The sequence below is a fragment of the Pinus tabuliformis genome, chromosome 4_2 (assembly GCF_031772625.1).
Source record: "Pinus tabuliformis cultivar Carrire ecotype Pingquan chromosome 4_2, CPIR1, whole genome shotgun sequence".
Classification (NCBI taxonomy): Eukaryota; Viridiplantae; Streptophyta; class Pinopsida; order Pinales; family Pinaceae; genus Pinus; species Pinus tabuliformis.
The window spans coordinates 604,807,088-604,951,266 of NC_142304.1; positions in this window are offsets into that span (position 1 = coordinate 604,807,088).

Sequence of the window (144,179 nt, forward strand, 5' to 3'; positions counted from 1 at the left end):
ATTTAGGCAAAAACAGGAAACATTTCCATGAAAAAACAGTGCATAAACTTTCCTTTTTGCGCCCATTGCACCCTAGCTGTGTACTAGGTGAGATGCATCCTGACTGGCCAATGGCAAGCTCAGTATGCATGGCACCTTTCAATGTACATAAGGTGCGATGGGGAGAGAATAAATTTTTCAAACCCTAGAGGTCCAGAAGAACAGGAAAACATGCTCAAAATCAGAAAAGGAAAGAATGCAATTGAAGAGCCCAGGGTTAGCTCCTACATGGTCCAAACGGTGCCAAAAATAGTCCATAGAATCTCCCGGAATTAGTTGGTGAAAATCAAGGGGTAAAACACCTCCAGAGCTCCAAAAATCCCAAATTTGAATGAAATGGTAAAAATGAGAGGTAAAAACTATTTTTATGTTACTATTCACGTAGTTCAAGTAAAATATTATTGTTTAAACTCATTTTTCAAGCATGTATTTACATTTATAATCAATTTGATGGAGTAATTGAATAGGCAGCACCACTGTTAAAGAACATAGTGTTAATGGTGAAATCAACGTCTCTTACTATTATCATGAGAAGTTTTACGCAAAGTTCAAGCTCGTTGAAAAATAAACCTCGCCATGAGAAGTTTTACGCGAAGTTCAAGCTCGTTAAAAAAAATAAACCTAGCAATGAGCAAATGCTCCCATAGAGTTTAAGCTCATTAAAAAAATGAACCCCACCTTCTGTAAATAACCATTGTGATTGCATGACTATCAGCTTTTGAACCTTGGTCGTGTTCTTACCATCACCTCCACTCTTTTTTAGCCAATCATACTCCTCCATTTTATTGTTTACCCTTTTGAGGAACAACTACGATGAGTGATTCTATTAGCCACCTTATTTACACTGCCATGATTGAAAAGTTCCAAACCTTACCTAGAACCAATTTCTATCGAAAAACATCACTCGTTCCCCAAAAAACGAGTCTCCTTTAAGCTCTTTTCATCTGACTCGTAAAAAAGAAAAGATCGCTGAGCAATTGGCCTCTCTAGCTTGTTAAAGCGATCGGAAGTGCCATCCCTCCTCTAGAGTTTAATCTTTTTGGACCTGAGGGATTATTACACAAAAAGATCGAGTGCTTGTCTTGTTCAGCTCGTTAAAAATATCGAAAAGTCATCCCTTTCATATTATTTTACACTTTTTCGGACTTAAGGGATTACATTACGAAAAAGGACCACTGTAGTTGCCTTTCCATCCCTTTTTAGAATCTCTAAAATTGTAAAGGACCGAGTTATCTTTGTCGTTAAACTCGTTAAAACAATAGCGACAAACTTTTCCATGCAGACAAGAGCGAGTTTCAGTGTCGCTAGGCTCGTTAAAACATAGTGACAGGTTTTCCTGAAGGGAAAATTATAGAACAAGCATATGTTATCCTCCTCAAGCTTGACACAAATAAAGAGGTACTGGTCAACAATGACTGGGGAAAAGGGAAGAAAACTTGAATAGCTTCATTGGTAGCAGGTCGCTATTGAACATGACAATTTCACTCTGTCATCATGATTGAGTCAAGTTGGGTTATTCCGCTCACCGGTCATATCACCATTGGTCCACCGTACCATCCACCTTGGGGTTAATGCTAACAATCCATTTCAATGTCGCCAGTATGTTCAAGAGAAGTCTCTCAGAGAATTCACGAACCTAGCTAACGTCTCATCCGCTACAATACCTTCACTCTCCATTTTTCATGACCGTCACCTGAACCTTATATCATCAAATCGTTTTCACCTCCACAAAATCATTTGCTCCATTCCATGTCGTAGATGTGGGGTTCATTAAGGCCCTCCTACGATGGGTCACTTCTTGTTGACATCAGCTCATTATCCAAGAAGTTGACTTAGGAACAACCATTTCAGTACTTTGAAGCTTGCATGCCTCAATGGCAAGTTTCTCACTTCTGGCGATAGGTTTACATTAATGGCCTTCGACTGAAAGATTTTATGTGGTGTTTGACATCAAATCATGTATTCATGCCACATGAATTGTACTGCAGTACCTTGAGGATCATCATCATTATCGGTGATTCCTCTTGCGCCTATTAACAGCTCACATCATTGGCTAGTAATCAGGCGATGTATTTCCATGTTCGACATCAAAACATCTTTTCACATGGATCGACTTGTACTTCGGGCGAAGATTGAACGAGTTTGAAGACCCTGGATCTAGTTGCATCCATCCGGGTTGCGATATATTCAGGAAAATAAAGACATCGAATGTACATCACAGTTGCACAGATAATCATCCAAACTAAAGGATGATGGCAGTACCAGAATCATCTGTCTGCCACACAGACAATTGTCTATCTTATGTACATGAATATGAATTTATAAAGCTGAGCATGGGAATGCCCATCTCAGCTAGATCATGAAAATGTTATGAAGATAATGTATTTTATTGTATCTTATTACAGGTCACCTTCCAGTTCGGAAAACCTCAGATCCTCATTATAAAGCATTTCACTCGACATCAAAAGATTTACGACCTCATGGTTTAGGGGACAACTGTTATAGACATATTTGGGCACTGCAAACCCAATCACATATGTCCATAAACTAGGGGCTTCTAAACCCCTAAAAGTGTTGTTTCATACCCTAAAGGAACAAGGTTAGATGGTTACATCATCTCCCAGAAGTTCTCCATGAAAAACTACTCAGAACTGGTCAAAACAGGACCATACAGACTGCTCCATGCATAGGGTGCGATGCATCTCACCTATTACACATGAGGGGTATGATGCATACTAGAAATCCCTTCTGTAGGGTGTGATGAGTGAGAGAAGACAAATGGCAGAAGCAGTTTGCTAGGTGGAAACCGAAAGAATCTTCTAGAAACTGCTCATATGACACTTGCCTTTCTGAATTTGCCCAGGGATGAGTAAGAGATCTGAAATCTCCAAGTGGAACCAAGAACTATCAGTGAAATGACACTAATCAAAATCCCAGAAGCTAACTCACTCTCCTGTAAACATCTATATATGGATCCTTCATCCTAGAGATCCAGAGGCTGGAATTTGGTAATTTGCAAGGAAGTGTTGTTGGTTTCTCTTTGAAGACATTGTTGGGTGATCTTGCTTTCTGTGAGGTGAAGAGGCCTTTCATGCTGGAAGGATGATGCTGGATTAGACAGCCTAGCTATAATCCTATCTTCTACTACTTCTATCAATAAAGCTATTTGAGTTTTCCTCCATATGCCTGTATACCTCTTAATCTTATATTTGTATATGCATTTGTATGGTTAATGTACATCTGATCCTACATTGTTTATGGTTATAGATCTCTATGCTTTGATGGCATTTTGCTACCTTGACTCTACAGGTGTTCTTTGAAGTGGGACAAGTGAAAAAGGAGTGGTGAAAGCTCTATCAAGGGAGAGAGGAAACGAGCAAGGAGACTAGTGAAAAACTGAGGTTGGTACTCTCTACTTCTCTCTCATCTATCTCTCATAAAGGAAAACACAAGTGACTTTAGTTTGTTTGTTTCTAAGATGGCTGCCCATCTTAGTGGGACTAGCAGCTCTGAATGGACACTAGTTTTCCCAATAACAATGAGGTCAGGTTAGCCCTTGCTATCAATAATTGTGAGATGTTGGGATCTAGACCAGGAGGTCTTTGTCATGCAGGGGCACAAGATCAAATGGTAAGTGTTAACTTGCTATTTTTATGGAGAATTGTTGTGAGCGAGATCCCCCAAGGGAAGTTTTGGGGCTAAAAGTCCATGATTGATTCAAATTTTGTAATAAAATTGTAAAGTCTCCGCATTTTGTGGTCACAGAGTGAGAAGGTGTCATGTGTCGTAAAGGGTAGTCCACCCTTAGTTTTGTAAAGTAAATTTGGCTATAAGAGATCTACCCATGGCCCACAGACCATGGGATTTTATAAAAGGAGCTAAGCTCTGAGTAGTTTTAGAGACATACAAGGTAAAAGAGTCGTAGCTCTGAAGGAAGAAGACTAAGTCTTGGGTTGTAGCATAGGTAGAGGCTCTGCAACTGAGTGCGTAGAGGCCTAGGGTAGAAGTCTGCAACTGAGTGCGCGAACCCCTGTAGCTGAGTGCGCAGGGTGAAAAGAGTTTGTAAACACTCGGAGGATATCAATAAAGAGAAATATTTGGCAATTCCTGTGTCTTTGTTCTGTTAATGCATCTTGATAGGTTATGTATGAATTTCCTTTATTATACTTATGTGATGTGTGAATGAATGCAATTACGTTGAATAATCGAACGCATTTACGATTATCTGTTTACATGGTGTTAACTATAATTATTTGATAAGATAAGCAAGTCACTTAGATTAATTGGGGTATCAGCATAGCACACTTCCATAGCAACGCGAAAGTACCTAAGTAGCAAGCTAGGACTGCGCAAAGGTCGATCATATCCTTTCGCGGAGGTATTGAAGGACGAAATAAAGGGCTCATCTTGCAAGCCCTAGAGTGAAGTGAGTTGTGCGAAGGTATGGATAGAGGGAATCAAATGGCATCACAACCATCTCAGTGTGTGGAAACTTGGTTCTAGCATCCCCCCATATTGCTTCGGGTGAGACTTCAGTCTGTGCTCCATGGGCTAATGTCGAAAGGGCTAGTAGTGTAGGGATTTCTTTGGCTATTAAGGTTGAACCTGGGTCAAGCCCCCTTAAGCCAACAAAAGGTTCCATTGCCAGGATTAGAATATTCATAAGAGATGTGTGATTTCGTATCACTGGAATCCAACTAAGAAGGAGATCGGGGACTGGTTGGATAGGAAGATCCATGAATTCATGGCATAGGAGAATAGGAAACCATGACTGACAAAGGAACAATGGTTGGACAGATAATTGTATATAGAGATCCACAAGATCTTTTTCTGCTCCTTCCCAATTGAGCTATATGAGTGATCGCGAAGCTAGCAAATAGCCAGGGAAGGTGGAAACTTGAAGGTCCTATTGTTTGGACCTTGGAGCTAATACATAAATTGGAAGCATATGAGGAAAAGATCGTCCACGCTGTCGATAATTGGCTTGATTGCGTCATAGGAGGATTGTGACTGAATTCGCGGTTGACACCTCAGTCAGCCACAATGGGGTGGAGCGATGTTTTCTTAAAGGACTGCGAGGTAAGCACATAAAATCTTTGAATACCTGGATTAAAATGCTATTGTGCGAAAAACAGGTTATGTAGCTACCTTGATTTTCAGAACTATGCGAAGCGGAAAAGCTTATAGAAATGAAGGAGAAAAGGGTTCGGAGTACAATTGATTGATTTCACCTCCGCGAGGTGACCAGGAAGAGATAGGGAAGGTTTCTCTGCGAAGTGCTATTAAGCTAATAAGAAAAGGATTCCCACGAATACCACCTCCACCCACACCACCTTTGACCTCACCACCATTGCCTCTGACTTCACCCATACCACCTCCACCTCCACCATATTTTAGTACGGAAAATACAGTGAAGCTGCCTTTATTCAAAGACATGGGAAATGAGGACCTAGACCAATTCTGGTTTGTTTTAAGGACTGTATGGAAAGCTCAAGGTGTTACAGATGATCATATAAAGAAGGTGACCCTGGTTAGTGCTTTGCAAGATCGTGCACTAACCTGGTATATTAAGTACTCTAATGATAACCCAAATGCTGGAGTGGCAGACATCCAGGCAGCACTGAATAAAGAATTCAGTATGCCTAAATTTGAGGCACAGTTGATTGTGGGATTCAAAGAGATCACGATGCAACCAGGCGAGACGCCTTGGGAACAAGTTCAGAGTTTGAAGTGTACAATCTGTGAAGCTAACATGAATTTGACAGGCGGATAGCATCACGATTGGTTTATGGCTTCGCTACTACCACACTTAAGGGTTATGCTGTCACAGTAGAGGATAACCACTCAGGTGGAGACCTTGGGGATTGCCATGAGACTACATGAAACTCTGATGCAAGATCCAAAACTAGGGGTTCAACATATCCATGCGCAGCTGAAGAATTTACACCTTGAGATGAAAAGTTTGAAGCAGGAAAGGAGAGTTTGACCAAAGGTGCGCAAGGAGGTATGGTGTTTGAAATGCAAGAGCCAGGGGCATGACAAGGACCATTTCCCAGTCTTTGTGAACTATATTGCAGGAGGGGATCAATTCCTTTCAGGCCAGAAGCTCAAGTAGGACTTAGCGCGGGGCCTACATTATGGTGCACTATTTGTCAGGTAGCAGGAAAACATGCTAATGATAACTGTCATTTACTGCAGAAGTTTGTACATGCACCACAACAACTATTCTACAATTTTTGTAGGTTTGTAGGACATGATGAGTGTAACTGCAAGAGTTATGAGTTAATGATGGATAGAGCACCTGCCTATAGGGTTCGGGCCGAAACACAACCCCTTGACCAGAGTGCAGGGATGACATGGATAGGATTTCAGGGGCGCAGACGGGGCTGAGGTATGGGAGGACGTGGTAGAGGTTAGGGACAGTTGATTTGCTACAGTTACGAAGGACCAGGACACTATGTCACAATTGCACTAATCCCACACGTCCATCGTGCAAGTAATGCATGTTGTTTGATCATGAAACGGAAGACTGTCCTATGCTGATAACTAGGATACGTGATAAAGGGGCGCTACCACCTCCACCAACTCAGAACCTATAGATGATGAGGTCTGAGCTGCGCGAAGAGGATCCAAATGTAAATATAGTGTTCAGAAGTGGAATTGCGACAGGAGATGACAAGGGGAAACAACTAGAAGATAGTACATGGGTCCGCAAAGCTTCGACGAAGGAGGCTAAGTTCGATTTGGAGCACATACATGAAACCTTCATGGAAGCTAAGAAGAGCTTCATTGAGGCCTCCACCTCAGGTAGCAAGGGTAAGCCTAAGTAGGAAATGGACCCCTCTATGCTCACAAATTTCCTAGAGACCTACATGAAGTTACTGCGCAATAGTAAGGTTGTGAAAGGGTTACAAGAGCTCATCAATAGATGTGCTGGAACCATGTTGGGTGAGCCACGTGTAGTACAAAAGATTGGCAAGCATAAAACAAGAATAGGACGAGAGATGAGACTGACCGCACAGATAGGAGAGTATGAAATGGATGAAGTTATTTTGGACCTGGGGTCAGATGCAAATGTCCTACCGAAGCAGACTTGGGAATAGATGGGGAGACTTGCATTGCAATGGTCTCTGGTTCAGCTAAGGATGGCCAATCAGCAAAATATCATCCCCAGAGGGTGGCTGCAAGGGGTGGTTGTGGATATTGAGGGAGCGAGTGCACTGGCTGATTTTGAAGTGATAGAGATAGTTGATGACAATAATCCCTATCCTGCACTCCTAGGAATTGACTGGGCCACTGATATGAATGGAGTAATCAATCTAAAGTGAAAGACGATCTTTGAGAAGAAATCTCTATGCATAATAGTACCTCTAGATCCTGCTGAGGGATCACGCTATACTGAACCAATCCGTGATTATGAGAGTGATGACGATTTGGACTGTATCTATAAGATAACAGCGTGAAACCATGATTGGGTGAATCCCACCATGGATGGACGAATTAGATGGGATTGCGAGAGTTCCTACACTTCAAATTTGATGAAGAGTTAGAACGCTGGCAGAACCGGTTACATGAAGTGACTACGCTGAACTGCAACATGATGACCCAATCCCTGTGCTATGTGTCCTCAGAGGTAAGAAATCTTCCTACTTATGATCGTATGAATGAGATAGATATATTTTTGGATGCATTCGAAAGGGAGGTACCAAAAAACCAGTGCTTCCAGGCATTGGACTGGGCACTGCGCACTACGCCCGCAAGATGGTGGGGTATGCATAAGGGAATATTTGATGATTGGTGTGAATGTAGGAGGATGATGATCTAAATGGATCCAAGAAACACTCTCTATGTCTTCAAAACTCCAAAATCATGCCAAAAAAAAAAACCAAGGAAAAATTGCATAAGGAAGCCTTTTAATACACTATCGGGAGGCAAAAACCCATGAAATTGATGAAGAAAATAGTGTAATGGAGGCGGAACCAATAATACATAGTAGCCATCCAATCTCGCTACTCAATGGTCCAAATCGGATTGGCAATCCCAATTGGCGGTAACCTTTGACAGAGATCAGCGGGATCTACTTAAGAATTGCGATGACGAACAATGATATCGGTGCTTAACAAACATATATGGCGATGGCGATTGGCAGAGTTAATATGGACCATCGATCAAGCACGCAGATCGACGGCCCATATTAAATCACAAGATCGCTATCGGAGGAGCGCTTACAACATCCCGGGGATTATTGCAATGAGCAATTGTGATATTGTAATCGGAGCAACCATAATGTGCAACCCGATAACGAGACCCGACAATTTTATCGATAATGTTTCATAAAATTTGAGATCCGCAGCAAAGACATTTTCAATGTATTTTTGTGATTTTCATTATTAAACGAAATACAAAGGAGGAAGGCCGATGCGATAAGCTGGACCCAAAAGGGATCCTTAAGGCTATTATATATATATATATATATATATATATATATATATATATATATATATATATATATATATATATATATTCAGATCTAGCATAAGCCATTTCTTATGTTATTTTCATGATTTTAACGTATTTCAAAAATACAAAGGGGACTTTGGAGCAAGGCCATTGCGACATGTGATGGCGACTTATAAGTGGACCCGATAGAAGAATAGGGAGGATTTAAGGACTTTTGAAGTCCGATACATTGAGTTTTGGCGAACTTTCTCTGTTAAAACACATTTTCACTGTGAAAACAAAGCGCGGCCGTTTCAGGAGTTGCAGAGGCCCGAGGCACTCTTACGTTACAGAATGGGTGGCCACCTCCTCTCTATGCATTAAGAAATGATTGTATCACGCTGAGAGAGGGATTCGAATCGGATAGAGGCTAGGGAAACTGAGAGTCAGGAACCTGAAACAAGTAGCCAACGCATTTTTGGCTATAAAGCCACAAACAGAGAGCACATCAGAGGAGGTATTATTGTAGGCAAATGCCGAGACAGAGTTAGCACAGAGACAAGGAGCATTGAGGGAGTCTGTGTACTCATAGAGAACTTGAGAGGTTCAAGTAAAACTCTTGTTATTGTATTCTGTTGTGTGTGAGGCTCAAATAGAGCTCACTGTTGTAAAAGGAACTCTTCTTGAAGACATAATAGAGAGTCCACCACTGAAGGTTGGACCAAGAGATGTAGCCTAGGAGTATTGGGTGAGCTCCTCATTAATTTTTTTGTGTTATGTGTTTCCTATTATGTTTTGTTTACTGCTTCATTGTCTGTGCATTTTGCAATCTTATCAATCCATTGCATAAAATGACATAGACTAATCCATGCACATAGGTCTGTAATACCTTATTATTGTCTTAGATCTCACTATCAAATCAAGTGGTATCAGAGCTTTAGGTTGCTAAGGTTAGACAAGCTTGTGCTGGACTGTTTTTGAATGATAAATAGGTCAAAGCTTCAATTAGGAGAAGGAGAACTAGTCGAAACTAAGCCAGAAATTGGTAGAGTCTATCCTCAGAGGAAAATGACAAAAGAAATTCCCTTGGAATCAGACTCTTAGTTCATGGACAGTTTCATGAGCATGAGAGCCATGGTAGAAGAAATGTATAGAGAATTTAAGAAAGGTCGAAGTGAAGATTCTTAAACTTCCAAAAAAGACAAGGGAACAGAAGAATCTCTTATAGATGTCCATTCTGAAGGCAAATGGAAAGGAAAAGAGGCTCCTCTATCCACACCTCCTGATAGCCCTGAAAATACAAAGAAAAAGACATCTTTGATTAAATTAGATGTTAAATTTCATTTTCCAATATATTATGCAGAGTTAACTGTAGAGAATCTAGATAACTGGATTAGACAGATTGATGTGTATTGCAGGGTGAAGAGCATTGATTCAGATAGGAGTAAAATTTAGCTGGCTAGCCTACGCCTTGGAGGAACTGCCTTGGTATGGTGGGAAGGTAGGACACAAGCTAACTTCAAGAAGCATGGTAAAATTCTTTCTCTCTAGAATGAATTTGTTTCTACAATTAAAAAACAATTCTATCCACTAGCTTATATGTAGCAAGCTATGATGAGTTGGCAAACTCTTCGCCAATTAAAAGGGTAGAGTGTACAAAGCTACACCCAAGAATTTAGAAAAAGAGCTTTGATTCTAGGCATTTCTTTAGACTCACCTAAAACTTTGCTGAAGTATATAGGTGGTCTACATAATTATTTGAGGCACATCATTCTCATGTTTAACCTTACTAGCATAGATGAGGTATCTATTCAGGCTACCCATCTAGAGGCTAGAGGCAAGAATGTGAACCCAGAGATTGTGGGATCATCAAAACCCACTACAAGTAAGAACAAGGAAAAGAGAAAGCAGAAATGGAAAGAGAGGAAGGAAAATGTTGTACAAAAGGCCAAACCTTCATGCACTCACTGCAAGAAGGATGAAAATGATGATGAACATTGTTGGTCTTTACATCTGGAGCTGAAACCCAAGAAGTTTGATGGCAAGAAGAATAAGGTTGCTGCTGCTGTTTAGAGAGATTTGGGGTCAAAATCAGGTGAAGAAACAACCATCACAGCCACAGGGATACAAGGTAAAGATTCTGAAGCATCTACTAGTAATTATGCCCAAGCTATTGATAGTGAAGAAAATGAGAGAAGAAGACATGAGATTTTTCATATTAGAGTTATTTCCAAGCATCAAAAGATTGATGATTTATTTGATAGTGGCTCACAAGTAAACTTAATTTCTGAAGCAATTGTAAAGAATCTGGGATTACTAACCACACCTCACAAGAAGCCATATCCATTGGGATGGTTATGTGATAAAGCAAAGATACAAGTGACTAGATAATGTAAACTTAGGTTTTCCATTGGTTCAACATTTGTAGATGAGGTTGAGTTAGATGTAATTCCCTTGGATATATGTGGGATTGTTTTAGGAAGTCCTTACTTGTATGATAGATATGCCATTTTCTATAGAGCTGAAAATAAGTATCAACTTGTTAAATATGGAATAGAATATACTGTAAGAGCTCACAAACTCAAAAATAATTATACTCTCATAAACTCAGGGCAGATGAAAAGGATTGTAAATTCATGCAAACAATTTTTACTGATGGTTGTAAAGGAAAAGAAACTTGAAAAAACAAATGTATTTGAGTGTTGTGATGCTAAACAAAAAGCTGATTTAGAAAGAGCTGTTTCAGAATATGATATCTTACTTCAAGAACCTAAAGGTCTGCCACCAAAAATGGAAATTGTACATGATATTAATTTGTAGCAAGATGCTCCATTTCCTAACATCAGAATGTACAGGTTATCTGCTTTAGAGAATACATCAATCAAGAAGCAAGTACAGGAGCTACTCAAGAAAGGGTTCATAAAACCAAGCACATCACCATCCAGATCTCCAATAGTGTTGGTAAGAAAGAAGGATGGCTCGGGGAGGATGTGAATTGATTACCAAGCACTGAATAAAATAATGATCAAGAATCGTTATCCCCTTCCTTGCATTGATGATCTATTGGATCAGCTGAAAGAGGTTGTTTACTTTTCCAAGTTGGACCTATGTAGTGGTTACCACCAGGTTAGAGTAGCAGAGCAAGATGCATGGAACACTGCTTTCAAAACAAAGCAAGGGCTATATGAATGGCTAGTTATGCCTTTTGGCTTAACTAATGCTCCAACCACTTTCATGAGGGTTATGAATGATGTACTCAGGCCTTTTATTAATGATTTTGTAATTGTATATCTAAATGACATTCTTGTATTCAGTGAAACATGTGAAGAACATTTGAAGCATGTAAAGTAGAATCTAAATGTTTTGAAAAAATAAAATCTTTATGTTAAATTATCAATGTGTGAATTTGGTAAAACATCTTTGAATTATTTGAGTCATATTGTAGGGGGTGGTGAACTAAAGATAGATCCCTCTAAGGTTGTAGTCATTGTAAACTAGCCTAAACCCAAGTCTGCTATAGAAGTTAGAAGCTTCCTAGGGGCAGCACAATATTGGAGAAAGTTTATTGCTAACTTTTCCTTAATTGCAGCTCCCTTACATGCTTTGACAAGATTGAACAAGGTGTTTCAGTGGGGATGCAAACAACAAAAAGCCTTCGACAGGTTGAAAGAAAAAATTAGTACAGCAACAGTACTAGCATTGCCAAATCTTCAACAACCACTTGAGATCGAAATAGATGCCAGTGATTATGCCATGGGAGCAGTGTTGATACAACATGGTAAACCCATATGCTATCATTATGAGAATTTTAATTCTGCAGTAGTTAATTATCCTACATATGATAAAGAATTGTATGCATTAGTTAAGAGTGTGAAGATTTGGAAACATTACTTAATGGGCAAAGAAATAATAATACATACTGATCATCAGTGACTCCAATACTTGCACTCACAAACTAAATTGCAGCAATCAAGACACTATAGGTGGATGGGATTCCTACAACAGTTTCACTTAGTCATCAGATATAAAATGGGCATACATAATAACGTTGTAGTTATGTTGTCCAGACCAATCATAAATGCATCTACTATACTTAAGCATAACTTAGTAATGCATGAAAGCTGCATTGAACAATATGCTCAAGATATAGACTTTAAAGATGTATATGTAGCTTTGAGTAATGGAAAAATGGTATAAGAATTGGATTACTATGTTAATGACCGACTCTTGTATCATTTTGGAAAGCTATGCATTCCATAAATAGAGAGAATTAACATAATTAGGGAGGCACATACTTCCCTGATATCAGGTCATTTTGGGGTAAGTAAAACAGTTGCACAGCTGCAAAGATACTGCTATTGGCTAAAATTGCATGAAACAGTTTCTAGATATGTAAGAGGGTGTACCATGTGTGCTAAAAGCAAGCCCAGCAATAGAAAAATAGGCTTATACACCGCACTACCAGTTCCTTCCCATCCTTGGGAAAGTGTTTCCATGGACATCGTTGCGGGATTGCCAAAATCTAGAAAGGGACGTGACTATTTATATTTTATTGTGGACAGGTTTGTCAAAATGTGTATTTTAATACCTTGTAATAAGCAGATTACAGCTGAAAAAACAACAAAATTGTTCTTTCACCATGTCTAGGTGCATTTGGGTTACCCACTTCCATAGTATCTAATCGAGACTCCTGATTTGTTGGGAAGTTTTGGTCAAGTCTGTGGGAATTAATGGACACCAGACTGAAGAAAAGCACAGCCTTTCATCCATAGACAGATGGCCAAACAGAGGTAGTCAACAGGACAGTGATCCAGTTGCTCAGGGGATATTGCAGCAAGCATCCCAAGCTTTGGGGTGAACACTTATGTTATGTGCAACATGCTTACAACCATGTGTTGTTGGGAAAAGTATCCAATACGGAATGACCCTATCCCACTCTAAGGGTGATAGTACCTCAGCAACAATCGAAGTAAAGCTATCCAAGATTTCTTCTTTATGAAAGTAAAACAGGGGAGAAAGAGATCCACTAACCGATGTCTTCCGCTAATGGTTGATCCAATCTTCTCTCCTTGCTTCTTGCTCCCAGCTCCTTGCTCTTTCACTGGCCCAGCTACACCAAGATCCTGCAAAATGGCAAGAAAGGGAAACTACAAGAAGCATACATTCATAATTGATTCAAGGATTAGAATAAATCAAATACACAAATATAACAATACATCATTGTGATACATGCATATAGAAGAACCTCAAATGCTTTATTAATGGAAGAAGTAAAGTTCAGGAAGTGATACAACCATAAAAGCCCCAATCCAGCATCACCTCCCAGCAGAAAGAAATCTCCTCTTCACCTCCTTCAAAGCAAATCACCCAATAGTTCTATGCTCAAACCAATAGCACTTCCTTACATTCACAAGATTCCAGCCCACTTAGACCTCATGAGAGAGCTCTATATATAGGAGTTTTGGAGAAAGGATGAGTCGGCTTGAGAGCTGACTAGTGTCCTCTCCCACTTCAGTTATTCTTCAGTTCTTGAGTCCACTTGGAGGTTCTTGCTTCCACTTGGAGATCTAGACCCTCTTACTCATCACCAGTCGAATTCCCTGATCCAAGTGTCATTTTGGAAGCTTCCTGGGCATTGACACCTTGAGGAATGACTGTGCCACATGTCCCAATTTGCCCAGCGCAGGTAGCCTTCTTTGCAGTTGACATTCAGCGCAGGTAGACAGTGGAGCAGTTGACATTCAGCGCAGATGCTCAGTGGAGCAGTTGACATGATCCAGAATTGCCTTGTTTTTGAGTGTTTTCAGGTGGAGAACTATTATTTAGTGTTGTGGTTTGCTGACCTTGTTCCTCTAGGGGTAGGAACAACATGTTTAGGGACTTTGGATCCCTTAGATTATGGACATTTCATGCTTCATGCTGTAAGGCACAAAAATGTCTATAACAGTTGCCCCCTAAAGTATGAGGTCGTTTATCGGGTGAAATGCTTTATCAGGAGGATCCGAAGTTCATTCAATCGCTGAGAGGTGACCTGTAATAAAATACAATACAATACATTATTTTTCATTCTGCTTTCATGATCTAGCTGAGGCGGGCATTCCCATGCTCAGCTTTATAAATTCATTTTGGTACATAGAACAAACGATCGTTTGATGATAGACTGATAATTCTCTGCTGAAATCATCATCGTTTGAGTAGGATGATCATCTGCTGCAATGATGTACATGTCAAATGTCTTTATATTTCCTGAATATATATCGCAACCCGGATGGATGAAACTAGATCCGGGGTCTTCAAACTCGATCGATCTTCACTCTAAGTACAAGTCGATCCATGTGAGAATTGCGCTGAAGTCGAACATGGAAAGACATCGCTTGATTACCGGTCAATGATGTAAACCGTTAACAAGCGCGAGAGGAATCACCGATAATGATAATGACCCTCAAGGTACTGCAGTACAATTCACGTGGTGTGAATAAAGGACTTGGCGTCGAACACCACGCAAAATCTTCTAGTCGAAGGTCATTGATGTATACCTGTCACCGGAAGTGAGAAACTTGCCATTGAGGCATGCAAGCTTCAAAGTACTGAGGGGGTTGTTCCTAGATCAACTTCTTGGATAATGAGTTGAAGTCGACAAGAAGCGATCCGTCAAAGGAGGGCCTTAATGAATCCCACATCAGTGACACGGAACGGAGCTAATGATTTTAGTGGAGGCGAAAACAATCTGTGACATATGATTCAGGGTGGCGATCATGGATGGATGAAGGATAATGTATGGTAGTGGATGGGACACGGTTGACTCTTTCTGAACGACATCTCTTGAACATATAACGACACTGATGCGATGGATCGGTAGCATTACCCCAAATGTGGATGGTTTGGCGAGACCATGGTGATGAGACCGGTGAATGAAACAACCCAACCCGATGTGATACGGAGGAAAAGTGTCATGTTCAAGAGAAACTTGCTACCATTAAAGCTTTGAGGTTCTCCCAATTTTTCCCCAGTCATTTCTGACCAGTACCTCTTTATTTTTGTCAAGCTTGAGGAGGATAACATATGCTTGTTCTATAACCTGCCCTTCGGGCAAGCCCATCGCTATGTTTTAACGAGCCTAGCGATAGGGAAACTTGTTCTCGTCTAAAGACAAGTTTGTCACTATTTAATCATTTTAACGAGTCTAACGACAAGGAAAACTCGGTCCTTTTCATTTTTTGAGAGTCTGAAAAGGTACAGAAAGTTAACTCCAAAATTCCTTTTTCGTCATCTAATCCCTTAAGTCCGAAAAAGTATAAAACAATACAAAAGGGATGAGTTTTCGATAACTTTAATGAGCCGAATAAAACAAGCGCTCAACCTTTTTGTGCAATAATCCCTCAGGTCCAAAAAGATTAAAATCTAGAGGAGGGATAGCTCTTCCGGTCACTTTAACGAGCTGGAAGGCCAAAACTTGGCAAACTTTTCATATTTTACGAGTCAGATGAAAAGAGCTCAAAGAAGACTTGTCTTTTGAGGAACGAGTGATAAACAGGGATAGCAGTAGATTCCAGGTACAGGTTGGAATTTTCCAATCATGGCAGTGTCACAAGGATGGCTTGGTGAAATCACTCTTCACAGCTGTTCCTCAAAATGGGTAAACAATCATATGGAGGTGAACGATCGGCCAAATGAAAGTGGAGGTGGCAGGTGCAAAACACGACCAAGGCTTTTTATGGCTGATAAGGTTACATACACAATGGTTATTTACCGGAATAGGTTCATTTTTTAATGAGCTTGAATGCACCAAACATTGCTCAATGCTTATGTTTTATTTTTTAATGAGCATGAATTCCGCATAAAACTGCTCAATGCTTATGTTTTATTTTTTAATGAGCATGAATTCCGCATAAAACTGCTCAAATCTTGCGTTTATTTTTTAACGAGCATGAACTTTATGCTAAAATTGCTCGATATACCAGTCATAAGATAAGAATGTCTCCTGAAAGATCCCATTTTTTATAGAGCTTGCGCCTTACCAAAGCTATGCTCCCTCTCATCCTTTCTTTATGCAATTTCGGAAACGGCTAGTCCAAAAAACAGATAAATAACCGCTCTTTGCTTGCACTCCAAAAGGGTTGCATGCCCCCAGGTATAAAATACAATTTCAAGGCTGCCCCTCCTCTCCCCCACCTCTGCTTTTCTTTGGGTGTTCACAGCTACTTGTCGTCTTGCTAGTCTAATGTTAATGATACTTGTCTTCTCGTTATTTTTAACGGGTCTTACGCGATACTTGTCTTCTCGTCAGCCCAACTTTTAACAGATATTTCGCAAGATCGCAAGAGAATAGCTACTTGCGACAAGAGAGCAGCTACTTGTGACAAGAGAAGAACACTACTCAAAGACAAAACATTGGTGTTATTGAGGGAGGCTTGCCTCTTTCTAGTTACCCAAAGATTGTTTCATTAATATTTCAAACAAACATTTCCTCGACACTGTCTACCGAAATAGACAAGGGTGAATGACCTTTGTCAAACACGTAACCTTGACAAGAGAATCCTATTCTAGAACAACCCCTCTTCCATCCATGGACGGGGTACGGACTAGTCATATTCTCACGCGGAAATTCTACCTTATACCCAAGGTTTCTTCTGCCCGAAGCAGACCAGGATGCATGCCCCCTGGGTTCCAGTCCCATCTTTCCGAATCACTCACACTCATCGGGAAGGAGGACTGGGGGTGGAGATATTTCTTGATTGAATAGACCATTCAGGGTTGGTATTTGACTATTTGTGATGCGTGATCCCGGAAATGAAAGTTGGTCTACGAGCTGACCATTCTTCCTTCATGTGGAAAACACATTACTCTAAAGAGTGAGGAGACTACAGCTCCCATGAAATATACATAGTCTCGTCCAAGGAGTAGGTTATAATCCAAGGGTCCTTGAATGACCATCACGTTCATTTGAACGGTCTTCCCTTTCAATGTAACAGGCACATTGGGGAGGATCCCTAATGGTCGACTGGTTCCTTTATCGAAACCCGAGAGATTTCTTATCTCAGGCAAAAGCGTCGGGGAACCCAGTGCTTTCCAAGCAACAGAGGAAAGGATACTCACAGATGCCCCTTCATCAATGATAGTGCCAGCCATTACCATTCTGTAAATTTGGACTATGATTCTGAATGGTATACTGGCTGGCAACCGGGGTCTGCCTAGTTGATTCCAATCAAAGGATACAACCAGGTTGCTTGGTGGTGGGACCGAATATACGGCCGGATATGACTCTGACGATGTTACTTCCTGCGATAAAGGAATGGGCGTATTGCCCTGATGCTCATCAGAGTCTGTGTTGATGAAAAGAATCTAGATGGTGTCATCCTTATTCTCTTCAGTGAGGGTGTCATTTGAAGATGAATCTTCAGTGACGGTGTCATTAGAAGATGAGACCTCTGAAGGGAGAACCGGGTCAACTGCCGTTTCGACCTTTAGACTTTCATCCGGTCTGGATTCAGTAGGTTCATTTTCAATGACTGATGCTTCAGCTGACCACTTGAGCGGGCCAGCTGTATTCTCAACCAACGAAGGACTTGGCACGAGTTTTTTGTATCCAGGAGGAAGTCTCAACGGTGAAACCGGACGATCTTCCAAAACTCTCTTCGCTTCGTCTAAGAAGGGACAACGGTGGATGGCGTGATCGCCTTCACACAGTCTGCAGGGGGATCTTGCTCCCCCTCTTTGTCTTGAACCTTCACTTTCGCTGGTTGACGGTAAGCATTCAACATGGCTATCAGAGGTTGATGCTCCCGAATTGTGAAAACGAGGGGACCAGTCCCTTAGTATCCGGGGAATACAGGGACAATCTCTATGGAAGTGGTCTCCTCTACATATGACACATGGCGATTTAGGCCCGGTCTGTGCTATGTGTGGATTTTTGTCAAATGTCTTTTGCTTGCCCCCAGTCGTCGTAGGCTCCTTCTTCTTCTTCTCTCTCTTCTTCTTCTCCTTCTTCTCCATGGGAGCTTGGCTTCTGCCGGCTCTACCTTGCGAAGATGAAGGATTGGAGGAAGAGTTATAGGAAGTAGAAGGCTGGTGGGCAGCTCTAGACTAATCTAACTGTTGACTCGACTGCTCAGGAACCATGGTGTTCTGAACTACATTGGTTGAGAATAGCCAAATTGGCAGGCCAATTGTCAGTCCTGGAAGCGACAATGTGGCCATGTGGGGTGCACCAACTTCTCCCCAAGAGGAGAAAGGACTAGGATTTCCATCATGGGGAATTCCTTGGTTGGGGCGTTCCATGTTCTCAACCTAAAGATCAATGCAGGAATAGGAGGTGATTATGTTCCGTTTAAAATAAATTTTATAACGACGCTTTAGACACAACTTGCTTTTTCACTTTTTAAGAGTCGAGAAAAAGCTAAAGATGACTCTAGTCTCCTTCGATGTTTTAACGAGCCCGAAGTGACAAATGCTCGGATGGACTTTTTCAGTTATAGAGTTTGAAAAAGGCCAAAAGAAACTACTCTGGAGTTCTAGGTAGAGGGTGTGCCAAACTTTTCGCAAAACCACAGAATACGTTTTATGGTACGGGTGGTCGATCTTTGTGAATGCTGTGTTCACTGCATTGCAATCAGTAGGGCGGCCGACACAGTTTCCTATGGATAAAGGCTTTGTTCCTATAGGGGTCTCCCAATATATACGCGACGGTACGTGGGAGCACAAGTCCGTATTGATACTTATCGCTTCACCGTGGAGGAATCACCCAACCACTCAACGCTAAGATATCACGTTTAACGACGCCGGAACACGTCTCTAGCTTAGACCTCTATGTGTTTGCGTTATGTTTCAATGCGTTGTTATGTAAATTCAATTTATTTTAATGTTGATCTTGTTTAGCAGTTTGCCTTTATGGATCACCACGAGATGTATAATACAACTTCCTAAATGCAGTCTAAGATGATAAGCAAGCTTTTCAATCTTTCAACTTTGAAAATCTTAACTACTGAGGGAACATCATCTTTTCACACAGATCATAGAGCACACACTAATGCACTTTTTCCTAAATCAACATGCAAACTTATCAAATGCAAAATGCACAATGCAGGTATTTCTTTTCTCTTTCTTAATGTTGATGTACTACAAAAAGAAAGCTGTTGTATAACTTTTGAATTCAATTTCAAGTGAAAGCAAACAAGCTTTTGTCCAAAATCAAAAGACACCTTAAGATTTACTTGTTTCGACACTAGAAATACATAAATTCAAACCATATGACGAAAGCAAAAGCTCAATCAGCTATGAACAGCAAACAAACTAACTCTTAAGATCAGAACGACACTTATCACAGGTCTAGATCTAAGAGGCCACAGCAAGAATAGTTCACTTTCGTTATGGGAAACTGCAAATGATATAAGAAATACACAAAGAACAAATACAGTTTCTTTATACAACCGAGGCGGAATAGTGGCAAGGAAAGTTGGTTTCAGATAGGCACATTGACTGATAATAGGCTGCAAAAACAAGGATGAAAACAAGGCAATAAACAGCAGGGAACCCCAGTAGCACAAGGCAAAACTGGTTCAGCGCAGGTAGTACACTGTCAGTTTGACATTCAGCGCAGGTAGCCCCTTCGGGACCTGCGATGAAATGTAGACTGCCTTCACAGTGCCTGCAATGAAGAGATAAACTTTCGTTTTTCTCAGTTTCCGGGTTACAGATTGCTCAAAAATTCACAGTTTTTGGCCAAATCAGAAGCTATCAATCAAGTACACACTAAAGGATGAAAAGGAGGATGAAAGGCTATCACTAAGAGCTGTTCAGAGTCCTTGTGGATCAGCTTTTCAAATCATAAACATGCCCAGAAACTGAGCTAGAGTAGCTGCCCTCTACTTTGCATTTGAAATATTCAAATGCAGTTCGATTCGGTACTCCCTGTGTTTAGGAAATGAATAGCAAAAACACAAACAACCAACAAGATACGATCCCCAGCGGAGTCGCCAATTTTGTTGTTGGGAAAAGTATCCAATACGGAATGACCCTATCCCACTCTAAGGGTGATAGTACCTCAGCAACAATCGAAGTAAAGCTATCCAAGATTTCTTCTTTATGAAAGTAAAACAGGGGAGAAAGAGATCCACTAACCGATGTCTTCCGCTAATGGTTGATCCAATCTTCTCTTCTTGCTGCTTTCTCCCAGCTCCTTGCTCTTTCACTGGCCCAGCTACACCAAGATCCTGCAAAATGGCAAGAAAGGGAAACTACAAGAAGCATACATTCATAATTGATTCAAGGATTAGAATAAATCAAATACACAAATATAACAATACATCATTGAGATACATGCATATAGAAGAACCTCAAATGCTTTATTAATGGAAGAAGTAAAGTTCAGGAAGTGATACAACCATAAAAGGCCCAATCCAGCATCACCTCCCAGCAGAAAGAAATCTCCTCTTCACCTCCTTCAAAGCAAATCACCTAATAGTTCTATGCTCAAACCAACAGCACTTCCTTACATTCACAAGATTCTAGCTCACTTAGACCTCATGAGAGAGCTCTATATATAGGAGTTTTGGAGAAAGGATGAGTCAGCTTGAGAGCTGACTAGTGTCCTCTCCCACTTCAGTTATTCTTCAGTTCTTGAGTCCACTTGGAGGTTCTTGCTTCCACTTGGAGATCTAGACCCTCTTACTCATCACCAGTCGAATTCCCTGATCCAAGTGTCATTTTGGAAGCTTCCTGGGCATTGACACCTTGAGGAATGACTGTGCCACATGTCCCAATTTGCCCAGTGCAGGTAGCCTTCTTTGCAGTTGACATTTAGCGCAGGTAGACAGTGGAGCAGTTGACATTCAGTGCAGATGCTCAGTGGAGCAGTTGACATGATCCAGAATTGCCTTGTTTTTGAGTGTTTTCAGGTGGAGAACTGTTATTTAGTGCTGTGGTTTGCTGACCTTGTTCCTCTAGGGGTAGGAACAACATGTTTAGGGACTTTGGATCCCTTAGATTATGGACATTTCATGCTTCATGCTGTAAGGCACAAAAATGTCTATAACACCATGCTAAACATTCTTCTACACAGAGATCTCCTTTTGAGACCTGTTTTGGTTTCATACCAAGGTCTCCCTTGGATTTTGACTTTGTAAAAGACATAGTAGTTGCTGGACACAGTGATGTGGACAAAGCAACCAGATTCATTGAACAGATCCAAGAAATTCACCAGGCAGTGCAAGAACAGTTGGAAAAGAGCCAAGCCAAATACAAGGCAAGGCATGATAAACACCGAGTGGATCACAGCTTCCAAGTTGGCAATCAAGTCTGGTTGTATATCAGCAAGGATAGAATGCAAGGTGAAGGAAATACGTTGAAGCCAATAAGGTATGGGCCTTTTAAGGTACTTGAGAAAATTGGTGAGAATGCTTTCTACCTTGATCTGCCAGCATACATGCACATCTATTCAGTAGTAAATGCAGAAAATTTATGATTGTTTGAACCTTCATTAATTGAATATCCTAAAGAGCAAAGTCAATTGCTCTCCATTGATGATTTGTTGCCTGAATACCTCAATGAGCTGCAGGAAGATATAGTTCTGGACAAGAAGGTGAGGACTACTTGAAAAGGGGACATGGAGTACCTTAGAATTGGACTCAAAGGTTCAAAACCCAACAGTGAAAAATGGATAGAGATTAGGCAATTGAGGCAACTGTATCCTCACTTAAACAATGCTTCAAAACCAACTTTTGGTGATCCAAAAGTCTTTTCAGTGGGAAGGCGTGATCCAAATGGATCCAAGAAACACTCTTTATGTCTTCAAAACTCCAAAATCATGCCAAAAAAAAACAAACCAAGGAAAAATCGCACAGGGAATCCTTTTAATACACTATCGGGAGGAAAAAACCCATGAAATTGATGAAAAAACAGAGTAATGCAGGCAAAACCAATAATACACAGTAGTCGTCCGATCTGGCCGATCAACGGTCTAGATTAGATCAGAAATCGTAATTGGTGGTAACCTTCGGTAGAGATCTGCAGGATCTACTTAAAAATTGTGATGGCGAACAATGATATCAATGCTTAACACACATATATGGTGACAGCGATTGTCAGAGTTAATATGGACCGTCGATCAAGAACGCAGATCGATGGCCCATATTAAATTGTAGGATCACTATTGGGGGAGTGCTTACAATGGCCCAGGGGTTATTGTGAAGAGTGATTGTGATATCTCAATCGGAGCAACCATAATGAGCGACCTGATAACCCGACCCGATGGGTTTATCAGTAATGTTTCATAAAATTTGAGATCCGCAGCAAAAACATTTTCAATGTATTTTCACGATTTTTAATATTAAATGAAATACGAAGGAGGAAGGTGGATGCGATAAGCTAGATCCGAAAGGGATCCTTAAGGCTAATATCTATCTATCTATATATATATATATATATATATATATATATATATATATATATATATATTTTCAGATCTTCCATAAGCCATTTCTTATGTTATTTTCATGATTTTAACGTATTTCAAAAATACAAAGGGGACTTTGGAGCAGGGCCATTGCGACATGCGATGGTGACTTATAAGCGGACCCGATAGAAGAATAGGGAGGATTTAAGGACTTTTGAAGTGTGATACATTGGGTTGTGGTGGACTATCTATGTTAAAACACATTTTCACTATGAAAACAAAGCATGACCGTTTCAGGAGTTGCAGAGGCCCGAGGCACTCTTGCATTATAGAATGGGTGGCCACCTCCTCTCTATGCATTAAGCAATGATTGTATCACGGTGAGAGAGGGATTCAGAGTGGACAGAGGCCAGGGGAACCAAGAGACAGGAACCTGAAATGAACATGCAGTGCAGTTTTGGCTATAAAGCCACAGATAGAGAGCACATCAGAGGAGGTAGTATTGTAGGAAAATGTCGAGATAGAGTTAGCACAAAGACAGAGAGCATTGAGGGAGTCTGTGTACTCATAGAGAACTTGAGAGGTTCAATTAAAGCTCTTGTTATTGTATTATGTTTTGTGTGAGGCTCAAATAGAGCTCACTGTTGTAAAAAGAACTCTGCTTGAAGACATAATAGAGAGGCCACCATTGAAGGCTGGACCAAGAGATGTAGCCCAGGAGTATTGGGTGAACTCCTGATTAAATTTGTTGTGTTATGTGTTGCCTATTATGTTTTGTTTACTGGTTCATTTTCTGTGCATTTCACAATCTTATCGATCCATTGCATAAAATGACATAGACTAATCCATGCACATAAGTCTGTAATACCTTATTATTGTCTTAGATCTCATTATCGGATTAGATGATGAGAACATGATTTGGAAAGCCTAAGATGTGAATGGCAAACAACTATGATGAGCAGGATGATCCACGTGCACATTTGGAAAAATGGACCCAAGCTTATGGAGAAAAGCCCCAACCTGAGTTGTTGCACTTGTTCTATCACACCCTCGGTATAGTCTCGATGAACTGGTATGTAGAAACTGAGCTCCTCCATGAGATAGGCGAATGGGAGATCTTGCGTGAGGTATTCATGATGACATTCAGTTTTGAGGGCGATTTTGACAGTATTGATGAAGCGCTACAAGAGGTGAAAGTAGCAATCTTTAGGATACCGTAAGATCCTTTAGACCTGATTTAGCCTGAATGGGCTACTCAACTGAGTCACATGCTAGAATGTTATAATGTAACTACTAAAGAAGAGGACGAGGATCTATGGAAGATTAACATTCCAGAAACAGAGGGTCACCGCGAGGTTGAAGGACCACAGATTGAGAACCCTAATATAATTGCGCCATTGAAAACCAAACAAGTAAACATTGTGATGTGGGAAGAACCCAAATTTGTGAAGATTGGAGACTACTGGGACAATGCAATGGTGGATAAGGTCGCTGAATTGCTTTGCGGATACCAGGATTTATTCCCTACAAATTTCACAGACTTGAAGGGGATAATCGGGGACCTAGGTATGATGAAGATCACATTAAAGATCGACACAAAGCCAGTTAAGCAAAGACCTTACCGTATCAATCCAAAATATAAGGAGAAGGTTCACTTAGAGCTAGACAAGATGCTCATGGCAGGCATCATTGAGCCTGTGGAAGAATCTGACTGGGTAAGTCCAATGGTGGTATAGGAAAAGAAGCAAAAGGATGAAATAAGGATATGCGTCGATCTCAGAAAGTTGAATGATGCTTGTGTACATGATCCTTTCTCGACTCCATTCACTGATGAGGTGTTGGACAATGTAGGTGGCCAGGAATCATATTCCTTCACTGATGGGTTCTCTATTTATCACCAGATCAAGATTGCACCAGAGGACAGGAGCAAGAGAACCTTCATGACTGAGTGGGGTTGTTTTCAGTACACTATAATGTCATTTGGATTGAAGAATGTGCATGCGATATTTTCACGCGTAGTTGTGGCTAAGTTCAAGGAATTTATTCATAAGTTCCTGGAAGTATATTTGATGACTGGACCATGTTTGGGATGGTTAAACGCCATGTAGCAAGCTTGCGCCTAATGCTAGATACCTGCCAAAGATACCAAATCATGCTCAATCACAAGAAATGTATGTTTTATGTTCCTTTTGGGAGCTTGTTGTGGCATGTGGTTTGCAGATAGGGACTGATGGTAGACCCCGTGAAGATCACAGTGATACTAAAATTGGAAGTGCCAAGGAGTGTGAAACAACTGCGTACTACCCTGGAACATATGAGATATTATAGAAAGTTTATCAAAGGCTATGCAAAGATCACCGTCCCTATGGAGAAATTGTTGAAGAAGGATGTCACATTTTGCTGGAACAATGACTGTAAGAAGAGCTTGGATATATTGAAAGAAAAGATGGTCACTGCATTGATTCTGGTCTTCCAGGATTGGAAGAAGGATTTTCATGTACATGTTGACGCATCGTGTATAGAACTGGGAGGAGTACTGACATAGGCTGATGGAGAAGGCTTGTACCATCCTATCAAATTCGCAAGCCGAAGATTATCCAAAGTGGAGAAGAAATATTCCACCACCAAATGCGAAGGGTTAGCTATGATGTATGCACTCCACAAGTTTAGGCGCTACTTGCTGGGAGGCCATTTTAAGATGTATACAAATCACTCCACACTAAAGTACCTAGTCAATAACTCTGTGTTGGGGGGGGAGAATCTACAGGTGGCCCTTATTGTTCCAAGAGTATGATTTTGAAGTTATTATGAAGCCTCGATGACTAAATGCAGGACCAGACCATCTTTCACGCATCGAAACAGGGGAAGAGCCCACTAATTTGGAGGAGGGATTGCTTGGCGCACAACTATTTGCAGTGTGCATCGCGGATGGTGAATTTTAGGATAAAATACATTTCCTAATGACAGGTACTACATGATAAGGATACATTGTCTAGTAGAAGAAGGAATTAGTGGTGCATGCAATAGATTTCTCTGTCATTGCTAGGCATATGTACAAGATGGGGACTAATGAGATATTGCAACGGTATGTACCTGAGTTTGAAAGAAGCAACATCCTCGTGGGCGCTCATGGGGGCACCTCAGGAGGACATTATGTAGGGAGAGAGACCGCAAAAAAGATTCTACGGACAGGGTTGTGGTGACCAACCCTCCATTAGGACTCAAAGCATATTGCAGGGCATGTAATGTCTGTCAAAGGACTGGGAGGCCATCACGGAGGGATGAGATGCATTTGAATCCTCAAATGATGTTGCAACCCTTTGAGAAATGGGAAATAGACTTTGTGGGTCCCATTCAGCCACAAGGAAAGATGAGAAAGAGGTACATTATCACCATGATGGAGTATTTGAATCGTTGGGCATAGGCATAGCATGTGAAGGATTGCACGGGCACGACTATTGCGAAGTTCCTATTTGAGCATGTCCTAACACAATTTGGGTGTCCAAAGATCTTGATGAGTGATCATGGTACGCACTTCTTGAATGAGACGATGAGTGCACTGAGGGAGGAATTTCAGGTATACCACCAAAAAAGCACACCTTATCACCCGTAGGCTAATGGGATGGTGGAAGCGTTCAACAAAGTGCTAGAAAACATGATGACCAAGGTTTGTAATTCTCAATGAAGTGATCGGGACCTACACATACCTGTAGTGTTGTGGGCTTATCGAACGACATGCAATAAGTTGACTGGAAAAACCCCCTTTAGGCTTGTCTATGGTGTTGAAGTGGTAATGCCTATGGAATATATTATGCCAATTCTGCATGTAGCAATGTTCATAGGTATAATAGATCACAGAGCCCGAGAGGAATGGCTCGCACAACTAAATGAACTGGAGGAAGAGAGATCTTTAGCTGGATTTCACCAACAGGTCCAAAAGTAGCGCGAAAAGGCATGGAATGATCAACATATTAAGTTGTGCACATTTACGGTAAATGACCTGGTTTTGTTATATGATAATAAGTTTGATAAATTTCCAGGGATGTTTAGGATGCATTGGTTAGGGCCTTATGTCATTAAGGGGATTACAAATGGAGGAGCGGTACAGCTGGTCAAATTGAATGGAGAACCCTTCCCCGAAAATGTGAATGGAAGTCGCTTGAAGCCATACACCAGTAGTCTAGCCATGTGACTAAATGAAGGTAGCACAATATTAGTGCTCTAGGTAGCTGAAAGGAGGTGCAGGACTATAAACTACACTGCTCAAGTTGGGGAGTTGCACGATTGGAGGATGGTGTGAAGCAAGGAAGTGTCACTAGGTCTGTGACAGTGTGGAGGGAGCTATGCTACCCAGGGAGAAATCATGCAGGTCAGCTAGAATGTGACTGTTAACATCAGTGTTCATGATTTGACGGTAGAACTAAGGCCAAATGGAGCGGGCGACAGGCATTTAAGACGAAATTTATGGCTCAAATCCTTGAAAATATGCCACCAATCTGGTATTGATGAATCGCATTTGGGGGGAATGGTTGGATTTTAATTCAAAATGCCCTATAAATTACAAGTGGCTATCCAGTAAGAAACACTAGGCATTTTGAGTATTGAGTTGTTGAGCTCTCAGACACCTATGGACCGAGAATTCTTCGAGACTTTCAAACAGACTCTTGCATTTGCGAACTTGCTAGAGGTGTCGAGGGCACTATTAGAAAGTGTTATGTCATCACCCCCAGAAATTATAAATACCGAGCAAGTAGTAGAGGAGCCAGAACAGAATATGGAAAGAGAAGTAGAAGTAGCTGCTACAAAAGTGGCCGAAGTATTAGCAGAGGTCCCTAAATAACCAAGAACACCAAGACCAAAGCCAACCCCAACTAAGGATACTATGAAGGACAAGAAGGGAAATAAACTTGCCATACTGGTGCCCGCATTGCTAAGGAGAAACCCACCAAAGCCCACTACAAAGGAGAAAGGCAAGGCTATAAACCTAGAACTAGAGGAGGAAGATATCGAAGACATCCTGATGGATGATGAGAATGTGGGAACGGAAGTGGAGGAGGTTGAATCCCAAGGTGTGAACCCTATTACGTAGTTATTGGAGTATGTCCCTCTGCGCAAGTCTAAGTCTAAGTTCCCAAAGGATATTGATGAGAGTAAGACCCCCGTGCAAACTCCTTTGCTACCAGACAAAATAGTTTTCGATGGTCCGTGCTTGGAACGAGTGCCGATACTAAAGTTTGAAGACTAGGACTTGGCGGACCATGAGAAATTCCCACATCTAGCAACTGAGCAGCTGATGCACCGCACCATTGACACAAATATAGGAATGACCACATTGGAGCTGCAGAGGTGGCTCAAGGGGGTAGAAAAGGCAACATTTCTCAACTTGCTCCTGGTGCCACACTTTAATTGCACCCCGTGACATTTTTGGTCATCAAGCATCTACTGTGCTTGGTGCATGATGGGTTTCTATGACTGCAGGAGCCGATATCCATCACAGATAGTTTGATTCACTGAATAACGTGCATGCCGTATACAGGTGAGAATCCAGCGATGATCTTTGGCGGCAAGGGTGGCGAACAGGCTCTCATAGAGTCAATGAAGGAGAAATTTAAGCTGCTGAAGAAGCCGCATGGGTACGCTATCTTCAGCATCTATGACCCCACTGTGAAGGTATCCACGCAGATCCTCGGTTGGAAGGCAATGAGGAAGTGTCACGCCGATGAGGTGTTGGCACCTGTTGTCACGCTTGCACAACAATGTGTTGAAGGATTCCGGTTTGACTGGTCAGACTACCTTCGCGGAGAGTTCCTAGCGAACTATCGTGAAGCACAAGAGCTCAACAAGATGTTCCACTTGTTTAGTCAATTTCGTGTCCTAAATTGCTTGCATAAATTACCAACCGAGGTTTGTAAGATGATCAAGTGTAGTGCACTATATGTGCTTAGTTAACCCTTCTTACTTCGTTGCTTTTGTATATTTATATTGTTTTGGGGGTTTCTATTCTTTGACTCCTAATGATGTACAATATGAACTATGAGAAATTGAATCTAAACTTCCTAATGGTGAACCAAGAGCTAAAACTAGTCAAAATCTAATTTAAAGGAAGGAAAAACAGAGCATCTATCCTATCTTGTCATTAATCCTAAGTCATGAATCTAATTCGTAAAATTAAAAGGTGAAGTTGTAATGCAAGTTAAAATAAATATAGAGAATGAAATCAACTAAAGTAATTCTAGTTACTCTAACCTTCAATTTTGAAATATAACCTTCTTGAGATGGAATACAAGCAACTTTCTGTACTTTATGATCTAGAGAACTAAATGAAAACATGCAGAAGATAATTGATTGATTTCAACCATTGTGTGAAGTGAATGTTTAACCATTTAGTTTAGGATGAGTATCAACTTGAAATGGTGATCAAAAACATTCATTAATGCAGTGTATTGACAATCTGAACTAGAAAATAAATAACAAAACAGTGAGTAAACTAGTCAACAATGCATTCTCATTACTTCAACCTTACTCTATTTAGAAACAAAATCGTTTCTTTTCATGAAATGTGTTGGAGAAACAAGACTACATAATTGAGTTTTAACATTATGCTAAAAACTAAAAGAAATCGAACTAAAAGAAATCAACCTAAGTTAGAAATATTGCTAAAAGAAAATGGTAAAATTAAAACTAAACAGAAAAAGAATGGAAAGAAAACCTCCTTCAGTGCAGGGGCCCTCTGCAACTGACTGGGATGAGCTGCTAACTAATTGAAAATGCTCTTTTAAACAATCATTGTTCAACACACGATTTTATATTATATATAGGAACGAAGTCCAAAAATACAGAGCTAAAAGTATGAACTTAATACATCAAATTCTTTGAACCCCTCTCAATTCTGTATAACCAATATTTAAAAGAAAATAATCATAATTGTATTTGAGGAAAACTAGCTACAGGTGGCCTATACGTATTACAATAGGACTACATAAATATCTGATCAGCTACAGGTGACTTGAATTTGAGCGAGATCTTTGGAATAGAACTATTAACACATGTGGCTAATCAAAGTTAATGCTGCAACAGAACTGTTGGATTTATTGATTAACCACCAAAGAGTAGACGAAGAGTCCTATTGATTCCGGGTATCATATGTTTGAATCCACCTTTGACTACGATCTTGAGCTTGCTTTCTTATTGATTTGGGCTGAGTGACTAGGATAGGATCCATGTGGAGACGATTCTAAGATGCCCATGTGGCCAGATTCTTCATTTGACACCTAGAACCTGCCATACCATGGAAGTAGCTACCGAATACACAGTTAGTTGTAGAATAGGCTGCGTTCTGTAACTAATTTGCAAAAATTTATTCAAATAGAAAAAACATAAAAATATAACATGTTGTTATCCGGAAATCTAGTGTCTATGCAGAGCTGCTAGTCCCACTAAGGCTGGTAGCTACCTTAGAAACAAACAAACTAAAACCACTTCCATTTTCCTTTATGAGAAGTAGATAAGAGGGGAAAGAAGGAGACCAACCTCTATCTTGCGCTTGGTTCCTTGCTTGATTCCTCTCCCTTCCGATAGATCTTTGCCACTCGCTTCCTCGTCTACCCAGCTTCAAAGAGCACCTGTAGGATCAAAGCAGCATAATGCTATCCAAGAACATAGATCTACTATCATAAACAATATAGGACCAGATATATATTGACCACACAAATGCATATACAATCAATCATACAATAATGTGGAGGAAAAATTGAATAGCTTTATTAATAATCAAGAATAGCAAAGAGGATTACAACCAAATGTTCTAACCCAGCATCATTCTCTCAGCAAGAAATCCCTTCTTCACCTCATGAAAATCTTAGATCACCTAACACTACGATGTTGCTCCAAGAAACCAGCAGCACTTCATTACAAGATACAAAATTCCAGCCCCCTGGATCTCTAGGACGAGGGATCCATATATAGATGTTTGCAAGGGGGCTGAGTCAAATTTTGAGATTTGATTAGTGTCCTCTCTCTGATAGTTCTTGATTCCACTTGGAGATTGATGATCTCTTACTCATCCCTGGGTGAATGCAGAGAGGCAAGTGTCACAGGACAAGTTTCTGGAAGATTCCATGATCCTCCACCTTGCAAATTGACCCTGCCATTTGTCCACTCTCGCCCATCGCACCCCATAGAAGGGATTTTCAGTATGCATCGCACCTCCCGTGTGTATTTAGGTGGGATGCAGCGCACTTTGGCCATGGAGCAGGTGAGATGGTCCAGTTTTGACCAGTTCTAAGTAGTCTTTCATGGAGAACTTCTAGGAGAAGATGTAATCAGTTGACCTTGTTCTTTTAGAGGTTGGAACAACACTTTCAGGGACTTAAGAGCCCTTGGTTTATGTACATTTATGATTGGGGTTGCAATGCCCAAAAATGTTTATAACAGTTGCCCCCTAAAGCATGAGGTCGTTAATCTGTTGATGTCGGGTGAAATGCTTTATCGTGAGGATCTGAAGTTTTTTCGAGCTGGAAGGTCACCTGTAATAAGATACAATACAATACATTATGTTCATAATATTTTCATGATCTAGCTGAGGCGGACATTCCCATGCTCAGCTTTATAAATTCATTTTCATGTACATAAGACAGACAATTGTCTGAGTACAGACTGATGATTCTGGTAGAGCGATCATCCTTTGGATTGGATGATTATTTGTGCAGTAATGATGTACATTTGATGCCTTTATTTTCCTGAATATATATCGCAGCCTAGATGGATGAAACTAGATCCGGGGTCTTTAATCTCATTTGATCTTCACTCAAAGTACAAGTCGATCCATGTGAGAGATGTTCTGGAGTTGAACATGGAAAGACATCGCCTGATTACCAGACAATGATATAAGATGTTAACGGGCGCGAGAGGAATCACCGATAATGATGATGACCCTCAAGGTACTACAGTACAACTTATGTGGTGTGAATAAGGGACTTGGCATCGAACACCACACAAAATCTTTTGGTCAAAGGCTATTGATGTAAACCTATCGCTGAAAGTGAGAAACTTGCCATTGAGGCATGCACACTTCAAAGTACTGAAAGGGTTGTCCCTAAATCGACTTCCTGGATAATGAGTTGATGTCGACAAGAAGTGATTCGTCATAGGAGGGCCTTAGTGAATCCCACATCAATGACACAGAATGGAGCAAATGATTTTAATGGAGGTGAAAACGATCTGATGACATAAGGTTCAGGGTGGCGGTCATGAAAGAATGGAGTGTAAATGTATTGCAGTGGGTGAGACACAGGTGAATTCTCTGAGCGACTTCTCTTGAACATACTGGTGAAACTGACATGATGGATTGGTAGCATTAACCCCAAATATGGATGGCGTGATGGATGCATGGTGATATGACCAGTGAACGGAACAACCCAACCCGACTCGGATGCGAAGTGAGAGTGTCATGTTCAAGAGCGACTTGCTACCAATAAAGTTTCTTCAAGTTTTCTTCCCAATTTTTCCCCAGTCATTGCTGACCAGTACCTCTTTATTTTTTTCAATATTGAGGATAACATATTCTTGTTCTATAATTTTCCCTTCGGGCAAACCCATCGCTATGTTTTAGCAAGCCTAGCGATAGTGAAACTCGTTCTTGTTTGTATGGACAAGTTTGTCGCTATTCGGTTTTAACGAGTTTAACGACAAAGATAACTTGATCCTTTTCAATTTTAGAGAGTCTGAAAAAGGGATGTAAAGAAAATTCCAATAATCCTTTTTCGTCATATACTCCCTTGAGTCCGAAAAAGTATAAAACAATACAAAAGAGATGAATTTTCGGTACTTTTAATGAGCCGAACAAAACAAGCACTCGATCTTTTTGTGTAATAATCCCTCAAGTCCAAAAAGATTAGAATCTAAAGGAGGGATAGCACTTACGGTCACTTTAACGAGCTGGAGAGGCCAATTTCTCGGCAATCTTTTCATATTTTACGAGTCAGTTGAAAAGAGCTTAAAGGAGACTCGTTTTTTGAGGAACGAGTGATAAATTCGAGTAGCAGCTAATTCCAGGTAAGGTTTGGAATTTTCCAATCACGGCAGTGTCACAAGGATGGCTAACAAGATCACTCTTTGCAGCTGTTCCTCAAAAGGGTAAACAATCAAATGGAGGTGAATGATCAACCAATACAGAGTGGAGGTGATGATGAGAACATGACCAAGGCTTCAAAGGCTGATGATAATACATTCACGATGGTTATTTACCTAAAATTGGGTCATTTTTTAACGAGCTTAAACTCTGGGGGAACATTTTCTCATTGCTTATGTTTATTTTTTAACGAGCTTGAATTTCGCGTTAAAACTGCTCGATCCAGTCATATAATAAGGATGCCTCATATAAAATGGCATTTTCTCAAAGCTTTGCCCCGCATCCTTTCTTTATGAAAGTTAGGAAACGACCAATCCTACGAGTTTAAAGGGTTAGAGGACCTACAAATTTAAAAAATAAATGGTCGTTCTTCGCTTGCATGCCAAAAGGTTTGCATGCCCCCAGGTATAGTGAAGTAGAGTTTCTAGGTTACCCCTCAATTTGTAGACAAAACATTTGTTTTCTCAGGAAAGGCCTACCTTTTAACAGAGGTATCTTATTCCGTTCTAACCCCATTTTCCTAAATGGACGGGTGTGTCAACCAGTCATATATCCTTCATGGAAATCTACTCTATGCCCAAGGTTTTCCTGCCAAAACAGACCAGGGTGCATGCCCCCTAGGTTTCAGTCATGTCCTCATGAACCACTCGCGCTCATCAGGTGGACGGACTGGGGATTGATGAGACATTCCTTGCATGAAAATACCATTCAGGGATGGTATTTGACTATTTGTGATGTGTGAATCGGGGAATGAAAGCTGGTCTATGAGCTTGACCACTCTTCCTTCATGCGGAAAACACATTACTCTAAATAGTGAGGAGACAATGGCTCCCATGCAATAAATATAGTCATGTCCAAGGAGTAGATTATAATCCATGGGTCCTTGGACTACCATTACGTTCATGTGAATGGTTTTCTTTCTCAATGTTATCAGCACACTGGGACGGATCCCTAACGGTCGACTGGTTCCTTTGTTAAAGCCTGTTAGATTTCTCATTTCAGGAAAAAGCAATGGCGAACGAAGCGCTTTCCAAGCAGTTGAGGAAAGGATACTCACAAAAGCCCCTTCATCTATGATGGTACCGGCCATGACCATTCTATATATTTGAGCAATGATTCGAAATGGCACACTAGCCGGTAAGCGGGGTCTACCTAGTAGATTCCAATTGAAGGAAACAACTAGGTTGCTTGGAGGTGGGACCAAATAGACGGGCGGATACGACTATGACGAACTTCCTTCCTGTGGTAAAGGAATGGGTAGACTGCCCCCATGTTCATCAGAGTCTGTGCTTACAAAGAGAATTTCGACGATGTCGTTCTTGTTCTCTCCAGTGACTTTATCATCTAAAGATGGATCCTCTGAAGGCAAGACCAGGTCAACTGACACCTTGACCTTTTGACTTTCGTCTGGTGTGGATTCAGATGGTTTATCTCCAATGATAGATGTTTCGGCCGACCACAATGGCGTGTCAGCCAGATTTTCAACTAGTGACGGACTCGGTAAGAGCTTCTTATATCTAGGAGGAAGCCATAATGGTGAAACCAGACAGTTGTCCAAAACTCTTTTAGCCTCGTCTAAGGAGGGACAATGGTGGACGGCGTGATCGCATTCACACACTTTACAGGGAAATTTACATTTTCCTTTTTGTCGAGGGGCTTCACTTTCACTAGTCGACAGTGTATCTTCAACATGATCATCAGAGGTTGATGACACCGGGTTGTGCAAATGAGGAGACCAGTCCCTTAAGATCCGAGGGATGCAAGGACAATCTCAATGATAGTGGTCTCCTTTGCAAATGACGCATGGCGATTTAGGCCTAGACGGTGCAGTGTGTGGATTTTCACTAGATGATGCCTGGTCGCCCCTTTTCGCCTTTGGCTTCTTCTTCTTCTTCTTCTCCTTATTCTTCTCAGTTACTTGATTTTTGGCTTTACCAGCTTGATCAGGCGAAGAGGAAGGAGGAGAGGGAGAACTGGACGAAGTAGAAGGTTGGGGGGTAACTTTGGTATTGTTTAGTTGCTGACTCGATTGTTTAGGAATCACGGTGTTCTGAACAACGGAGGTCGAGAAGAGCCATACGGGCAAGTCGATTTTCAATCCTGGAAGCAACAATGTGGCCATATGGGGTGCACCAACATCTCCCCAAGAGGAGAAAGGACTAGGATTTCCTCTAAGGGAAAATCCTTGGTTGGTGGACTCCATTTTTCTCAACCTAAGACCAACGTAGGAAAGGTGATGTTTATTCCAATTAAAATAAATTTTAGAAACTTTGACACAACTTGTTTTTTCAATTTTTAAGAGTCGAGAAAAAACAAAAGATGACTCTAGTCGCCTTCGATTTTTAATGAGCCTGAAGTGACAAGTGCTCAGATGGACCTTTTCCTTTAAGGAGTCTGAAAAGGAACAAAAGAGACTGCTCTAGAAATCTAGATAGAGGGATTACCAAACCAATCACAAAACTGTAGAATACTTTTTACGGTATGGCAGTCAATCTTCCTGAATGTTGTGTTCAGTGCATTGCGATGGGCGGCAGACCCGGCTTCCTATGGATAAAGGATAAAGCCTATTGTAGTCTCCCAATATATACTCGATGGTATGCGGGAGCACAAGTCTGTACTGGCACTTATCGTCTCAAAGTGGAGGAATCACCCAACCAGCAATGAAAACAACAGTTACCATGCTTTAAGATGCTGGAATACGTCTCTAGCCTAGACTTCTAAATGTTGTGTGTTAGGTTCCAAAGCGTTTTTAGATTCATTAAATTTATTTTACAGCTGATCTTGCTTAAGAAGTTTGCCTTTTAGGTTCACCGCGTGATGTAGATATACAATTTCCTAAAATACAATCTAAGATGATAAACAATCGTTTAATCTTCTTTTTGCAATGAAAATCCTAGCTACTAAGGAAAGAGAGATGATATTCTTTCAACATAGAGCAGAGAGCATACACTATATGCATTGTCCTAAATCAAACCAACAAACAGTCTAAATGCAAATGCACATGCATGTATTTGTTTTCAGCCTTCTTAATGTGTGAATGATAAAAAGAAAGCTAAGCGCAAATCTGAATTATTTTTCAAAGCGACATTACTAAGTTTCTTTTCAAGACAAAATGAAGAAAATGACAACACTTGCGATTTGGAATTGAAAACTTGCTTTCAACACTTGGAAAACTACTAATTCAAATCAAATACAAGAGTAACAGTGTAATCGACTATCAAGAACAATCGGATTCTCTTCTATGACTGAAAATGACACTTGCGACACTTTCAAATCAAGAAATGATAGTTCAATTATGCTACTTCTTTGTAAAAGAGAACTGAAAATGGCTCAAAATACACAAAAACATTTACAGTTCTTTGCACAATGGAGGCGGAATAATGGAAAGGAAGGGGGTTTCAACATAGGTATACTGACTACAGACAACAAAACTCCTGAATAGAGATGAAAAGAGTGAACACAGAAACCAAAATCTAATAGCAGAAGAAGTCATTTCTGATCAGCGCACCTGTAACACAGGGAAAGTGAGATGCAACGCACCTACTACAGTCAGGAAGTGCGATGGTCCAGGGACAAGACTTCAACTAGGTTCCGAGTCACAGTTTGCAGTTCAGTTCAGGGAAGTGGTAATCAGTAAATAAATCACAGGGGTAGATCTAAAGAGGTTACTAGAGCCACCACAAGGGCAATTAGAGAGCTTGTAAATCGTTTGTTTAGTTCATAAAAAAAACTCGGAGATAGACTGACGTAGCATTGATCTACTTTGCACTTGCATAGCAAATGCAGTTCGAAGGATAGCTAGCTTGACTTCAGGCTCCGTCTGTAACTTTATAAAGCAAACAAATGTAGACAAACAAACAATCTATTCGATCCACAGCGAAGTCTCCATTTTGTTATCGGGAAATCTAGTGTCTATGCAGAGCTGCTAGTCCCACTAAGGCTGGTAGCTACCTTAGAAACAAACAAACTAAAACCACTTTCGTTTTCCTTTATGAGAAGTAGATAAGAGGGGAAAGAACGAGACCAACCTCTGTCTTGCACTTGGTTCCTTGCTTGATTCCTCTCCCTTCCGATAGATCTTTGCCACTCGCTTCCTCGTCTACCCAGCTTCAAAGAGCACCTGTAGGATCAAAGCAGCATAACGCTATCCAAGAACATAGATGTACTATCATAAACAATATAGGACCAGATATATATTGACCACACAAATGCATATATCATCAATCATACAAGAATGTGGAGGAAAACTTGAATAGCTTTATTAATAACCAAGAATAACAAAGAGGATTACAACCAATTGTTCTGACCCAACATCATCCTCTCAGCAAGAAAGCCCTTCGTCACCTCATGAAAAGCTTAGATCACCCAACACTATGATGTTGCCCCAAGAAACCAGCAGCACTTCCGTACAAGATACAAAATTCCAGCCCCCTAGATCTCTGGGATGAGGGATCCATATATAGATGTTTGCAAGGGGGGTGAGTCAGCTTTTGAGATTTGATTAGTGTCCTCTCTCTGATAGTTCTTGATTCCACTTGGAGATTGATGATCTCTTACTCATCCTTAGGAAAATGCAGAGAGGCAAGTGTCACGGGAGAAGTTTCTGGAAGATTCCATGATCCTCCACCTTGCAGATTGACCCTGCCATTTGTCCACTCTCGCCCATCACACCCCATAGAAGGGATTTTCAGTATGCATCACACCTCTCATGTGTATTTAGGTGGGATGCAGCACACTTTGACCATGGAGCAGGTGAGATGGTCCAGTTTTGACCAGTTCTGAGTAGTTTTTCATGGAGAACTTATGGGAGAAGATGTAATCAGTTGACCTTGTTCTTTTAGAGGTTGGAACAACACTTTCAAGGACTTAAGAGCCCTTGGTTAATGGACATTTATTATTGGGGTTGCAGTGCCCAAAAATGTCTATAACACATGTCAATCATTTAACGTCCTCCTTAAGACAAAACCTATCATTTATAATTGATGGGGATCTGTAATCTTATGGAAAAGAAAGGGAAAGAAGTGAGAAAATTTGTCAAGGAGAGGGTAATTATGAGGTTCAACACCACTATGCATGGCTCATGCTATAAATTGTGTTGGCAGCATGGGATCTACTAGAGGACAGCCAGTTCCCTTCGATCATGCCAGAGTTCCATGAAGCAGTGAAGTATGCTTCGTTGTGGGCAACCAAGGACGCGCAGCGAGTCCGAGACAACAAGATCTTCTAGATCTTGATGGAAATGAATATCAGAATCACCATCAATCGTAAGACATGATTTTCACCCATGGTGTACGCCAACCTGCAGGGCTACGCCAAGTTCAAAGCTGATTTCCATCAAGTATCAATCAGGGAGTGGAAGGACCCTGCGCAGAAGTGGTATGACTTTCCAGATTTTTCCATGGATGACGCCATTGATGCGGTGCTTGATCAATGGCTGGCAGAGTGGCGCACTACCATGGACTTGGCAGTGGGCAAAAGCAAGTCCTCCACACAGGAGAAGAAGGATGAGGCCAAGCTGAAGATGGCATAGCTAGTCAAGAAGAGGAAAAAGGAGGCCACTGACGAGGCCTAGGCGGATCAGGCAGGAAAGTTGATAGGTGGAACAGAGCATGGCTCTCATAAAGGCGCAAGGTCGCCTTCGCCTAAGATAGAAGAGGAAGAAATAGAATAGCACGGCACAGACCCTCAGGAAATTTCTGCTTGCATTAAGCGCCAAAGAGAGCTGGAGAATGGAGGGTGCAGGAAGAAATCAAAGGCAATCAAGACCTAGATGGACCCTATGACACTAACTAGGGGAGACTTACATGATATCGTTGACACAGTCAGGGATGTCACTGTGGAGGTCCTACAACAATTTGAACAACATAATTAGATCATACTAGGGGCTATCCAGACTAGGCTGTAGGAGTTGCAGACCTGCGCATCATAGGCTGGTACGATGTCTACCAGCTTGGCCATCGACACTTCAAAGGCTGCCGATATGTTGCACATGAAGGCCTCCAGTCCGGTAGTGCTACTGATGGAGCACTAACCATGGAAAATGAGGTTGAGAGACCCATTTTCAGTTCCCTGAAGGGAGTTTCCATGAATCTGGTAGTGCTTCTACGCGAAGTACTCCATCTCTTGCAGGATGGAGCAATTTCAAAACTGAGGACCCAAGAGCACGATGCCTTCTAGGTGATTAACAAATAGCAAATCAATAACGAACAGATGGCCCTATAGAGAAATGTTTCCATCACCATAGAAACTGAGGCAACCAATCAGAGTAAGAGGATTATGCAGGTCGTTGAGGAGGCGTGTCAAATGGTCCTAGAGTTGGCCATTCCAGAGGAGGAGCCATTCGAGGTCTGCATCCACAAGTTTGTTGCAGAGGTGCGTGACATTCAGACTAAGATGGCACGAGTTCATCTGGAGTTGAACCTACAAATTACCGAGCTACAATTGAGGGGCTAGCCTTCAACACCACCAGAAGTAAAGGAACAGTAGGTGACCACTGTCACAGAGGCAGTAGTGGCAGTGGAGAGTACAATAGCAGACTACACGCAGTTGTTCGAGTAGTCATTTGAGGTCCTCACAAGCTTGCAAGAGGACCCAAATATACAGAGGCTGGAGACGGAAGCGTGCGAGCTACAACAACACTATGATGAAGTTAAGGGCACAACGCTATGATGAAGTTAAGGGCACAGCACGAACCATCGTGATAACACAGAGATTCGCCAAGCTGTAAGAGGTCAAGCAGCTGAAGGAATAGGTGAACGCAATGCTGCACAAGGAAGAAGTGTTGAAGGAGAGACTAAAGCTCTGGCTGGAGGAAGCTTACAAAGTCATGGGGAAATATTGAAGCCAAGATAATGGCTCTGCAAGTGACACAAAAAAATCTTCAAGCTGATAGCGCAAGAGTAGTGACCGAGCAGACAGTGGAAGACACGAAGCAAGCGATAGCTCAATACATGGCTGAAGTTGCAGTCATATGGGTCGAGCTGGATGGGCTTCGTGAAAAGATCTCTATGCCTATTAAGTGACTCAAGGGTGAGTCACGATGTTTATTTTGGGGGCCTATTGGGAGCGGGATCCCCCAAGGGTAGTTTTGGGGCTAAAAGCCCATGTTTGAGTAAAATTTTGTAATAAAATTGTAAAGTCTCCACATTTTGTGGTCATGCAGCATGAAGGTGTCATGTGTAATAAAGGGTAGTCCTCCCTTAGTTTTGTAAAGTAAATTCAGTTGTAAAAGGTTTACCCATGGTTCATGGACCATGGGATTGTATAAAAAGAGCTAAGCTCTAAATAGTTTAGAGACATACAAGGTAAGAGAGATGTAGCTCTGAAGGAAGAAGTCTAAGTCTTTGGTTGTAGCATAGGTATAGGCTCTGCAGCTGAGTGTGTAGAGGCTTAGGGTAGATGTCCGCAACTAAGTGTGCAGAACCATGCAGCTTTGTGCGCAGGGCGGACATAGTTTGTAAACACTCGGAAGATATCAATAAAGAGAAATATTTGGAAATTCTTGTGTCTTTGTTCTGTTAATTCATCTTAATAGGTTATGTATGAATTTCCTTTATTATACTTATGTGATGCATGAATGAATGCAATTACGTTGAATAATTGAACGCATTTACGATTATTTGTTTATGCGGTGTTAACTATAATTATTTGATAACATAAGCAAGTCACTTAGATTAATTGGGGTATCTACATGGCACATTGCCATAGCAGCACGAAAGTACTTGAGTAGCAGGCTAGGACTGCACGAAGGTCGATCATACCCTTTCGCGGAGGTATTGAAGGACGAAATAAAGGGCTCGTCTTACAAGCCCTAGAGCGAAGCGACCTACACAAAGGTAGGGATAGAGGGAATCAAACGACATCACAACCATCTCAGGGTGCGGAAGCTTGGTTCCAACATCCCCCCATACTGCTTCGAGTGAGACTTTATTCTGTGCTCCGTAGGCTGATGTTGAAAGGGCTAGTAGTGTAGGGATTTGTTTGGCTAATTAATGTTGAACCTGGGTCAGGCCCCCTCAACCCAACAAGCATTTCATATTTTTGTCACATGTCTATGGTACTGAGTATAAAATATGTTATATTCAGGCATAGCACTGGTAAAACCATAATTTTATGAAAGCCGAGCCACAGCGCCTAGGGCTGCATATCAGGGGACATCATCATCTCATCAAGGTCCAAAGGATAATGCGTTGCTCAATGATCTTCATCGTAGGTTTGATGTACTCTTGAGAGGAGTTTCAGAGCACAGATGACATGACTTAGAGGATCGGTACACAGATAAGTGCACTAGTCTTCCCTCAAAGTGGCGAGGTATTGTGTGGCGCGTGGCGATGGATGGTCAGTAAGTACATGATCTACATGCAGGTGGAGGAGAGCCTTTCGTGTGGGATCCGCTAGACAGTGACTAGATGTAGGGACATGTGGGTCCATTTGATTGTGATTTTTGTAACATGTTATGGGCATATTAGATTTATTTAGAGCTATTGGCTCCAAACACTTATATGACACACAATATGATTATGCATTTTATACAATGATGATGGTTCAACATTTGTTTTGTTTATGGTTGTCTTCTATTGTTAGGCCCCTATACTACTAGTGTAACCCCTTATTGTTATTAGTACAACCCCCTTATTGTATTGTTGTACCCATGCAATCCCCATATTGTTATTATTGTGCCCCATAGAAGCCCACTATTATTATTATTGTGCCCTTACATTATTATTGTTATGTCGCCTCTGATTATATTATGATCCCTTAGACTCCTATATATAGGAAGGAGGTCTTGTCATTTGTATCATCCAAGAATTATTCATTTGTGTAATGTAAAGGAGGTTTCCCCATTGAAGAGGCTTATTTCTAAGGCGTTCATCTATCTTTTCTATGTTTTTGTGAGCTGGTTTCATAACATTTGGTATCAGAGCTTTGGATTCTAGGGTTTCGCTGCTCCAAACAGGTCATTGTCGAAGTTTTGCTATAAATTTTTTTTTCTGTGACGTTTCAGAAGCTATAAATAAAAACCCATTTGATATGAAATCGTTCTAAACTTTGGGTCCAAATTTTAGAGCTTGTATCACTATATTTGCAAAGATATGATCTGAGGAATTTAGGGTTTTTGCAAGCTCCAGAATTTCAACTAAAATGGGTCATCGTGGGATTTTCGTTATAGCTCTTTCGCTACAAAGTTTCAAAAGCTAAGACAAAAAACCATTTCAGAAGAAATTGGTCTGAACATTGGCTCCAAATTTCAGATCCTGTATCTCTATAGTTTTGGAGATATAGTCAGAGGAAGTTAGGGTGTTTGCAGACCCCCGAATTACATTCCAAAATTATCACCTTGGGAAAATCGTCATAACTATCTCTCTGAGCATTAGATTGAAATTTCGTAACAAGTTATAGAAAGAGGATGGACTGTAGTTTCTTTTGTATATTTTTTAGATTGAAAGGTCAAAATAGTGACACGTGGCACTTCATACAAGTTCGCTCTTCTAAAAAGGTATATAATCAAGTCATCTTGGGAGATTGTGCATAACTCTTTTTTGGAGAATCCAATTTTGATCAGACTAGTGGCATTGGAAATAGGACACAGAGGGCTACTATAGGTTACAATTTTAGAACTAGAAGAGCCAAAAGTATAGAGTTATAGTTGTTTCAAGATCGAGCTCCTAAAATCAAGAAAAGGCGATATGAGGAAGTTTGATGGCAAGGATCCGGTAAATTGGATACTACAGATGGAGCAATATTTGATCTACATGAGGTGCAACTATTACAAAAGATACGTATTGCATCTTGATATTTAGAACCGGATCAATTTTTATGGTATAGAGGGCTTTGTTCTCGTAAACCACTTGTTACGTGGTTAATTTTCACAGAGGAAATGATAGCACATTATGAGGATACAAAGAGAAACACCTTCTTCATCCAATTAATAAAACAAAAGTGTTCAATCGCAGAGCATAGTGAAGACTTTCAAAAATTGAATATAAGGGTAAATGATATCCCAGATAAGGAAAGGATTGTTTTCTTCATAGGTACTTTAAAGGATAACATTCAACATGAGGTTCTTCTTTGGGAACCTAATTCATTGGAGAAGGAATTCATGTGTGCAAGAAAAATTGAAAGTGAAATTATGGAAACAAGGAATCCCACCACTCGTGACTATAATTATGGAAGTGTTTCTTCTCCTAGCCTTCCACAACCTACAAGGTTTACACCACAACAATTGGAAGAAAAAAGAGAAAAAGGGCTTTGTTACAATTGTGATAACAAATGCAATAAAGGTCATAAGTGTGCTGAGAAGAAATTATTTTACATAGAGTATGAAGAGGACGAAGAAAAGGATCAAGAAACATCAAAAGAAGAGGATATACTCTAGGACCCAACCCCAGAGAAACAAGAAATGAATCCAACCATATCTTGTAAAGCATTGGCAAGAATTACCACTCCTCAAACTCTCAAGATAGAAGGATATATCAAGAAGAAAAAGGTTCAAGAAGTGAAAGATCACATCGATAAAGAAGAAATAAATCCAACCATATCTTGTAATGCATTGGCTGGAATTACCACTCCTCAAACTATCAAGATAGAAGGACATATCAACAAGAAAAATGTTCAAGAAGTGAAAGATCACATCGAGCATCAAGAAATGAATCTGACCATATCTTGTAAAGCATTGGAAGAAATTACCACTCCTCAATCTCTCAAGATAGAAAGACATATCAAGAAGAAAAAGGTTCAAGCAGTGAAATATCACATTGAGCATCAACAACAAGTTCTCCAACTTTTAAAGGATAACGCCACTTTGGTGCAGAATCGAATGAAACTACCAGTAGATCAACATCGCAATGAAAAAAGTTTTGATGTAGGTAATTGGGTTTTTTTACAGCTACATCTCAAGCAAGCTATTTATGAGAAGGAAATGTTGGCAATACTACATGCACTTAAGAAATGGCGACCTTACCCAATGAGAAGACACTTCAAGGTAAAAATGGTTCGTGATAGTCTTAAATACTTTTTCGAACAAATATTATCTTTAGAAGAATAGAAAAAATGGGTCACAAATATGTTGGGTTATGACTTTGACATCATCTATAGAAAGGGGGAGAAAATTTTTGTTGCAGATGCACTCTCAAGAAAGGATTAGGATGTGGAAGCATTGTTTTATTCTATTTCTATTATCCAACCAGATTGGATAAATGAAGGGATGAATGGAAGAAGGAAAAAGAACTGTGGCCACTCATTCAAAAGATGCAGAATATCCCAATTCAAACAATATTTCCATAACTTGAAGAGGAAAGAAAAATCATATTGGAACCTAAAGTAGTCATAGAAACAAGAACCCGATAGCTATGAAATCGATCAATTTCAGAGTACCTCATCAAGTGGAAGAACTTACCCTCTAAATATTCCACAGGGGAGGATAAGAATTTTCTACAAGAAGCATCAAGAACTACTCAAGCATTGAGGACAACACTTTCTAAAGGAGAGGGGCATGTTAGGCCTCTACACTACTAGTGTAACCCCTTATTGTTATTAGTACAACCCCCTTAGTATATTGTTGTACCCATGCAGTCCCCATATTGTTATTATTGTGCCCCAGAGAAGCCCACTATTGTTATTATTGTGCCCTTACACTATTATTGTTATGTCGGCTCAGATTATATTATGACTCCTTAGACTCCTATATATAGAAAGGAGGTCTTGTGATTTGTATCATCCAAGAATTGTTCATTTGTGTAATGTAAAGGAGGTTGCCCCCTCAAAGAGGCTTATTTCTAAGGCGTTCATCTATATTTTCTATCATTTTGTGAGCTAGTTACATAACATCTATGGTATGCATGTGATAAATTCCAATTTAGAATGTTGTTTGCAATGGTATCTGCATAGGTAATTTGGACTCTAGGAACATGACTGAACGTAATGGTTTCAAATTCACGTACCAATAGCTTAACTCGTAGATATTTTCTAAATAGGACTTGGTTATACACATGATACACACCATTCAATTACATGACAAGTAGCAAGGAATCTAAACGAACATGACGATGAAGGATGCAATGAGCAAGGGAATCGACTAACAAACCTATCACTATGTCATATTTGGCCTAGTTATTAGTGGTAGATCCAATGCACATGCCGTTTGAAAGGACTAACATTTGAAAGGGGGTGAAAATGGCCCAGGTTGCCGAGGCTAGATTTCTAGAGAAGAGAATTTCACTGTCGGTGTGACTGATATACGATGTGGATGGTGGATCCATCTGAAAGATGCAAAATACAACATATGAGATGATGCAATCTACCTAACTTATGGTAGAAATAAAGACACACAAATGAAAGGGATATGCTTTGAGTGGAATTTCTTGAGGTAGAGTGCACTCTGAGGATTAGGAAGGAAATGGACTTCAGAATCAACCAAAAATATGCCCCCTTGCCTAGGTGCAACGGTAATCATGGGTAGACATAGCTTCCATGGTGTCCTAATTAGAATGGAAGATTGGCAGACAGGAGGAATACTGACTACATGATGCGACAGCATTACTTGGTGCATCAACTTGAGAAAGAAGGTTCACATACGCATCATCTTGAATGGTAGATGACAAGATGGTATATGGAGGATCTATGAATGTTGAGACATAGGATTCAATCAAAAGAGTTTCGATAGAAGCGCATGCAGAAACCGTAGAAAGGTTTACCTACGAGGAACTCAGGGATGATGATAGGTAAAGGATATGGCCTGTGGTGTCTGTCATCTTGACATCGAGGGAAGGGATCATGATGGTGTGACTATATTCCCCCTGTTTTGGTTGACTAGGGGTACCAAAATCCATGGGTAGAGGAGTAGGGGTTCCACTACAAGTGGCCTTGTATTCACGAAGTGCTTCAAGGCAGTCACGAAATTCATCGAGATGAGGGCAACAACAGGAATAGTGACCATGATGATCACACAGGGCACACGGATGGTTTGTATGCAACATTTTGAGCTTCTTAGGTGGTCCCAATAATTTAACCTGGACTTCAGGGATATTTGACTCAAGGAATGTTTCATGAACCACAGGTTTAAGTTGAGAAAGCACAGGATAATTATTGGTGGCATGCTCAAAAAAATTACACAAATCACATGGAGGTGACGGATTTGGGGCCTTAGGGGTTGGAGGAGCTTGGGGAGCCTTTTCCTTAGGTTCTTTCCTCTTATATTTCCCCCCTTTTCCAAATTATTTCGCAACAGGAGTGGGTTCTAGTTGAGGTTGTGATGGAACTGAAGTAGCAGCAGGGATCGTAGGGACCGGTTGAACCAGGGTCAAAGCATGATAAGTTCTTAGCTAACCAGGTAGAATTCTTGCAGGGGGGATCAATGTACCATACTGGGATCCCCAGAGTCATGTTAGGAAGGATTAGTGAAGCCATGACATGGACAAAATATACTCCGGGATGGGGGAATAAGAAAGGTATCTAGCCTACAGGGTAATGTCCTAGCGGAATAGCTCTTGGATGATTGAGACCTAGAGGAACAGTTCCTCGTGGAAACATAGGAGAGGCAACTATAAATGGAGAAGGTCCTGGGAGGGTGGATCCATAGGTTTCACCTGGGATGGCAACAATAGGGTGTTGAGGAGCTCGATGTTAATCAGATGTACCAGACTACTTGAAAGCAGTTTGTGATGCTTGTAACATGAAAACACACATAGAGTTAGGCTCTAATATTGGAGGGGGAGGACCAGGGAAAGAACCCAACAATGAGGATTCTTTATAGAATTTGGGTGAAACACTGAAGAGAGGAGGTGGGGACTGCTTATCTGACATTGACGAGATAATGGACTCGGGGTAGGTCACGGATGTCGGCTCGTAGTAAGTCAACTGATCTATGGTAATGATATTCCCTTCATGGAGGAAGCACATCTTGCGAAACAATGAAAACACCATGAATGACATGGAATATGTGTAACTATGACCTAAGAGAATGTTGTAATCCAAAGGGGCATCAATGACTTCGATGTCGACAGGGACAGTCTTGCCTGCAAGGGTCACTGGAAAGTTGTGGTACATGCCAAGGGGATGGGAGGAGTGTCCATCCCAAGCATGAAAATTGATGGTGGAGGGGGACAACTCAGGTGACTTAAGTTGTTTCAAAATAGTAGTAGACATCACATAGATGGATGCACCTTCGTCAATAATGCATTGGGAAATGATGGCATTACGGAGTCGAACTGGGATCTAGAAAGCAACAAATGAAGGGAATGGGGGATGTTCTGATGTATCAACTGGGAAGATAATCAAACAATAATAAAAATGATCTATTGCACCCAAGGTAGTTAGTATATATTTCTTTTGAGATAGGAATGATTGGAGAACTTCTAGCGTTGACATGGCTGCAGGCAATTGCGCCAAGTTGTCTACGATACTGTATGTATGGGCAACTCGGTTAGAAGATACATTACGGCGTAACGGTACCTTTGGAATCTTAGGAATGGCCTCAAATTTAGGTTGAGGGATTTGTAACGGACCATTTGGTGTGGTAAGAGGCTCAGCAGATGCTTTGGTTTTAGACTCAGTGGCAGATGAAGTCGATGGCTTGCCATATTGATGCGACCGCGTTTGCAAGTTGATATTGGAGGGTTTAACCTCATCAAAGTTTATCATAAGGATATGGTAGTCACGAGGACGAGAAGATTGGGGGGGGGGGGCGGTGGGCTGCTTGACCTAGCTAAGGTTGTGCAACAACAAATCCTTGTTGAGGGAAAGGATGTGTGAGTATTGCCGGTTGAGATGGCACAAGATTCTGAGGCAATTGTTAACCTCTAGAAGCTACTTGAGCTTCCCACATTTGGCGCATCTAGGTAAGAGAGGACACTCGTGTATAATGGACATGTACACCAGAACATGCACAAGGTTTGTTCATGTGAATAGCCTTGATCTGCTTGGGCTGGTTGCCCTGTTGCTGGTTATGGTGTTAGGCTGGTTCCCTTGGGGTTTAGTAGGTTGATTACCTTGATTTCCCTTGGTACCCTTGTTACCCTTCCCCTTATTCTATTTATTCAAATTTTGGGCATTGGTCACACTCTGTTTTTCAAACACTTAACGCTGAGGGGGTGGTGGTTGCTGTGGCTGAGGATGCATGGGAGGCTGCAGTGCTAATGCTTGAGGGGCTAGAGCACTCAGACGTGCATAAGGAGGAGCAACAATTTGGTAAATATGTTGGGGCCCTAAAAACATGTTGCTAGTAGGAGGGGCATAAGTGTTGGAGGAATTGGTGCCCCCTACAGATAGCCATAAATTTTTGGAGTATATGGCGAAGGGTGTGAAAGGGTTCCGATGGTACCATCGGTAGAGTGAGATTCCCTCGGTGCATTGGCACTTCCAAGATGAGGGAGGTCAAGAACGATGGTATATACATAACCAGATTGCACATAAATAAGGTCATATCTTAGAGAATTTTGGAGAGCTTCTCTCTCGGTCTGAGGAAAATGGGATGCAACATTTTCTCCAATGGGAGATAAAAGGATCCTAAGAAACCAATCTAGATACAGGGAAGGGCATGACATGTGCTCCTTCAACACCACTCTTGAACATGGTCAGAAAGGTGAGTGGTGGAGCACATAAAAAATGAAGTCAATAGCTTCATACCAGTGTCGTACAAAAGAGGTAATTAAAAATATGAAAGGAGTGCATTAGAATTGTCGCCAAAATAGAATGAGATGCGATGGGCTAGTCTACATACCTTTTTGCAGTGTCTCTAGTGAGTGTGCATTGGCATAGCCGAAGATGAATGGAGTCATCGGTAATGGAGCTGGATGAACAACATATGTGAAAGGATCGAACTTGGTTGGTAGGATCCTCTCCAGCATTACCCTCAAACTTTGTGATGTCTGAGGGAAGCTTAGTTGTCATAGAAGGCCAACTAGCATCGTGGTGTATGGGGTCATTTATCAACTTGCTAAAATTTGGTAGGCTTAACCCAACCATAAAGGGTTGCATGGGGGCTACCAGAACGATTCCTGGGACTATTCCTCTTAATGTTACCAATGGAAGAGAACCAGAGCCAACACCAAGTTGGGTTCCTGCACCAGCTGTGGGTCCAAACATGGTGACAATATGCAGTGAAGGAGGCTCAAACTTAGATGAGGAATCAGGTGAACCAGTAGAAGAGTCGGTGTGGGGAATTCAAGGCCTATGAACTCCAACCCGGTGAGGAGGGGTAATATGCCCAAGAGGAAACTCGGGGTGAAGGCCTAATAGTCTCCGTGACAAATGCCTTGGTGGCACAATGGTGGTAAGACACACTGACATGAAAATGGTGAAGGGATATCAACAATATGCCTTTGTCTTGATGAGGGGAGATAAATTTATTATGTTAAGTCTTGGCTTGCCAGTGTAAACCAAGTGCCCTTCACTTAAGGTGTTCTTGTGTGTGGAAGTGTATTTATTGATTAACCCCAGATTGTGTTTGTAAAAAAAAAAATGCTTGTTGAAAACAAACTAAAATTAACGATAGAAAATGAATAGAAAAACAATTAAATAAACCCCACCCAAACTGGGTTTGCAAACACTATGCTAGTTGTTGACTAAATCGATGAAAAAAACACTAAAACAATCAAGAGATCGAAATCTCGGTGTGACTAGGATCAAGTGTGACATGAAGCTGCTGGAAAGTGGTGCAACAACAACAAACAACCAGAGGGGAAGATTGCTGCAAAAAGATAGGGAGATGGGTGAAACACCTAGGGAAACCGATGGGACCCTAGGGCCAATGACCAAACAAGTTTAAAGGTGAAACTATGAATGGTGACAACCTATCTTTACAGATCTGAAATAGAAGGGTACAGATCTAGAAAATGTGGCTGAAAGTGCTGCAGAAACTCAGACTACTCACTCAGCTAAACTCCTCCTATAAAAGTGGAAGCATACTAGAAGCCCTAGGGGGGATAAATTCAACTTTGACGAGTAAATCAGAGTAGATCAAGGCCTAAGTAGGATGAGACAGAGGTTGGACAACCCAGTAGACAACTCTTTGCAAAACTGAGAAATAGAACTGAGAAAAACCCTAAAACCTAGAAATCGCAGGTACTGACCTGTTTTCCAGTTGGGATCACACTTTTTGGGCTCATAAGTGTGCTCTAGCCTTGAGATCGCACTTTTTGGGCCAAAAAGTGTGATTTATACTCCGTGGATCCTTGTCAGCAAATGTTGGAAAAAACCATCGCCTTTGTCGCGGCTAGTTCCTGTGACCTGCGGAAATGACCATAAAGCTTGCTGAAGCTAGAAATTTAACAGATCTAGGGTTGAAAAAATAGGAAAAATTAAGAGAATTGAAAAAAAGAAAAAGGAACCCTAAGATGAAAACAAAAGGTCACCCAAGTTTTCAGATCTAAAGTATAAAACCCAACGGAGTCACCAATTTTGTTGCAATGTTTTTTCTCAAAGATGTATGAAAAGAACCCACATAAGATTGTGGATGACAAGCAATCTCAACAATATAAATGGTTACTAAACATTGTAGATCTGCAACAACTGGTAGAAACAAAACATGCCAAAATTCTGATCTATGTCACAATCATAGTTAAACAGCAAAAAGAAAGAGTAATAACACCAATCATCTAATGGAAACCAGATATACAAAGAATAGTTTTTATTATAACACCTGTGAAGGGAAGAAATAGGTGTTACCAGTCCCCCTTTATGGGATGGGTTCTTGGCTATCCTCAAATGCCTTTAGCTTGTGTAGAGTCTCTCTCCTCTATAATGTGTAAATCCAACGAAAATATGGTGTGAGACAATGAAAATAATCATAGTTACAACAGTGACTGCAGCAATGAAAATAATCAAAAGTAAATAATGAATGGAAAGCCATTCTATTTATAACAAAATATTGAGTTATCCTTGAATAATGACCAATAATAAAATATTATTGATCCCATTCTTGGAATAACCACTTGGAGTATTTTATTATATTTGGTTAGGAGGGAAAAGGTATTTAAACTTTTATTTAGAAATAATAAATAAATGATTTATTTATCATCTCAAGGAATTATTTAAGTAATAATAAACAAATAAGGATTTATTTAATTATTCCTAAGGGATCTAGTCAAATTTGACAAAGAATAATAATTAATTAGTGATTAATTAATTATTATTGGAGAAAAATAAGATAATTAATGATTTGTCTGTTTATTTTTCATGATTGGGTCAAATATGACAAGGAATAATAATTGAAAAATGGTTTAATTAATTATTCCTAGGAAAATCAAATAAATGTGATTTATTTAATTATTCTTCATTGGTTAAACTATAAATTACTTAACAAAGGTGGTTTATTAAGTAATTTCTCACAGTGAAAGCAATTTTCTATGATAAAATTGGGTTTACATGGTGTACTTTCATCCATCTAGTAAATTAGGCTAGATGATCAATTTTTTGGTGATAACAGAGAGTGAAATCAAGTTCGAATTTTGAAGCTAGAGCTTCGCCTGTTGCCGCTACTGGCGGCTCCTTCTTCCTTGCTTTCTTTTGTGGACCGTTCTTGGCATAGTGCTCGTGCTCGTGATAGTGAAAACACTTGACTTTCGTCAAGTCCATCTTCTTTCCACCCTCCTCGCCCTGGGACTTATTTCACTTGGCCTTAGTTTCCTTACTCGCAAAGGAAAAATCCTCTTCCACTTCCTTGGAAGAGGTCCCATCTCTGGTGTTCCTCTTGATCTCCTCCTGCATCAAATCTGACCATAGTCATTCACAATCTGGCATATTCTCCCGATCATTGACAGATTCATGATAACTATGTCAACTCTTTGGGAGTCCTAGAAGAGCAAGATTCACCATATCATCCTCAGCAACCATGATTCCAACACTTCCAAGTTCATCACGACATTGAGTGAACTTGGTCAAGTAATTTGGAATTGAGTCGCCTGCCTCCATCTTGATTTTTCAAAGTTTATCTTTTAGTGCCAACTTCCTTTGGTCACTATTGTTCTGGAAAAGGTCCTTCAATGCTTTCTACATAGCATGCGGATTTTCCTTCCCATGGAGACTCAAGACAATGTGTCCTCGAACTCCCTCAATTATTATCTGCCTCGCCCTTACCACACACTTCTTCCATTCGACCAGATTCTGAGCATCTGATGTTGGTGGCTTAGGAATGTCCTGATTAATGAATTTCTTCAAGCCATTGTCTTCCAACATGGTCTCCATCATGTCCTTCCAGGCTATATAATTCGATTTTCCATCCAATGCATACTCGAGTCGCAAACCATAGAATGCCATATGTTGATCCTGAAGTATGTATTGCAAATTCGAATTTTACATGTAACTCTAAACTAAAAACTTCTAAATCTCCTCTAGTATATTGAATTCAGCTCCGATACCACGTAAAAAATATTGTAGATTCATGAGCTCATGCAATTTACTAAAGCACAAGACAAGAATCTAGTTCTACTTTCAAATAGTGGAAGCCAATATAGCGATGAAAAAAAATAGCATGAGGAAGAAAATCAATGGCACATAACACAATAATTTTTCCTGGGAAAAGCCATAACTCAAAACCCATACTATCTATATTGCATTAATTGAAAATCCAAGATGATAATACAATGCTTGGTCTCATAAGAAAAATCCCAACACTCAATATGATCAATCCTCAGGTCACAAGAAAGCTCTTGGCCAACAATTATCCAATATTGTAGCTATCGAAGCCCATATTTCCTTATGCAATTCCTATGGTTGATTAGTCCATATTAATGGGAAACCACTGCATCCAAAGTTGTGCAATCTCTTATAGGTTCAGTTCCTAATTGCATGCAAGATTTATACAACTCAGTAAATCATACAACTAATAGTACACTATCCCTGCACTCTAGTCTCAACTTGATCTTTCTCAGAATCGACATGCATGTTTTTTTTATGAGGGAATCTTTAGTTAACTGGAGTATCACTAGTTAATGCATTAGTGCACCAATTGACTATTATCACATTATTAGTTCCTCAAACAATTTGGAACTAATTCAGTTGAACTTAACTCAGTAACTGAGTTATCTAATTACAACTCACCATTAACTCATATCGGACCCCTAAAATATAGGGAGAACATATACATGACTTTAGAAATACTTCCACCTCGAAATTCCTAAGCTAATTAAGTTAATTAAACTTAATTAACTATTTACAAGTTTCTATAATAATACAATTCAATTTTAATTCTCAGTGTAATTCATGGAAAAATTAAACTAGAATTTATGGATTCTATTTTTAACATTTCTTGTTTATATTTTCAACATGCTCTATTATATATTATATTAAGTAAAAGTTCCATCCATACATACACCATTGACAACCACTAGCCCCAATAGTGGAACATTACAGTCAACACTACATGCTCCTCCAAAGAGATGTACTCGCTCTGCACTATGGAGAAGCCAAGGCATGTCACAATACTCTATAAGCCTTCTCTAAGCAATGACTAGCCAAAAGCTTCACTCCCAAAAGCTTGTACTATGAGTTATGAGTTTTTATATATATCAAAGGATGGGGTGACGCTTCACATTCCCCTTTGACTCTTGGATTACCCTCATGACTCTTCACATTACAACAGTGACTATTTACATTCCACTAATGACACTTTGAATCTCACTTGCAACATATTTACAATAATACAATTTCCACATATGCCCATGTGGGAAAAAAATAGACTTGAGTCAGTAGCCTGACAAGACAAACAACACTACTCGGGGTCTCGTGGAAAGAACAACTTAGTAACCTACTCGCAACGGCCTTCAGTGATGAACTGATACCAAGCTTGGTACTGCACTATTGTGTCTCCGTACTATTTGGTGACGTCTTTGTCGAAGCGGACTCTTGTCTCCATGGCTTCCGGGTATATGGTTCTAAAACCTATGTCCAACTCATCCTGAAGCATGTGCAATATTTTCTTGAGTGTGGCTATACTACCAATGTACATTTGCATTTTCTCCGCGTTGAGTTGCAAGTCATCTCTAGTGGCTTTGGGCATCAACTTCTCTATGTACTTGTCGACATCCAACATGAATTGGTTCTTCCTCATGGCTTAGGTGAGGGTTCTAATGGAAGGGACCTTATGCGTTCGCACTATGACATCCAGACTCCTGGACAACTTTGCATAGGAAGCCTCATTGATAGTGATGAGCAGAGGGAGCTTCTCATAATTTCAGATCAACATCCAAATCCTTGCTTTATCTAGCTTACCCCATGGCTTCATCCTCTTGAGCAAGTAAAGTGGGGCTCCCTTGACCTCATTGTCCATTCCTTCATGTGTATAATAGTTGCATGAATCTCTTTGAGAATTTTTGTTGTCTACATGTGTTAGAGCCCTATAGTGATAGGATTCATAATTTTGAATTTGGCTGAGGTTAAGTCTTGTAATATCATACATACCTTTTCTTTTTGCAAATGTTTTCCATATTAAAATTAAAAAGGTAAAGAGGGTATGTCCTAAAAGAAATATCAAAGGAGAATAAAAATAAGAAAAGATCAGAAAATGAGAAAATATGAACCCCAAACAAAAAAGAAAAACAGATCATGAAAGTGTGCAAGTCCAAGTGCCACTACTTTTTACTTTATTGTCTTAAATAATGGTTGTGTGCAGCTTGTCATACATGCCACAACCCATGATAGTCAAACTACTTAATCTTGATTACTTCATGCTTTGAATGTCAAGTTTATAGTTAGAGAATAAAAATCTGACCAAACAGTTTAATCTTGGCCAGATTAGTAGATAGATAGAGAAACAAAGAAGCTCATCAATTTAATATGAGCCCTTGGAAGATATAAGTTAGAAGTAGACAATTTATTACATAAAAGAAAAAGGAAATACAATGGGTTTGCTAGCTTAAGTGCACCCACAAAAGTGAAGAAAAAATATTAGGGTAGGAAGAAGGGTAGGTAGGAGAAAGGTTGCAGAAATACAAGTCATTTGGAGCATAAGCACTATTAACGTGCTTAAATATGTGTTTCAGTGTGCAGGAGCAGTTATCAAAGTGAAAAGTATATTCATAAGCTAATTTTCCTAACTCCCCCTTCATTTCATTTCACCCCCACTATATACTTACTAATTTCCCTTTCAGCTCATGTCTTGTGAAGACACCATTTCCATCCATTTTTACTCCTACCCCTTGGTTTCACACATTCCCTAGCCAATTTACCTTCTACATTCATCCCCCTTCCCAAAAATCCCTTTCCCCTAATGTGAAAACCTTTTTCCCCTTGGAAAAATCACTTTTCATTTGTTAAAATCCCCTAAAAACCCTGAAAAAACCCACTAAACCTTTTATCCTAACTCTTATTTCCGCCCCGCATTACTTTATTAACCATGAAAATTTATTTCCACCCTTTATATTCCATAAACCCACATTATTTCATAAACCAATAGTTAATCATGGGTTAATTATGCTTAACCATAATTAATCCCATGGGTCCCACTAACCTATGCCACATTACCCAAACCGTGCAACTTTTCCACGCAAGGGTTGTTGGATCATCCACCCCCAGATCTAACAGTCCTCACCCATATCACGTCGGCTCAATGCCCGACCTTCACTAGCCTGAGAGCACGTGATATGAGTGGTTTTGCTTGAGCCCATTTTGCTACGTGTCAGCCTCTCGCATATGTCATGTTCCCTTGGTAAAATACCACCCGACCCTCATATGCGGTGTGATTCCATCTAATACCACCTCCTCGCTATAAATCAAAATCGTCACTATTCATTTAATTTCCTCGCCAATTCTAACCGCTCCTGGTTAAAAGCCTGCATACCCCATTTTTGGCCTTATTTAGCCCGTTTGCACTACTGAAGCCTCTGAAGCACACCAGTGCCCTCAAAGCTCCTACAACCAGCTACCAATTGCTAGAACCTTCCAAAACGCCATCATTGCACACCTCAAAGCTGTAGAAGCCTCTACAGACCTCAATCTTAAAACTAGTTTGCAGCCCCAACCATAAATTCCAAGTATTTAAGTAGAAAACTAGAATGCCTCTCTCATTTAAAAACGTACACTAAATTCATGAAATAATTGAATGAATTTAATTGAATTCCCTTTAAATTGAGACTATTCCCCCTCCTAAAATACCAAAACTCCTACCTGCAAACTGCTAATACCCTACTCCTATTACAGAATTGTCAAAACTTCACTTCCAATAGCCATATAACCCAAATTTCCATAGTTTTCTACAGAAATGGTTGCCCAGACTTCTATAGATGTTAGACCAATGACAACCCATCATTTAGACATCGACCACCTGGCCCTAGTAGGGAGAGACTTCCAAATCAAAGATATAGCCACCCCATGCCACCTTTTGAGAATTCACTGTTGGGCCAATGATAGGTTCCTAAACCATGCTGATGATATAAACCTTTGGGAATCTAATTTTACCAAGTATACTTTCCCAGAATTCCACCCATTCCCAAACATAGTACATTTTTTCCAAGCTTGTTATGTTCCAAGACATAGGGCTATTGAGGCACCAAACCATGAGATATTATTCACTATTATTGCTGAATCCATCAACCAGATACTGCAAATCCAACCTAGTCCTAATTTGACTCCTCTGTCCATTGGACACCTATTGGACCTATACATCACACTAGGCTCAGATAGGATCAAACAAATATTTCAGAACTTCATCATTGAGGAGTACCATACTCCTAAAGACATTCCACCCTATGTTGCCACTGTTTTTTCTGACACTCACAGGAGAATAATCACCATGATTTCATGCATCCAAGGATGCACATCAGACGAGTTTTTGGATGAGGTCATCATGGCCTTCTTTTCCATTTTCACTCCAGGCAAGCCTCTTGCCATTTTGTATGATTATGCCCAGTTCATTGCAGATAGAATGCATGAACAATTCAAGAGACTTCCCACTGAAAGAGTTTTCAAATACTCTTCATTGTTGTTTCATATGTTCCTCTATTACCAGACAGATAAATTCACTTTGAAGATCCAGAAATTGGACACCAAAGGAAAGGAAAGATCGGTCATCTTTTGGACACCCTTGGTCCACAAGTTTTCCACCTCATACAAATACTTCATAGACTCTTTTGTACACCTAGTTATGAACATGATGACTTCTAAGACTCAGCCTAGAATCAGCCCAGAAATTAAAAGTGTACTGCAATTAGCCAAGAATAGAAAAGTGGGAGACTGGTACCTCTACCAGAATCACACTGAAATTAGGATCTATGGTTATGAGCTAGCCCCCTACAAATTCCCAAAATACCTCCCCATGAGGATATTTTCCCTTGAATACTTCAAGAAAATGATAGGTGCAGATGAGGTCAACTTCCTAGCTACTAGGAAGAAGACAAAGTTTAATATGAAAAGCCAAATGAGCCCTTTCATCTGCAACACCAGAGAGGCTAGACTTGAAGCTAATAAGATGCTCTAGGAATTGAAATTCAAGAACAGTTTCATTTGGAATTATGACCCTCTTGGGGTTATAAACAAGCTCAGACAAAATGTCAAGCTGGGATCTTACATCCACTACCCAAGACCTGACATTGAACAATATGCTAATAAGTCATAATGGGCAGAGACTACATTGATTGACATGGACAGCATAGTTGTGGATGTGGAGAACACCATGGTTGATTTAGAGAAACAATTTGACCAGATCTCTTTCCTGCAGGTTCCAAAGTTGGGAGACCTAATGAACATCCCTCCTATCATTCAAACTCCTCTCAATAAGGAGAAGAATATTAAAAGAAATAGAGAGGAAGCATCAAGTTTTTCCATGGAAACCAGTGATGAGTTTTTCAAGCTAAACAAAAGGCCCAAATTGAATCCCGTGTCTGAATAGGAGGAAAACATTACATCAGAAGACATCATTGACACTGAGGCAGTGGGGCAGAGCAGTAAATAGACAACATAGATAGCTGCATCAGTAGAAACTCAACAGCCATCTACTTCCAAAACACAGATCATACAGAGACATAAGAGTGTGGAGGTGTCTTCCTTTGTCAAGCCGACTAACAAGGAAATAAACATCAAAGAAAGATTTAAGGAAATTAAAATGAGGAACGAAAAATCTGAATGCAGGCACATATGCCAAGTACCTAAAGATGACACCATCAAACCAGAACATATTGATGTCAGCCTTTGACATCAAAGAAGGAAAAATGCAGGTGTCATTCCTATAGCCCACTGTATAGCAACTCAAAACCTCAGTAGATTACAAGAATACCAACTTTGAGGTCTCTGCCAGGGATGTTCATCCCATAGATCAGATCGAATTTCACGAGCAGGCTACAGAAATGATCCACTCCACCCTCTCAACGAAGGCCATGGAAGCATTAAAACTGAAACATTCATTGGAAAATTTAACAGCCCAGTACGAACTGGAAAAGGCCTCCTCCAGTGCCAAAGACACCAGGATAAAGTACTTGGAAGACATGGTTATTGAAGTGGGCTATGACCCCAAGGAAATTGAAGCTGTTGAACATTTAATCAAGATGAAGAACGAGGATATTCCAACCCTCAAGAAACATCTCAAGCTACCTTAGTTACAGCCCACAAACAAAGGAAGTCCTAGAAAGCCATACAAATCATGAAGAGATGATGGAGTTGGTGTTGCAACTCAATGACCAGTTGAAGGAGATGGAAAGGAGCTAGAAAGCTTGATTCAACTCAAATAAGCTATTATTGATAGTACTCCTCTAACTTTCATTCCAATAGTGACCACAGTTGTACCTTCCACTTTGGCAGCAACATTAGCTCCCATTGGTCCAATGGCCATTGCATTGCCAGCATCAACTTCGACTACATTAGCAACAACATCAATAGAAACAGGTACCACACGTGAAGAAGTGAATAGGTTGGTCAAAGCAATGGAAGAAATTTCCATTCAGACCAATGAGATGAACAAATTGAAAGAGAAAGTCAGCAACCTTGAGATAGATTACAAACTTTCCCAGATTATGCATAAGGAAGAACAACAAAAGGCTGCAAGGATGAATGAGAGGATAAAAAGCCTGGAGAAAGAACTGACCTTGATTGAGCCAATAGGAAAGTCTAAAGAGAAACTATGGGCCAATATCATTGACTCTGTAAATGATACTTGGCCATCTATCATGGTCATATTTGAGCAAATTGATTTGAACAAGCAGGCAACAGAAGCCATTGAAAGGGTTAAAATAGAACTTGGAGATATGCCAGAGGAAGTAGCAAGAATCATCCACTTCCTCAACTCCAAGAATAAATATGAACTGCAAGAGCTTGAGATACCTGATAGGACAGGTACAATTTTGGAAGTCAAGGGAGTCCTTGCCAAGAGGAATTTAATTTTGAATCTAGAAGATAAGTGTTAGAACATGCAGCTAGTCATTGATAGGTTCATGGCTAAGTTTGAACTATTGAAAGAAAAGGGATTACCTAATCCCTTAGTTATAAATGACAAGTTAATGACACAGGAAGATTACAACAAAAAGATCAGGGAAGTAGCCAAAGAACAGGTGATGACTACATCTATGAAGGGCATGACAATAGGCAATGTCTTGTACCAAACATTTGAAAACTTGTTTTACCTCCAGCATGAGGTAAAACACTTGTTTATTAATAAGCCCACTTTTGCCAAATATATAGAGGAAAATGAGATATATAGAAAAATGATCAATATCCAATTACCAGATGAAGAAAGATGGGAAAAATGGAAATATTTACTATAGTAAAACGAAGTAAATTATAAATGTACAGTAAAAAGTGAAATAGCAGGGTAAAAGGATATGGACATGTCAGCAACGTTAAATTGTATCAGATGAAAGAATATTAGGTGAAAGGTTAGAGTAAAACAGAGCATCCAGTGTGAAATCCAAACATCTTAGCAGCATCAAGGGCTAAAAATCAAAGTCTACAGCTAGCAGAACCAAAATAAAAGGGACAACATGAAACATTTCAATAGTTGTCTCTATCTTCTTGCAAGAAGATATTTATTTTTTCCTATATTAGTTCTAAATATAGTTTCAGATATTTTGTAATTCCTTTTGTATAAATACTTCAAAATTCTTAGTATTAGGTGTGGATTATTTTACATTTGTAGAGTTATTTTGATCCTGAACCTAAGGGTGATTGTATCATTTTCAAGTCAATAGACTGGAGCAAGTAATAAAATCATTTCGCTACAGGATTCATGAGATGAGCCATTTGTAGTGTAGTACTTTCTTTGTGTGATTGTGTTACCTTTCTTATGTGTTTTGATAATCTTAAATGTGTTCTAAAATCTAAATGAATTAACTGGAAATATCACTCAAAATTTATTTAATTACACTCTATTTTCACAGTTATTTATTTACATGTTTTCTTCTCATACCCGAATTTGAGAACCCTTAATTGCTCTCCCATCCCAGTTGAATTCTTTAATTCCTTCCAAAGTCCGACCTAGGGAACCCTTAATTGCTCCTTGGATCTAATTTGAAGCCATTCACCATTTAACCTCTGAGATCTGCAGTAACTCATCTATCTTGCCCTCTAGACTCTATTTTTAGAACTGGATCCAGTCTTGTTTATCAGACATCTAAATCCATAGCCCAATGGTAGAATACAAAACTCTTTCCATCTAAGTGAAGTGATCCCACCACCAAATTTTCAAACCAAAACCCAAGTGCAAGTAATAACTAGCCTGAAATCATCTTAACTAAAACAAAGTTAAATTATAAAGAGAGAGCCCTCTCTTAGCATTAGGAAGGCTAGGCCCTGATCTCCAAAAGTGGTTGTTGTTACCTTTGTTTTTTCTTTCTTCATACTTCAAAAGAAATGTCAGGCTGCTAACATTTCTGGAAACTCCGGTGGGGAATTCGATCCTTTGTCTTATAAAACTTTAAGGAAACCTTAAATTTAATCTTGAGCCCCTTAATGTCATTATCTGAAGTAAATTTTTAAAAATTTCATAAAAATAGTTTAAAAACTTAAAATTCTTGCTCCTAAGAAGATTCACTATACCAGGGAAAACCCAAATCCAAACCGTGCAACTATAGTTGATGAGCCAGACAGAATTCTAAGAAAACAAAAAAAATGAAGAAACTCAGGCAAGTAATAGCCAGCTAGTCAAAGCAACTCACTCCCTGAGGAGTTTTCAACTTTAGAGGAAATCCCTTTTGATTTGTCATTTGACCTCTCATTATTTAGAGCTAAATCTAAGAATGCCATCCATGAAACAGTATTAGACCCTGAGTTTACTTAACTCATTGAATCAAAAAGGGTTATCCATCCAAATTTAGATAAGTTGTTTCATGGACGCTTTTGACAAGTTAGAAGCTTTGACCTCTACATTGATCAGCAATATAGATAGTGCTTACCCTCAATAGCTAGCTGCCCTTACTACCATTGCCTCTCAAATTTTTTCACAGTCCTCACTCACTGTAAATACATCTTCTTTTACCACAACTTCACCAATTATATCTACCACAATCCAATCACCTAAACCAGTTATTAATCAACCATCCTCATTATCATCTAGTTCACCTCCATTAGTTTCAAGTTCTTCCTCAAGCACTACAACTTTACCCCCTAGTCAAACCAAAATCACAACAATGGAAACCAATATGCTCATCTTGTTTTACCTACACAACTCCATGCCATACCTACAGATTATCAGAGTAAGATTTTCCTGTTTGATGCTACTGGTCATTACACTACCTAGCAGCATGTAAACAAGATGTCTGACTTTTTTGAGGTGCATGAGATAGATGAAGCAGATGTCCAAATGAGGTTGTTTACCCAAACTTTGATTAGGGATGTTGAGAAATGGTTCAAAGCATTTCCTGCCAACCATATTGTAGACTTAGCCAATTTTCATAGGCTATTCATTGGTAGATGGTAAAGAAAGGAAAACCCATTGCAAATACTTTCTGAATATGACAATATTAGAAGAGCTCCTAATGAGTTAGTTTAGGACTATTGCACTAGGTTTAATAATATCTACAATGCAATTCCAGCCAATATTAAGCCTCCACCTGACCTAGCATTAATTAAGTTCCCTGATGGTTTTGATGCTGACATGTCATACCAGCTAAGGGAAAGGAACCTTAAAACCCTTGAACAAATGCAGAGAAATGTTGTTAGTGTAAAGGCCAACCTATTAGCTAAAAAAGCACGAATGAGGAATGTAAAGAAAGTTGTATTTAAAGAGGAAGCTTCCACTTTAGATGGAAAAGTAGATATTTTAGCTAAGGGTTTAGAGAGAATCGTGGATAGGTTAGAAAACATGGAGAGGAAAATTCAATGGGAGAATCAACAACAACAACCCCAATAAGAAACCCAAATTTTAGGAAGAACCCTAATGCTAGAAAAAATGCTACACCAGGCCAACAGACTAGGCCCCACTTCTAAGAGAAATATGTTGAGGATTCAAAGAACTAAGAAGCAGAGGATGGTACCCATATTAACTTACTAGAAACCAAAGAGGATGACACTGTTTTTCTTACTCAAGAAGAACAAGAGTTATATATGTTGCAGCAGTTGCTGTTAAAATCTAGTGAATCCTTTCTTTTTAAACAGGGGTATGAGTCAGCTATATATGAGGTACATAAACAATATAGCTTGAGAATTAAGAAGAATAACGAGACTCCCATTAAAAGATCCATCCAAAGCCAGAATAAGATAATAAAATAAGCTCCAATTAACAAAGTGTTGCAAATCCTCCCTAGGGGAACACCAGAGACTTCAACCCCTAAGATTGTAGATATAACCTCCACTGAAACCCAAACAGAGACAATTGTTGAAAATAATCAGAATAAGGGAAATTAAGGCAAAATAGTAGAAACACAGACTGAAATTCCTACTACTAAGAAACAGAATAAGGAAACACAAATTGCACATATCAAGGAAGATCTAAATCAAACAAACAAACCTCAACTCCCTTTCAACATCAAAAATGAAATAGAAAAATTAAAGATATCAGTTCCTTTGACCGAACTAATAAGAATGAATCTTATAGGTCATAGATAACTAATACTTTGAACATAGGAGAGGGAGACGATTCTGTTAATTTAAATGATGACCAACCTAAATTATTGTTTGGCCCTAAGGCCAATGGTATTCATCAACAAGGGGGAGTTCCTCCTTTTTACATCAGCCTAAACATTCATGATAAAATATTGCATAACACTATGTTGGACTCAGGGGCATCCCACAATCTGATGCCAAAGGAAATAATGGAAAGACTGAACCTAGACATTACCAGGCCTTATAAGGATTTGTTTTCTTTTGACTCCAGGCAGGGTAAATTCCTTGGTCTAATCAAGGACTTATGTGTGACTCTTGTCAAGTGCCCTGCAAAGAGCATTTTAATGGAGATTGTAGTTGCAAACATCCCACCGAAATATGGAATGCTATTATCTCGCTCATGGGGAGCAAAACTGCAGGGATCCTTGTAGTTGGATATGTCTTATGCCACCATATATGTTTCTGGCCAACTGAGAAAATTGTATAGGGAGACCTTGATGAAATGCATGGTCAGTAGTGAGGAAAAGCCACAAAACTTTCTCATATACTCCATGCATTCAGATATGGACTCTTTCATCTTATACAATGCAGAAAATGATAATAAGGAAATCACAGCCAAAGACCTTAATACAGAACAACTCACAGTGAGAACATATTCCATGAATCAATATGGCATCTAGACTTTGATGGGTTAGTTAATAGGTTAGGGGCTGGTGTAGGAGTTGTTGAGTTCCAAAACTGTCTTTCCCTTAAGCAACTTTCTCATCCTTCTTTCTTTGTTTTTCCATGAAGAATGCATCCTTAATCATCAAAAACCATTACACATTGCCTCAAGCAGTATATTTTAGTGATTTACAAGTTATACTGTTATGTTTTCTATTTGAATAGATTTTTTCTTTCAGCTACAGAACGCAACCACATTCCACAACCATCTCCACGCTTTTGTAGGTTACAGGTGTCAAGAGAGGAAAAGGACCACATGGGTAGCTTGGAAAACATCAGAGCATGGATCGTATCCTATCCATCTAGCCTAGATCGATGAGGAGGACTCCGGTCAAAGGAAAATCAACTATAGAAACCTATGGCAAACATGACTATGTTTTTCACACATTTCTTAGTGATGGGATCCGAAGAAGTCTCCTGAAGCCAAGGACTTCATGTGCCACCTGCGAAAATGGAATTTAACAACCACTACCATCGATTTATGTTTCCAAGCAACTAGGGACAAGAATTCTGCATACTTGCCTGTCTACGTGTTTTGCTGTAGCTGATTTCTCTCTTCAAAATAGTTGTATATTTCTCTATAAATACTAGCATGTAGAACGTAGAACAGGTTAAGTTTTTGCTTATGTAATAGTTCAGATTTCTGCTTTGTAGTTTGAAGAACTCAGCTCTCTGTTTTAATATAAAGACTTTTTTTTCAATGGATACCTGAAGCATTGTTGGTGTATTGATTGAATGCTTATAATCCAAGACCTTTGCAGAGGGCCCCTGCATGGTCAAGGGTACATTTTATTTTTGTTTTGTCTTTCATAGTTCCATTGTAAATTCACTCTGTTTTTCCATAATGTTTATAATCATTTTCTAACTCTATTTATAATGCAGCTTCTGTCATCTTTTCACTAACTCAGAGTAGTTTTATTTCAGCGCTGAATAGTTCTTTGGTTATTCACTGCTCTTTAATTTCTTACCAGTAGCTTCAAGTTGATGACAGTAGCATAAATTGGTTCATTTCATTTGTTGTTCATTAGTTCTTAGATTTTGAATTAAGTTGTTCAATGCCATTTTCTTATTAGTTTTAGTAACTCATGTTATAAATGAATATTTCCAAAAGCCCTTTCAGTTGATAGTTAATCTTAAAACTAAGTCATGAAATGTTTCATTTGTGAATGAATCTTTCTCTGAACTTTCATGTTTACTTTTCTTAGAATAATGAAGAATGAAATATCTCAAAATGCTATCACAAGGAGGTAGTTCTCCCTAAATTGTGTAGTAGAGTGACAAAAATACTTCATTTAGCTTTGCTTTCATAATAGAATAGTTGCAACTTCGTTTTCAATTATGGTTTTTCACTTAGTTTAGCTGCAATTCCATTTTTATTTGTTCATTAAGTTTTGATTCTACAATAGATTAGATAGTAGCGGTAATCTTACTTTCAATATTTCATTTTTGATTTATCATAGATAGCTGCAATCTCATTTTCTCATTTAAAGCTTTGGTTTTGTAATTGAGTAGATAGTAGTTTTAAGTCCTAGTTCATGCTTTGGAAACAAACATAAAAGCAAGAAGAGAAGCTATGTTTTCATTTTCTTGGTTAAAACTTTATTTCCAAATCTGGCTTCAAGCACTTTTAGCTCTCATTTCATTTCTCTAGATTCTGAGCAGCAGTAGATTAAGATTTTTTAGATTACATTGCAGAACATTAGGAATCAAAAGAAAAAAACCCCAAAACAAACATAAAACTCAAAAACAATGAGGTAAGAGGGTCATCTAGCACATATAGTGCACTACACTTCATTAGTTTACGATACCCGGATTGATAATTTATGTAGCAATTTAGGACACTAAATTGACTAAATAGGAGTGTGGATCCATAATATGGAGAATAATCATGCTGAGGGACATGATTTAGATTGAACTTCAAATGTACAAATAACATGGCCGAATATGAATCCCTAATTCTAGGGTTACAATTGGTTAGGAAACTGGCAGCCAAAAGAGTTTCCATCATGGGAGACTCGGAGCTGATTATTAAATAGATTAGTGGTGAATACTCTGTCAGCAACCCTACGCTTAGTCGATATAGGGATATTGTTTTGGACTTGATCAAAGACCTCCTAGAATCAAACTTTGCTACCATTCCTAGAAAACAAAACATGCAGGCTCATAGCCTGGCCACCTTTGCTAGTGCTTGTAAATTTCCATTTCAACCAAACCACCAGTACATTGTAGAAGTCAGACATATGCCTATTATACTATATAACTTAAAGTATTGGCAGATTTTCTCCTAGGATTCTCAGATCTACGATTTCATGAACAATGAAGGTGAATTTCATAATTGTAAGATAGACACTAACTATACAGTAGACAATAATATAGAAAGTAGCATAGATGTAAATATTTTTGATGTAGCTAAACCAACTAAATTTACTAGAGTAGAAATAGATAGTTTAGAGAATGTAGATATTGAAGAAATAATGAATGATGATCCTGAGATCCTTAATTTGAAAAATAATTTTTTGCCTAAAGGGTTAGTACCTTTGGAATATTTGTTTGACTCTAATGATGTGGCTAGGAAACCCAAAATGGAACCTCTGAGAACTGACATAGAAGAGGTTAATATAGGAACTAAGGATAAACCGAAAATCATCAAAATATCAAAAGCTTTACCTGCAGAGGAAAAGGTTAAATACATCAATCTATTTAAAGAATTCCAGGATGTATTCGCATGGAGTTATGAAGACTTAAAATATTATGACACCAGCATAATCCAACACAAAATACCTCTAAAAGAATATCATAAACCTTTCAAACAAAAACTTAGGAGAATAAACCTAGTTCTTATGCCCTCTATTGAAAAGGAAGTCAAAATAATGTTTGATGCCCAAATAATAGCCCCCATTAGATACTCAGACTGGATTTCAAACTTAGTTACAACTAGGAAAAAGACAGGTGAAATTAGACTTTGTGTAGATTTTAGAAATTTAAACAAGGTCTCACTAAAAGATAACTATCCTCTACCAAAAATGGACCATATATTGCAGAGGGTAGTAGGCTCATCTAGGATTTCACTATTAGATGGATTCTTTGGGTATAACCAGATCTTAGTTCAACCTGAGGACCAATCCAAAACTGTGTTTACTACTCCTTGGGGTACCTTCATGTATTTGAAGATGCCCTTCGGATTAATGAATGCAGGTGCCACATTTCAAAGAGCTATGGATATAGCTTTTGCTAAGGAGATCCATGATTTCTTAGTAGTATACCAGGATGACATCACAGTCTTCTCGAAATCTGACAATGAACACTTAGACCACCCAAGAAGAGTATTTATCAAATGTAGAAAATTTTGGATTTCTTTAAACCCCAAGAAAACACTCTTTGGTCTAGAAGAGGGAAAATTGTTGGGACATATCATACGTAAAGATGGAATTAGAATAGATCCTGCTAGAATAGAGGCCATTTTTACCATTACCCATCCTAGAAACATTAGAGAGTTATAATCATTTCTAGGCAAGATAAACTTCCATAGGAGATTCATTTCAAATCTAGTAGAACTGATTAGAGAGTTAAATAACATGCTAATAAAGGACTCAACACTTAAATGGACAGTGGAGGCAAAACAATCCTTTGAAGCCATCAAGGAAGCCTTAACCAAGACTCCAGTCCTAATAATTCCTGATTTTAACAAACATTTTATAATTTTTTCTTTTTCTTCAGAACACACCATTGCAGCAGTCTTGCTGCAAAAGAACAACCAACGATATGAACAACCAATTGCATTTTTTAGTAAATCCTTAGTATATGCCACACTCAAATACAATATCATGGAAAAACAACAATTAGCTTTAGTAAAGGCTATCAAAGAATTCAGAGTATACATTTTGTATTCTCACATTATTGCTTATGTTCCAAATTCTATAGTTAAGGACATTTTGACACAAAATGGGCCTAAAGGGAAAGAGGCAAGTTCATTGCCACCATATTGGAATATGACGTAGGGATAAAGCCAACTTAGCTTATCAAAGGACAAGGTTTAGCCAAACTCATGGTTGAATCGAACTGTCAAGCCCTTGATATAAACTTCATTAGTGCCCTTGATGATCAGGAATAGATGGCGACTCCATCGATCAATGGACCTTTTACTAATTCACCCTAGTATGCAGATATTATATTTGTATTACAAAATTTACAAGATCCTCTTGGTTTGACAAGAACTAAAGCTAGATTTTTGAAGATGAAGTTATTAAAGTGTTGTATTATAGATAATGCATTGTTTTTGGAAAGATAATAGTGGTATTATTTTGAATTTTTTATTGAAAAATGAAGATGATAAAATCATGCAAGAGTTTCATGTAGGGGATTGTGGAGGACACTTGTACTGGAAGACTACTGCTGACAAAGTCTTGAGGGTTGGTTTCTACTGGCCCACTTTGTTTCATATGTTAAGAAACATTTGACATCCTGTCATCAATGCCAAATATTTGGGGGAAAAAGAAAACTTTTACCCTTTGCTCTTAAACCAATTTCCACTGAAATTCCATTTCAACAATGGGGGTTAGATTTCATGGGAGAAATACACCCAACCTCCTCCGCTCAACACAAGTGGATTTTGACAGCCACTAACTATTTTACCAAATTTATAGAGGCCATACCTTCTAGGCAAGCCACAGACACTGTCATAATATCCTTCCTAGAGAGTAATATCATGTCATGATTTGGATGTCCCCAGAAGCTCATTACTGATAATGCAACTTCCTTTAAATCCAAGAGAATTATTTATTTCAGTAACAAGTACCACATCACCCTTAGCCATTCCACAGCCTATTACCCTCAAGGTAATGGACTAGTAGAGTCATCCAACAAAAGTCGGGTCAGTATTATTAAAAAATTGCTAGAATATAACAAAAAGACATGGAATAACAAGTTATTCAATGCCTTATGGGCAGATAGACTGACTACTAAGAAGTCCATTGGAACATCACCCTATTAGCTGGTTTATGGGATGGATGCAGTTTTCCCATCATCCTTGGGAGTTCCAGTGATGAAGTTCATCCAGGAATTACTAGTGGAACCAAATGATATTTAGAGAAGAATAAATCAGACCATACACCTGCAGCAAACCAAAGAAGAAGAATATGTAAAATCAAAAGTAATCCAGGAAAAGATCAAGAAAGTCTTTGATAAAAAGACTAAAGCTGATGAATTTTACATAGGAGATAAAGTCCTTAAGTGGGATTCAAGGAGAGAAGATAAAGGCAAGCATGGAAAATTTGATTTTTTGTGGCAGGAGTCTTATGTCATTTATGGCTACAAAGGCAACAATGCCTTTTTCTTGAGAAACATAGATGGATCAAATCTATCAGAAGGACCTTTTAATGGTAGGATGTTGAAGCATTATTTTTCCACTGACTCACAATAGTTCACTTTACTTTGCATCATTGTACATAAAATTGTAAAGTCTAGATTGGATTGGATGGTAATCCTTTAAAGTTGAAGCCCAAAGAGAAGGCCCTGAGCTTTGAAGGATTCACTGTCATAAGTATCAATAAAGCAGAATCATAGAAGGACATTTTACAAGGTAACTACAGTCACAATTCAAGGGCTATTGGTCTTTAGAGTTCTTGACATTTTACCAGGAAATGTCATCCCCATGTGGAGCCACTGTTAGAGCCCTATAGTGATAGGATTCATAATTTTGAATTTGGCTGAGGTTAAGTCTTGTAATATTGTACATACCTTTGCTTTCTCCAAATGTTTTCCATATTAAAATTAAAAATGTAAAGAGGGTATGTCCTAAAAGAAATATCAAAGGACAAGAAAAATAAGAAAAGATCATAAAATGAAAAAATATGAACCCCAAAACAAAACAAAGAAAATAGATCATGAAAGTGTGCAAGTCCAAGTGCCACTACTTTTTACTTTACTGTCTTAAATAATGGTTGTGTGCAGCTTGTCATACATGCCACAACCCATGATAGTCAAACTACTTAATCTTGACTACTTCATGCTTTGAATTTCAAGTTTATAGTTAGAGAATAAAAATCTGACCAAACAGTTAAATCTTGGTAGATTAGTAGATAGATAGAGAAATAAATGAGCTCATCAGTTTAATCTGAGCCCTTGGAAGATGTAAGGTTAGAAGTAGATAGTTTATTACATAAAAGAAAAAGGAAAGACAATGGGTTTGCTAGCTTAAGTGGACCTACCAAAGTGAAGAAAAAATGTTAGGGTAGGAAAAAGGGTAGGTAGAAGAAAGGTTGTAAAAATACAAGTCATTTGAAGCATAAGCACTACTAACATGCTTAACTATGTGTTTCAGTGTGCAGGAGTAGTTATCAAAGTGAAAATCATATTCATAAGCTGATTTTCCTAACTTCCCCTTCATTGCATTTCACCCCCCACTATATACTTACTAATTTTCATTTCACCCTTTCATGTCTTGTGAAGACACCATTTCCATTCATTTTGACTCCTTCCCCTTGGTTTCACACATTACCTAGCCAATTTACCTTCTACATTCAGCCCCCTTCCCAAAAATCCCTTTCCCCTAGTGTGAAACACTTTTTCCCCTTGGAAAAATCACTTTCCATTTGTTAAATTCCCCTAAAAACCCCAAAAAAACCCACTAAACCTTTTATCCTAACTTTTATTCCCCCCTGCATTACTTTATTAACCCCGAAAATTTATTTTCACTCGTTATATTCCATAAACCCACATTATTTCATAAACTCGCAGTTAATCATCGGTTAATTATGCTTAACCATAATTAATCCCATGGGTCTCGATGACCTCCACCCCATTACCAAAACCGTGCAACTTTGCCATGCGACAGCCATTGCATCATCCACCCATAGATCTGACGACCCTCATCCATATCACGCCAACCCAATTCCCGACCTTAACAAGCCTGAGAGCAAGCGATATGGGCAGTTTTGCTTGGTCCCATTTTGCTACGTGTCAGCCTCTCACATACATCGCGTTCCCTCAGCAAAATACTGCCTAACCCTCATAAGCGGTGCGATGCCATTCAATATGGCCTCCTCGCCATAAAGCAAAGCTCCCACTGTTAATTTAATTTCCTTGCCAGTTCTAATCGCTCCTTGTTAAAAGCCTGCATACCCCATTTTCGGCCTTTTTTAGCCCATTTGCACTGTTGAAGCCTCTAAAGCACAACAGTGCCCTCAGAGCTCTTGCAACCAGTTACCAACTTCCAAAAACTTCCAAAATGCCATCACTGCACACCTCAAAGCTGCAGAAGCCTCTGCAGACCTCAATTTTAAAACCAGTTTGTAGCCATGACCATAAATTCTAGGTATTTAAGTAGAAAACCAGAATGCCCCAATCATTTAAAAATGTACACTAAATTCATGAAATAATTGAATGAATTTAATTGAATTCCATTTAAATTGAGACTATTCCCCCTCCTAAAATACCAAAACCCCTACCTGCAAACTGTTGATACCCTACTCCTGTTACAGAATTGTCAAAACTTCACTTCCAATAACCATATAACCAAAATTTCCACAGTTTACTGTAGAAATGGCTGCCCAAACTTCTCTAGATGTTAGACCAGTGAAAACCCCTCATTGAGACATCGACCACCTGGCCCTAGCAAACAGATACTTCCAAATCAAAGATACAACCATGCCACGCCACCTTCTAAGAATTCACTGCTCGGCCAAAGATAGGTTCCTAAACCATGTTGACGATATAAACATCTGGGAATCCAATTTTCCCAAGTATACTTTCCCAGAAGTGCACCCATTCCCAGACATAATACATTTTTTCCAAGCATGTTATGTTCCAAGCCATAGGGCTATTGAGGCACCAAAACATGATATATTATTCACTATTACTGTTGAATCCATCAACCAGAAGTTGCAAATCCAGCCTATTCCTAATTTGAATCCTATGTCCATTGGGCACCTGTTGGACCTATACATCACACTGGGCCCAAAAAGGATCAAACAAATATTTCAGAACTTCATCACTAAGGAGTTCCATACTCCTAAAGATATTCCACCCTATGTTGCCACTATTTTTTGATAGACTGGCAGGAGAATAATCACCATGATTTCATGCATCCTAGGATGCACATCAGATGAGTTTGTGGATGAGGTCATCATGGCCTTCTTGTCCATTTTCACTCCAGGAAAGCCTCCTTCAATTTTGTATGATTATGCCCAGCTCATTGCAGACATAATGCATGAACAACTCACTAGATTTCCCACTAAAAGAGTTTCCAAATACTGTTCAGTGTTGTTTCATATGTTCCTTTATTACTAGATAGATAAATTCCCTTTGAAGATCTAGAAATTAGACACCAAAGGAAAGAAAATATCAGTCATCTTCTGGACACCCTTGGTCCACATGTTTTCCACCTCATACAAAGACTTCATCGACTCTTTTTTACACCCAGTTATGAACATGCTAACGTATAAGACTCGACCTAGAATCAACCCAGAAATTAAAAGAGTACGGCAATTAGCCAAGAATAGCAAAGTGGGAGACTAGTACCTCTACCAGAATCACACTGAAATCAAGATCTATGGCTGTGAGATAGCCCCCTACAAATTCCCAAAATACCTGCCCATGAGGATATTTTCCCTTGAATATTTTAGGCAGATGATAGGTGCAGATGAGGTCAACTTCCTAATTGCTAGGAAGAAGGCACAATTTAAGATGAAAAAGAAAATGGGCCCTTTCATCTGCAACACCAGAGAGGTTGGACCTGAAGTTGATAATATGCTCTACAAATTGAAATTCACAAATAGTTTCATCTAGCATTATGACCCTCATGGGGTTATAAACAAGCTCAGACAAAAGGTCAAGTTGGGACCTTACATCCACTACCCAAGACCTGACATTGAACAATATGCTAATCAGTCAGAATGGGTAGAGAATACATTGATTAACATGGACAACACAGTTGTGGATGTGGAGAACACCATGATTGACTTAGAGAAACAATTTGATCAGAGCTCTTTCCTGTAGGTTCCAGAGTTGGGAGACCCAATGAACATCCCTCCTATCATTCAGACCGCTCTCAATGAGGAGAAGAATCCTAAAAGAAATAGGGAGGAAGCATCAAGTTCTGCCATGGAAACTAGTGATGAGCAGTTCAATCTAAACAAAAGGCCCAAATTGAATCTTGTGTCTGAACAGGAGGAAAGCATTACATCAGAAGATGTCATTGACACTGAGGCAATGGGGCAGATCAGTAAACAGACAACAGAGGCAGCTGCATTAGCAGAAACTTAGCAACCATCTACTTCCAACACATAGATCATACAGAGATAGAAGAGTATGGAGTTTTCTTCCTTTGTTAGGCTAGCTAACAAGGAAAAAGGAATCAAAGAAAGGTTTAAGGAAATTATAATCAGGAACGAAAAGCTGAAGGCAAACACATATGCCAAGTACATGAAGATGACACCACCAAACCAGAACAGATTGATGTTAGCCTTTGACATCAAAGAAGGAAGAATGCAGGTGTCATTCCTAAAGCCCACTGTATAGCAACTCAAAACCTCAGCATATTACAAGAAGACCAACTTCGAGGTCTTGGCCAGGGATGTTCATCCCATAGATCAAATCAAATTTCACAAGCACGCAGGAGAAATGATCTACTCCACCCTCACAGCAAAGGCCAAGGCATCATTCAAACTGAAAGATTCATTGGATAATTTAACAGCCCAGTACAAACTGGAAAAGGCCTCCTCCAACACCAAAGACACCAGGATAAAGTCCTTGGAAGACCTGGTTATTGAAATGGGCCATGACCCAAAGGACATCAAATCTTCTGAACAGTTAATCAAGAAGAAGAATGAGGATATTGCAGCCCTCGAGAAACAGCTCAAGTTGCCTCAGTTATAGCACCCATAAACAAAAGAAGTCCTAGAAAGCCAGACAAATCATGAAGAACGATGGACTTGGTGCTACAACTCAATGACCAGTTGAAGGAGATGGAAAAGGAACTAGAAAGTTTGATTCAACTCAAACAAGCTAGTATTAATAGTACTCCTCCAACTATCATTCCAACAATGACCACAGTAGTACCTTCCACTCTAGTAGTAGCATTAGATCCCACTGGTCCAATGGACATTGTATTTCCATCATCAACATTGACTACATCAGCAATAGCATCAACAACAACAGGTACCACAGGTGAAGAAGAAAACAGGCTGGTCAAAGCAACGGAAGAAATGTCCATTCAAAACAATGAGATGAACAAATTGAAAGAGAAAGTCAACATCCTTGAGGCAGATTACAAACTTTCCCAGATTATGCATAATGAAGAGCAAAAAAAGGCTGCAAGGATGAATGGGAGGATAAAAGGCTTGGAAAAATAACTGACCTTGACTGAGCCAATAGGAAACGCTAAAGAGAAACTGTGGGCGAATATCATTGACTGTATAAATGATGTTTGGCCATCTATCCAGGTCATATTTGAGAAAATTGATTTGATCAAGCGGGCAACAGAAGCCATTGAAAGTGTTAAAACAGAACTTGGAGATATGCCAGAGGAAGCAACAAGAATCATTCACTTCCTCAACTCCAAAAATAAATGTGAGCTACAAGAGCTTGAGATACATGATAGGACAGGTACAATTTTGGAAGTCAGGAGAGTCCTCATGAAGAGTAATTTAATGTTGAATCTAGAAGATAAATGTCAGAACATGCAGCTATCCATTGACAGGTTCATGGCTAAGTTTGAATTCTTGAAAGAAAAGGGATTACCTAATCCCTTAGTTATAAATGACAAGTTAATGACACAGGTAAATTACAACAAGAAGATCATGGAAGTAGCCAAAGAACAGATGACGATTGCATCTATGAAGGGCATGACAGCAGGCAATGTCTTGTACCAAACATTTGAAAACTTGTTTTACCTCCAACATGAGGTAAAAAACTCGTTTATTAATAAGCCCACTTTTGCCAAATATACAGAGGCAGATGAGATATATAGAAAAATGATCAATATCTAATTACCAAATGAGGAAATATGGGAAAAAATGAATGATTTACTATAGTAAAAACACAGTAAATTATAAATGTACAGTAAAAAGTGAAACAGCAGGGTAAAAGGATATGGACAAGTCAGTAGGGTTATAGTGTATTAGATGAAAGAATATCAGGTGAAAGGTTAAAGTAAAACAGAGCATCCAACGTGAAAGCCAAATAGCCTAGCAGCATAAAGGGCTAAAAATCAAAGTCTACAGCCAGCAGAACCAAAATAAAAGGGACAACATGAAATAGTTCAATAGTTGTCTCTATCTTCTTGCAAGAAGATATTTCTTTTTTCCTAGTTAGTTCTGAATACAGTTTCGAATATTTTGTAATTCCTTTTGTATAAATACTTCAAAATTCAAAGTATTAGGTGTGGATTATTTTACATTTGTAGAGTTATTTTGATCCTAAACCTAAGGTTGATTGTATCATTTTCAAGTCAATAGACTAGAGCAAGTAATGAAAGAATTTCGCTACAGGATTCATGAGATGAGCCATTTGCAGTGAAGTAATTTCTTTGTGTCATTGTGTTACCTTCCTTATGTGTTTTGATAATCTTAAATGTGTTCTGAAATTTAAATGAATTAACTGGAGATATCACTCAGACTTTGTTTAATTACACTCTGTTTTGCACAGTTATTTATTTACATGTTTTCTTATGATACCCGCATTTGAGAACCCTTAATTGCTTTCCCATCCGGGTTGACTTCTTTCATTCCTTCCAAATTTTGGCCTAGGGAACCCTTAATTGATCCCTGGATCCGATTTGAAGCCATTCACCATTTAGCCTCTGAGGTCTATAGTAACTCATCTATCTTGCCCTTTAGATACTGTTTTCAGAATTGAATCCAGTCTTGTTTGTCAGACATTCGACTCCATAGCCCAATGGTAAAAGGCAAACCTCTTTCCATCTAAGTGAAGTGATCCCACCACCAAATTTTCAAAACAAAACCCAATTGTAAGCAATAACTATCCTAAAATCATCTTAACTAAAACAAAGTTAAAATATAAAGAAAGAGCCCTCTCTGAGCATCAGGAAGGCTAGGTCCTGATCTCCAAAAGTGGTTTATGGTTACCTTTGTTTTTCTTTGTTCATACTTCAAAAGAAATATCAGAGTGTTAACTGTGTGCACTGCTACTGACTGTCGTATAGATGGACAACCACTTTGTGCACAATGACAAATCTTCTATACACTATCCCCATGGTGGTACCCAAAGTTGATATCTTCACTAGTATTTCTTTCTTCATTTCTGCCATAGCAGATCCTGTGGACTGCTCTATTCTCTACCTGGCCTCTTTTAAGTCCTTTGCTATCCGATCATTCTCTACTATCAAGAACTTGACTGTTGAACTTTTGGCTTCTGCATAAGCCTTAGAATCCTCAGGCATGGCAACTGTATGTCTTCTAACATATGGTACAATCACCCTTTCTTTTGTGTGCGCAGGTGGTCCTTGGCCTCAACATATTAATTCTTCAAGGTATAGATCTTGTACAAACCAATCCACAAAGGAAGAGTAGGCCATGGTGTCTACTTCCTCCTATTGTCAGTTTTAACCCTGTACAGAAATTACCTCCATACGAATTCTAAGAACAAAAAATAAACAATGTGAGAGCATAACACATAAAACACATATACACAGAGATTTCCCCTACATCCCAAAATGGGACTACTAGCTTAATTTTTCATTATGTTCCTTTCAATGTTACAATATGTTGAAGCATCTAATACCCTAGATCGAAAACCATCACACCCAAAACCATGTACGAAAACCATGCACAAAACCATAGGTAGGTTTATCCATCTAATATAGGGTTACAAAAAATCTCCCGAGGTGCTACCCTAGACCCCCTAGAGGGGAGCTAACCACCCCCCTTAAACCCCTTGTGACCCCCCCCCCCCCGCTACGCAACAAAGGGGGGCTTCGCTGCACCCCGCCCCCCCATCCCCCAGTTGACTAAGAACCCTAGTCATGGAAAAAATATAACACAAAAAAACATTCTCCCACTTGTTTTCTTTCTACAGGGGGCCACATGAGAGCTTGGTCATTTATCCAACCCTACAATTCCCATTGTTTCTCTACACCAAGAGAAGTTCTCAGAGCTCACAAATTTTGTCAATGCATCTACAATATTCTTCAAAGTGTCCACCTTTACCAAAAACACCTTTTTGTCTTCTAGCATATCCCTCACAAAGTGATACTAAACATCATGTGCTTTGTCTTGGAATAGTAAGCAGGTTTCTTTGCCAAGAAAATTTCACTTTAGCTATCACAGTCTATCCTTATAGCTCCCTATACTAACCCCATACTTGAACACAATCTCTGCAACCAAGCCTCTTCCTTACTTGCATGAGTGGCTTCCATGTATTCTGCTTCTGTAGTTGATAGTGCCACTACAGATTGTTTCTTACTCATCCAACTTACTGCACCTCCAAATAGGTTAAACACATAACCACTTGTAGATCTTCTTTGATCTAGTTCTCTAGGACAGTCTGCATCAATAAAGCCACAAATATACAAAACTCTGTCCAATCCTAATCTTCCTTGGTATCGTAAACCATAATCAGTAATGCCACGCAAATACCTGAAAACACGCTTCACTGTTGTCCTATGCTTCTTCCCTGGTTTCGACATAAACCTGCTCAATACTCCCACTACATGTGCAATGTCTGGTCTAGTACAGACCATCGGATACATCAGACTACCGACTGCACTTGCATATGGAACCCGAGACATGTCCTCTTCCTCTTCTTGTGTCTTGGGACATTGTTCAGTAGATAAATTTACACCAACATGAATAGAACCTTCATCGATTTACTATACTGCATATTAAACCTATGTAGTATTGTCTCGACATAGTTCCTCTGGTTTAACTAGAGCTTCCTCTTTGGGCAATCTCTTTTAATTTCCATTCCCAAAATATAGTTTGCAACACCAAGATATTTCATGTTGAATTTGGAGGACAATTGGATCTTCACATCCTGGATAATTTCTTTGTCATTTCCAACCAGCGACATATCATCCACATACAAGACCAGATAAATAACACAATCACCAATTAATTTAAAATACACACAATGATCTATTTTACTTCTGGTGAAGCCAAGTCCCGTTATAAATGTATCAAATTTCTGATACCAAATCCTTGGTGATTGTTTTAACCGACACAGAGACGTTTTAACTTCCATACCAGTTCTTTCTTACCCTTCACCGAAAAGCCTTGAGGTTGCTTTATGTAGATCTCCTCTTCTAGATCCCCGTGAAGAAATGTTGTCTTCACATCCATCTGATCTACCTCAAAATCAAAATCAGCAACAACAGATAAAAGTAATATAATAGAAGCTACCTTGGAAACAAGAGAAAAAATATCACTAAAATAAATTCCCAACACTTGGGAATAACCTTTTTCTACCAACTGAGCTTTGTATTTCTCCACCTTTCCTTATACATTTGTCTTCTTCTTGAACACCCATTTGCTACCAATGGGTTTCCTTCTAGCCGGCAACTCCACCAGATACCAAGTCTCATTTTTTGCAAAGATGCCATTTCCTCAACCATGGCCTCTTTCCAGAGTTTGCCATCCTCTGAATCTACTGCTTCCTTCACAGTTATGGGATCATCATCAGTAATAGATAAAGCAAAATTTGAACAAAAAGAAGATGGACTATACCTTTTTGGCTGCCTTCTTTCTCGCACCGATCTTCTCACACCCAGAGTTTGTGGCTCTTCATCTTCTGATTCTGTAGGTTTTAACCCCATATAGAAATTACCTGCATACAAATTCTAAAAAACATAAAATAAACAATGCGAGAGCATAACACATAAAACACATATACACAGAGATTTTCCCCTAGATCCCAAAACTGGACTACCAGCTTGATTTTTCATTTTTATTCCTTTCAATGTTACAATACATATTTATACATGTTGAAGCATCCAATACCATGGACCGAAAAACCATCGCGTCCAAAACCATGTGTGAAAGTCATGCTCAAAACCATAGGTGGGTCTGCCCAACCTAACATAGGGTCCAAAACCAAAAATTTTTGAGGTGCTGCCTCGAACCCCATAGAGTGGGGTTACGGGTACCCGTCAAACCCCCTGTGACCCCCAACCCCGCTACACAATCGACGCAACGAAGGGGGGGCTTCGCCCCCCCTCTAACCCGCCAGGTTAACTACGTGAGCTAGTCGTGGAAAGAATATAACACAACCCAACATTCTCCCACTTGTTGTTTTCTTTCCATAGGGGACCACAAGAGAGCTTGTCATTTATCCGACCCTGTAATGCCCATTGTTTCTCTACACCAAGAGAACTTCTCAAAGCTCACAGATTTTGTCAATGCATCTGTAGTATTCTTCAAAGTGTCCACCTTTACTAGCAACACCTTTTTTCTTCTATCATATCCCTCACAAAGTGATACTAAACATCAATGTGCTTTGTCTTTGAATGATATGCAGAGTTCTTTGCCAAGAAAATTGCACTTTTGTTGTCACAGTCTATCCTTATAGCTTCCTATACTAACCCCATACTTGAACACAATCTTTGCAACCAAACTGCTTCCTTTCTTGCATGAGTGGTTGCCATGTATTTTGCCTCTATAGTTGATAGTGACACTACAGATTGTTTCTTACTCATCTAACTGACTGCACCTCCAAATAGGTTAAACACATACCCACTTGTAGATATTCTCTGATCCATATCTCCAGCTCAGTCTGCATCAACAAATCCATGAATATCCAACACTCTATCCAATCTTGGTCTTCCTTGGTAGCACAAATTACTATAATCACTAGTACCATGCAAATACCTGAAAACCCTCTTTACTGTTGCCTAGTGCTCCTTCCCTGGTTTTGACATAAACCTGCTCAATACTCCCACTGCATGTGTAATGTCTGGTCTAGTATAGACCATTGCATACATCAGGCTACCGACTGCACTTGCATATGGAACATGGGACATGTCCTCTTCATCTTCTTGTGTCTTGGGACATTGTTCAGCAGATAACTTCACACCTACAGGAATAGGAACCTTCATCGGTTTACTATCCTACATATTAAACCTCTGCAATATTGTCTCGACGTACTTCCTCTGGTTTAACCAAAGCTTCCTCTTTGTACGATATCTTTTAATTTCCATGCCCAAAATATAGTTTGCAGCAGCAAGATCTTTCATTTCAAATTTGGAGGACAATTGTGTCTTTAAATCCTGGATAATTTCTTTGTCATTTCCAACAAGCAACATATCATCCACATACAAGACCAAATAAATAACATGGTGACCAATTAATTTAAAATACACACAGTGATCTGCTTTGCTTCTGGTGAAGCCAGGTCCCCATATAAATGTATCAAATTTATGATACCACATCCTTGGTGACTATTTTAACCCATACAAAGACTTCTTTAACTTGCATACCAGTTCTTTCTTACCCTTCATTGCAAAACCTTCAGGCTGCTTCATGTAGATCTCCTCTTCCAGATCCCCGTGAAGAAATGTTGTCTTCACATCCATCTGTTCTACCTTAAAATCAAAAGAAGCAGCAACAGATAATAGTAATCTAATAGAAGTTACCTTGGCAATAGGAGAAAAAATATCACCAAAATCAATTCTCAGCACCTGGAAATAACCTTTTGGCTACCAACCGAGCTTTGTATTTCTCCACCTTTCCTCCTACATTTGTCTTCTTTTTGAACACCCATTTTCCGCCAATGGGTTTCCTTCCAACTGGCAACTCCACTAGATCCCAAGCCTCATTTTTGTGCAAATATACCATTTCATCTACCATGGCCTCTTTCCAGAGTATTCCATCCTCTAAATCTACTGCTTCCTTCACAGTTCTAGGATCATCATCAGTAATAGATAAAGAAATATTTGAACAGAAAGTAGATGGACTATACCTTTCTAGTTGCCTTCTTTCTCGAACTGATCTTCTCACACCCAGAGTTTGTGGCTCTTCATATTCTGATTCCTCCTTTGCTGTAGAGTCTAATTTTTCCTCCTTTAGTTGAAACTCTATCTTCTCAGGTTCCTTTGGTTGGACTTCATGTTTAATAACATATTTCACTTCTCTAAACACCACATCTCAGTTGTACACAACCTTCCTTATTATTGGGTTCCAAAGCTTATAACCCTTTAAACAATCCTTATACCCAATAAAGATGCACTTTTCAGATTTACTATCCAACTTTACTCTTTTCTCCTTTGGAACATGTACATATGCATCACATCCAAATACCCTCAGATGTGAAAGAGAAGGTTTCTTACCAGTCCATATCTCTTGTGGAGTCTTATCCTCCAATGCTGATGAAGGTGACCTGTTGAATAGGTAACATGCAGTCTCCACCACCTCTGCCCAAAATTCTTGTCCTAACCCGGCACCACTGAGCATGCTTCTTGCCCTTTCCATCAACATCTTGTTCATTCTTTCTACAACTCCTTTTTGCTAAGGTGTATATGGAGTAGTCTTCTATCGTACTATACCTCACTTTTTACAGAATTCTTCAAATTCCTTACTACAAAACTCTCCACCGTTATCTGTCATCAACACCTTTATCTTCTTCTCTATCTGGTTTTCCACGAGAGCCTTAAATTCTTTAAACCTATCAAAGACTTTAGATTTCTTCTTAAGGAAATATATCCATGTATTCCTTGAGAAGTCATCTATAAATGATACATAGTACACAGACTTACCCAGTGATGGAACCTTCACAGGTCCAAACACATCACTGTGCACAAGCTCTAATATATGTTTCGCCCTCTTACCACCAGAGGGGAAACTCACCTGATTCTTCTTCCCATATACACAATTTGCATAGAAATCAAAATCCAGAGAGATATTACTCATACCTTCTACCATACATTTACCATGAAGTATTCGAAGACCCTTCTCTCCAATATGTCCAAGCCTTTGATGCCACAGCATGGTCTTCTCGCCAGAGACCACTAGATTTTCTGCTCTACTTTCAGGAACCACAGAACCGTTGCACCCATCAACAACCATGCTACCTTGCAGCTTGTACAGAGTTCTAATCCGAACTCCCCACATCAATACCAGTGCTCCCCGAACCATCTTGTAGGTATCCTTCTCGAACACTATTTTTACACCCGCATCATCCAACTTGCGTATAGAAATCAAATTTTTGGCCAATGCAGGAATATGCAGAACACCCGGAAGTGTTCTAACCCTTCCACCTTGCAACTCCAACTTTACTTTTCAACAACCAACAATTTTAGCCTTCCTATCATCCCCCAAGAAGACATCACCACCATCATATTTCTCATACTCGCAGAGCCACTCTCTATGGGAATTGAAGTGAAAGGATGCACCTGAGTCAATCAACCATGCCTCATGATCTACATGTGTACTTGAAGAAGCTAAGTACACATCCCCACCTTCATCTGAGATGGTTTTTGCCTCTGCAGAAGGAGCATCATTAGATCCCTTTCCTTTATAAGGAGTTTTAGATTTACAGTCCCTTTTGTAGTGCCCTTCCTTTCCGCATTTCCAGCACACCACCTTTACAAGTTTTCCTGGAGATTTAGATCTCCCTCTAGATTTAGATCTCCCACTCGATGACTTATTTTTGTTTTTTTTTTGGGACCGTCCTTGTACAGACAAGGCATCACCATTCTGGCTCTCCGTATTTTTCTATCTCATCTCCTCTATTAGCAAGGATGAGACTATTTTATCAAACTTCAAGGCAGTTGCATTACTACATATTGCAATAACCAAACTATCCCACGAATCTGGTAGAGAACACAACAAACTAATGCACTTATCTTCATCTGAAATTTTAATATCAATAGATATAACTGACTTACCATAATATTAAATGCGTTCAAATGTTTTGTCACTGAGTCTCCATCTTTCATCCTCAGGTTATACAACTTTTTCCACAGGAATAGTATATTCACCAGAGACTTAGATTGGTACAAAGTCCTTAACTTGTCCCACAAAGCCTTTGTCGTAGCTTCCCCTGATACATTCAACAATATTGAATCTGAAACACACAATCGTATTGTGCTTTTTGCCTTCCGATTCAACTTCTTCCATTCTTGATCAGACACTCCCATTGGTTTAGTACCCGAATCTAACATAATCCACTGATCTTTATCCACCAACAAATCCTCCATCTTGAGTTTCCACAACTCAAAACTTTGACCATTAAATTTCTTGATCTCTATCTTTCCACTACTCACCATATTCTTTCACCAACAGAATCGATCTCACAGATCTCCCACTGAACAGGGTCTACCATAGGCCCGAGTGAAACCCCTCAGCAACAAAGGCGTCCCCTTGAAGCCAAACAGCTCTGATACCAAATGTAGGTTTTAACCCCGTATAGAAATTACCTACATACGAATTCTAAAACACATAAAATAAACAATGCGAGAGCATAACACATAAAACACATATACACAGAGATTTTCCCCTGGATCCCAAAACCAGGACTACCAGCTTGATTTTTCATTTTTATTCCTTTCAATGTTACAATACATATTTATACATGCCAAAGCATCCAATACTATGGACCAAAAAACCATCGCGTCCAAACCATGGACCGAAAACCATCACGTCCAAAACCATGTGCGAAAATCTTGCACAAAACCATAGGTGGGTCTACCCAACCTAACATAGGGTCCAAAACCAAAATTTTCCAGAGCGCTGCCCCGAACCCCATAGAGTGGGGTTATGGGTACCCCTCAATCCCCTGTGACCCCCCCACACCCCCCACTATGCAATCGATGCAACGAAGGGGGTGCTCCGCCCGCCCCCCCCCCCCCCCCCCCCCTCTAACCCTCCAGTTAACTATGTGGGTTAGTCGTGGAAAGGATATAACACAACCCAACAGATTTCTCTTTTAATGTAGAGTCTAATTCTTCCTCCTTTAGCTCAAACTCTATCTTCTCAGGTTCCTTTTATTGGAATTCATGTTTAATAACATCTTTCACCTCTCTGAACACCACATCTTGGTTGTAAACAACCTTCCTTGTTACTAGGTTCCAAAGCTTATAACCCTTTAAACCATCCTTATACCCAATAAAGATGCACTTTTCAGATTTACTATCCAACTTTTTTCTTTTCTCCTTCAGAACATGTACCTATGCATCACATCCAAATAGCCTCAGATGTGAAAGAGAGGGTTTCTGACCAGTCCATACCTCTTGTGGAGTCTTATCCTCCAATGCTGATGAAGGTGATCTGTTGACCAGGTAACATTCACTCTCCACTACCTCTGCCCAGAATTCTTGTCCTAACCCGGCACCACTGAGCATGCTTCTTTCCTTTTCCATCAACATCTTGTTCATTCCTTTTGCAACTCTATTTTTCTCAGGTGTGTATGGACTAGTCTTCTGCCATGCTATACCACACTTCTTACATAATTCTTGAAATTCCTTCTTGCAAAACTCTCCACCATTATCCGTCCTTAGCACCTTTATCTTCTTCTTTGTCTAGTTTACCACCAGAGCCTTAAATTCTTTAAACCTGTCAAGGGCTTCAAATTTCTTCTTAAGGAAATATATCCATGTATTCCTTGAGAAGTCATATATAAATGATACATAGTACACAGACTTACCCATTGATGAAACCTTCACAGATCCAAACACATCACTGTGCACAAACTCTAATATTTGTTTTTCCCTCTTACCACCAGAGGGGAAACTCATCCAATTCTACTTCCCATATACACAATTTTCACAGAAATCAAAATCCAGAAAGCTATCAGTCATAACTTCTACCATACCTTTACCATGAAGCATTCGTGGGCCCTTCTCTCCAATATGTCCAAGCCTTTCATTCCATAGCATGGTATTTTCTCCAGGGACCACTAGATTTTCTGCTCCACTTTCAGGAACCATAGAACTGTTGCACCCATCAACAACTAGTGCGATCTTGCAGCTTGTATAGATTTCCAATCCAAACTCCCTACATCAACACTACTGCTGTCCGAACCATCTTGCAGTTATCCTTATCGAACACTATTTTTACACTTGCATCATCCAACTTGCTTATAGAAATCAGATTTCTAGGAAATGTAGGAATATGCAGAACACCAAACAATGTAAACTTTGAAACGAGAACTGATACTGTTACCCGTTTTGTAGAGATAGCAAAAAAGTGACCCGATTTTGAAAATGGGTGATGCAGAACACACATGTTTTTTTTAGAGCATAGTTTCTGACACTTCAATTTTTTTAACTTATTTTTATGTACATTACGTTTTAGAATGGTAGTGATTTTCATGCTAATTTTAAAAAGTGGTTATTCTGCATCAGACCCTTTTTTTAAAAGACCTATTTTTTTGACTTTAACTTTTCTAATGTATGAAATGTAAATAATTATTTTGTAAATTTAACAATTTTGGAAGTGATCTTCCTCTTCATATTTTCTTGTTTTTATTTTTATTTTTATTTTTTTTGTAGTGAGGTTTTTATTGATTTGCATATTTAAAGAAGAAGATCGATATTTTTCATTTTTGATATTTTACATATTTATACATCGTTAATTAAATTTTCAATCCAAATGAAATAATTGTCTCTAAAAAACAAATATAAAATTATATATAAAAAAAGACAAAAATAAAAAATAAAAAATGTTAAAAAAAATCTTATAAACCATAAAACAATTTGGAAAAAAAAAACAACAAAACATATATATATATATATAAGTTAGTAAAAATTGAGGAAAAAAAAAACATTAGCAAAAACTAGGAAAAACAAATTAAAAACAAACTAGTTAAAAAATAATAATAATAATAATAATTAATGAAAAAAATTAAAAAAACTAGTAAAATTAATATTAAAAGAAACAAAAAATGCTAAAAAAATTATCTTATAAACCACAAAAGAATTTGGAAAACAAAAAAACAAAAAAAACAAAATTAATATATATATATATATATATATAAAGTAAAAATAGAGAAATTAAAAAAAAAACATTAGAAAAAACTGGGAAAAAAAAAATTAAAAACAAACTAGTTTAAAAAAATAGAAATTAACGAAAAAAATTTAAAAACTAATAAAATTATTATTTAAAAAAAAAAATCAAAATTAAAAAAAAAAAAAAAAAATATGTATTTTTTATTAAAAAAAAAAATAATTATTATTTATTAAACATAGATATTTTATTAAAAAAAATCAAAATTTTTTTTTTTTTTTAAACAATATTTTTTATTATTAAAAATAAATTTTATTTTTATTTTTATTTTTTATTTAAAAATAAAATTATTCAACCACGGGCGGTCGAGGGTGGGAGGGCCACGCAATTTTTTTTTATTATTAATAAATAAAAAATCGATGTCATTTTTTCTAATTTTTAATTTTTTTTAATAATTTTTTAAATTTTAAATTAAAAAAAATTAAATTGGTTTAAAAAAAAAACTAATTTTTATTATAACAAAAAAATTTGTTTTAAAAAATAATTGTTTAAAAAAAAAATTCATTTTCATTTTTTTTTAATAAAAAAAAATGTTTAAAAAAAAATGTAAATTAATTTTTTTTTTTAAATATAAAATATAGGTTTACTTTTTTTTTATTTTTTTTAAATATAAAAGATATGTTGAATAATTTTATTTTTAAATAAAAAATAAAAATAAAATTTGTTTTTAATAATAAAATAGTTTGTTTAAAAAAAAAAATTGTTTTTTTTTAAATAAAATATCTATGTTTAATAAAAAATATTTTTTTTTTTTAATAAAAAATAAACAATTTTTTTGTTTTTATTTTTTATAATTTGAATTTTTTTTTTTTAAATATTATTTTTATTAGTTTTTAATTTTTTTTTGTTAATTTCTATTCTTTTTTTTTAACTAGTTTGTTTTTAATTTTTTTTCTAACAGTTTTTTCTAATGTTTTTTTTAATTTCTCTATTTTTACTTACTTATATATATATATATATATATATATATATAGATATATATATATATTCCAAATTCTTTTATGGTTTATGAGATAATTTTTTTAACATTTTTTGTTTTTTTATTTTTCTCTTTTATATATATATATATATATATATATATTTTATATTTGTTTTTTAAGTAATCAACATTTTAATCTTAATTTTAGTAGCTTTTAAGTTTTTTTTTTTTAATTTTCTATTTTTTTTAAATCTAGTTTGTTTTTAATTTTAATTTTTTTGTTTTTGTTTTTTTTTTTTTTTTTCACCTACTTAATTTTTTGTTTCTTTTAAATGTTTTTTTTTTTCTTTTCCATATATATATATATATATATATATATATATATATATGCCAAATTTTTTTGGTTTACAAGATAACTCCTTTTTTCCCCATTTTTTTAAACTATTTTTTTTTACTATTTAATTGTTTATAAATTTTTTTATTTTTTTTTTAATTCTTATCATTAATTTCGTTCTTTTTATATTTTATGATTGATTGATTGATTTTTTTTTTTCGTTTTTTTTTTTTTTTTAATATATATTTTAATCTATGTTTTGTTTTTTTTGTTTTTTCATTGTTTTAATTTTTTTTATTTAAATTTTATGTTTTCATTATTTTTTAAAATTTAATGTTTTTTCGGGGTCATGATAAAATATTTCATGCCATTATTTCGAAATATTGAAATTTTACGTTTGAAAAAAAAAGTGTTCTTCCAGAATTAACCCTTTTCGTTTTGAGGGTGTTTTTTGGATATTTTTTGCGCAAAAAATTGGTTTTCACCGCCATTTTTAAAACATGTTGAAAATTTACTCAAGAAAAGAAAAGATGTTATTCCAGCATCAACACTTTTCACTTTTAGCACTGTTTTTGATGTTTTTTCGGTGTTTTTTGGCCAGAGTTCCCGTTTTGAGTTTAAAGTTCCCGTTTCAAAGTTTACATTATTACCGGAAGTGTTTTAATCCTTCCACTTTGCAAATTCAACTTAACTTTTACATGACCAATGATTTTAGCCTTCCTTTCATCCCCCACGAAGACATCACCCCCATCATATTTCTCATACTTGCAGAACCACTCTCTATGGGGAGTGAAGTGAAAGGATGCACCTGAGTCAATCAACCATGCCTCATGATCTACATGTATCCTTGAAGAAGCCAAGTACAAATCCCCACCTTCATCTAAGGTGGTTTTCGCCTCTACAGAAGGAGCATCATCAGATCCCTTTCCTTTGTCAGGAGCTTTAGATGTACAGTCCCTTTCGTAGTGCCCTTCCTTTCCATATTTCCAGCACACCTTTATAGGTTTTCCTAGAGATTTAGATCTCTCTTTAGATTTAGATCTCCCACTCGATGCCTTATTTTTGTTTCTGTTTTGGGACCATCCTTGTATAGACAAGGCATCACCATTCTAGCTCTCCATATTTTTTCGTCTCATCTCCTCTGTCAGTAAGGATGAGACTATTTCATCAAACTGCAAGGCAGCTACATTGCTACCTATTGCAATAACCAGACTATCCTACGAATTTGGTAAAGAACACAACAAAGTGATGCACTTATCTTCATCCGAAATTTTAATATCAACAGATAATAACTGACTTACCACAGTATTAAATGCGTTCAAATGATCTGTCACCAAGTCTCCCTCTTTCATCCTTAGGTTATATAGCTTTTCCGTAGGAATAGTTTATTCACCAGAGACTTAGATTAGTACAAAGTACCTAACTTGTCCCACGAAACCTTCGCCATAGCTTCTCCTGATACATTCAGCAATACTGAATCTGAGACGCACAATCGTATTTTGTTGTTTGCCTTCCGATCCAACTTCTTCCATTCTTCATCGGACACTCTCGTTGGTTTAGTACCCAGATCTACCGTGATCCACTAATCTTTGTCCACCAGAAGATCCTCCATCTTGAGTTTCCACAACTCAAAACTCTGACCATTAAATTTCTCGATCTCTATCTTTCCACTACTCGCCATCTTCTTTTACCACCAGAATCGATCCCGCAGATCTCCCACTAAACAGGGTCTACCACAGGCCCAAGCGAAACCCCTCAGCAACAAAGGTGTCCCCTTGAAGCCAAAATAACTATGATACCAAATGTAGGTTTTAACCCCGTACAGAAATTACCTGCATACGAATTCTAAGAATAGAAAATAAACAATGCAAGAGCATAACACATAAAACACATATATACAGATTTTTTCCCCTGGATCCCAAAACCAAAACTACCAGCTTGATTTTTCATTATGTTCCTTTCAATGTTACAATACATATATATACATGCCAAAGCATCCAATACCATGGATAAAAAACCATCGTGCCCAAAACCATGTGTGAAAACCATGCACAAAACCATAGGTAGGCTCGGCCACCTAATATAGGGTCCCAAAAAATTTTCCTCAGGGTGCTGCCCGGGACCCCGTAGAGCTGGGCTAACCCCCCCCCCCCCTCAAACCCCCTGTGACCCCCCCACTACGCAATCAACAGAACAAAGTGGGGGTTCCGCCCCCGCTATAACCTCTCGATTGACTAAATGCCCTAGTCGTGGAAAGAATATAACACAACCCAACACTTGTGCAGTCCTACTGATAACCCTATGGAGATATGGTATGCAACCTCTTGCCTGACCATCTTGTTCATGGAAAAGCTCGATAGCTCATGCGGAGGTTTCTCCATGCCATACATCTTGATGAAGGTTCCACCGGGTGAGGCATCCCAATCTGCAATGTTAATCAATGTTTGCATCGCTTCCTGGGACATGCAAGGTGGATCCTATTCAAATATCATCCTGTACAGTGGGGTGATGAAGTGGTCAGAAAACCTCACCATGATTCCTTGGTAGCTGCACTCAGAGAGCAACTTGTAATAAACATTCACAACATCCTTTGATGGTGTCCATGTCCAACCCATGCTAGGGAACTATTGTTGGGCACAGATTGCATCAAGCAGGTACACGGACATAAAGAATCTTGCTTGTCCATCCTTAGGCAGATTCTGGGCATTAGACACATGCACTTTCAACTAAAGAGCCAATATGTCTGACTAGTTGAAAGGCCTTCCTTCATTTTCCAACTGATCTAACATAACAACCCAACTTTGCAGGAAGGTCCTCATGATCTCTTAACCATACAAGTGACATTCAAAGATGACCAGGAGTTGGTAAGCCTTCTTGAGTTATTTCGTCTTGTAGACCTGGTTGGGTGTCATCCTGATATTTGATTTCACTTTTATCAAACGCTTCATGATATCTCTAGTGTTTAGATTACTATTGGGAGTGAAGAATAGTGCATCCAAGTAGTTCATTGGCTGTGGCAAGTGATACATCTAATAGTAGTTTTCCAACTCGAAGTTGGCAAGTTGTGTCCCGCTGGTATTGCTGAATGTCATCATCTCAGGATTAGTATGTGAGACAACCTAGTGAATGATATCCATGCACGAGAAGAAGAGGTACTTACATGTAACCCAGTACCAGCTTGACTTGTGAATGTTGACATATAATTGTTCATCTTCCATATCTTCCTTGAAACTACCTGCAAATATGTCCTTTATTTCTTGCCATGTTATTTTCATATCCTTCGCTATAAACAATTGCATGTATACATAGATGGGAAATTTCATTGGCACCAACTCAACCACGTCTCCAGTGTTTCTCTCTATAGTATGCTTTGATCCATCTTTCTTGGAAACCATGATGCTTATACTGCTAAGAGACTTCTCAACAATTGATGCACCTAGAGACAGAGAGGACACTCATGGAAAGAAAATGTCAGCTTTAAAAAACAAAGCACTTCAAGGATCGACCATGTAACAGGTTGGGTGAATGTTGGGAAAGATTGCACAGTAGTGAATCCCAGAGGCTAGGAGACTGTCAGCTCGAACTGCACATTGTAAAGCCCCATCTGCTAGTCAAACCTGCTGCTGACTGGAACTTCGTAGAGCGCAAGCCAATGAGGTTCACTATGGACTAGAACTATGCAATGTACAGTTCAATTTGGCTTGACTGTCGGCTGGCACTACACTTTGCATAATCCGAGTGGGAAAGGTTGGGCACTATATCCCAAAACTACGCATAGTACAGTTAGAAGCCAATGACAGGCAGCCTTTGCATACTTCCTGGAGCCAAGGGAGAGCCTTGAGATCCAGAAATGTGCAGTGCATGCTAGGAGAAGCAAGGTCTCAGCCAAGGCAACCGAGATCTGCCCAAGGGAAACTTGAAAATGAGTATATTTGAATGCATGAGCAAAGGATGGTGTAGGTAGAAGTGAATGATCATGCACCCAATCAAAACCAATGCCAGAATTAGTTAAACTGATTAACAATGAAATTGGTGGGGAAGTCACTGCAACAATAATTGTTAGTGCAAAAACAATGTTATACATGTGATGCTCAAGAGAGATATTGCAAAACTTACTTAGTATAGTTGCACCAACTGTGTCGAAGGTTCCTAAATGCCTCGAGAATGCCATAGATCCAAGATTGAATGTGTAGAATGATATTTGGGGAATCCATTAAATAGATTTGGTATATTTAGGGTTTATAATGTGCATGGTAAAAATCTAGGAAAAAGCGACAAGTGGTGGGAAGTTTCTAAAATTAACTTGAGTGTAACTCTCAATGCTAGAAATAGATCCCTATTGTTTAGGGATGTTTTCTTTTTTCTTTTTTCTTTTTCGGGAAAAGATGTCGTGTATGCATTTAGAAATTGCGCAGTTCTGGAGGGAACCAGGCATCTTGTTAGCACATGCATTAGACAATGGCTGAAGAAATGATTCTGCAAAGTTCCTGGGCTAAATGGCTAGTGCTGCATCTCATGCTCTGTGTAGTTTCCCAGCTGAAGACAAGCTGCCAACTGGGATTGTAGAGTTTTGGATCCTAGGCTCACTACCGGGATGTTCTGCGCAATTTTGGAGAGCAAGGCTGACTTTTGGGCTGCTCAGTGCAATTCTTGAGAGCAAGGCAGGTTGTTGGCCTACTTTGCACAATTCCTGAGAGCAAGGCAAACTTACCTCTAGGACTGTGTGGTTCTCCAACACAGCACAAGAACCAGATGTAAACCAAGTCACAAGGCCAGCTTGTGGTTAGTTAGCAAAGCATGTAAGCGAACACGGGCTACAAAGTGAAAGATAAACTTGAATGAAACATAAGTACCTAAGCAGTGCAATCCAAGTTGCTAAGATTTTGAGGAGGAAGGCTCCAAAATAAAGCAAAGGAAATTTTTTGGAGTGTGGTTGTAGTCGCTACAACAGGCTCCAAACCTGGCAGGGACTAAACCCTAGTTACACCAACTAGTGTAGAAGATTATTAACTTGCAATGAAAAGAACAACACAGAAAAATCATTGTCACAACTTTCACTATAACTTTTATATACTCAAATTTGTTACAGTATAATAATTTTGCCAAAAATATATTGCATTTCAAAATTTTACTGGTTACTAACAGTTTATATAGCTACAAAAATTTATTGTTTCAAATCATCAAAATTTTGTTGCAAATAACTTATATTACGAGCAACAGGTTCACCTCCCCAACCTTGGGTAGCTTATTTCTTACAAATATTTTCCATATGATTAATTATAAATACACAAAATCAAATCACCATGAACTTGTATCGAAATGTAAATGGCATCCCACCATCATGCTCATGTGCATCACTATCCAAGATTGTCCATGTCTCTCTTTCCTTATTAATGTCATTATCAAAACAACGAAATTAAACTTGGCCAAATACAAAATAAAGTTTTTCTCAAAATATTAAATAATATATTATATAAATTAAATGGTTGATAAATATAGATAATCATTAAAGTATTCACGTGTCATTTGTAATTACGAAAATTTGTAATGTCAATATAAGAGTGGAAATGAAACCCACTTTGAAAACCCCTAATTTCATTTATTGAACAATATATATCAGAAAATTATTCTCAAATTATTAAATTTAAATCATACAAAATTTTATATTTTTTAAAAATGAAAATTTTAAAAAGCCTATTTCAAAATAAACCACATTTATCAACCTAAATATTTAATGAAACTATGGCAATGTGAAACCTGAACAAATATAAAATGAAACAAAACAATGGCAATGTGAAACTTGGGCGAATATAAAATGAAACCAAATGTCGACAAATATAAAATGAAATCTTGGCATGTGAAATGAAACACGGGAAATAAAAAATATGAAATCTCGATAAATATATTGGTATAGATCCATCTTAAACATATATCTAACATGAGTGGAGACGGATCAAATTTATTCAAGTGCAAACTTATTTTAGAGTGCAAAATACACTATGTTATTTTGTATTGTTTAAATTGTATTTTTGAATGCTATATAGAATATATAACTTAAAACTTCTAAGTCCAAAAAATCTTTGTTAGATTTCCACCAAAAAAAGCATATACCTAATAAAGAACCAAACTATAAAATAATGAGACCACTTAAAAAGTTTTAACCATGAAAACATAATTTTTTCAATAGTTTTATATGATACAAATATATTTTTTATTAAACAAAATATAAAATTTCATAGTTGACATTAAAATATTTTACATATGTGCATTTTTATGAGTACGCATTAAAAATAGTTTTTTTTTCTATTAATTTATTTTTTTAGTGTACATCAATATTAATTGGTATTAAAATATTTTATTGATAACCCACATTTAATATTTAATTATATACAATATTAAAATATATATTTTTAACATCATTTTCTCCTATATATTATATATGAAATCGATATCGACATAAATTAGTTTATTTAAATCTGGTGTTGAAATCATTTTTAAAAGTATAAGGTTTGAACATCTTATTCACTTTTTTTCTTTTGATTCTTATTATTGTTATCCAATTTTAAGGTCACGACCAAAGCAAATAGCAAATTGGTGTATGAGACTCCCTTGTTTATGGGACAAGGGACCCACTTTTGCATAACAATTTGGCTGTTAATTCTATGAAGGCATACATAATCTAGCCCCCTCTGGTTTTGAACCTATGACCTTTTATGAGGAAACACATGCTCTTAACTGTTAGGCCCACTCAAGTTGTATTATAAAACATTAACTTTATTTGTTTTTATAAAAAAGATTGGTCAAGTTGTCTCTGTTCAAGGCTTAACTTGTGGCTTGAGAAACCATGACCCATGGGCATCTAAGCCCTCAAAGTCACCCGGGGATTGCACCCATCTTGGGCCACACCAACCCTAAGTTGACTGGATTTTAGCGTGTCTCCTCCCCTTAACATGAGCGCAACAACCTCTGTAAAGTTTGATCCTAGGTCGCCTTGCTAAGGATGCCCATCCTCAACCAGTTGTGCTAGTAAAACTTCACATAAAATTATATAACATGATATGAAAAATTAATTAAAAATACATAACATATTCATTTTTGTGTTTTGATTATAGACAACATTTCTTATTTTATTTTTATTTAAAAAAAAACATGCATAAATTCCACATTAAACACAAACCGAATTACATATTGCCCTTATACTAAATTATAAAATGAACGTTTGGCTAAAAATAAAATCTCTAACTACAAAATAAAACCGGCAAAACTAACTAAAATGCATGCATAAAACGTGACAAAACTAAAATTTCAAATCCCAATCATTTAATGGCCAAGTTTTCAAAGTCCGTGGAGGAATTACGAATTTGGTGATAAGATAACGCTGAAAGAGTAAATGTGAAACAATAATTTTTGTGATGAGTGGTAGTGTCCACACAAGGATTTTTGTTTTATTGGAGATACTCAAATCAATTTGTCACCTATGAAACCGTGTGGATTGTTGGTCTGGTTTGTTTGTTTTTGTGTTTTGTTTTTTTCTTTTCTTTTAATTGATTATTTATTTGAATAAGTCCTAGAGTCTCCATATTTCACAATCCTACATTCTCATTTCATTTTTCATTTTTAAATGGTTATTTTATAGAGTAGGTTTTATATGGGAGATTGGTCCATTTTAATTTTATGAATGATAAGGTGTTAGTTTGTTTTTTAAAATTGTTTTGTTTTGTTTTGTTTTTAATTTTATGGAATTTGATAATATGATTTTTGTAATATAATTTTGAAAGAATTTAATATTTTTTTAATTATTATGTTTTTTTTATTTTATTAGTATAATTATAAAATTAAATGGTTGGTAAATATTGATAGGCATCAAAACACTTATTTCATTATATATCTCACATTGTCAATATTAAAAAAAATTATAAAATTTAACTATTTTTTTTAAACTAATTGTGGAACCTTTGATTAAAAAAAATATATTACAATATCCAGCCCATAGCTGAGTTGTGGTAGCCAGTCTACCATATGGGAAACCAGGTTTTTTGACCGTCTATAAACAAATTAACAAGTCTAAAATTTTAACAACATCAAAATTTGTAGTCTTACAAAGGAGTTTATATCAACATCATAACATAAAATTAAAACTAAATGCATGAGAAAACTAAGATACATATGAGTTCAGAAGGATCAGATCTCTTTCAATTGGAGGTGCTGAAGTAGCAATACAAGGGATGTGTCGATCAATTCTAGCTAACCAATGGTCTGTCTCTCCATGTAGAATCTCATGTTCCAATGCTCTCTCTCAACATCTGCATGGTGGTAAAAAATATTATACGGATCCGCTTACCTCTCCTTGATCTTGGCCCCCATTAAAAACTTCATTTTCCAATATAGAAATAAGGTTGGAAGATATTAATTCCTTCTTCCCATGGTGTTTTTAGGGTCTGATACCAATTACCCAAACTCCTCCACCAACTCTGAATCAAACATAGAATGTCTCTCTCTAACTGTCATCTCCTCCAAATTATGCAATTCAATGTAAAGATCAACAAAGGTGGTTTCATGGAAAGATTCCTTAGCCTCACTAAGTTGTGATTGGTTCTAGTTGCTCCCCTTTTGGCTTGGCCTTTGCCCCAACCCCTTCAGCACCGTATTCATTAGCATTCCATGGAACCTAACTTGTAAGGTCCTCGGTTGTGCAACTCGGTTGGGCGCCGCGGCGAACCAGGCGCGCGGGCGAGTTGGGCCGCATGACAGGCGTGGGGGTGAGTTGGGCCGTATGACAGGCGCACGGGTGAGTTGGCGCACGGGCGAGTTGGCGCACACGCGGGCACGGGCGCGGGCGAACCGGTGAGTTGGCACAGACGGTGCGGGCGCGCGGCGAGTTAAGGCACATGGAGGTGCGACGAAAGGCCGAGCTGCTTGCGACGAAACCTGCGTTAAAATTGCAACGAAACAATGGACGAATGGAGAACGATAGAACGATTATACCCCATGGAGCATGGGCAAGATAATGGGCAAGCCGACATGTCTTGAGGGCATTCAAAGGGTGTGCAACCGCAGGTTGGGTGGTCGGCTGGGTAGCCCCACCCACACGTTACAAAGGCTATATGTTATGCACTTTGGAGCATCGAAAGATCATTCAACTCAAGCCTCTTTGCATAGAAATCGAAGGCAACGACTTGTGCGCAAAAATAAGAAGGACAAGAGCGCATATCTCATGAGCACTTCTTGATTGTGTCGTGCATTTGGTGGACACACTTGGAGTTAGTCGAAGATTGGGCAAGGCATTCCTGTGGGTTGATTAAAGTGCCAATTTTTGTCGAGACTTGACGGGGGTGTCTTGGTAGCTTGGATGAGCACCCGCCCACTGTGCGAGGTGTGGACAATGGTGTGTAAAGGCAGTTTTTCCATAATTGTAAATTGGCTAAGTGTAGACTTGGATTGTGCCAAGAATACTTGTAAAATCTTGTATTGTTGAAAGATTGATTAATGCATATATTTCGGGCAGACTCATTGTTCAGGGAGTTGCCCCTCCCTTTATACTGTGCAATTGTGTTCTTGTTATAATTGTTGTTGATAATGAATGTGTATGGGTGTTCATTGGTATAAAGGTTAAACGTAATAATACTTGGTTGAGAAACACAAACTAAGTAAGAGAAAGTGAATTAGGCGTAGTTCATGAACATAAGTATTGATGAAAAGAAAGGGTTCGGTGGTGCTGCACCTCGCTAAGAGCGGTTGAAAGACTACTGCCGGCTTGGGGGCATGACAGTTGGTATCAGAGCTAGTCGGAAGACTTGGAGGAGTCTTGCAGGAAGCTGGGTGAAGTAGGTGTGCATACACTTGGAAGTTAGTGACAGGTACTTGCAGGTGAAGGAAGCTGATTTCACATACAATTGGAACAAGAGCTGGTTCATGTCTTGCAAGGAATATGGAGAAGGCTGAAAAGGCAGAAATGGTGGATGAGCCTATGATAGGTGAGTCTAGCCACAATGCAATTGAAGTCTTCTGGTACAAAGTGTTGGAACAGATGGGTCGATGGAGTTCTAACTGGGTTTCGATGAAGGCTGAGAACATGAAGATTCGGGAAAGCTGTTCGGAACTAAGAAGGGAACTTGAGGAACTCAAGAGCCAATGCGGAAGTACGACAGATGTTGAACTCAAGGAACTTGATGAGGAGATCCGACAAAGTGGCCTTGGTCTTCAAGAGCTCTTTGATGAAAGAGCCCGATTGAGGAAGGAAAGTGCGAGGGTGGAAGCCAAAATCAAGCAAGTTGAGGAAGAGATAAAAAAGAAGCTTCTTGGTAAGAAGATTGTTGTGATTGAGCAGGAAGAGCTCGACTACATTGACAGGTTGGGAACTCACTACCAAGACAATCCAGAGGATATCCGGAGGTTTAGTTCTATGAACTTAGTCAGTGGACACTTGGTTGGTGCACTTGAGCAGGATGCGATGGAGGACAAGCTTGAAGGAAGTCAAGATGGACCAGGATCGAATTGCTTAGAAGAGCCAAGCAAGGAAGTGAAGTACCTTAGGAGAAAGGTCAAGATGGAGCATGAGCCAGTTGACACTTCTGAGGTCGAATTCTTAAAGAAGGTTGCTGATGTGAGACACAAGATAAAGCCTACAGAAGGAGGTGATTCCTTGAAGCTGAGTTTTGTATAGGTGACCGTGAAGGGCAAGATATTTGCAACTTTGGTGGATACAGGGGTTACTCATAGCTTCTTAAGTAGGAAGGCAGCAAAGTCTTTTGGGAAGAAAGCAAAGATGGAGAGGGAATGGAGTGCTTTCAAAGCAGTCAACTCTACCATGAAAGTTGTTGATGGTGTGATGGAGAACACTCAGGTGAGAGTGGGATCGTGGTTTGGAAAGTTGGACTTGAGGATTGTGGACATGGATGATCATTCTATGGTGCTGGGGCAAGATTTCATGAGGCTTGCACAAGCCATACAAATGGTGGACCGAGACATTCTCTTGATCATAGCTGAAGGGAGAACCATGATGGTTCCGATGCATAGGAGGAGTTGATTGGGGTATAGGCCGAGGATGACTTCTATGACTTTGTATCCCAAAGATCTGAATGTGAAGCATGAGGATGTGGAGCAAAGAGGACTTGGGAGTGTGACTCAAACAACGAAGGAAAGGAAGCTGGTTGACTTCGTTGCAAGAGCTGGGAAGAATGAAGGAAGTGAGAAGGCAATCTCACGAACATGGAGACACTTGACAGGGACATCTTCTACTAATGATCTTCACAATGGAGTTGAAAAAAGAAGGAAGTCTGAGTACTACTTCAGAGGCAGTGGTTGATGAGGATTATGGAGGTAGAGATCCTGCTGGGATAGTGGACTTTTGCAGGTATGCTATGGGCATATATGACTTTCAATTGACAAAGGACAAGCTAGGGGAGCTTGGATGTACATGTGAAGAGATTGAGGCTGTGCACAGATATTTGAGGACACAACACCAATCCGATACATGGGTGGATGAGAGTCAGGGAGGAAACTTCCTGACCCTCTTTTCTCTATAAACAACCTTGGAGAAGGGTTGGTGTGGGGGCCTTGGTAGGGAGGAACCACACCAACTTTGCAAGGGGCCTTGGGGAAGGCTTCTTTATTACAGATTGCAAACTTGGATGCAGATGACCAAGATGTTGGGATGAAGTCTACATGGGTTGGGCATCATGGACAACTAGAGTCATGGACATCAGGTTGGAGACATAGAGCATGACATTTATGCAGGGACATTATGCAGGAGCATGTGTAGAGGTGTCATTCATGGACATTCTATGGGGAGTGCCGAAGCAAAGGATGTTGTGCAGATACTGTTATGACGTGGAGATGTATGAGCTAGTGGAGAGGTTGTACACTCTTGTGCAACAAGACAATGGCTTGGACATGTTGCAGATGGGATGGAGTTTTCATGGACCTAAACATGGGTTTTGGACAAATTCTTGATGAGTTCGAGATGTAGCAGAAGTCAGGGGAAGACTTATGGTGGCATAAGGATGTGCATTCTTATGATTTGGGCGTATGGTTGGACTGATCACCCGACTAGTTCGAGTCATGAGGGGTACCAATGTGCAGAGGAATGTCGCTGTTGGGTCGACATGGTGACACATGATACAAATGTGTTGTCATGATGGAGCATCTGATGGGAGACTACATGGATGGATCGATGATCATGGATCGAGATAACATCTGATAGATGACATACCGATGAGGTGTATACCTTGGTATGGAGAGCTTGGTGACAGTTGGTTACAAGGACAAGACATGGTGGAGATGGAGCCCTACATATGTTGCAGGGATGTTTGTTGTATGTGGAGAAGTTGACATCATGGATATTGATGATCTTGGTGGATGGCTACTGGGATGGTATGTTGTCGAGGACGACAATGATTTCAGGTGCAGGAGGATGTAAGGTCCTCGGTTATGCAACTCGGTTGGGCGCCGGGGCGGACCGGGCACGCAGGCGAGTTGGGCCGAATGACGGGTGCGCGGGCGAGTTGGGCCGCACGACGGGTGCGCAGGCGAGTTGGCACACATGCGGGCGCGGGCGAACTAGCGAGTTGACACACATGGTGCGGGCGCGCGGCGAGTTAAGGCACACGGAGGTGCGACAAAAGGCCGAGCTGCTTGCGACGAAACTTGCGTTAAAATTGCAACGAAACAATGGACGAATGGAGAACGATAGAACAGTTATACCCCATGGAGCGTGGGCAAGATAATGGGCAGGCCGACATGTCTTGAGGGCATTCAAAGGGTGTGCAACCACGGGTTGGGTGGTCGGCTGGGCAGCCCCACCCACACGTTACAAAGGCTATATGTTATGCGCTTTGGAGCATCGAAAGATCATTCAACTCAAGCCTCTTCGCATAGAATTCGAAGGTGAAGACTTGTGCATAGAAATAAGAAGGACAAGAGCGCATATCTCATGCGCACTTCTTGATTGTGTCGTGCATTTGGTGGACACACTTGGAGTTAGTCAAAGATTGGGCAAGGCGTGCCCGTGGGTTGATTAAAGTGCCAATTTGTGTCGAGACTTGACAGGGGTGTCTTGGTAGCTCAGGTGAGCACCCGCCCACCATGCAAGGTGTGCACAAAGGTGTGCACAAAGGTGTGTAAAGGCAGTTTTGCCATAATTGTAAATTGGCTAAGTATAGACTTGGATTGTGCCAACAATACTTGTAAAAGCTTGTATTGTTGAAATATTGATTAATGCATATATTTCAGGCAGACTCATTGTTCAGAGAGTTGCCCCTCCTTTTATACTATGCAATTGTGTTCTTGTTATAATTGCTGTTGATAATGAATGTGTATGGGTGTTCATTGGTATAAAGGTTAAACGTAATAATACTTGGTTGATAAGTAAGAGAAAGTGAATTAGGTGTAGTCCACGAACATAAGTATTGATGAAAAGAAAGGGTTCGGTGGTGCCGCACTTCGCTAAGAGCGGTTGAAAGACTACCGCCGGCTTGGGGGCGTGACATAACTCCTTCAGCACCGCATTCGTTGGCATTGCACGGAACCTAACTAGTCACGGCTAACCTTTGTATCTCCCCTGGGTCTCTAGAGTAATCCCACTGAAACACTAGACTAGGTGAACCAAAAGGTGCCACCCAATTCTGCAACTATCTTCTTCTAATAATTATTTGCTCTAACTCCCAAAGGGTCCAGAGAATCGTGACACACCCATATGGAATTTGGAATGCGTAGTTATCAAAATCGTCTTGTTTTGCCTTTGCCTTTAATTCCTAGGATTTCTTGCTTTCTCCCTCATAATTGTTATTATTATTGTTTTGTCGCTTGGTTACTGGAATGGAATTTCCATCTGTGTTATTCTTCGTTCTCCGTTAAATCCTTCCTACTTTTGATTATGTATTTTCTGGTTTAAATGGTGATTATGTATTTTCTCTATCTGATTCTCTGTTAAATTCTTATGTGATTCTCTGTTAAAGCCCGTTAGTTCTTTTGTGATTCTCTGTTAAATCCCTTTGTCTTACTTTTTCATGCTATCAATTTTTTTTGGTTTAAATGATGATGTATTATGTGTTTTTTCCTTTAATTCTCTATGGAGAGTATTGTTTGTTAATGAAAATTTGGTTTTTAGTCTTGTTTTGGAGGTGGTCGGCCATCACGGTCTGCTCCTGCTTCGGCACGTATTAGTTGTGTTTTACAGAGTACTCGCTCAACTTTTTACTTTGGATTGATTGTACAAAAACTAATGGACATGTTTGGAGTCAGAGATCGGAGATGGTATTTTACAAAGGTTATTAATAGCTTTTTGGTTTGCTGAAGGAAGTATCCTGGAATAAGCTCAACACTCTGCACACTATTTGTTGATGTTCCTCTTCTTGAGTAGTTTAAAAGCACTTGATTAAACGCGTTCTTCTCCTGTAGGTTTAAGCGTTTATTTTTTACCATGCAGTTCAAAGTTTACTTCCCAAAGATTGGATGGACTCAAGCTGCTACATTGCTTTAATAAGTTTTGAATCTATTCTAATTGTTTTTCTTATCTTATTTCAAGATATAACCTCCTTAAAATCTTTATGATATTGAACCGTCTCAAACTACTTGGTCGGTCAAAAATGTTTAGAGCTAATGCAATTTCCTGAATCTATAACATCAGAAGAGATAATTTTGCTAGTTCACTCTCTTTGCACCAGCTATAACTGCGGATTTCAAAAAAAATGATTTGAATTTCGTCTCTTCTTCATCTCCTCAATTGAAATAGATTTTTTGCTAATCGTTTACTCCTACAAAGTAGTTAGGGTCTCTGCTCTTGCATGATGTATATTAAGTTGTTTTTTTGTATTTAGGTAATAATTACCCAATTAAAATTTAAATAGAATTGAATTTTATTATAAAAAAATAGAACATATAAAATTCAGTACACGAAATTTTTTTAAAAATACTTCTTATAAAAATTAACATATTATTATTTTTTTCAGAATTTTATAAAATTGAAATTAATCTTTCACTATACCAATGTTTAACCTATTTCTAATATTAGAGAAAATGCATCAAACTTATTAATATTGCCAATTGAGAAAATATATAATTAAAATCTAATAATATGAATAACAAAAACCCAAAGATGAAGTTCAATGTAAAGAATGAAATATTGGATATTAAAAATAGGCTTCAAGTAATTGGCACATAAAAAAAATTATGTCAATCATAATCACTATCACTTTCAGATCCAAGTTTATTCAACAATTAAATGTGTGTAGATTAATCTTTGTTGTGAATAACAAAATATGAACCCCATTAATTGAATTCCAAAATTGTAATTAAATAATCATTATCATCACCCGGATGCGGGTGTATTAATGCAAAATTAATGGAGTGGCTCTCCCGCGTTGGCGTTTTGGTCCTGCAGGTGGCAGGATCGCACACTCCTCCATGCCTTTTCTTGGATAAAGCAGGCTCACACAGGGTACCTGCTGATCACTTGGCATTCCGAATTTATTGCGCCCTTTGGTCGAGAAACTTCGCCTGAGGTTTTACTTATGGGTTCGTCGGCTCTCTCATCTATCATTTCCCCCTGGCCCCCCTGCCTTAGCTTGCCTCAGACTCTGTATTCCTGCAGTGCTTCGGATGTAACCTTAAATGTCTGTTTTCTGAATTTTAAGCGGCTCCCTCACTTCGGCACCTGCTTTGCTTCGGCCTGCTCCAATTCCCCTTCAAGCTGTCTTTGCATTTTGATAATGGTGCGTCACCGCGCTAGTAGTCGCTATAGTGGTCGTCGTGGAGGCCGTGGGCATTCTCAGCCTGCCCCTTCGCCTGATATCCCTATGGCTCCTGCGTCCCCTCCCTCAGCGTGTGCAACTCCGCATCAGAATAGTTCTGGTGGTAAGCCTTTCCCGCATAACTCCTTCCAGACCACCCATTTCAAATTTCAAAGTAGACTCAACAAGCCTATTCTCTCGGCCAGCATCACTGTCATCTTTTCGGAGGAAGAGGCTCGGCCTAACATCTCTGTGCACACCTCGGCGACGCAGTCTCAGGATGGCCATGGGAGCGAGCAGCATGGGGAAGACGTTGGCAATGTGTTCAATTGCGGTGATGTGCAGGCAGAGGGAAGTGTTCCTGATGTCATCAAGCCACCAGACAGCAACCTCCAGGGAGTCTCGGGCTCTGTTAATCCGGCGAGTTGTTCTGGTGGCATCCGTCGTTCGACGGCTCTTCCAGGTGGTAGCGGTATGGATGCTGAGGATACAGAGGGCGATTTTTGGGTGGGCAATGCATGCCCGGTGGTGGAGGAAGCTCAGAACCATGAAACGGTCGTTTGATGCCTCCTGGGCCATGTTTGCTTCCCCAACTTTTCTCTTTGCTCTCCATATCACTGCGCTATGTTTCTCTGGCTTTGACAATGTCTTTTTGCATCAGGTCTTCGGTTCTGCAGTTGTTTTGCCTATGGGTATCTGGTCAGTATAGATAGCATGGTTACAGCCCTCCTTCTGACCTTTCTATGGTTTACCAACATGCTCAGTTCTCAATGTATGGTTTTTGGGCTTTTTGTATCTGGTCTTCCCAACACTGGGACAGTCTGTATATGCTGATGGACAGTTTCGGCTCTCCTCTGAGGTTTCAACCTCCTTGTAACTGTATTTTTATTTTCTTTTAATAGATTTAGTCTTTACTGAGAAAAAAAAATAATCACTATCATCAAATTTACTAAATAAAATTATGAGAATAAAATATATATATATATATATATATATATATTTGCAATTTTTTAAATATCAAACTTATAAGATTACATTTTTTAGTTGATATTTTTATAATTGCAGATTTTTAAATATAATTTTTTTTTAACATTTTTTAAAATATAAATTACTTTTCTCCATATTTTCTAATATAGAATTTTTTGATAAACCAAAAATTGAATGTCCTAATTGGGTGTATGTTTCCATGTATATATTCTACGATGGCTGCTTCATCAGAAGCTATTCCGGAGCATTGTGCCTTCTGCTGAATCTCGTTGCTCAGAATCGCAAGGGATGGTTCAAAGTCCAGCTGGATAAATAATCTGAGCTGGAGAACACTATCAACATGAATTAATTTTATAAACCAAAATTTGTGTACTATTTTATAACGAGAATCTAATCGAATCAACAAATTTTCCATGTTTTTCAACTAATATGACCGAACTTGGTAACTCTGATCCAGGCATATATGTTTATCATATATTGAAAAAAAAATTATGTTCCGTACTATGTTGATGAATATGAATATTTTAACTATTTTTTTATGCAGACGTTTAGCGAAATTCACGCCATAATTATTCATTCCCCTAAATGAATCAACATATTTTAACTATTTGTTTTGCAGACCTTTAGTGAAATTCACGCCATAATTATTCATTAATCCCCTAAGTGTTTATCACGCTGACTTACCCGACCATATTTATTCATTTATTCTCTTACACCTATTTTTCTTTCTTTTGCTTCCTCAGGTTTCAAAAAGCATTTATTTATTTGGTTTAGGGCGGAGGCAACATAGGACTCATGGGCCTCGTTGTACAAGTCGTTCACGAAGGCTGTGGCCATGTACATGGGTATAGACGCTTTTTCAAAGAAAATAAAATCTTCCCACTTCTGATGAAATAATTTAAGAAACAAGAATATTGATCCAGTCGTCTAAATTTCAAACAAAATATCAAACTTGTTTAACATTTTATATATATTTTGTTTGCTTTACTGCTTTTACCCTTTGGGCGTTTTAGGGTGGTTTACTTGCAAGATTTTTTGGAAATCTTGCGAATGTATTTCTCCTTTTTCTGATTGATGTGACATCATTTTGAGGTGTTAGACCATTTCCATTTCCAGTCCATGCCTATTGGAATTTCAAAATAAGCTTACTCATTGAATTAAATTTAATAGTTTTCACACCCCTCACTGGTTTTCATAATTTCACTATCTATTTAGTATCGCGACGCTGCTACGCCCTCCATGTCGTCCCATACTCATAGCATATTCATTTATGCATACATCATCCGTTAAAATCTGAATTTTAAATTTTCTTAATTGTCACCTTTTACGTAAAATCTCTTTTGATTTTGAATTGGGACAGTAGGAAGAGGTTCCTCATCGTGCCAACACTCTACTTCCGTCAAACAACTAGTAGGGGGATTCCATAGAATAACCCCCGACTTCAAGCATGGTCATGAGTTGGAGCATATACCTAACAAGTAGCGAAACAATGGCAATTTGATTGTCTTTGGCATTATAAAGACAGGAGCAATGAGAATAAGAAGACATCAAATATAAAAGGAGAAATTTGGTTGTTTTTGTGACTCAGTGTGGCCAGAAAAAGAGTTGGTGCACTGATATTTTCAATTTCCTATCCCTTTTGTTCATCTATTTCCAGTTTTAGATTATTAATAGCTTTGAATAGTAGCAAGGTATCCATCAAATATTAAAGGAGAAATTTGGTTGTTTTTGTGATTCAATGTGGCCACAAAAAGAGTTGGTGCACTGATATTTTCAATTTCCTTTCCTTTATTTTCATCTATTTTCAGTTTTAAATTATTAATAGCTTTGAATAGTAGCAACGTATCTGTAATTTGTTTTTTTTTTTACAGAATACATGCATATTTGGAATACCGCTCATCATAAATTATATATTTTTAAATATATGTTGTGCTTGTTGAACATCTTCTCGTCCTTGGTGCTATGAATTCTGTCAGGCGAGAACATACCGTGAATGCTTATGCAACTCTCTGCTCTACCTCGCACCCTTTACTCTTTTATGCATAGAACTGCATCAGAAATGTAGGGAGCGACTTATTTCTGTACAAGTTTCTATTCCAAGGCAGGTTAGAGGCCCATTACTCATTCTCTTTTCGAAGTCTATTTAGGCTGCCCATTTCTCATTTTATTTGTTCCGGATATGTAGAATTTACTTTGTTTAAATGGCACAAAATTCCAATTAAACTTTGTAAATATTTTCCCCATTCTCTGAAATCTCTCATTGCATAATAAATTTTCAACTAAGTCATTTTATATACTCCATTGTTCTTTAACACACAAATTTACATGGCAACTGCTCCTGTGCCACTGTCCCTCTTATTTTTATCCATGGGTGCATTTCTCTCTCTCTCTTTTGTGTTTTTCCACATTTTCCGGATTGAACATCTATACTCTCAAGTTCCCCACTCTCTTTTCCCTGGACAAGTTGGGCTAAGTTGGGTTTCCCGATTTAATAGAGATTAAATTTTCTATCATTTTTCTTTACCTTTCAAGATTTCAAATGGCCTGTTCTTCTGCTTTCTCTCTTGCCCACGTCAAAATCAATAGGTTGAACTTTTCCTTCCCTATTTTGTTTTTAGCCCTGTTTGCCGTTAACAATTTTACAATGAATTTGGAATGATTTTCGAATTCTAACACTTTCTCATTTCCCAAGTCAAGTCAAGAGGTCCACGGTTTGTTTTTCGGCCTGTATGTAGTTAACAATCTTGCCATGAAGTCAATTCAAGAGGCCTACTACACTTCTCTAGGTTGATGACAACAATTTGAATGGTCCATCGATATTGGATGCATAAGTCAACTAAGAATTCTATTAATGAGTTGATTTATTTGTATTGATTATGTAACATCTCTGTAAACCTCATAGAAAAGTACACAAGGTTAGTGAATTTTACGAAATTTATCAACATATAACTTTCCAAATTACTATTCCATATTTTTTATTGATCATTTAAATAAAATATTTATCATTAAATAGAGTGTGTTCACCCCTCACTCAATGGTTGTAAGAAAGCCCATCTCTTGACCATCGTCACAAAATTTTACAAAGAAATATCATCTTAAATTACACCAATCATGATATCATTACCCACAAGTTATCGAACATCATGACTATGTATCTTGATTATAGTGGATTATCCTGTAACTAGAATTCCTCAATCTACATGGACCTCCCACAATGTTAAGCATAATCTATCTTTGCATAAGTCACCATCCTTCTTTGCCATTGCTACCATCAACAAACTTTGAGATTGTGATTAGATAAAATATTAATCAATAAATAATCTTTACTAGTGATGTTTCAAACATCTTCTCATGTGCATAAATAAACTGTAAAAAAATATCATGACATGCTTCCTTTAACAACATTGCACATGCATTAATTAAAAGAACATAACTATAAAAGTATGTCTATTTCTTTTTTACATGTGTATGGTTATGACACATGTTTGTCCATCCATAAATAGCATGTGTAAGGTAAAATACATAGATATTACCAAGGCATGCTCACTTGTCCCTATTTCATATATATCATGTTGAAAAATAATGTAGATATTATCACATTTTTCATTGTAAACATGGAGAAGAAATGAATTTTTGACATCTACAAGTCATCCCAACTAATCCCTACAAGTCGGCTCCAAGAAGGTCATCATGTCAGCCCCATTAGGGCTAATAAGCCCTCACAGATACATATATATAAGTGATCATTGAGTCTCATTTCACTACCACAATCACAAACAAGTTGGTATTCTATTGCAGAGCATATCCACACATGTAAAGAGGATAAAAAGGGTTCTTTTTTACTGCGATTTATATCTCCTTCAAAGGCTTGTTGGCTACAGTGATTTGGGTGTTTTTGGGATCATCTTAACTTCTATTATGTTGATCTTTTGAGGCTGAAAACTAAAGGATAACCTAATTATAAGCTAGCTCCTTTGATGTGACATTCTTCTTAAGTTTACCAAGAGTTTTGCTTGTAATATTTGGTTGAATCTTTTGGATATTTCGTCAGAAAAGTTTGTGGTGAATACCGTGAGAATTTTAACCTCCTATAACAGTGACTATAGGCCTTAGTTTGAGTCTCTTTGTGCAAACCTTACCCATTGGATGGAAGTGAAATTTATCTCCTTATATGAGCATACTTTGATTGTTTTTGGATTGATTAAAACATTATGACATACTATTGATGGACAAAATCTCTGTCACATAAGGACAAATTTTTTGGTTTTCCCCTTGTGTGTTTTTCCCTAGTTGTGAGCCTAATATTGGTGTCTCTCATCTCTTCCTTATTATCTATTGTTCATTGTCTACTGATATATCTATTTCCTATTATTGTTAAATAATTAATGGTTGAATCTCTTCATATATATCTACTTGTTTATTAAAGGATAAAGAAGGAATTGTTTGTATGAATAGAAGTAGTTATCAATTGTGAAAAACTATTCTAGTCATTGCATCACTAGAATTTCAACATGGTATCAGAGCTTTGGTGAAGGAAAAGAGAAGATAAATCATCTAGAGAGAACTTGAAGAACACTTGAATAACATCTTGAAGGGAATTTGAAATTTTTTTGGGTTCTATCCTATATTTTCATCATGAATTCTTCATTCATAAAGACTAAAAGCAAGCTTGAAGGAGGCACTAACTATAAGGTTTGGAAGGAAAGGGTTGAGATCATTCTTGAAAGAAACAAAGTCTAGGGATTTGTCCCAGGTAAAGTTACTGAACCATCTGATCAAGCAGGAAAGGAGAAGTATCATGAAGACGATATTTTGGCAAGAAGAATTCTATTGAATTTTGTTAAGGATCATTTGATTCCATATATTGTTAAACATGGGTCTTCTAAGGCTACTATGATGTTATCATTGTATGTATACCATCAATAATGTGAATCAATCCATCAATCTAAGAGGTCAACTTTGTAACATCAAGATGACAAAGAATGACACAACGACATCATATTTTGTCAAGATATCTCAAATAAAATATCAACTCAAAGACATTTATGGAGAATCCTCTGATAAGGAATTGGTATTTTTTGCTTTGGGTGGTCTCCCTAGATCTTGGGACTCATTTGCATCAGGAATTAGTGCAAGAGAAAATGCTCCGACCTTTGAAAAGTTATGGGAAACATGCACTCTAAAAGAGTCAAGACTCTATTCTAGAAGAGATTGAAGATCCGAGTATAGAAGCATTTGTAGCTCATTCTAAGGGAAACAAGAAGAAGAAACCAAATTTTGGAAAATGCCAAAAAAGTGTCAGTAAAATACAAGGTCCAAGATCTGATTCAAGAAAGGACTCTACCTATCATAGCATACCTCCTCCTCCCTCTCCAAGTAGAAGCAATATAAGAGACAATGGAGATAGAAGAAAGATCTAACACATGATCAATGCTTTTGTTTTCAAGCTTATAGTCATTATCAAGCTCAATGTTCTCAAAAGAATTGAAGAGATGACTATGAAAGGGATGTTGATCATGAAATAAGAAGAAGAAGACATCATGCTGCTAATGTTGATCTAAATAAGCCATCTTCAAAGAGGAGGCACAGGAGAATTAATTTTGAATTTGAACAGTCATTTATTTTTTCTCTTATAGGTTCCATTGAAAATCATGATGAAATTTGGCTTGTGGATAGTGGTGCCTCCTAGGCACATGATTGGAAATCATGCTTATCTATTTGAATTATTTGAAAATAAGTTCTCTCAAAAATTTTCTCTTATAGACAATGAAAAATGTGAAATCAAGGGCATCGATACGTCATCTTTCCAATTGGAATCTAAAGGTAATCTATCCATTAATTTTTTTTTATATTTTCATGGTTTAAAGAATGATTTGGTGTCCATATCATCTCTTGAAGACAAAGGATATAGAGTTTATTTTGCTGATGGACAAGTTTTAGTATGGAATAAAAACACATCCTTTAAATATGCTAAAGTCATTGGGGTACACATTGGAAGACTATATCATCTCCTTGGTCATTCATTCCAAGATATTTTTCACGGCACTACAAACTTAGTGAGATTTGGCATAGAAGGTACACTCATATGCACTACAAAGATCTGGGAAGATTGAAAGATTTTGTTAAAGGTGTACCTGAACTTAAGACAGATCATGGTGCACTAGCAGTTATAGTATATCCAATGGAATATTGGATCTTATACACTCTAATGTTTGTGGTCCCATGCCTGAAAAGACTTTAGGTGGATTCTTATACTATGTTTCTTTTATTGATGATTTTTCTCGCGAAACTTGAGATTTATTTATATAATGAATGTTATGCAAATGTAGGTAAAGGAAGGTGGAGGAGCATTGATGAAACTATAGAAATACTTTTGTGTGAGAGACTTGCAGATGTGTAGAAGAGTGTGGAGCTAGATAGGGAATTTAGGGATACCTTCTCATTTCAATACAATGGTTCTCCTTTCTCCTTTCTTGTTGAGAAATTATGATTTTGGTCATTGCATAAGATGTAGTTTTGTATAATATTTCTCATAATACATTTTTTTTTCATTTATTATATTCTCATAATATATTTAAGTGTCTATTTTGATTTCAATTTGGTACATTGAGTGGGAAATTTGTGTCGATTAGGACTCCTAACAATCCATAATTCCATAGGGACAATGGGTGAAGGAAAAGTTCAAGGTGATATGTATGCTTACATGTGTGTAGGTAACTTGTAAATGACTTCATTAGGTAAGTTTCAGTCTGTTAAGCTCTTGTGGTTAAAATATCTAGCTCTCAAACATGTGAGATAAAAATATTGTTCCTACATTATAATTTGTTTCATCTTTCATTTATGGAGGCAATGGGATCTAAATTATATGCATGAATATAATTTTAGTTAACAACTTTCCATTAATGAAATGCTAAGATCTAGGAGTCAAAACAAATGTAGATGATGAACAATAAATAGATAAATAAATATGAGATGAAAATTCCTTCAACAATCTCTAGGGAATTAATATGTATCTCTTGAGGTGATTTGCACATATTGAACTCCTTTTTATAATGATATCCTAACACCACATGCTCCACCTAACCCCCAAGTTAAATTGATCACCAATTTATTCTCTACTACCAAGCATCCATTGTCCTCTGAAGCTAGGAGAGATTCCACCCTAACATCACTTCATCTCTAGTCTCTTCTTTAAACCTTAGTGGAAACATTGAAAGACTACCATGGATCACTCCCAAGGGGACCCATCAGCCTAGGCCATTCTCAAAGAGACATTGGGAGACAAGCTCTAAAAGTGGACATTGCAGTTTTTGGCTTCAAGGGCGAAAGTGATTATTCCTTTTACTTACAATCAATTCCTACTTTGAGAATGTACTTATAATTAGCAACCTACAATAATTGAGTTTTTTCTTATGGATCTTATATGTCTAGATTTTATTTTGTACTCTTGGGAGATGAAATCTTCAACTTTATACTCCCAAATGGTGCACCCAACCTTGCTCCCATAGTGGTAAATAGACATCCACTTCACCTTATCTCAAGAATTTCCTCAAGATCTAGATCTAGTTAGGATTCCCATTTATGAACAAATTTGGGGTTATTTAATGACATTCAATACAATCCTAATGCAAACTACAGATGGAATTACAAATGTTCACATAGAATTCCCATTTAACACATGCTAATTTCATTGATTCACCCACTTCTTAGCATGATAGATGGATACACAAATGTAAAACAACAAGGGAATTCTACAACAAATCCATATGAAATTTAACCATTCAACAATGGATTTCATGTTAGATCATGCCTACATTCAAATCCATGAGGATTAATATTATATTTTCTGCACAAAATTCAAAGAGTCACTAATTTTTCTAATAGAATTTGTCCAAAAAATAGACTGCATGGGAATGGGAATGATTCAAAGCCCATCCATAGATATCTAGCAAGGATATCAACCCAAGCCAAACTAGTAAACCAAAAGGACTAATATAGACCTGGAAGGATGATGTTGTTTCAATGTTATGCAAATGAATTATTGTATTTTATGTCTTGATAGCTTCCCATTATCATTGTTAAATAAGTTTTTTTGTGAAATTCCATTTTGCCTCAAAATTCAATTTCTGATATATGTTCTTTCAATGTTTACTCAATAATTCTTTTACAAAGTACAGTTCTATTTTCTATGAACAAGCGAATTTATATGAAGCATATCTCATTGAAGCAATTTGGGTAAATATGGGTACAAAATTATGAAAGGAAAATGTAAATATTTTGCTCTAAACTCTTTGAAATAGTAAAAATTTGTTGTACCCTAAGTGAGCTCGAGACAAAAAAGAAAATGGGGCATAAAATGTATATTGGCTATTTAATTGATGTTTATTTTTATTGGGTGTGATGAAATCCTTTTTTATTCATATGTACTTTTGAACTATGCCATATAGTATATTTTGAATACTACCCACAAATCTAGTAATTCTCAACCCTTGGAAACTATTAATGCTAGTTTGTAGATCAATTTGAAATTTTACTTGTGGAATATTCAGTGAGATGTCAAAAGATAATCATGGGAAGAAACCATCAAGGCAAATGGATGTATTATCATAATTTCAAAAGTCTCCATAAAAAAATACACATTATCTTCATGCTTCAAGCTCCTTTGAACAATTTGTTACTAATAAAGATGTTAAATCTTGTGGAAATGCATTTGATATCCATATGATGGATGAAATAACAGGTTCCTCAAGTGATCAGGGTGAGATAAATGCAATTTCAACAGAAATTGGTGATGTAAATGTTAAATATTTTTCCTTGGAAGGTGGCACAATCCATTCATGGAAAAACAAAAAAGACCAATGGACCATAGGGAGATGATCCTAGGGAGATTGGGTCTCAAGTTTTCCATTTATTGAAGCAACGCCTCCTACAAATGAGAACAAGGTTTCCCGAGAAGTTAGATGTAATTTGTGTAGTTGGAAAAATCAAAAGGTAGTGAAATTTTAGTTGAAGCTAGATATAGTACAAAAGCATGCAAGAAATGTGTATGAATTAAAGAAAAGTGTAAATGGTAAAGATAAATCTAATGTCAGATGGAAATCTTCTGAGGAATGTTGAAATATTGAGTCTACAGAAGAATATAAAAAATATTTAATAAGCAAGAGGAAACTTGAGGCAAGTGGAGGAACCATCATATCTCTATTTGAAAAGATGATGGAAAGAAGTTTTTTATCCAAGACGATACAATTGAGCACTGTATTTCATCTCTTATCTAAAGGTCTTCCTATGAAAGATTATCCAGATCACATGAAATTTCTATCTTTTCCTCAAGTGTCAAACTTTCCATCTTCTCATTTTTCTGTAACTAGTGGTTGGGAATGGGCAAGATATCTAGCTCAAGTAGAAAAGGATGATTTGAAAGAGAAGATTGAAAATGCTAGGTTTTCGGCATTGTCTTTGGATGAGATTATGGCTATAGATAATACTTCATGGATCTGCATGAGCATTTATATGGTTAATGACCATATTAGGCATTCTTATCTACTTGGGATTAAATAGATGAGAGAAAATTCTACAACTAAAAATATTTATGAACTTGTTCTTAATAGTTTGACGGAAAGTGGTATGGATCATTTAATGATTGCAAAACATTTGGTATGTGTTGGAGAAGATGGAGCATCGGAAATGCAAGGACAAAGGAATGGCCTTTGTGTTAGACTACAACTATAAACATCGCCATATACGCTTAATATTCATGGTATGGCTCATAGGATGAATCTTGCATTTAAAATAGTAAGCAAGTTTCCACCAGTTTCAAACGTTGATAATCTTGTATATAATAGTCATGCATACTTTTCTCGTAGTCCCAAACTATATTTAGAATTTCAACAATTTGAAGATGGTGTTACAGATGGAAAAAAACTACTGAAAGATTTTAATACAAGATGGATCTCATTAAATGGACCAGCTTAAAGACTATTTAGTGAGTTCAAATCTTTGGTAGGGTTGATGTGTGAAAATCACTACAATGTAGAGAAAGCTCAAGATGTTATTTTTTGACTAAGAGACATTATTGACATTGGCTGGAATTCTTCCTATGCTACATGAAATGAATGTCCTCATGAAATTGTCTTAGAATCTCACAATTCATATTGCAGAATACACAAATGTGAGAAAGTTAGCATGCTTTGCATTAGATAATTTTTATATGATGCTAGACTCTTTTACTAGTCCAGAGTTTACAAGTTGGACTAAGATCATCAATATAGAAAATAATGATTTTTTTTTTATGTATTTGATGAAAAATGGATACTATGGATCGCAGTGCATGGGTATATGGTTCCCTTTCATTATATTAGTAAGACAAGACTAATCACCAAAGGTTGCTCCGTGTCAAGAGACCATTTTGATAATATTGTGATTTCAGTGAGACAGAATTTGATAGAAATTGCAAGATCACTATCATTAGAGATAAGAGAACAATTTCCTTGAGATGAATTGTTGGAGGCCATGTGTGTGGTATACCCTCAATATTAGAGCAATTGTCAATGTATAAGGACTTTAAATTATGATTTTCAAAAGAGTTTAAAATGTCTAGTAGACTTTGGATACATGGAGAAAAAATTGAAGGTATTTTAGTTTCATCAAAATTGTGTCAACAAGGTGGATGCTTTGCTGAACAAATGTGGAAGCAATGTCATTTTTTGGAGAGTCCAAATGAAAATGGTGCCATAACAAGATTATGGATTACTTTAAGTGCTAGTCAATACCTTCTAGAAAACACATTAGAATATTTCAAATTAGTAGATTTGTGTCTAACCATGATTTTGGGATCAATGGAGGATGAGAGAATGTTTAGTGCATTAGCATTCTTGAAGTCAAAGTTGAGGAAAAAGCTTGATAAACATGTGGATACATGTTTAAGATTACATGTAACAAAGTATGACATTAACAATTTTCCATATGAAAGAGCACTAACTCTTTGGAAATTAGATTGTGATAGAAGGGGAGAAAACAATATAATAAATTTCTCTAATGAACTTGATACCGAACATAATGTTTTGGAGGCTCATAATGACAATTCATTTGGAGAAGATCATGTTCACAATGTAGAAAATTAGGACCAAGATGAGGACTAGGAAATTGAAGTACCCTAGGACTCTTATTTTGGTATGCATGTTATGTTGATTGTGTAAGGTTACTATATGTCAAATTCAGGTAAAAATAGGTTTATATTTTGTATTTTTCATTGTAACATTACACCGACATTTCTTTGATGCGTGTTATTTTAAGATTGATGTTTCATATTTAATCATTACATTGTTTTTTTCTTATCTATGATAGGAAATGAAGTTGGATTTGATGAGGCTGGGACCTATTTCTTTTCACATAGATAGTGTTCAACTAATATTCAATGATAAATAACTAATTTAAAAAGACTAATGCAAAGCATAAATGAGCTCATTCAAGTACATGAAACTACCTTGATGTCTAGCTTTGATATCTTGGCAGTTCTTAATGGTTTATAAGTTGCTTGTGTTTAGGGCATTTTGTTGAGTTTTGAGATTTTCTTTGGTCAAAGATTATGTTAGTCCCTTAAATTGTTTTAGTTCTTACTTCATGCTTAGATTCATAGATCTTGTTTTATAATTATTATTGTTTTCTTTATATATTTGGTGGTTTGAAGAAAGTTTTTCTTATTTCCTTTCACTTTGTGGCATGACTTTAACATCTTCACTTTTAGTATCTAGTAGACTACTATGCTTATTTTATATTTTTTTGGAAAATAATTATTGATATTTGGAAAGGGAAATGAGCCATGGATAGCTAAGTGAAGCGAAAAATGGTTCATGTACTAGGTTCCCACGTATTCATCATAGGATACCTATTGACATGAGACATGTTATCACCCCAAGAAACTCTCCTAGGTTGTATATCAGAGATGCTTGGGAACATTACAAACTCAACAAAAAGTTGGATAAATGGTGGATGAATGAAAGAGATGTTGCATATTCAAGCCAGATAACCACTTATACTATGCTTAACCCCGGACATGGGTGAACACCCCCAGACTACAAGGCTTTAGACCACCAATTACTCATATTTTGAGGATAAGGTGATAATGGACAAGACTGACCACACCAACAGATGCACAGGACCCTGTGCTGGCCGGCTGCAACCAGTTAAAAGGTCTGTAAATCTGTTTTCTAATACACAGACATGATGACAGCTCTCTGGCATTAAAACAACAGAAACTTGCATACAAATTTAATGATACATGCTAAAACATAACACAGAGGTGGGATGACAGCCACTCTAATGCTAAACATTAACAACACATGAATAAATGCAAAACAAGCACATCCTGGAACAAGAAGAAGAAGTGGACAGTGAGCAATTAACAACAAAAGAAGCTTACATTAGCTGAAAATGAAGACCAGATGCTGCAGGTATCACAACAGTTACAATCTCCAGAAGTTGAACCTTACAGCAAAATAACACTCATCCAACACTCATCAACCTATTGCATTTGTGTTCTGGATATATATAGAGGTTGGTTACAAAATTTCTTTACTAAGCTATGCGTGGAGGTGCCTTAATGGACCACCAACCACATTTACAATATGAAATGGGCCTCATCTGCAATTCGCAGAGCCTTAATGGACAAATCGACCTGTTTAGATTATCTTATGTCCTTCTCTGGCAGCTAGAACGAATTATGGATTAAACTCCATGCTTGATAAATATTCTTCACTGCTCGAGGTTGTCCTGCTTGTCCTTCGGCCATTCTACTCTTTAATGTGGTTGCTGAGATATTAACTGTGCAGGTACCAGATGATGGCTTCCTTCCTCCTTCGCGAGCTCGAGACAGTCAAAAGGAAATGAGATTTCATGGCGGGAGTAAGAGCAGATCAGGGATAAATCTCATCCATTGGATCATAGAGATCAACAGCCGCGATCAACTGACAGGGAATATCGAGAGTTAGTCGACAGGGAGACAGAGGCATTACAAGGATGAACAGCAGCTGCTGGATCGCAGAAATCAATGGCGGAGACCAATCCACGAAGGAGATGGGGAGACTTATGCATGGGAAGAATGAGGACCGTTAGATTATGGGTGGGGATGATCGGATGGCCATCGCACGAGGAAGATGCATGACGGGTAACGTGCGGGAGAATGGCGGTATAGCGGAAGGGAGGTTTCCCCGCACCGCTTATCGGCATCGGTGGTTTCCGTATTTAATAGCACGATCCAACAAAATAACGACGCATGGCAGCCAATACCACCGCCCCCCGCGAGTTAACGAGCGGGCAGGTCGCACGATAAGGAGAAGCGACTGTCGTCGATCTGGCGATGGATGGTGAGAAGGGAGGAAACATGCAAGAGGTTTATTGCGCGGGAACAATCAAAGGCAACCGTTAGATCGGCAGATCAATGGTTGCGATTGCGGCTGGGTTTATATGGGCGAAGAGTCATATGGTCGGGTCATATGGCAGCTTTGAACTGCGTGCTCAGGGGCTAGAGGAAATAGGATTAAACAGGGATTTAAACAGGTTTTAAATAAAAAGATCAGGAGCTGAGAAAGGAGGGGATTAGGCGGGGTTTTGTAATAAATGGAGATATGAGCGGGGTGAAAGGGAAAGTTGGTTTACAAAGGATTTGGAGGAAACAAAGAAGAACAGAGTATCGGGAGCTATAAGGGCATAATGAAAATGAAGAAGGAAGGAAGAGAAATTGCAACACACTTTCTCAGCATAAACCAACCACAGTTCAACCCTTTAAGCAGAAAAATCAATAGCAGAGCTAACATTGGCTCCTTTTGGGGATGAGATCCTCCCTGTGAGGTCTCAAGAACCTACAGACCAATGCCTTCATAAAAAATCAACTTAGAAACATTTTCCTAGTATCCATTGGGTATGGAGTCAACTAAGCATACAATAGAAACCTGTAAAAGAACTTGATTACAATCATTAAAGCCTGAAAACTCAAAACTTCAAAAACTGCCCATCTGCTAGGCCATCAAAATTGTTGCCCGTCATCCGGTTCATCATAGATCAACAAGATAGGATTTATTTGATCCTATACCTCAAATAGTTTAGGAGGTTTAACCTTTATGGGCAGATAGGGATCAAATTTCATTCCCCTTCTGTGTATTTTCCTCCTTGGATGCTTTTCATAGGAGCCTTTGTACACCTGCTGAATAATCATTATTGTTGTGTACATATCTTTATCTTCTGTGGCCTGCATAAAACTAACATGAAAGAGGCACCATTGAATTCTTGTGCAGGGGGCACAGAAACAACATCTGCTCCTGAATCTTTCTTTTAATAATCCTCATCCAAGGAGGAGTACCATGACTGTACATTTTCTTCCTTTGTCATCTAATAAGCCGCCCTTTCATTCTGTGTGGAGACTTCCTAGGCAAGCATCAGAAAATCAAAACTGAGGTGATCAGTCTCAGCCTTGAGCATTGAAATATGTTCTGCCTCAGTTTTCAAGTGGCAACTTTGAGGGATTGTCACTTGAGTAGACGAAGGGACAAAAGATGAATGGGAGTTTTCCTCTCCTTTTTTAATCACTGGACTGGGGACAAAAGCAAACTATAAAATTGACAGATTTGCATATCCATGGGAAGATGTACTGGCCTTAGCCTCGAAATCTTGGAGGAAGAGATCTGCTGTTGGCTGCCACTGCTGATGACAATTTGTTGTTTTGTAGCTACAACAAATTGCTGAGCAATGTCCTTGGATATTGCTTTCTCATAAGCAGCCCTTGTTAGGAAAGGAGCACCTTCCAAAACATGGACCTCCTCCTCATGATGCACCTCTTCCATGACTATATTCTGTAAAAGGGTCTTGACCCCTTTATCTTCATTTACATCTCTATTTCTCTGCAAAATCTACACATGCTCATTTGCTCTTGTGTATGAATTTGGATTTGGAAGAGAAAAGTCACAATGAGCTCCTACTTCATCAAAATGTTCCTCAGCCTTTAGCTTGGAAACTTCAGAGGCCAAAAACTCAATCATCCTAGCTAATTCATCTATTTCAGGATCATAGGATGATGAGGATTCTTCTCCCTGTCTTTTGTTTTCATCATCATCTTTGAGACTCTCTGCAGCAATGATATTTTCTTCTACTTCAAAGGCTATAGCTTGTATATCAGCCAAAGAAGTGCATCTTCTTTCTCTTAATAGCAGGAATAACTGAGAATCGAAGGCATTAGCATATGTGAGCATGGCAGAAGCAGGGGTGGGTCTTATTTCAGCTGGCATTCTGTTGTACATATGATTGAATCTGATATTAAAATCAGACAGCAACTCACCATCTTCTCTCTATAAGCTCCCAAATTCATCATGATAAAAGAGCAGATCTTTTTTATTTCCCCAGTGCTTTAAAAATACATCATCTAGGGCCTCAATGTCTACAATGTACCTAGGGGGTAAATTTCTAAACCATTTTCTAGCTTCCCCATCTAGGCTTTGGAAAAAAACCCTCATCCAGACATCCTCTTCATTGATATCCAAGTGATCAGCATAGCAATAAAAAGATTCGAAATGCTCTTCAACTAATACTCCTTCTTCACCAGTAAACTTAGGCATAAACTCTTGATAATCTCCTGCAGGCATGGCATTCAAAGGGGAAGGCAAGACCAAGGGTCCATACCTAGCAGCAACTATTCTTTCTATCTTTGTAAGAGCTTGCTGGCCTGCCATGACTGAGGTATACAAAAAAGATATTGGTGGACTGAGTGAAATGAATCAATGAAAAGGATAATGGAGACAAAGGAATATGATGGACAACATGGTGCTTCTTTCTGTGAACTGAGGTCCAAAAGGGAAATGAATAACAAGGAGCTGCATGAATCTCTGAAGGTGACAATCACTAACAGATATACACGGATTTTTTAAGGCTTACCTAACCCTGATGCTCCTTACTGCAATACTTTATTTTGCTGAACGATCTTCTCAGGATCAAGCACTGGTTCAGTTGATGGTTTCTAAAAATTTCTTCTAGCATGCCTCGCCAACTGCTCTAGAACTACAATGTGGAGTCGCCAAAAGATGGTCTTCCACCAGTGGAGTCGCCAGACAGATGATTACAACTAGAAAATGTGTTCAAACCTTGTCTGTCATCAAAGCTTGAAGTTGTGTCATTCTCCCAGGGAAGATGAGCTTCGATTCTCCTCTCCCCGGCAATGGCGCCAATTAATGTTATCACCCCAAGAAACTCTCCTAGGTTGTATATCAGAGATGCTCGAGAACATTACAAACTCAACAAAATGTTGGATAAATGGTGGATGAATGAAATAAATGCTACATATTCAAGCCAGATAACCACTTCTACTATGCGTAACCCTAGACATGGGTGAACACCCCCAGACTACAAGGCTTTAGACCACCAATTACTCACAGTTTGAGGATAAGGTGATAATGGAGAAGATTAACCACATCAGCAGATGCACAGGATCTTGTGATGGCTGGCTACAACCAGTTAAAAGGTCTGTAAATCTATTTTCTAATACATAGACAAGATGACAGCTCTCTGGTATTAAAACAACAGAAACCTGCATACAAATTCAATGATACATGCTAAAACCTAACACAGAGGTGGGATGATAGCCCCTCTAATTCTAAACATTAACAGCACATGAATAAATGCAAAACAGGCACAACCTAGAACAAGAAGAAGAAGTGGACAGTGAGCAATTAACAGCAAAAGAAGCTTGCATTAGCTGAAAATGAAGACTAGACGCTGCAGGTATCACAACAGTTACAATCTCTAGAAGTTGAACCTTACAGCAAAATAACATTCATCCAACACTCATCAACCTATTACATTTGTCTTCTGGATATATATAGAGGTTGGTTACAAAATCGCTCTGCTAAGCTATGCGTGGAGGTGCCTTAATGGACCACCAACCACATTTACAATATGAAATGGGCCTCAGCTGCAATTCTCAGAGCTTTAATGGACAAATCAGCCTGTTTAGATTGTCTGGTGTCCTTCTCTGGTAGCTGGAACGAATTATGGATTAAACTCCATGCCTGATAAATTTTCTTCACTGCTCGAGGTCGTCCTGCTTGTCCTTCGTCCATTATGCTCTTTAATGTGGTTGCTGAGATATTAACTGTGTAGGTACCGGATGATGGCTTCCTTCCTCCTTCGCAAGCTCGAGACAGTCAAAGGGAAATGAGATTTCATGGCAGGAGTAAGAGTAGGCCGGGGATAAATCTCAGCCATTGAATCGTAGAGATCAACGGCCACAATCAACTGACAGGGAATATCGGGAGTTAGTCGGCAGGGAGACAAAGGCATTACAGGGATGAACAGTAGCCGTTGGATCACAGAGATCAATGGCAGAGACTAATCCACAGAGGAGATAGGAGACTTATGCATAGGAAGAATGAGGACCGTCGGATTATGGGCGGGGATGATCGGACGTCCATCGCACGAGGAAGATGCATGACGGATAACGCGCGGGAGAATGGCGGTATAGCGGGCGGGTGGTTTCCCCGCATCGCTTATCGACATCGGTGGTTTCCGTATTTAACAGTGCGATCTAACAAAATAACGATGCGTGGCAGCCAATACCACCACCCCCCATGAGTTAACGGGTGGGCAGGTCGCACGATAAGGAGAAGTGACTGCCATCAATCTGGCAATGGGCAGTGAGAAGGGAGGAAACATGCAAGAGGTTTATTACGCGGGAACAATCAAAGGCGACCGTTAGATCGGTAGATCAATGACTGCGATTGAGGCTGGGTTTATATGGGTGCGGAGTCATATGGTTGGGTCATATGGTTTCTTTGAACTGCGCGCTCAGGGGCTGGAGGAAACATGATTAAACAGGGATTTAAACAGGTTTTAAATAAAAATCCCAGGAGCTGAGAAAGGAGGGGATTAGGCGAGTTTTTGTAATAAATGGAGATATGAGTGGGGTGAAAGGGAAAGTTGGTTTACAAAGGATTTGGAAGCAACAAAGAAGAACAGAGTAGTGGGAGCTATAAGGGCATATTGAAAAAGAAAAAGGAAGGAAGAAAAATTGCAGCACGCTTTTTCAGCACAAACCAACCACAATTCAACCCTTTAAGCAGCAAAATCAATAGCAGAGCTAACACGACCAACATTCTTTTGTATATTCTTGTCAGTCATTTGTCAGCCATACTTTCAAGTCTTCCAGGTACTAAGTTGTTCAGGTCCCCACATGTCCTTAGGACCATTAAGGGATGAGATAACATGAGTCAATCCAACTCATGCTCCGAATATACTTTTTATCCGTTGATGTAAGTGTTTTGTTATCAGTTCTTACCACCAACAAAATTCTACCATAACACAACCCAACTTCAATTCTCTATGGATGTCTAGCTCAAATATCTTAGAAAATTTTAGTGGTTTGTTTGCTGCTTGTTTAGAGGATTTTGTCAAGTTTGAAATTTTTGGTCTGTTTTGGTCAAAGATTTTTTTAGTCCCTTGAATGCTTATAGTTCTCATTTCATGCATAGATCGTTAGATCTATTTTTATTTTTATAATTATTATTGTTTTCTTTATATATTTAGTCCTTTGAGGAAAGATTATTTATTTCCTTTCACTTTGGGGCATGATTTCAACATCTTCACCTTTTAGAATATAGTAAAATATTATTCTTATTTTATATTTTCTTGGAAAAAAATTATTGACATTTGGAAATGGAAATAAGCCTTGGGTATCGAAGCAAAGAAAAAATGGTCTATGTATTAGGCTCCTACGCATTCATCGTAGGAGACCTATTGGCATGAGATTGACATTCCTTTTATGTAGTTACACTTTTGATGCCAACACGGAGTTGAGTTCAATGACCTAGGAAGAAAAGTGGCAGTTGATCATAATGCTAATGAGATTAGAATGTTGATTTCAAAAGCAGGATTGTGAAATTTTTTTGAACTAGTTCTTATTTTGGTCATATTGACTACCAAATTTGTGTCTTGCTGATTTTTTACATTTGTAATGACCTTGTGCAGAGTTGGTTTGAAGAGCTTGATGTTAGAGCGAGAAGACTCTCTACAAACCACAAGGACTACATTGGCTCGGATGATCAATGCTTGGAGGGCACTCAATGTTCTTGTTGTTGGCGAGTCTCTTCACTCGAAGCGTCATCAGATACAATGATATGGCCATAACATCACTTAATTGATCCTCTTTACTAATATCCTCACAACTTGAAGGAGATAAATGATCAATTGAAAATGTACCATTATGATTAGTTGAGAGAAAGGTGAGAAAGTAGGTCCTCAAAATAACATTGAAGGAGGCCCTCCTCTTACTGGTAACAAACAACTTGAAACCACAGGCTTATCACCTTAACAACAAGAGGTATTTATTTGAAAATTCCATGGTGTAGTTGGTTGTAAGTCTCAAGAGAAAAATTGGTTCCTTGAGAAAACTAAGACATGTCAATAATCCATTTCTTCATTAGGATCAAACATAACAACTACCATTTTTGTAAAAACTTTCTATTGCATGGTTGGACTACCTCATTAAACTTCCTTATATCAGTAAGTATTCCTAGAAAGGTTTTCCTTTTCCAAACCCTCATGTATGTTAAGCACTGTAGGGAGTACAAATTCTTGAAAGTGTCCATTACAACTCATTAAAATTGGTTATTTTCCCACAACAACATATTTCATATCAACACTACCCTTGAAGACATATTTGATTGCACACCTACCATACCATTCTTAGAACACAATTGGTCAGGTGTTGGTTTAAAGTTGAAGTCACTTGAAGAGCATTGATATTGGACACCATTGTGTATTTCTGTTTATATAGGTCTAATAACTTTTCTTATAAATTATTCAACATTACTAATGTTCCCTCTATGTCTACTCCAAGCATTATTCTTTTATGTTTGGAACCAGAATTTTATTGTGCTTGTTGAAGACCAAATTTCTAAGGAAGTTGTGAACCACATTTCTAATGATCCATCTTACATGACATATGATCTAATCTCTTCATTTCCAATTGATCCAATTGACTTTATGGGTACCAGTGGTTGTAATCTTTATAGTAGGAATTGATTAGTGTTTTATGAAGGAAGCTTGTACTTGCATTTCCTCCCAATGGAGAGAAAGGGGCAGTAAAGACAGTTTGTTGCACTAAACCATTGACCCTTGGTTTGTATGATCTTGATGGCTCTATACTTATGGGTTCTCCATAACAATGAGTGAATTCATCCTACAATGAATCATAATGAACATAACCCTTATTTGAAATTTAGCCATATTTCTAGGAACTTGATTATTTAAAGATATTTTCCATGATCTAGAAGGGTTCATAGTTTGTATGCTAAAAATATTCCCACGTTTCCCTTTGTCATATATGCTTGAGACCATTTTCTATCAATTTCAATGATTCCTTTCCTGCCTTTAGATTTGATTATTAGAAGATACTTAAATGTTGAGAAGCATTGTTGATATGGTGACTCTTGTAAACTAGAGTTTGGATAGGTTGATTGAATATCTAGCCAATGATGTTACAATCTCCAACGTGGGATTGGCAGTTTCACTTGCTACCTCTATCAGGTATTGTGCTAGGCATAACCTTGTCAGTTGTTGACTTTGAAGCCTTTTGTCATTTTGTGTAAGTTAGTCCTATACCATGGAAATCAACTTTGTTTGACTAAAGAGATGCTTATTTTAAGTGAAATTGACACATCCAAGTTACGATTTGTCAATCCAAACTTGTTGAAGAAGTTTGTGTACAAATTGGAGTCAAAACGTTATCAGGTGTTGTTGTTGAGGTAAGATTTGGTATATTTGATCTTTTATTTATATTGGAACATTCTAGATGCAATATAAGAAACTACAATTTGAAGATTCTATCTAATTTAAAGTTTAAACCATCATAGTTAAGCAATAAACTTACATGTTGGATTTTTACAACAGGAACTTGATTAGAGTCGGCCTTTACAAATGATAGAAGCTTTGGGGTATTTTTTTTTTCTTTCTGAAAATGGTTTCCAACAAGATGCTCAGTCAGACATTCCAAAGTGCAGTTTGGATGGTTATTCATAACTTTAAGGAGCATGTCCCTGTTTTAAGATATTTAACCAATGATGAAGTTACCAAAAGTCCTAGAATCTACTGCAGAAAAGTTGCAGTTTGTACGTTCTATTTATACACGTTTTATAATGCTCCCATCATCAGTTGATATAACTTTGAATGTGCCCAACATGAAACAAGGACTCTTTGAAGAATGGAGAAATGAATCTGGGCATCGAGTCCTCCAATTTGTGGACCGCTCTAAGAAAATTATCTTGGTTGGAGAGCCCCCAGATGCAGTAGTTGTCTCAGATATTCTTGCCATTGTTGTGAGACGACTCTTAGATTCACCATTATTCCTGCCAATTAGTACCTTATTTAATGTGCCAATTGGCATGGAAGTAAGGGCTTTGGATCTTCTTAGGTTAGCATCTCTCAACAGGAATGCATTGGGTCATTGCAGAAGTTCTCTGCACCAAGGTAGTTTAATAGGTCAGGAACTGATACCATCAGATGCCATGCAAGTACAGTTTCATCCCCTGAGACCATTTTATGTTGGGGAAGTTATTGCATGGTGTTCAGACAGTGAAGAAGGATTAAAGCTCAAGTATGGTAAAGTGCCAGAGGATGTGCGACCATCAGCTGGTCAGGCATTGTATAGACTTAAAATAGAAACAACTCCAGCAAAAATTGAGATTCTTTTGTCATCTAATGTCCTTTCATTTAGAGTATGGAAGTAGGAAGTTCTTCTTGTATGGGTGCTGAAAATAGGGAATATTTCATCAGATATGGAAACCAACATATACAGAGGGTTCAGGTGTTAGAAAGGCTAATGTCGAAGATATCAAGATCAACATTCAAAATTAGGTGATCTATCTAGATTTTTGTGCAATGCAGTGGAATTATTCACATAGTAATTTGATTGTATACATACTATTGTGCTAAAGTCGCTTTGTTGTAATCAGGAAAAATATGATCCCACTATAACAAGAGTGTCAACATCAGAGATAGTGCATGATATTTCTAACATGTTTCCATGGTTGGCATTCCCATGGGCATTGAGCAGCATTCACTTTTGCAAAAACCACTAGCTCTTCAGGAATAGGCTTAGACTGCAGTGGGTTGAATATTGTTTTTGGGCCAGCAATAGGTGTGGTACTGAATGGAACAAGTTTAGAACTTAAGTTCATGATCTATGCTTGAAAGTAGAGCCTTGTTTGTGGCTTAAACGTGGTTGTGTGGCCGAAAGAGGAATCCCGGGATTGTCTAGAGATAAATTAGTAGGAGGACAAGCCTGAACAGGCAAGTGAAGGCATTGGTCTGCAGCGTTGTGTCTACTTTGTAGTTCAGACTCCACAACAAAAGGTGCAAGGCTATTCAGGAGGAGAAGATTAAATATTTCTTGGATTGGTAACATGACAGAGACCGAGTCAGTAGCAAACTTGGACCTGGTACCATAATTAGCAATAGGATCCAGAAGTTCATTATTTATTAAGTCTGTGATATAGGGTGGTTAATTTGTAGATACAGATCTGTAGCTATCTATCTAGATTCATAACTCTGTCATTGTGGAACTGAAGTATTTTTTAATTGGATTATGTGCTACTTTATTTTGTTTCTCTCTATTGTTAAACAATAATCTATTCTGTCAAAAATATTGCATTGTTCTTTGCAAAAGGTTGAATTTCTTATACTTTGTATCACTAGAAAAAGAAAGGACAGATTGACTATTGTGTTAAATTTCACTAATGTATTAGGACATAAAAGAGTGTCGTTGCAGGAAAGTTGAAACCCTAGGGAAGAATTACCCTAGCCCATTACAAATGTTCATTTTTGGAGTAGTTTCTGACAACTTGAACCAAGGTAAGTTGCAAAATAGATTTTTCAGATCTTCTATGATATCCCCTAAAGAAAAATGCATATGAGTTTTACCACAAGAAATATATGGTGGGAGTGAACTAATTCAAAATTTCAAACCAATATAAATTGGACTGGTGACTATCTCTAGTTGTCTACAAGAGGTGGAAAATAAAGGCAACAATTTTATTTGAGGAGATTGCTTGATTTATTAATCTAGATAGTTTCTCCTTTGTGGTTAACTTCAGTTTATCTGCATAATAGACTAAATTCCATCTGTTGTCCACCTTCAGTGGCCACATAAAGGAGGTAATTTGGGTACCATACACCATTTCTCCATGCATAAATTTGGAGATCAATCTAAATATCTGAGAAGCATAGATGGACTAAATTGGGTTGAGTAATTAGCAAGAATCATATCCCAAACAAGGTAATGAGTTTCCCAATAATCACTAAACACACATGCAATATAGGTTATGTAGTAAGCATTCAACAAATATATATGATCTAATTACAAAAAAGTAGAATCACCCACTCCTAACCACAATTGTAATAATCATCCAGTCTAGTGTAAATGCCCAGTATTCATCCCAATGCTGATGAATCCAATCTCTCTTTTGTCATATATGTCAATTTGTTTGGTGTAGACATCTTAAGCCACAGTGAGAATGTGGGTACCTAATAAGCATGAAATGGTGTTTGATATAAAAAAAAAATCACTTTTCACAAATAAAACATCTCTGATGGGCCATATTTGTTTAGTGTGTTGAGAAGAAAATTCCATGTAAAAAAAACAAACATCTCAAATTGAAGGAGTTGAATGAAATGTACTAGGGAAGAAGGCCCAAATTCCAAAATCGGGATAGGGTATCAAACTTTACAATTAAATTACCAGTAAAGGATCATGCTGAGAACCAACCAAGAATATATATAATAGCATATGCAAATAATCTTCACAATATTTTTTTATCTTAGAATTGGTAAAGCTCAAGGCTCAAATGAAAACCCATGAGGAACATATTTCTTAGTGTGTGTCTTCGGAGGTTAGTACCTCTAAAACTCTTACAACACTATTAAATGAATATTTTTATTACAAAATTGCAAGGCCCTGCATGCCAATATCAAAACCCCAATGGTTAGCATGATCAATATGAGGCAATAGCCAAAGACAAGATTTTCACATGCAGTGGGATGAATAATATGATTAAATGGAGCATCAGTTAGCATAGAGTTCAATTTCACCTGATGTTCCTTTGAGTATTACATGCCTATCTAAGAGAAACTTCAGCAGTACATATCTATTACTTTTTAGAATTATATCATGAAGAAACATATTAATGATGCCCCACAAACCTTCACCTTCAGGGAGGTTGTGTGTTCTTCCCATGATTCCCATAATTATGTGTAGAGTGCAGTATAATAAATGTGCCATATATCCAGTGTGTATATATATGTATGCATGTATTCATGTTGGCCCATATCAAACTAATTTTAATATTTGCAATATTTGGAATTAACTTGGCTGCAACCTTCTGTTTCTGGAATTGCAATGAAACTCTTAAGAGTTTTGAACATGTTTATTAGGGATTTAAACATTCGTGGGGTATGAAACGCCCCTGCTTTACCATCCAACCAAGACCACCGTTATACATAACAACATCAAAGGTAAGTTCATCATACATGGACCTAGTCCTTCAATAGCTGGAGCTTTGAAGAAACAATACTCTCTCACAATTCACCTTGAGGAACCCCTTCAACCCTAATATATTTTGGGATTCACCCTGTCATCATCACTTTGCTATTGATTCTCAAGTGATATTATCTTGGTTCCAAAGCCCAGGAATTGCCAACTCCATCTGATGCTTCTGGAATATCCCATGATTGTCCTCCTCTCAGATCATCTTGCACCACTGCAAGATGGATTGGGTGGATAACAAGTTTGAGGATGATGCGGATTTGATAGGGCATTGACAAGAAACTCGATGAAGGACTAAATATGTTGAAGGATCTGATTGAAGAATATGTTGTTGCATGTGAATTAAGAAAGGAATGTCTATTAATGAAGAATATTCTGTCAAATATTCAGTTGATAGTCCTACTATGAAAAGTTAAGAAGTAACTGTTACACTTCATTTTTTCATGATGACAAATAATCATCACAATTGGATCTCTCACCATCCATCCAAGTGTCATGGAGAACTCCCTTGCAAGTCAACAACTTATATACCTTAAATAAGGTGGAATTTTTGGATCTCTTGGTACAAAACCCTACTTTTGAGCATCTGTATGATTTTTCTGAACAAAAATTGCACATGTGCAGTTGATTTGATTATGGAGTTCGTCCAATTTAGACTACGTCTTTAGGCCCTACTCAATAGTGGGGATTCCTTCATTCATTAAGTGGCATAAAAAGAGAAAAAAGTACAAGAAAAATTCTTTACAATCTTTATACCTCCAAGCTGGAAGATGGACAAAGAATGGAGAGCCCAACTTCAGAAATAGACAGAACCACTGAAATCCTAGCGAAAAGTCGTGTAGAAGTGCCTATCCAAACACCCAATTTGAATAATCAGGCCTTCTATAACTTCTCAGAACCTCCCTGCTACTCAAGCTGAGGTCCCGGATTGTTTCCAGGGTGAGGATCTATTGTACAATACTTCTAAACTATTCTTCTAATCCTCTCTACCTTCTTCTGACACAAAACTGGCCTTTCATAAGCATGGCAGCAATCCCTCAATACCTGAGAAGTTAAAACAATAGACCAAGTTAAGTGAGAGGGTGTATTACATAGAGGTTCTCAAGCCCCTGAATATTATGTGGCAACAACCCTTACAAACTTGTAAAAATTCTTTTAACTGTGAGTTTAAACTGGCAGCAAGACTATCGATGTTTCCAACCATCGGCGAACAGTCCTAGGCCCAAACAACAGGCATTCTGTGATATGGTGGACCCTCCAAGAATATAAAACATGATATATAACATATCACATCTAAGGAACCCCATCACAATCGTGATCGGTAGAAGACCCATGCTCTTTGATGATCGTGGACCTGTCAGGATAATAGAATGTAGTTTATAAAATATCGCATCTTGATCCTCCCAAAAAATCGCAATCGACAGAGTCCATCACTAACATTTATATAGACGTGGTACTTATGCGATATGTGATTGTGATTATATCGCATTACAAGCTGAATTTGCCGGGGGCCGATTCTTAAGCACTCGTTCCTCCTTCGATCTGCAATATGCAATATAGCAATCACAGCCAAGATCCTTCCAGGCCCGATTCTCCTTAAGCCATGACCTCTTTTTCTCCTATAAGCAAAATGCGAGACCAATGGAAGCTTGCCACTTAGCACTTCCCCATTCACTGAGAGTGTCTACCATGTCACTCCTCCTGCCGCCTCGACAAGTCAAACATCAACTTTTACTTACTCTAACTTCTTCATATGAACTTGAATTTGAGTGTCGTTTGCACCATTGGAATCAGGATGATGAGCACTCTGATCCGATGCTACCTTTATCCAAATTCTGTCACTTTAATTTTTGAGCCTTTTACCATGCCACTAGTACTTTTTGAAGATCCACCTGGATTAATCCTCTAGGATCCTCTTGGATCAATCCTCCCTACTAAGAGATTTGGGACCACCAAAAGACTTTTTAGTCAATTGGAAAGTGAGGAAATTGCTCCCTCACTTTTTCATTCTCCATCCATCGAGCTTTTCTTGGATGCATTCCTTTGAAACCAACACAGATATACTACACATCTCCTCGTAGTGAATTTCTAGTTTTCCAATCAAGTATGATATCTTTGGGCAAGTTATCTAAATACTCTGGTACAAAATCATCCACTGTAGGAATTTGTGCAACCTCCTTGGTATCCATAATCAATGGAGGTTCATAAAGCTTCAGGTTGCCTACATTTACCACTAAGTACATCTGCATATAAGAAGACAAGTCAAGACAAAAGGAATTGTCTCCAATATTTACCAATATGGTGAAGGGACCATATCAGGTGGGTTCAACTTCTTCCCTTCTCCCTTCATTCTATCCTTGCTGATATGGAGCCATACCTTGTCCCCAACTTGAAACTGATGGGTAGCTCGGTGCTTATCATGTCGAGCTTTATATCGAGCTTGACTCTTCTCCAAATACTCCAGCACTACCTGATGAATCACCTATATCCTCTGAATGAACTTTTGTGCCTTTTCCCTATCATCTCGTCCATTGCTATCCTCCTCTTTCCCAAGGACCATGTCCAAGGGATATCTAGGTAGATTGCCAAAACATGTCTCAAACGTTGAGCTCTGTTTAGATGAATGTGTTGCTCGATTGTATGCATGTTGCACTTCTTTTCAGATTAGTGTCCATCATTCTCCACAAGCTTCTCCAAAACTCCCCAAGAATGTGAAAATCTCAATCTGACACAATAGATGTGGGTAACCCAAAATGGACCCAAACATGTTGAAAGAAAAGAAAATCAGTCTGCTCAGCAGTGGCCTACTTTTTACAAGGCATTAAAATACACATTTTACTAAACCAATCCACAATGGCATACGAATAGTTGTGACCTTTCCTAGGCATAGGAAAATCTCCTACAATGTCCATCGACACACTTTCCCATGGTCGACTCAGAATAGGGAGTGGTGTGTAGAGCCCAAGTTTTCTATTAGAGGGCTTTGAAACAGAACACAACACAGAACCCTTTACAAAGCAAGCCACAATGTTTTTCATGTGAGGCCAGAAACAAAACCTCTGCAAATGACATAAATTTTTCTAATTCCAAAATGGCCAGACACCAGAGAGGTATGAGCCTCTCTGATTACATGAACCCTTTCGTTACTAGGTATGCACAGTTTGCTAAGGTGGTACAATAGATTTCCCTGCAAGTAATAATTGTTGCATAGATTTCTATAAAATCACTATCGTTAGCATACTATTTAGCATAACTTTCTAACGGTAAAGAAAAAATTTGAAAAACTACAGATGAAAAAATAGGAGGGTGAGAAATCATATTTTCTCCTTTGTTGTTGGCACCCTTCTTGTATCTTATCACCAAATGAAACTGTTGGAGGAATCCCATCCATCTTAAGTGATGGGCTTGCTAAAGCTTGCTATGTGACTAAAGATACTTCAAGGATTGATGATCTGTATGGATGATGGTCTCCTTTCCGATCAGATAGTGTTTCCACTTATTTACACTCTGGACCAAGGCATACAACTCCATGTCATACGTGGAATAATTCACAATAGCCTGGGAGAAAGTCTCTGAATGGTAACATATAGGCTTTCTTTGCTGCACCAATATAGTGCCCATGGCATATCCGCTGCCATTTGTTTCAATTTCAAAAGGCTGTTGAAGGTATGGTAAGGCTAGCACTGGTGTTGTGATGATATTCTCTTTTAGTGTGTTGAAGGATTTCTTCTGTTTTATCCCCACTGAAAGGCCTGCTTCACAATAGTCAAGGCGTGCAAGGGGGTTGTGATAACAAAGAAGTTCACAATGAACCTTCTCAAATAATGTACTGCACCTGGAAAACTTCGAACCTCTATAACATTCCTGGGCTCAGGCCAATTCATAATCGCATCAACTTCAGAGGAATCTATCTTCAATTGTCAATTGCCAACAATGTGGCCTAAATAAATTAGAGAAGTATTCCCAAACTCACACTTTGACAGTTTCAAATACAACTTTTCACTTTTTATAACATCAAGCACTTTCTTTATATGCCACACATGTTCATCCCATGTCCTACTATACACAAGAATATCATCCAGATATACAAGAAAAAAATGATCAAGAAAGGGCCTAAATAAATCATTCATTACCCTCATAAACGTGGCTGGAGAGTTGCAAAGTCCGACTGGCATCACCATCCATTCGAACAAACCCTGTTTGGTTTTTAACGCAGTCTTCCAAACACCCTGCTCTGCAATTATAACTTGGTGATAACCACTATGCAAATCCATATTTGTAAAATAAACATCATTTTTCAACTGATCTAACAATTCATCAATGCAAGGGAGAGGGTATCGGTTCTTCACCATGATCTTGTTCAGCACCCTGTAATCTACACACATTCTCCATGTGCCATCTTTATTGGTCACCAACACGATCGGTGAGCCACAAGGAGAAGAACTCGGTCTGATGACTCCCTGATTTAACAGTTCCTACACCTGTTTCTTGATCTCCTCCATCTCGATAGAAGCCATCCTGTACATGCCAACATTCAGTAAAGGAGCATCCTATTGTAAATGGATCTCATGTTGGATTTCTCGTTTAGGGGGTAATCCTCTCGGTTCTTGAAACAATCCATCATATTTAGAAACAATTTCAAATAATTCTTTCTTATGATTAGGATTACAACCTTTGAAAGCGTCAACCATCTCGGCCTCTTTCGCTCTCACTATCATGAGCATGCACCCTTTGCTGGAATTAACTAGTCATTTAATCTATCCCGCACTTACAAGACTAACATTAACTTTTGTATGATGAGCTCTGACTATACCCCATCCTTTGTGAGGTGGTATTTGTTTTCATACAGAAAGAAAACGACCTTTCTGTCATATAGATATAGGCTTCCCAAGATCATTCCATAGATGTCCAAAGGCACTGCATCTAACTCTACCTCATCAACTAATTTAGAAGAAATAACAAATATGGCCCTACACTGCTTGGTGACCTACAATTTGGCTTTATTGATTACCCAACCAAGCGAGTATGGACTCGGATGAGGCTTAGTTTCAAGGCCTAACTTTTTCACAAAGGAATCTGAGATTAAGTTTGCTTGGGAACCTGAATCGAACAGAGTTTCCACCTTTGTATTTTTTATGAAAATCTAATGTGGAATAACTCAATTCTCTTCCACTCATTACTTATAGGCTCATCCAAATAACTAGTACTTGCAATCGAATCAGAACTATCATTAATAGAAATAGTACCTCTTATGCCCACGGCTATGATCAATGTCTCATCGCCCGAATCTGATCCAAGGTCCTCCATTGTTGCTACTGCATTTTGCTTCCTCTTTCCACCAAATCTCTTCAGTCTCAACTCCGAATACAGCTTCTAACAGCGGTCCTCATCATGACCATCTTTCTTGCAACCAGTGCAAGATGGTGTTGCTCCATCCCCTTTCTTGGTTGCAACAGTCTTCCTATCCTTCCCTTTTCCTTTCTTCTGGAATTTGCCATGTTGAGGTTTGAATGGTGCCTTTTTGGCTTGATCATATCAATCATTCTTACCTTGACTTTCAAGATGAATAGCCTTTATTCTAGCTGCATCAATTGTAGTAGGTTGGAACAGTAATAATGAGTGTCTAATGTAACTATGTAGCACACCTATATACTTAGTTATAGTCTCAGGCACATCTAATGAGATGCCCACATTCAGTGCCTGTTTTTAAAATTCTTCAATGAAGCTTTTGCACATTCTAGCCCTTACATTGCCTTAGATATTTCCAGTCCATAAGTGCCCTTTGCTTATAACCCAGAGGGTAGAATTAGTCTTTGAACGCAGAAATAAAACTAGACCAAGAGGACAGAAGGTTACCTGATTTTGTGCTTCCCTTATGCAACTTTCTCTCCCACCAAACGAGAGCAGTGCCACTCAACTGAAGAGATGCTAACTGGAATTTCACCTCATCTTCTTCGATCTACTAGATCCAGAAATAAACCTCCATCTGTCTTATCCAATTATTAAGTTTTTCTGCACTACACTCTCCATTGTACATGGGCAAGTCAAACTTTACGTCTAACTTGAAGAACGGTTTCTTAGATGTCTGCTTGGAATTTCGATGAGAGTGATGAGAACCATCACTTGAAGAAGGAGAGGGAGGAGGCTCTTCTCCACCACCTTCCTAATTTTCTGATCCATGATCATCAGCGTCCGTCTTCTCATGCCCAAGTTCTTTCTCATACTTGTCGAACAACTTGTCCACTTTTCGTGCCATATTGTAGAATACCTTTCAGAAATTTTGTTCCTCTTCCAAACTAGCTTCTTCATTGGCCATATTCCTTCTTTGATGTGCACGTCATGCTTAAGGATCAAAGGACTTAAGAATTCCTTCTCCTTTTCACAACTTGTTTCGAGTTAGCATAAACTCATGCAATTAGCATCTACAAAGACCTGCTCTGATACCAAACTTGATCCAAGATCTTTTACTTACAGAGGCATCAGAATTTCATATAAAAGATTTAATTAAGCATGGAACTTAAAAGAACGTAAACAATTCGGAAATAATCAGAAGAACAAAAAACCATGACACAATGATTTGATTACAGAGTTCGTCCAATTTGGACTACGTCTCCGGGTCCTGCTCAATAGTGGGGAGGCCTTCATTCATTAAGTGGCATAAAAAGAGATAAAATTACAAGAAACGTTGTTTACAATCCTTATACCTTGAAGCTAGAAGATGGACAAAGACTGGAGAGCCCAGCTTAAAAAAAAGACAAAACCACTGAACTCCTAGCGAAAAATTGTGTAAAAATGCCTATCCAAACACCCAATTTGGATAATCAGACTTCTGTAACTTCTCGGAACCTCCCTGCTGCTCAATGCAAGGTCCCAGCCTACTGCTAGGGTGAGGGTCTATTGTACAATACTTCTGAAATATTCTTTTGATCCTATCTACCTTCTTTCGACACAAAAATGGCCTTTTATAAGCATGGCGACAATCCCTCAATACCTGGGCAGTTCAAACAATAGACCAAGTTAAGTAAGTGGGTAGATTCCACAGAGGTTCTCAGGCCCCTAAATAGTATGTGGCAACAACCCTTACAAACATGGCAAAATTATTTTAACTATGCGTTTAAACTGATGGCAAGACTATTAGCCTTTCCAACCATCGGCGAACAGTCCCAAGCCCAAAAAACAGGCACTCTGCAATACGGAGGACCCACCGGGAATATAAAACATGATATATAACATATCACATCCAAGGGACCCCATTACAATCGTAATTGGTAGAAGACCCATGCTCTATGATGATCGCAAACCCACTGGGATAATAGAATGCAGTTTATAAAATATTGCATCCGGATCCTCCCCGTAAATCGCAATTGGTGCAGTCCATTGGTAACATGTATATCGGTGTGGTAATTGTGTGATATGCGATTATATCACATCACAACCTAGCTTCGCCAAGGGCTGATTCTTAAGTACTCGTTCCTCCTCCGACCTGTGATATGCGATATCGTAATTGCAGCCGCGATCCTACCAAGGTTGATTCTCCTGAAGCTGCGACCTATTTTTCTACGATAAGAAAAATGTGGGACCAATGGTAGCCTGCCGCTTGTCACTTCCCCATTTGTTGAGAGTGTATACCATGTCACTCCTCCTACCACCTGGACAAGTCAAACATCAACTTTGACTTACTCTAACTTCTTCATATGAACTCAAATTTGAGTGTCATTCACACCATTGGAATCAGGATGACGAGCACTTTGATACGATGCTAAGTTTATCCAAATTCTTCCACTTTGAGTTTTGAGCCTTTTACCATGCCACTGGTACTTTTTGAAGATCCACTTGGATCAGTCCTCCAGGATCCTCTTGGATCAATCCTCCAGGATCCTCTTGGATCATCGAGGGAGACAGTTGAGAGTAAGTTTATGTTGTAGTAATTAGGTTGGAGAGTTTATTATTCTTGGAGAGGATTGAGTTCAATGGGAGGAGCTTCAAAACATCAAGGCACATGTTTTGTAGCTCCTTTATGTTTCTAAAATTAATACAAATAAGCATTTCTTCTCAGTTCATTGTTTAGTGGATTAATTAATCAATTTCATGGATGGTTTATGTTATTTATATTTGTCCATTGGAATTATGTTTGTTACTAGTCTCCTTGATCACTAGTTTGAATTATTGAATCATTTATGCTGCATATGCCTTTGATCCTTTGTTGTTTCCATGTGTGTAGGTATAGATTTAAGCATGGAGGAGCTGAACTAAAGCAAAAAGGGGGATCTTCATCAAGCATGTCATAATAAGGTATGAATTCATTTTCTCAACTTGTTAGTTTATGATTTAAGGAAATATAAATTCAGGGAAGGAGTTATCTTGATTGTCTGTTTGTTTATAGTTTCCTTTTAGGATATAGGGAGATCACTCTTGTCAGCAAGATGGATTTATCTGCCTAAAAAATTGGTGACCATACTGGGGAACGTCTTTGTTCTTGTCTTTTTCCTTAGTTTTTCATTCTGATTGTTCTGATTTATCCAAGCCTGATTAATGACCTTTTAGATATGTGTGGTTGATTTTTTGAATTTTTTTATTTTTTCTTAATTTTTTTACCCCTATGTTGTTTTTGTTTACTAACAGAGTACAATTCTACACTAGTTTTTCCTTAGCGATTGTTGGCTTGATGGGCCCTGACCCAGGTTCAACATTATTTAGCCAAGCAAATCGCTACACTGCTGACCCTTTTGGCAATGTCTCACCCGAAGCAATATGGGGGAATGTAAAAACCAAGTTTCTGCACCCTGAGATAGTTGTGATGTCGTTTTGCACCCTAATCCTTCCTTCGCACAAACCTATAAGCCCTTTAAGGCTTATCAATGTTATACACCTTTAACACCTACGCGAAGGTCTCTGATCATCCTTCGCAGACCTTAAATAGTCATTTCAGATGCTTACGCACCTCTGTAATTACCCTTACTTCTGTGTCTACCCAGATTAGCTTAAGTATTGGTTAACTTCAACATGCATTATGATTATCTTCGCATAAACATATATTCTTAATTGTGTTCATATGACAAAGTAAAACACATATAATCGCACATCAATATAGCATTAAATCATAAATCCAGTATTCAACATAACATAACTGCAAACATTCATAACAAGAGTAAAATAGCTCATACACAGATATTTCCAAAATAATTCTCTTTATTGATGGTTTAGATCTCCAGTACAGACTCTAACTGCCCTACGCACACAACTACAGGGGTCCGCGCACTCAGTTGCAGACTTCTACCCTAGGCCTCTACGCACTCAGCTACAAATCCTCTTCCTATGCTAAAAATCTTCGTTCTTAGCTCTCACAGACCCAAAAACTTACTTAGAATTGAACTAAAAACTACCTTATACTCTTCTAAGACTCCCTTTTTATACATTCCCATGGCCCATGGACCACGGGTGAATCTCATCAAGCTGACACAAGATATCTAAACTAAGGGTAGAAACCCTTTTTGACTATTTACATCTTCGTGCTCTATGACCATAAAATGCGAAGAATTTACATTCTTTATACAAAACTTGGGCTTTTAACCTGAAAATTGACTCCAGGGGACCCGTTCCCAATAGGCCCCCAACACAAATTTGGTGACTCGCCCCAAGTCACTCGGCCGGTGCAGAGATATTATCACGAAGACCTCCCAGCTCCACCTGTATGATTGCAACCTCGGCGGTACACTGCATCGCCACCTGCTTAACCTACTCGACCAACTGCTCTGTCACTGGTTTTGCGCTCTCTGCCTATATTTTCTGTTGTGTCACCTGCAGACTAGCTAATTTCCCTTCAATGGAGGTAGTGAGTACATAGGCTTTTTCTAACCAAGGCCCCAATCTGGCCTTTAGTACTACCTCCTTACGTTGAGCTGCATCCACCTGTTCCTTTAATGCCTTCTCTTCCTGCATCTTTCCCAACCTCTGCGTGATGGCAACGATGCACGTTGTCTCTTTGACCTCATCGTACTTCTTCTACAGCTCCCGTGCCTCAGTTTCTAGTCTTTGCAAGTTGGGACCTTCTTGCGAATTGGTCACTAGTTCGAGCACCTGCTCGAAGAGAGTAGCACAATCCTTCACAGCAGTGTCAATAGCTACGACGTCATATTTTACAGCGGTCACGTGCTTCTCTCTGACTTCTGTGGGAGTCGAAGGCTAGGCCCTCAACTCAAGTTTCGTGACCTTAAGGCTCAGTTCAAACTAAACCTTAGCCAGCACTGTTTGTGCCTCGTGAACACCTGTAGTGAGCTTCCAAATCCTTGCATCAATTGGCGCATCTTCGGGAATTTTCATCTCTGGAACAGTCTGGCATGCCTCAGCCGCTAGATTTGTTGTGCGCTCATTCTTTTCTGTGATCTTCTTAAGAAGATCAATCGCGGACGATTTTTTGGTGAACATTTGTGAGTTGTTCACCTTCTACTCGCTCATAACGTTCAAGGCACACCGTTCCTGAGCCTGTATTTCCACAATCACACCATCGAGTAGGGTGTGAAGGGATTCACTTGGAAGCATGGCCAAGTTTAACCCAACTTGCTTGATGGCGCTCATAGTGGCCCTATCAGCCTCTGCTTCTGTGGTCAATGCTCTGTCGAGCAGTGCGACAGCCCGAGGATCCATTGTACAGACCATCTCTGTTGAGTCTAAGGTTCGCAGTGCCAACTGCTTGATTTCGTGCTACCTCGCCCTACAATGGTATGCACCTAAGTCGCGTGGATCTACAGCTCACGCAGACCCATTTGAATGGTGACCAAGGCCTGTTTCTATTGCTTCTCAAATTGTTGCAGCAGTTCTACAGTCGTGTCCCTCACTGTATCACCAATATCATTTAAATCACCCTCTATCAAGGTGATTGGGTCCAGGGATGATTTGCTAGCCTTGGACTTCTTCCGTGGCCCTACTTTCTCCTGCTCCCATGTGTGCTTAACCCAGAATGGATTAGTCTCAGGTTTTCTCCTCCCTGCTCTGAGCGTTGCTCCTCCTCAACTGTCTATGGAGAAGGCAACTTCTGACTCCTATCAGAGTCGCAGTCATCCTCTTCCTCCTTCCATTCTCCTTGCGTTTTGGCCGCGTGCTCTGCTTGGGCTCTGTCCTCATCTTTCTTCCTTTGTTTTTCAGCCAACTATTCCATCTTTAGCTTGGCCTCTTCCTTCTTCTGCTTCGCTATAGACTTACTAGTCCCAGCTGATAAGTCTAAGGCCTTGCACCACTCTGCATGCCAACTCTCTAGAATTGTGGTGATTTCATCATCCGTCACTAGGTATGGAAGATCATACCATTTTTGTGCGAGGTCCTTCCATGCTCTGATGGACACACAGTGGAAGTTCACCTTGAACTCCACATACTCGTACAATTGCTCAAATACAGTTGGTGAGAGCCACGGCTTGTGGTTGATGGCGGTGAAAATGCTTGATTCCATGAGAATCTAGAAGATATTGATGTCCTTGATCCTTTGGGGGTCCTTTGTGGCCCAAAGCGAAGCGAACTTCACTACTTCTGGCAGCTCTGGTGCAATCGGAGGAAACTCACTGTCCTCTAGCAAGTCCCACGCAGCCAATACAATCGACAGCAATAGCCATGCATAGTGGAAATTTTTTCTTTGATCTTGCACTTCTCTGCAGTTTAAGAGGAACTCGCTATAGAGGCGATGCACCCAATTAAATTGTACACCCTTCATGCACTGGGCCACTAAATATACCCCCGGTGATAGCACTTCATCTGCGCGACACTTCCTCATAATTTTCCCCACCAAAATTTGAGTGGCTACTTTAACCACAAGGTCGGTTATGCTGGAGATGGAGTAGCCGCGTGACTTCTTGGCAAGATTGAACTTGTCCTTCATTCGTTCGGCGAGGTCACGCTCACCCGACTTTCCACCAAATGCCATGGCCAGATTCAAGCCTGAATGTGGGAGCAAGGTGATCCTGTGGATCAGCATGTCAGTGATTGGTATCAGATCTCCTAACCATAGGCACCCATCGTGCACCAAGCATAATAACTACTTTATCACTATCAAAGCTATGGGCGCATGGTTGTAATGCGGCACCCATAGCAGGTTCAAGAGTCCTGCCTTATCTGCCCCTTTTATCCACTTTCTTGGCTCTAGCGTGGTCGCACCAGAGTCTTTATAGAAGATGCGTTGCATGAATGTATCAGTCACCAAGTGGGGAAAGCGCTCTGTATCTGCCAAATCCCAGTCCTCCAGCTTCAAAAGGGGGATATGCGCTAAGCGCGGTCCTTCGAATTTGATTTTTTCTTGGCAGCAACGAGGTGAAAAGTGTGATTTTGTTTTCAACAATGTCCTTTGGTACCTTACATATGGAGGCAAAGAGATAGGGTCTGCCCCCTTAACATCAACGTCTTCTTCCCCCATGTCAATGTCTTCTATGCCCACACCGATGTCCTCTATGTCCTCAACAGGTTCCAGGTCTACTACCTTGGACTTCTCCTATGCAGTAGGCTTTTCTTTCTTTTGGTGTTTCCTTGGAAACTCACGAACCAGCTGTGTTGCTTTCTTCTTATCCTTCTTAATCTTGGGACCTTCTTTGGGCAGCGTAGGCCTCAGCTTGGGCGACCTTAGTGATTTGGTTACTTCTGTAGATACCTCTACACTCACTACCTCGAGAGAAGCTCCCTCAACTGCCATTGCTTCTCCAACACTTGCAGTCTCCACGGTGCCGACATAATGCCAGTTAAAAGCTCCTAAGTTTCCTTTGGCAATTTCCCAAACACTGAACTCTCTACTAAAGCTTCGATATAATTATGGTTCATGTGTGCATGATAGCTCAACACCTCAATTCTCAAAATGAAAAGTGTTTTTTGTTGGTCGGCCATCTATAATTTATAAGAAATTTTGAATTTGAATCTGACCATTCCCCCCAAAATTGGTTCATAAATGTGATTCTGGCGGTAGATTTTCAAATATCTTTCCCTTAAATTTTGACTTAATTTCCGCCCCCCCATTCCATTTGGCCATTTTCCCACTGTCAATTCATGAACAGTGACCATAACGGTCACTTTCCAACTGCCCTGCGCGGTCTCTTCTTCGATAGCCTAAGTACCTATTTGTACTACTCTAACCTCATAGTATAACATAATTCAAATGTCATTAACTTAGTACTAATCAAGCTCGCACCTGTGATTATTATTTGAAGTAGTATGAACTATAATCTAGTCAGAGACAGCTTGCTCCTATAATATGGCCTTATCATGGAAGTTGACAAGGTTAAGTCTTTAGCACAGGAAACCCTATAGCTGCTGGTATATGATGTAAATATAAATGGCACAATCCTGAGGGTGATGATAAATGACAGAAGTGTTCATAAAATCATATAGGGTTTAAGTTGATCACACCCTTGCATTGTGTCAATCTTTGAAGATCTAATTCTATTAGTTGAAATACCTCTGTGGCTCAAATCTGAAGAATGTAAGTTGAGGCAGCCTGTCAAAATATTTTCATCTTGTGGAGATCACCCTTGGAACACTATGATGATTACATTGTTCACTTGATCATCCATAATTGATTGGTGGCTTACTACTATTTAATATTAATATATCCCTTCTGTATATTAAAATATCAAGTCACTCTATAAAGCAATAGCTCAAAAGGTCACTTCAATTGCTTCTCCAGATATTCTATTGACAACACTTTAAGATAGTTTCATTTGTTGAGAGTAGGTGTTGTATGCCTTTTGTAAAGGTTGGGAATTGTGGAAGACTTGACATTGAGATATATCAGAATCACTATACATGATTCAGTACAATTGAATACACAGTTGTGAAATAATGATTGTAGGGTAGTATAATGCACATCAAGGTTGAGATTCGATGTTCTTGGTGCTCCCTAGGATTTGACTTTGAGCAAGATTTGTCAAAATTTTGTATAGTTGATTTATAATGTTGATAAATCATATGGAAAGATGCATGTGGCAGAAGATGAAATATGGAAGACTTGTTGACCAGAAGTTCGAAGGCTTGCTTGATAGCTTAAGTAAAGCTACCAAGGTTTTCAAATTATTTTCCATATTTCTACATCTGTATAGAATATTAAAGTGGTTTCTTTGATATCCTGGGAAGTCCAAATATGTTATTATTAGTATGATTATGTATGAAAGTTAGGGTACATCTTGATGATGTATGGGCTTCAGTTTTCCGAGAGTACAGTACCTTCATTTAACATATTGAACCTTGAATAAAATCTATAAGTGAGATTCAAAATCTATCGAGCAATCAATATATCTGTGGGTCTATATTTGATGACAGGTTAATATGATTTGAGCAGACCTGCTAAGATAAATGATGTGTGCTAGGATTTTTTGAAGACCTGGGTTATATAACTGGGTTGTTGAACTAACAGTATGGAAAATGGTAAAAGCACATCTATATTTCTTAAGGTCCACCTTTATCTATAAAACAAAAGACTGAAACTTGTTTGCTCAAAGTTGTAAGCATATCTTATGTGAAGCCATTTCAGTTAGTTCTTCAGTAAGAAAAGAGGAGACTCATAGGGACTGGACCCCTTGTGCTCCAGTATATGCGGGCAAACCATAGGGGGCATGGTAACCTCAACCAAATCTCAAGTTCTGACATCAACATTAAAGGCCAACAAGTGATCAGGACCATGGGTGAGGTAGAACAAAATGAAAAATCCTATGAGTTTTAACTTTTGGTGAATAAATTACTGGCAACAAGGGACACATTTCCATTCTCTTCTACCAACAGACCCCCACCTGATACTATAGGCTTACGATTGCAGGCTTATTTATTTAAAATATATTTTGTTCCGAAATTAAACACAATAATTACAACTTTCCTCACTGAGGGTACTCTCGCTCATCTCCTAAACTTATTAGTCAATACTAATTACAACAAAATAAATCTTTTCCACAAAAAATTAACCCACTACAAGGGTGTTATGCAACCAGATCACAAAATAGTAGAAGAGATAGATCAATGCCTTCAAAATAAGCCTCTTCGAGGGGGAATCCTCCTTTACATTACACAAATGAACAATTCTTGGATGATACAAATGAGAAGACATCCTTTCTATATATAGGAGTCTAAGGGGTCACAATATAATGAGAGCCTACATAACAATAATATTGTAAGGGCACAATAATAACAATAGTGGGCTTCTATGGGGCACAATAATAACAATATGGGGACTACATGGGCACAAAAATACAATAAGGGGGTTGCACTAATAACAATAAGGGGCTACACTAATAGTATAGGGAACTAACACGCACCCCTCCTCCAAAAATATGTTGTCCTCAACACTTGAGTAGTTTTGAATGCTTCGGTATAAAATTCTCATCCTCCCATGCAGAATCTTCAACAGTTAATTTCTTCCACTTGATAAGATACTCTGAAATTGATCGATTTCATAGCTATCGAGTTCTTATTTCCAAGACCTCTTCAGGTTCCAATATGATTTTTCCTTACTCATCAAGTTCTGCAATATTATTTGAACTGGGAACTTGTCATGTATAACCTTTGTTAAGCATGAAACATGGAAAACTAGGTGCATTCGGAAAGATGCAGGAAGCTCCAAATTGTATGCCACAGTACCAATATTTTTGCAATGCCTTGTAAGGACCATGTTACTTTGGTGATAATTTATTATCCTTCTTAGCTTGCCTCTGATACCAAATGTTATGCAACCAACTCGCAAAATAAAAGAAGAGATAGATCAATGACTTCAAAAAAAGTCTCTTTGAGGGGGCAACCTCCTTCACATTACACAAATGAATATTTCTTGGATGATACAAATGACAAGGCCTCCTTTCTATATATAGGAGTCTAAGGGGTCACAATATAATTAGAGCCTACATAACAATAATATTGTAAGGTAACAATAATAACAATAGTGGGCTTCTATGTGGCACAATAATAACAATATGGGGACTACATGGGCATAATAATATAATAAGGGGGTTTCAATAATAACAATAAGGGGCTACACTAGTAGTATAGGGACCTAACAAAGG